Below are 144,179 nucleotides of genomic sequence, written 5' to 3' on the forward strand. Positions count from 1 at the left end.
TTAAGGTAAGTATTGCTCTGTGTGCTATTTTATTTTCTTTCTCAGTTTTTAATTCGTCTATTCTTCTTTTCATATTTTCCTCTTAGTTGCTTAAATATTTTTTTAGAGTTGATCTTGGTTTATTTATAGTGTTTATAACTATACCACTTTTTTTTTTTCTTGAGACAGAGCCTCATTATGTCACCCTCGATAGAGTGCTATGGTGTCACAGCTCACAGCAACCTCAAACTCTTGGTCTTAAATGATTCTCTTGCCTCAGCCTCCCAAGTAGCTGGCACTACAGGCACCTGCCACAATGCCCGGTGATTTTTTTTTTTGTTGTTGTTGCAGCTATCATTGTTGTTTAGCTGGCCCGGGTTTTACCTGCCAGCCTCGGTGTATGTGGCTGGCACTGTAACCACTGTGCTACAGGCACCGAGCCAACTATACCACTTTTTATAGTTTTTTAATAGTTGTTCTAGATATAAAATGTATATATGTAACTTACCACGGTCTATTAGCATCATCATTTTATGACCTCAAGTGAAATGTATAAAGCTTAACTCTAATTTAGATACCTTAACCTCCCAACTTTTTAATACAATTGTATTCCTTTATAACCAGAGAATCAAATCATATAGTATTTTATCTTTTGCTCTAAAAACCAAATAACATCTCAGTAACTCATGAGGAAAATATTGTTATATATTTAACCCTGTTTTTTCCAACTTATAATGTCTTTTTTCTTTTCCACATTCCAAGCACTCTTGTGTTACTTTTTATTTAGAGAACTTTTTTGTCTTTTTTTTTTTTTTTTAATTGAGACAGAGCATCACTTTTATTGCCCTTGGTAGAAGCCATGGTGTTACAGCTCACAACAACCTTCAACTCCTGGGCTTAGGAGATTCTGTTGCCTCAGGATCCCAAGTAGCTGGGACTACAGGCACCTGCCACAATGCCTGGCTATTTTGTTGTTGTTGTTGCAGTTTGGTTGGGGCCACCCACTGAATCTTCCACCCACTGAACCACACAGCACTGCCCTGGAGAACTTTCTTTAGCTATTTTTTTTTTTTCAAAGGTAGGTTTTCCAACAACAATGTATCTTAGTTTTCCTAATAATGCCTTTAGTTCTCCTTCTTTCATAAATATATTTTCAGTAGATACAGAATTTTTACTTCATATTCCTTTTCTTTATCTGAAAAAATGCCCTACTTCCTCTGGCCCCTACAGCCACAGATGAGATAACACTGTCATTTCTTGTAGGTACTGTGATCTTTTCCTCTGGCTACTTGGAAGGATATATATATATATATATATAGAGAGAGAGAGAGAGAGAGTAGAGAGAGAGTTTTCTAAAATTTAATTATGCTGTGCCTTCAGCATGAAGTTCTCTGGATTTCTTCTATTTAGTTTTATCTTTTACTAAATATATAATGTTTTTATCCATTATTTCTTCAAATACTTTAAATACCTCTCTCTTCTCCTGGTATTCTGGTGTTACAAATGTTGCTTTGTTTGTGATTTCCTCAATTTTCTAAATATTGACAGAATCAAACCTCATTTGATTAGCTCTGCACTTTCTAATTCTAAGCCATCATAATCATTCATGAGGGAAAACTGCAGTAGTCCCTAGATGAGTCTATATGCCCTTTTCTCTACAGTGATGAGAATGACTTTATACAAACACAAATCGGATGGTGCTAATTTGGTGAAAAATCCACCACTAAATTAATAACTTATTTAACTTATTTAGTAAGAGTTGTGATATTCTTGCCTTTCGATGGGGACTCTGAGCCAGAGTGAGACCCTATATCTAAAAATAGCCAGGTGTTGTGGAAGTGGCCTATAATCCCAGACACTCTGGAGGCTGAGGAAAGGGAATCACTTGAGCCCAAGAGGTTGCTGTGAGTTGTGATACCACAGCACTCTACCGAAGGCAACAAGTGAGACTCTGTCTCCAAATAACAATAATAATAATAAAAATAAAAATAAAGAAAGAAAAAAAGTAGCACACTCCATTATTACTTGTTTAATTTCTTTTTAAATTTATTGTTGGGGATTCATTGAGGGTACAAGAAATCAGGTTACACTGATTGCATTTGTAGGTAAAGCCCCTCTTACAGTTGTAATTTTTTAATAGTCTTTAACACCATATAACGTTATTGCACATAAATACAAATATAAATTTATGTGTTTAGTGTTAATCTGTATTCATTTAAAGGAGTTATTTTTTTCACTACTATATCCTAAACTCTTAGAAAATGGGTGGCATATAAAAACTACTCAAAATTCACTTATTGAGTCAAAAAAATCAGTGTACAGAAGAATATCTGATAACAGAAGAAATGCAGAATAATGAAGGTAAGGTGGACAACTAAATTGCTTTGAAAAGCAGAAAGTAATTAAGAAAAACAAGCATAAATATATTGTGGCCAAAACTGGACTATCAGCAAGTATAAGAATGGTAAATATATTTTTTTAAAAAATCAAAAAGGAGAATATTTTTTATGAGAGTAGTATTTGAAGGTTTGACTTAGGAATCAATTCTCAAGTTAATTCCAAGGTTTTGGACCTCTAAAGAGATTTTCTTAGAAAACATCTCAAAGGTGACAACCCTTGAATAAACTACACTGAAATAATAAATCTCCTAATGTTAATCTGTGCAGCGCACATTAACTCACCTGGATGGCTCTGACTTAGAGACTATTCCTCCAATATTTGTGGTTCCTATTCTTGCTCTATGACAAAGATCACCTCTGGTTTGACAACACAATACCCTGTTAACAAGATATAATTTAGGACTTGAACCAGTCTATACTTCATGGCCACTGAAGGAGTGGTAGGATTCTGGAGCTGCTCAACAAAGATGTCATTAGAACATTTCAATGGACAGGTGAACATAACTATCTACTAGTGGTCAAAAGTTATCCACTGGTCAGATGTGGTGGCTCACATCTGTAATCCTAGCACTCTTGGAGGCTGATGGAGATGGATTGCTTGAGCTCATGAGTTCAAGAACAGCCTGAGCAAAAGCAAGACCCCCATCTCTACTAAAAAACAGAAAAACCGAGGCAAGAGGATCACTTGAGCCCAAGTTGGAGGTTGCTGTGGGCTATGACGCCACAGCACTCTACTCAGGGTGACAGTTTGAGACTCTGTCTCAAAAAAAAAAAAAGTGATCCATAGACACTGATTTTCTTTACCTTACATATCATTAAACTACAGCCAGCCCATCAACTTCATAAGAATAAAATATTCTATTTAGAATTATGTAGCAAGTAGGCCTTACCTACTGAGACCAAGATGCTGTGGCTCTCCAGCATCACATCCCTATATTGAGATCCCTGACTAGGGTCCAGGTACTACACTGCTACACCTCCTGGCTGAAGCCCACAGGTACATCATTAAATGGTATTGATCCTTGGAATTTCTTCTCAATCTGAAATTGTCCAGATTTGTGTGACATGGAAAGAGATGGAATGGATTAATTCTTACCATAATAATTGTTTACAGTTTACCAAAATGGTTTACAGATTATTTGCATTGCTTTATACTGTGGGTAAAAAAGAAATCATAACAAATATTCTGACATACCATTAAGGTATTAATTCATACAAAAAAATTATCAAGTCCCCACAATATAACTGGAACAATTATAGTTGGAAATACTAATAAAAATCGAGGAACATACAATCTGGTAAGAAAACATATGCAGTAACACGTTATAAGTACTATGCTATAAATAGGAGAAAAATTAGCTCTATTTTGAGGTTCATTGAGGAAGTACAATTGTTGGCTGAATTTTTACTATGATTGCCATGTTCACCACAGATTTATGTAGTACATTTATAAATCATAGAAATAAATTGTCGAGTTGGTACCTGTAGCACAGTGGTTATGGCACCAGCCACATACACCGAAGGTAGAAGGTTCAACCTGGCCCTGGACAGCTAAACAAATGCAACAACAAATAGCCAGGCATTGTGGTGGGCTCCTGTATTCCAAGCTACTCTGGAGGCTGAGGCAAGAGAATCACTTAAGTCCAAGAGTTTGAGGTTGCTGTGAGCTGTGCCACCACAGCGCCCTAGTGAGGGTGACATAGTGAGATTCTGTCTCAAAAGAAAACAAAGTTTCCCTTCAAACAAGCTTGGGTTGGGGACTGAAAATCAGCATTTCAGACAAGTTCACAGGGATTATGAGTCTGCTGATCACAGGTTCATGCTTTGAGAAGCACTACTCTTATATGGACATAATCTGTGGGTACAAAGAATGACAAAAATATCATGGTGGAAAAATTTTTAAGTCCCAACACAGACATCTGGTTGACTCACAAATGACAGAGCACAACACCTGGCCCAGACGTCTGGTCGACCAGCTGGAACTGATGGAGGGAGAGCCCATGGCCTGGGCCCCTTCTCTTTCCCTTCCTCTACACCTGGGAATGAAGATGAGGGGGAGGGGGAGGGAAAAAAAAATCTAAGTCCAAAGCGCTCAGGGCATGACGCTCCCAGATGCCCTGCCTGCTTGTCGACACCATACTGTGGTGGCAGACTCAGTATTTTACTCTGGATTTGCTATATTATCAAGCTCAAACTGAAACATCAACCAAACATTAGGATATTATAGATAGTACCAAAAAGATGTTCATTTTTAAGTAACTATGCTGTAACACACAAGTCAATGGAGCTCGATTAAGATCATGAAACTTTTATGAAAAGGATCACAGCCTTTTCAGGAGCTAGAGGCATGTTGCTACTATCTACTATCCCAGGGTGTCCTCTAGCCAGTAGGATATCCCCATGGTTAGAGGAGGACAGTGTGGTGCTGACAGCAGAACTAAAAGTCATAGTTCCAAAGAATTTATACCCAGAACTTTTACAGTGTTTTATCTAAATTATTTTGGCTGTAAATTAAGCTACATGAATAAAGATATACTACTGAATTAACTGATCAGAATTACTTACCATACAGAAGAGTACAGCTCAGTCTCCTACCTACCCCTCTCACTGTGTATACCAGCAACTATTCTCTGTACTCCACATGGAGAGAAGGTGGTAGTGGTGATGCAGAGTGGTGATAGATAACCCTATAATGTGGAAAGGGTCCTGTGAGTCTGATAAATGACAAAGGAGAAAAGACCCATGGAATATTCTATAAACTGTAATTTTAAATTATTTAACAAATACTTGTAGTGCTATGTATACCAGCGACTGTTCTAAGTACTTCACAACTTACTTAATCCTTGGATCATAGGTACCAATTTCTACTTACCTTTAGATATGTTACATGATTTTTAGTACAAAGCATCCTCATTGTTTCTGTCTTAGATTATTATTTAAAACTATATTATCTGAAACTATATTATCTGAATCAGACTCAGATAATATAGTAGATATCCAGAACAAGTCAGAAACTTAGATCAGTGTTTTATCCATTATATTCAGAAAATCAGGCAAGGTGCAGTGCCTCACACCTGTAATCCTAGCACTCTGGAAGGCCAAGGTAGGTGAATTGCTTGAGCTCAGGAGCTCAAGGCCAGCCTGAGCAAGAGTGAGGCCCTGTCTCTACTAAAAACAGAAAAACTAACTGGGCATTCTGGTGGGCTCTTGTAGTCCCAGCTACTTGGAAGGCTGAGACAGGAGAATCACTTGAGCCCAAGAGTCTGAGGTTGCTGTGAGCTATAATGCTATGGCACTCCACCCATGGCAACAGAGTGAGACTGTCTCAGAAAAAAAAAATCATATTTAGACAATCAATAGGAATAATAACATTCATTAAAGTATTTCACTGACCCATCAGGACTTTATAATTTTTAATTCTCTGAAAAATAACATCAGTGTATCAAGTTCAAACGCACATAGACAGACATACACAAACACATGAACTATTGTCTATTAATTAGTCTATTTTAATGGCCATCTATCAGACTAGTTAAACATTTGACCAATGAAATATACCCTAATGGAAAGTTAGACACCATATAACTTTAGTTAAATTTCAGTGATAACTGTAAAAAGACACTAGAAAAACTTCCCTACCCTGCTAGAAACTAAATCATATAATTTACTATTGCTGCCACCATAAGTTTTAGCTAATAGCTGAATACAATATCAGCTTTATTAAACTCTTGTTTTTAATACATACATTTAATAGTTATTAATATTTTATTAAAAATATATCCCCTAAAGAATACATAAATTCTTCCCAAATTTAATAGCATAATTGTATTTGCAGTACTAAAATACTGGATAAAGTAGAAAAATTACTAAAAGTTGGTTATAATTTTATGAAAAATCTTGAGATCAAACCAATTGAAGTGTTACAGAACCCCATTATAACAACAAAATCAAATATACTTTTTGGGGATAAAAGAAAAAATAAAAACTTCTGGAAGTCTTATTAACATTAAGACAATAAACTAAATTTTGAAACAATTCCCAGAAGTGTTAATGCTGGAAGTAACTCTTCTCCATGAAGAGAAATTTATGCAATATAAGCATGTCTTACACACCAACTTGAACAGTGTTAGAATGAAAATAAAATACATCTGAAGACAACTTCATAGTCCCATAATTTTTTAAAGCACAAGGAGAAAAATTTAGGTTAGTAAAAAAAAGACTAATTAAAGGAAAATATGAATATGAGAATAAAAATAAGGGAAGAAAAACTAATGAAACACTTCTGGAACAAAAAGAAGGGATCCTAATTAATTAAAGATGAAATAATAGGAAAAAGGACAAAGCACTCATGTATAGAAACATTCCTGGGATCTGCACTGAAGATTAGTTATACAAACTGATCACCATAAAGTATGAAGTCCCACCTACTATGCTTAAAGCATAAAGAGGTTATATCACATTTTTTCACACAAACTCAGTGAATAATTTTCCTCCCCTATAAATACACAAAAGGTTTTTGTTGGTGCAATTTACTATACCTATTCTCAGCCCTAGGATATATATTTTTCTTTTTATCATTATTATTGTTATTATTATTATTATTACTAAATCATAGCTGTGTACATTAGTGCAGTCAAGGGGTACGAATGGGCTGTTTCATATACAATCTGAAATATTTTCATCAAACTGTTTAACATAGCCTTCGTGGCATTTTCTTAGTTGTTGTATGAAGACATTTGAATTCTGCATTTAGTAAGTTTCACCTGTACCCATTCTAAGATGCATTGTAGGTGTGGCCCCACCCATTACCCTCCTTCCACCCCAACCTCCCCCTCCCCTCCCTTACCTTGGCCCTTTCCCCATATTCTTGTGCTATAGCTGGGTTATGGCCCTCATATGAAAGCTATAAATTAGCTTCATAGTAGGGCTGAATGCATTGGATACTTTTTCTTCCATTCTTGAGATACTTTGCTAAGAAGAATATGTTCCAGCTCCATCCATGTAAACATGAAAGAGGTAAATTCTCCATTTTTCTTTAAGGCTGCATAATATTTAATGGTATACATGTACCACAATTTATTACTCCATTAGTGGGTTGATGGGCACTTGGGCTTCCTCCATGACTTAGCAATTATGAATTGGGCTGCAATAAACATTCTGGTACAGATGTCTTTGTTATATTGTTATTTTTGGACTCCTGGGTATATACTTAGTAAAGGAATAATAGGATCGAATGGCGGGTCTATTTTTAGATCTCTGAGTATTCTCCAAACATCCTTCCAAAAGGAACATATTAGTGTGCATTCCCACCAGCAGGGAATAACTGCAGATCTCTCTGCTGAAACCTAAGGTATTTTTGTACTCAGTCTCAAATTGGAAATGGTATGCCAAATGACCTCAAAACGTTGAGTTATTGGCAGAAACATAGTTCCATGTCTAATGGAAATTTTATGCTCTTCCTCAAGTATTTTAGGTGGTACTCCTGTTGAAATGTAAGACCACCAGGTGACCCTGGGAGGGTGAGGCAAGAGGACAGTTTGAGTTCAGGAGTTCAAGACCAGCCAGAGAAAGAGCAAGACTCTGCCTCTACTGAAAATAGTGTAAATTAGCTGGGGTGTTGTGGTGGCACCTCTAGTCCTAACTGCTCAGGAGGCTGAGGTAGAAAGATTGACATTGCTGTGAGCTAGGCTAACATCATGGTACTCTAGCCTGGGGCAGTAGAATGAGACTCAGTCTCAGGGGAAAATAAAAAAAAGGAAAGAAAAGAAATAAAAAACCACCCATACATTTAAAACTATAAATCAAATCTTATGGGATACATTATTTACTGGTGTAATGGATCAAACTTTTTCCCTAGTATGAGAAGACAACTTTAGGGCTTATGTTTTCATGAAACCCTCTCACTTAACAGAGTAAGTCATATTATGTATATCCTTTATTTTATGGACTTGGCATTCAAGGTTATCCACAGAGTCCATTCTACTTTTCCACCATTATAAAAGCAGAAAAATATTCCACAGAACCATACTCTCAAATCATTAAGCCAAAAAAAAAAAAAAAACAAAACACTATAAAAGAAAGTTCACAATTCCTTTGCTTCTATTTCCTCATTTGGTAATGTTAGGTATCATGTGATAGTATTTTTTTGGAATGGAAAGTGGAAACATATTAACAATTACAAAAGAACCTCCACAATTAAAGATCTCTGTACACTGACCACCTCCTTAAATTGACCTAATTTTGACAGACTAGATGTGCACCACATGTATGTATCAGCACAGTAGGCCTAGTTCTTTATGTTGACCACCTCTGTATGTTGACCGGCTTATGACAGCTCCTTACCTTGGTGGTCAACTTACAGAGATTCTACTGTATTAAGATTTTTAGCCAGGTTGTGGTGGTTTGCACCAATAATTCCAGCAACTCTGGGAACTGAGGTAAGAAGATCAATTTAGGCCTGGAGTTTGAGACCAGACATTCCATATCTAAAAAATAATATTAAGATTTCTATCATCAGATGCATTGTTGTGAGCAACCTAGAAAGTAAGGCATAGAAGTAGTTGCCACTTACTTACCTTAGGCTCTGTGATTCTACTTTGAGAATTTAGGACACAGTTTTGTGTTTTAAAAGTTAGAATAATGCATATACAATACAGAATGCACGCATTAAACACAAAAGATATTGTTACATTAAGAGTCTATTAGAAAAAAAATACTTATCTTACAATGAAATGCCATTGACTTAGGTTATTGTCTCTCTATAACTTATACAGATGTTCTTCAATTTACAGTGGGATTACATCCTAATAAAAACTTTATAAAGTTGAGAAATCTAAGTCAAACCATCATAACTGAGGGCCATCTGTACCCTGTTTCATTTACTTTTCCTAAATGTGTTCTCATTTCAGTCTCCTGGTTCTATGCTTTTAATTATCTTAAAAACTTCATCTTTTAAAAATCTGTAAAAACAATTTAACTAATACCAATTTTAATTTTTGGGGTGAAAACACTTGACAATCTCATTTCTATAAAATAGCTAATTCTGAGCCCATGGGATGATGGGGGCATAAGAATCTATCCTTCTATTTTGCTTTCCTCATATCACTCCTTGCATTGAAGAAATAATGCAGAGGCACTGTTCCAGTATTTCAGCCTATTCCTAACAACTGCTGCCCAGACCCCTCTCAACAGTCCAAAGAAAAATCTATTATCACTGCAGAGTGCAAGATAAATACAGGAGGGAGGGCTGCTAATCCTCCTCTTCACATACAGAAGAGGCAACTGCAGTACTTCACACTGCTGTCCCCACTCCCAGGCGTCATTGGTGCTTTCCTCCCTCCCAGGCATTATCAATGATGTCTCCACTCCCAGGAATCATTCGTGCTGTCTTCACTCCCAGGAATCATCAGTGCTGTCTCCACTCCCAGGAATCATCACTGTTGTCCTACCTCCCAGGCATCATCAGTGCTGTCTCCACTCCCAGGCATAATCAGTGCTCTCTGTTACTTTTGTTTCAAACAGAAGTATTGGCTAGTAAAGATAGCACATTGGTAACAGACTGCAGTCACTGTTAAGGACAAATACAGATCAAAACTCCAGGAATGAAACTTTCATTTACATTTGACAAGTACATCCACTGCTACCCTGTTTCCCCGAAAATAAGACATCCTCCAAAAATAAGACCTACTTACAGGAAAGATAAGACGTCCCCTGAAAATAAGACCTAGCGCATCTTTGGGAGCACACCTTAAAATAAGACACTGTCTTATTTTCGGGGAAACAGGGTAGTTCAGAAGCCTTCTCTAAGAGAAGAAGAAATGGTATTTTACCCCAAGTAAGATATTATTAGTGAAAAGCATGTGCAGTGGCAAACATATCTTCTCACTGATAAATAAGCTGACAGGTGAAGGGCCTATGATAGCTATGCTCATCCCATGCATATCAGTAAATATTCATAAAGAATACCATAAAGAATCAAATTATAGGCACTAGGAAGGAGAGATAGAATTAATCAATAGAAGTATTTGCTGCTCCAGATGGCAAAATGGCTACTTACAGCATTCTGTATTAAAAAGAAAATGCAGTTAGGGTGCCGGCCCCATATGCTGGAGGTGGCAGGTTTAAAAACAGCAAAAAAAAAAAAAAAAAAAAGTACAGTTACAGTCTCAGTTAGTGAGGCTTTCATTTAAATCGGGAAAGTACATTAGTGGCTTGGTCTCAGAATCCTTACATAGAAAATATGTTGTGGGAGTTCATTCCAAACAGGATACATTCTGGCAAAATGCTGACACAAAGATGAACATAACAGGAGGCACAAGAATGATCTACGATGGTTACGTGCTTTTCAGCCACTGGCACATATCTGTGAAGATCACATAACAAGCACTGAAAAAGAGAGAGATAGAGATACTAGGTTACCAAAATAAGTATTGGCTGTTCTGGATAGCACACTGGCAACTGATTGCTTTCACTGTTAGGAACAAAGTGCAGATGGAGCTTCTGCAAATGAAACACATTAGCATCTAGGTTTCAGAAGGCTCTTGTAAGAGAAGAAAAAACAAAATGTCACTCAAAAACAGATAAGTGAAATATTGGAAGAGTGGCAAACACATCCTCTCAATGAGAAGCAGCCAGTCGAATGGCGTAAGATAGCCATGCTCATCCCATGCATGTACAAATACATGTAAAGAACTAAGAAGCTGCTTAGTTTCAAAAGCCTATTCTAAAAAAAGAAATGATATTTCACTTCAAACTGTGTAAGTGCTGGTGTAATGCTGGTGCAGTGTCAAAACGAGGGAGGATACCTGAGAAGGGTGAGGTCTAGGAGAACAGGTCTTCTCAAGGAGACCACAAGGATACACCTGCAGGATCCTCTCCAGGGTGACTCAGCTTTTGGGAATTTATAAACTTAGCTTCCTAGCACTTAGAAATTTCCAAGTTCTATGAAATTCTGTAGTTCTGCAGGGGCTGGAATAGCATCTCCTGCTTGATTTAAACTGCCCAAAGAGGGTGGCACCTGTGGCTCAGTCGGTAAGGCGCCGGCCCCATATACTGAGGGTGGCGGGTTCAAACCCAGCCCCGGCCAAACTGCAACCAAAAAATAGCCAGTAGTTGTGGCGGGCGCCTGTAGTCCCAGCTTCTCGGGAGGCTGAGGCAAGAGAATCGCTTAAGCCCAGGAGTTGGAGGTTGCTGTGAGCTGTGTGAGGCCACGGCACTCTACCGAGGGCCACAAAGTGAGACTCTGTCTCTACAAAAATAAAAAAAAATAAAAATAAAAAATAAACTGGCCAAAGAGAAGAGCACCTCTGGGTTGGAACTTTTTGACTGTGGATAAAAAGACAAAGGCCAAGCTATTCAGGAAGCACGCCATTTGGAATTCTTCTATGCCATAAGCTCCCGGCTGGTAATTAAAGCCCTTCCTCTTTTTTTTTTGCTTTAAAGATCAGTTTTATTTACTTACACACAATATTATTCACCCATCTTCAGTGTACAATTTGATGAATTTCAACAATTGTATATAGTCAGACAGTCATGTGACCAGCACCACAATCAAGATACAGAATCTTAACCTTCAGGCCCCTCACCGTCGGCCCCTTCCCTCATCTGTAGCCTCTGTTGACCTCTAATCTGCTTTCTGTGACTGCAGTTTACCTTCTCTAGAATGTTATGGAATCAAAGTATGTAGTCTTTTGTTTCTGGTTTCCTTCACTTAGGATTATGCTAAGATTCATCCATGTTGTTGCATAAACCAATTTGTTACTTTTTAATATCTAAATCGTATTCCATTGAATATATCACAATTTGTTTATTCATTAATTGTGGGATAAGCATAAAAAATTCCAAGTTTTTACTACTATGAACAAAGCTGCTATGAACATTTGCCTGCAGGAGTGGAATTGCTAGGGTACATTTAACTTTATAAGCAACTACCAAGCTGTTTTCCAATGTACCATTTTGCATTCCCAATAGCAATGTATGAATTCCAGTCACTTGATTCTTGATATTTTGTCTTTTAAATCAGAGCCATTCCAAATGGCAACAAAAAAATAGCCAGGTATTGTGGTGGGCGCCTGTAGTGCCAGCTACTTGGGAGGCTGAAGCAAGAGAATCACCTAAGCCCAGGAGTTGGAGGTTGCTGTGAGCTGTGACACCATAGCACTCTAACGAGAGTGATAGAGTGAGACTCTATCTCTAAAAATAAAATAAAATAGCCCTTCCTCTTATAAACATGGTGTTCGGGTGCTCTTTTTCTTCACTGGGCCTCATATTCCAGAAACATTTTTGGCTCCCTGAGCAGGAAGCTAGATCACCCCAGGAAAGAACATGAACCTGATAGTTGCTGTCAATCCTCTGGACACCCATGTGGGGGCCCCTAATTGGCCTGGGCTACATGAACTACTGAGCATGCCAGGGAGGCAGTTTGGCCTTCCTGTGTGGATGCCTTGACTGAGCAGAGAAAGGACTTCCTCAGCGGGTCTTCAAGGAGTCAAACACCAGGAGGAACTGGCATGCAGGAACAGGTACCTACACAGGGAGACATCTAAGGCAAAGTACGATTGATCTTGGGATCCCACTACAGTTTTAGTGGTAGGAGGAGCTTGATCAACTCCTTGGGTATTAGATTGCTGGCAGGTCTGTTGAGAGGTATGTGAGAGTGTGTGGATGTGCTGTGACAGAGAACTCTGAGGGTGGAATTGGACCTCCCATCACAGGGCCTAGGGGAATGTTGCTTTGCCTCCTATGGCTAAGTGGTAGCTCAAGTGGGAGATTGGGGATGCCCAGGTTAAGAAATGAGTTGGAATTATGTGCACATAAGTGCTTAGAGACTGACATGGGTAACAATAGGTGGGGTCTCACCTCCCCTCCCCAAGTTCACAGAGTGAAATGAATGTGTGAGTGCCCCCTTCTTCCCTGCTCCAACTTTGTCCCCTGGCTATTCTGAGAAAACCTGGAATTTCCAGGTTTTCCACCTTCTGTCTTCGGTGGTCACGTGGCCATGTGGGACTTGGAGGAAAATGAAAAGGCATTAGAAAGGATGACTGTGTTGTAGTTTTGTTATTGGAATTTCTTCAGTGAGTCCTTGGTCTCAGGAATTTGAGAATTGAGCCTGTGGGCCACAGATCAGTGATAAAACGGGATTTTGTTAGACTGTAGGGCATTCAGAGCTATTGGCAGAGTGGCTGTGCCTTGGAAAGTGTTGCAGTTCAGGCAGTCTGGTAAGCTCTGGATGGCCCTTGAAAATCAGAGGAGAGAGTGTAAACTGTGTGCTGGGCAGGGCTGTAGCCATATCAGCAGCAGGTCTCCAATGTGAACAGCCTCTGGAAAGTGAGAGGTGGCCCAGGTCAGAGGTTTCTTGCATGAGTCCTTTGTCTAGGGGTAAATAATCGGCCCTGAGAAATATTTTGGCCAGGATTTGGTAGATGGAAAAATATGTTTACAAACTGAATGGGTGTTCTAGAAAATGGATAAATGCAGCCCCCTCACCTTTGGCTAGGTTATTAGGTCTTTGCTGTGATTTTCCTTTTTTTGCAGTTTTTGGCCAAGACTGGGTTTGAACCCATCACCTTTGGTATATGGGGCCAGTGCACTACTCCTTTGAGCCACAGGTACTGCCCTGCTGCAGTTTTTGTCTGGGTCTGGTGAAGGGATTAGGGTGTATGCTCCCTAGTCAGGGAGCCATCCAAAACATTTGGAGCTGCTTTGGTCATGACCTTGCTCAGAGGGCTCAGAGGTCTTGGCCTGCAACATGCTTGTGCCTGGAGATGGGAGTCTGATGTCTGAGCTCATCTGAGCCTGAAAAATGGGAGTTCCCTGTCTAGCCTTGAGTGGGAAAATCCTGTATCAATGTTATATTTCATAAAATGTCTCTCATTGGTAAAATGTAATAATTTAAATTGTTGGAGAAACTGAATCTTTGTCAAGAATAAGATTCTTGCCTTTTTAACCTTCTAATTATCAGTTTGTCTGAGTGAATGGGTAACTTCATAGTAAACTGGGATCCTGTTTTGTGGAAAGTGTATTTTTGAGAGTAAGAGAAATTAGAAAGGGAAATGGCATTGTGTAAGGAAAGAATCTTGTGATTTGTCCTGAAAAAGAATGGTTAAGAAAGTGACAGGGAGGGAAAAAGTTAAAGTTTGTTATTTTTGTAGATTATCTGTGCAGGTTCAATGAAACTTATAAAAGGGGAATTTATGAAGGAATTTACATGTGATCCAGTTGACTACAAATTTTCTTTAAAGTCTTTTGGCTTGTAATTTTGTTTAAACAAGTTTTAAGCCTTTGATATTTGACAAAACTTCCAAAATCAAAACTCTAAATTTGGGGCTTGGGGCCTAGAGCATAGTGATGGCAGCACATAGTGATGGCTACATGCACCAAGACTGGTGGGTTTGAACTCAGCTCGGGCCAACTAAACAAAAAAACACAACTCTAAATTTGGTCTTTTTGAAATATTAACACAACTGAAAACCTGAGAAAAACAAATTAAACTTATTAAAAATGTATAGGAAACATTGTCAAATATGAAATGGTGATTAATTTTGTATGGGTTATGGTTATATATACTTTCCAATATTATAAAATACTGGTCTGTCCTAACATATATTGTTGGTAATAATTTTAATTCATCTCAAAAAGTGTTTTTTGTAACTGAGTCCAAAGTTTGTCCCAAAAAATAAAAAAATTAGGAGAGGCTAATGAATTATCTTGAATTCAAATTCCTTATGAATTGGCAATTGACTACCTTTGGACTAAAAGACTTTTAGAACTTTCATTGGAAAGTTAACAAGTCTATACCTGACTTCAAACAGAGCAGAAATAAGTTATGTGGAACTGGGCTAGTTTTTATGGCTTTTTGTTTGAAATGTTGATTCTATGTTCTGTTTCCCAGAAGTCAAGAATACCATTTTCAGTCTTTTGAGCTATTTGTAGTTTTTCAAGCAATATATGTACTTATGAGCAGACTTTGAAACATGTATTTTTTCTCTCTCCTTGATTTCTCTGGAATTTGAAAGCCATTTGTAAGTATTCTTAATTTATTACAATACAGTTATTTGCATAAGTTCAATAAGAATCTGTTTTGTTCTATAGGATATGATGAAGACATTGGTTATTTTACCAAGGCTTTGGCTGGAATAGCATTTCCAGAGGTGTCCATACTGTGTTAAGGAATTTAGGTTGACTTTATAGACCAATTTAAAAAAGCCCTTTGGAAAACTGGCCAGATACCCATCAGTAACATTTCCTGATCTGTGGTAAGTAATGAAGGTCACTTGCTGATGGGTCTGGGAATCGAAATGTGCTTGGGGACCCCAAGAGAAGAGGAATTTACCCAATGCATACTGGTGTCTAATGGCACAGATGAAACCTGGGCTCGTGAAAGGCTTTCAAGAAAGTCCAGCCTGAGATTCCTTATGAAAGATTCCAGCAAAGCCAATTTTAAAGGAAAGAACCTTGATAGCTAATAATTATTCTTACTGCACTTTATGCAAATAATCAGACCCAGTATACTGAAAGTACAGTTTATTTTGGCAACTAAGTTGTACTGTAATTTATCTTTAGTAAAGAGAAAAATTGGAGAGAGAAAAATGATTCAAAGAGAAAAGAGGCTGTGGACCACCTATATTAGATCCCAGCCTTGTCTGTACTGTCAACTCATAAAATGAGACATAACTGTTTTACTAAAACTGATCTTTAAATAGGACTAAGAGAATGGCCAAAGAGTATAGAATTATATACACTAGTCATATTTTCTCTAAAGCCTTAAGACTCAACAAAGGTCACCCGTTGGCTACACTGAAAAAAAATTGTGCAGTATTAAATGTTATCTACTGTGTCTATATAGATGCCTCAGGAAAAATTAAAACCTAAAATGAGAATTTCCTAGTAAATGATATAACTGTAACACTGGATCCTGCTGTGCCTAATCTGTATACTCTACTAAGTCTGCTGCCAGCAGAAGCCAAGTGGCTCACTTGCCTGGACTTAAAAAGATGCCTTTTTCAGTATAAGGCCGGCTCCAAAAAGCCAGAAGCTGTTTGCTTTCCAGTGGGAGAGACCAGACACGAAAATTGCTATCCAGTACACATGGACCAGGTTGCCACAGGGGTTCAAAACACCTACAATTTTTGGAAGAGCTGGCTCATTACCTACAGAAGTTCCCAGCTAAGGAATTAGTGTGTGTTCTGCTCCAATATGTGGATGACCTCCTCTTATGGCACCCTACCCCAGAGGGCTGTGACCAAGGCATGGACTGTCTTTTATGACCTCTAGAGGTATGTAGCTATAAAGTGTCCAAGCAAAAGACCCAGATTTGCCAGTGGCAAGTATGTTACCTAGGATTTACTATCTAGAAGGGGGAGAGGAATCTAGGCATGGAATGGAGGCAGGTCATTAATCGCTTTCCCACCCCCACAAGTTGAAAGCAGGTTCAGGAATTCTTAGGCGTGCTCAGCTTGTCATCTTTGGATCCACAACTTTGCCATCTTGGCTAAGCCCTTGTATGAGGCAATGAAACGAGAGAAAGGAGAGCCCTTAGAATTGGGAGGAGAACAGGAACATGCCTTCTCTCAGCTAAAGATGAGGCTGATAAATGCACCTGCACCAGGGCTACCGCACTTGGTCAAGTCCTTCATTCTGTGTATCTCAGAGAGGAAATATATCTCTAGGTGTGTTAACCCAGCTGGTTGGGTCCCAGACAAGGTCTATAGCTTACCTCTCTAAACAGTTGGGTGGAATGGCAAAAGAATGGCTTGTGGGCTACAGCCGCTACTGCTCTCCTTGTGTAAGAAGCTGATAATCTGACTCTAGGACAGAATCTCAGAGTGAGAGTACCCCACTCTGTGGGCACTTTAATGGAAACTAAGGGACATTTTTGGCTCTCTAATACAATAACACCCTGATCTCAGCCACACTTCTTCCAGTCAGTGGAAGAGAGACTGAGCATGACTGTTCAGAAGTTAGGGATAATGTGTATTCTAGCAGACCTGACTTGAGTGACCATTCTTGGACAAATGCAGACTTGGACTTGTATGTAGACTGAAACAGTTACTTGACAGTGCAAGGTGAGTGGCAGGCTGGGTATGCAGTGGTTACTTTAACAGAAACTGTAGAGGCTAAGCCCCTACTCCAAGGAACATCGGCTCAGAAAGCTGAGTTAGTTGCCTTGACTCGAGCCTTAGAATTAGGTTAAGGGAAAAGAGTGAATATCTACACAGGCTACAAGTATGCTTTTCTGACTTTCCAAGTGGACAAGGCATTGTACAAAGAAAAGGGACTATTAAATTCTGGGAAAAAAAGACGTTAAGTATCAATAGGAGATACTTCAGAGGCTGAGTACTTGCTAGAGGTAGTATGGAAACAATGGAAGGTGGCAGTGATGCACTGTAATGGACATCAAGGAGGGGCTTCCACCATCACTAAAGGGAACACTACAGTTGGTACTGAGGCAAAAAGGGCTGAATCCAAAATGTACCAGGTGTCACGACTGGCTCTCCCAATTCTATGGGTTCCAGAGCTATCTACTCCTGGGAAGAGAAAGAATGGTTGGCAATAGAGGGGAATCAGAAAATAGAGGAAGAATGGATAAAGATGACAGATGGACAAGTAGTCCCCCAGCTTCTAGGAGCCACTGTGGTGACAGGAATCTTTGGTGAAGTTGCTGGGCCAGTACCTCTATATCTCCCATCTGGCAGCCCTGGCCAAAATCATCAGTCTACATGCAGACGTCCTCAAACTTTTTAAACAGGGGGCCAGTTCATTGTGCCTCAGACTGTTGGAGGGCTGGACTATAGTTAAAAAAAAAAAAAAAAAAAAAAACTACGAACAAATTCCTATGCACATTGAACATACCTTATTTTGAAGTAAAAAAAAAAAAAAGGGAACAAATACAATCATACAGTCTCATGTGGCCCGTGGGCCGCAGTTTGAGGACCCCTGGTATAGTGTGTCACCTACAACCAGTTCAACAAGTGTCAAGGACCAGTTGTATTCCCTGGAATCCATTCATACAGAGCAATGCTCTTCAAGGACTTCCAGGTAGACTTTACTGAAATGCCCAGGTATAGAAGAAACAAGTACTCACTGGTGATGGTCTGCACATACTTGGAATAGGTAAAAGCCTTACCCACTGAAATAAAAAGGACTCCCGAAGTAATAAAAGTGTTGCCCAGAGAAACTGTCTCATGGTTGAGGTTGCCACTCTAGTTTAAATTTGACAATGGGGTATCCTTCATAAAGGAAATAGTGGAAATAATAAGCTAAAGCATTAAATATCACCTGAAAATTATATGTAACTTATGGGCCTCAAAGCTTAGACAGGATAAAGTACATAAACATAACCATAAATACAGAAATTGGTACACTCTCCCAGGAATCAAAAATTAGATAAAAGCCTTGGCACTGGTGTTGTTCAAAGAGGCCTCCATCAATCCTCTGCAATTTAGCAGGAACTCCTAAAAGAATTGGGAAAGACTGAACTAAATAGACCAAAATCCTAGAAAGAATAGCAAGGAAAATCTCCACTTGATTAATTAACCGTGTTCTGTTTAATCTTTTGTGTCTGTACATATTTTCTCTCTGGAGGATCAAGGGGACCCAGTCTAGGTCCAGAATCAGAACCTGGTCCCCCTCAAACCAATATAGAAAAAACTTTACACCATCAATTATGACCACACCCATGGCAGTGAAGGTGGATGGAATCCTCACCTAGAGTCATCACAGCTGGCTGAATAGAACTTCACTAGTGGTTCCTTGGGAAGTAAAGGTAATTTTAAGATGGTCAACATGCCCTTCCCCAGCCATATACTGGGAGCTAGCTGGTCAATGCAAGGCTGAAGTCTGAGGAAACTCAAGGGACTTGTCTTAATTGGACTTTGGGAAAAGGAGGGGAAGAATGTCACACAGGGAAAAGTAAAAACTCATATGTATATTAGCCCATCACCACAATACTATTAAGGCCTGAGTAAAAAAACCAAGAAAAGTCACAGTCCCTAAGTGTCAGTGCTGAAAAGTAATATCAGCACTTGCAGAAGCAAGCTGATACTGAGACCCCAAATTAAAATATATTAGAGTCTCAAAAGGGGGGAATGAGAGAGAATACCTGAGAAGGGTGAGGACTAAGAGAACATATCTTCTCAAGGAAACCACAAGGATAACATCTGCAGGGTCCTCTCTATGGTGACTCAGCTCTTGGGAATATGTAAACTTAACTTCCTGGAACTTGGACATTTCCAAGTTCCATGAAATCCTATAGTTCTGTAGGGGCTGAAATAGCATCTACCGCTTGATTCAAATTGGCCAATGAGAAGGGTACCTGTAGGTTGGAACTTTTTGACTGTTGATAAAAAGGGAAAGACTAAGCCAGTCAGGAAGCATGGCCATTTGGAATTATTCTATGCCATAAGCTTCCAGCTGGTAAATAAAGCCCTTCCTCTTATAAACATTGTGTTTGGATGCTCTTTCTCTCTGTTGGGCCTCATCTTCCTGCAACAAAACATTCAAGCAGGTTTTTGAATAACCTACATTACCTATGCTCCTATAGGCAATCTGTACTTACTTGTAAAAAGACACTTTAAAGACAACCTTCAGTAAGAGAGCTCTATGTCCTGTTGGCTCTTCTAGATTCCACATTGGACAACTGAGTCCATTCACTATTAGGAACAGTGCAGATGCAACCTCTGGTAATCAAGCTTTCATTTAAGTCTGGGACTCAATAGCAGCTAAATTTCAGAAACCTATTCTACAGAACATACAGTGTTTCACTCCAAACAGCATACATGCTGGTTTAGTGGCAAACTTCTCTTCACAGTGAAAAGTAGGTCATTGAAAGGCCTATGATAGCTGTGCTTCATTCAGCTATCTGGACATAATTACAGAGTATCACTTCACAGTCACCTTCAGGAAAGAGCTACTTGTCCTTTAAAAAAACTAGCATTTTCTGTTACAGAAAGCAGAATGGCAACTGATTGCATTCACAGTTAGGAACAAAGCGAAGATGTGTCCTCTGGTAAAGAAACTTTCATTTACTTCAGAGAAGTACATTAGCTACTAGGTCTCAGAAGACTTATCTGAAAGAGAAGAGGAGATAGCATTTTATTCCAAATGGGATATGTGATGGTGCTGGTGCTGTTGCAAACAAGACTTTTCTGTGCGAACAAGTAGACAAGTGAATGCCCTGGGGGCTAGGGTGTGGGCTATGGCTATGGATTAGAGCCAGGGATTTTGAATCAGCTACAGCTGGGGTAATGATAGGTTGTGGTCAAATGCTAGGTTTTGGGATTAGCACTAGTGATTAGAAATGGGGTAAAGCTGCATCTAGGGTTAGGTTGTAAGCTAGGGGTAGGACTAGGGTTACAGGGGCTGGGGCTAAAGATAGGCTGTGGACTAGAACTAGGGCTGGAAGTTATGGCTAAGGGTTAGGAATAGGGTACTGAGAAGATAAATATAGGCTTAGGGGGTGCTGTGGTCTGCCTGTTTGTGCCTACTCCCCAAATTCCTATGCTCAAACCCTCAACCTTAAAGGTAATATTAGCAGGTGGGGCCTTTGGGAAGTGATTAGTTTATGAGGGTGGAGCCCTTTTAAGGTGGATTAGTAAGTATCTTCATTCCTTCCACCTTGTGAGGACACAGAGGACGGCCAGTCAGGAAACAAGCCTCCAGCAGACACTAAATTTACTTGCCACTGTGAACTTGGACTTCCAGCCTCCAGAACTGTAAGAAATCAAATTTTTTGTTAAAGAGCGACACAGTTTATGACATTTGGTTATAGAAGCCTGAACAGATCAAGATAATATTGGGATGGAAAATTGGGTTAAAATTGAAAAGGTTTGCATGACCCTATAGCTCAGGAGTTAGAGCACTGGTCTTGTGAAAATTAGTTTTATCTGAGCAATCTGTCTCTCCTCTTCAGGTTGTGTCTTCTCTGATCTATCGTAAAACCAGGACCTGTTTCTGAAGTCCTCATGGAGTAAACAGTTGGGAATACTAAACTTTTACCTTAACACTACCAGCCTTAAACCAAAACTGGTATTCCTAAACAGGAATTAGTAATGCAGTACATCTCTTTTACCTGGATGTAGGATGATGGTAGATATTGTGTCTGACTGGGGTTTGTTTCCCCTATAGAAGCATAGAATTTTCCCCATAAGCACTACTATTGGAAGTGTGAGATGTGGACCAATTATTACCTCTGAGCCCACACAGAAGCCAGAGAGCTGGTTGGAAGAATTCTATGGGCCAAAGCCTAAACCTGTGAGCACCCTCCAGAAATACCCACTGGAATGTGGGACAAAAACCAATGTACAACCAATTTCTATCTTGCTAGGAGACATTCTTCAAAACCACCCTTGTGACAGAAGGACATGAAATAATCTCATGTCTTGGAGGTCCTGAGGGCCAAGTTTTGCCTCAGAAGAATCTGAAACAATACAGCCCTTCCAACCATACCCCTGTGTAGAAAACAAGGCTTTGATTGCAAAACAGTTGCTTTTGTTTCTTAGAGACAGTCTCACTTTATCTCCCTTGGTAGAGGGCTATGGTGTCACAGCAACTTCCAACTCTTTGGCTTAGACAATTCTCTTGCCTCAGCCTCCTCAGTAGCTGGGAATATAGGTGCCTGCAACAATGCCTGGCCATTTTTTTTTTTAATTTTTTCTTTTTTTTTTTTTTTAAATCACAGCTGTGTACATTAGTATGATCATGGGGCACCATACACTTTGTTCATAGATCGTTTGACACATTTTCATCACACTAGTTAACATAGCTTTCGTAGCATTTTCTTAGTTATTTTGCTAAGACCTTTACATTCCACATTTACTAGGATTCACATATACCCTTGTAAGATGCACTGCAGGTGTAATCCCATTAATCCCCCTCCCTCCCCTTCCTTTCCCCCTTCTCCCTATTCTTAGGTTGTAACTGGGTTATATCTTTCATGTGAAGGTCCTACATTAGTTTCATAATAAGGGTGAGTACACTGGGTACTTTTTCTTCCATTCTTGAGACACTTTACTAAGAAGAATATGTTCCAGCTCCATCCATGTAAACATGAAAGAGGTAAAGTCTCCATCTTTTTTTAAGGATGCATAATATTCCATGGTATACATATACCACAATTTATTAATCCATTCGTGGATCGATGGACACTTGGGCTTTTCCATAACTTAGCAATTATGAATAGGGCTGCAATAAATATTCTGATACAGATATCTTTGTTATGGTGTGATTTTTGGTCTTCTGGGTATATGCCCAGTAGAGGGATTACAGGATTTAATGGCAGATCTATTTTTAGATCTCTAAGTGTTCTCCATATCTCTGGCCATTTTTTTGTTGCAGTTTGGCTTGGGCCAGGTTTGAACCCATTACCCTCTGTATGGGGCTGGTGCCCTACTCACTGAGCCATAGGTGCTGCCTGTTTTGTTTTTTAAGAAATCAAACAAGATAATCAGACAAAAATGGCTGCACCACTAGGGCAGTGTATGAAGTGCCTGCATGCCCTCAATTTATCTCAGTCACTGTAAATCCCTTCTGGAACAAGCAGCACCAGATGACTTCTCTTCTTGGGTGCATGAAGGAAGGTCTTCACTATGCTTGGTGCACATGGGCTGAGTGGGGATTCACAGAGAATACAGCTTATTGTCCCCAGAGAGAGGTGGGCTTTCAAGTGTTCCCTGAGTCTCCTAACAGGCACCTTCTTGGCTGAAATACCAGCAGCTGGGGGTTGCTAGGCCCTGGGGCTCTTCTCAGACTTCCTGGTTTGATAAGGCAGCCTCTTTATTTGCCTCAGCAGAGAGATCCAGTACCCGCACAAAACTCCTGTGATAAGAGAAGGAATTTTACTCTCTAAAGCTGAGTGCCAGATAAAAGAAGAGCCCCTTCATGGTGTCTGAGGGGCTGTAACATTGGGAATGGGGATTTCCATATCAAGTATGTGTCTGGTGGGAAAGCAAGAGTAAATAATTTTTTTTTTCTGAGAAAACTCAAGCAGGGCAACCCCCAAGATAGTACCAGGCACAAAAGATGACTTGTTAGTTTAAGAATATTTAGGGCACATCAGCACTATATTGGTGCTATAGTCTGAATGTCCCCACCAAACTCATGCTGAAATGTAACCCCTAATGTGGCAGCATTGAGAGGCACGGACTTTCAGAGGAGATTGGGCCATAAGTGCTAGGCAATTCATGAATGAATGGGGTAGTGGGTTATAACAGAAGTGGGGCTGGTGGCATTATGAAAGATGCTCAAGGTAGCATGCTTAGCACTCTCACCATGTGACATTCTGCAACACCACAAACGCGGCCGAGTCCCCACTAGCAAGAAGGCCCTCACCAGATGCGAACTTTTGATCTTGAACTTAAGTCTCCAGAAGTATAAAAAATAAATTGGTGGTGCAAGTAGCTCAGTGGGTAGAATGCCAGCCACATATACCAAGGCTGGTGTGTTCAAACCTGGCCTGGGCCAACTAAAACAACAATGATAACTGTGACAACAACAACAAAATAGCCAGGTGGTGTAGCAGGCACCTGAAGTCCCAGCTACCTGGGAGGCTGAGGCAAGAAAATTTCTTGAGCCCAAGAGTTTGAGGTTGTGAGCTGTGACACCCGGCAATCTAAACCAGGGCAACAGCTTGAGACTCTGTCTCAGAAAAAACAAAAACAAAACAAAAACATGCTTTTATTTTTAGTAAATTACCCAGTTTCAATTATTGTTAGAAGCAACAGAAAACTGACTCAGATAACTGGGGACTGTCTCAGGAGCAGGTAGGACAGTAGATAACATTTAATACTGCACAATTTTTTCCAGTGTAGCCAACAGGCTACCTTTGTTGAGTCTTAAGGCTTTAGAGAAAATATGACTAGTGTATATAATTTTATACTCTTTGGCAAGTTTCTTAGTCCTATTTAACAGATCAGTTTTAGTAAAACAGTTATGTCTCATTTTATGAGTTGACAGTACAGGCAAGGCTGGGATCTAATACAGGTGGTCCACAGCCTCTTTTCTCTTTGAATCATTTTTCTGTCTCCAATTGCTCTCTTTACTTAAGAAAAATTATAGTAGAACTTAGTTGCCAAAATAAACTGTACTTTCAGTATACTGGGTCTGATTATTTGCATAAAGTGCAGTAAGAATAATTATTAGCTATCAAGGTTCTTCTTTCCTTTAAAATTGGCTTGACATGGGCTTCACTTGTAGCCTCACATTAACCTAAAATAAATTTACTCAAAAAAAATCTACACATCAAAAAATAAACAATTATGACCAGGTGGGCTTTATGTCACACTGGCTCAACAAACACCAATCCATAAATGTAATTCACCACATAAACCAAGGTAAAAACAAAGACCACCTGATCCTCTTAATAGACACATAAAAAACATTTGACAAGATTCAGCATCCTTTTTAAATAAGAACACTTAAAACAAACATTGACGAGACATTTCTTACACTGATAGAAGCTATCAATTACAAACCTGAAAGCATTTCCACTTAAAATTGGAACCAGACATGTCCGTTATTGCCACTACTATTCAATATAGTGCTGAAAGTCATAGCCAATGCAATTAAGCAAGAGAAGGATATCAAGAGTATCCACATGGACAAAGAGGTGGTCAAACTATTACTTTTTGTTGACCATATAATATTATACTCAAAAAATCCTAAAGGCTCAACCATGAGATTCCTGGAAGTGATCAAGAGCTACAGCAATATCTTGGGATATAAAATCAGTGTCCACAAATCAGTAGCCTTCATATATAGCAACAACAATCAAATTGAGAATCAAAGATACAATACCTTTTGCAATACTGCACACAAAAAAGTAAATACATGTAATTTACTTAAAGGATGTGAAGCATCTCTACAAAGAGAACTACAGAGCACCAAGAAAAAAAAATAGCAGAGGATGTTAAAAGATGGAAGAACATGCCATGCTTATGGCTGGGAAGACATAATATTGTCCAAATATCTATACTACTCAAAGCACTCTACAGATTTAATGCAATCTTCATCAAAATACCAACATTGTATCCTGCAAATATCTTCTCCCATTCTGAGGGCTGTCTGCTTGCTCTGCTTACTGTGTTCTTAGCTGTGCAGAAGCTTTTTAGTTTGATCAAGTCCCAGTAGTGTATTTTTGAAGCTGCTTCAATTGCCCGGGGGGTTCTCCTCATGAAATACTCACCCAGACCAATTTCTTCAAGGGTTTTCCCTGCATTCTCCTCTAGTATTTTTATAGTTTCTTGTCTTAAGTTTAAATCTTTAATCCAATGAGAGTCTATCTTAGTTAATTACATGGATGGAGCTGGAACATATTCTTCTTAGTAAAGTATCTCAAGAATGGAAGAAAAAGTACCCAATGTACACAGCCCTACTATGAAACTAATTTGGGACTCTCACATGAAAGCTATAACCCAGCTACAACTTAACAATAGGGGGAAGTGAGAAAGGGAGGGGGGTGGGTAGAGGGAGGGGGATTGGTGGGATCACACCTGTGGTGCATATTACAGGGGTATTCGCGAAACTTGGTAAAGGTAGAATGTAAATGTTTTGGCACAGTAACTGAGATAACGCCGGAAAGGCTATGTTAACCACTGTGATAAAAATGTGTCAAATGGTTTATGAAGCGAGTGTATGATACCCCATGATCATATCAATGTATACAGTTATGATTTAATAAAAAAAAATACCAACATTGTACATTGAAATCTTAAATAAATAGTTTTATATTTCATGTGGAACTGGAAACAAAACCCAAATAGCCAATGCAATTCTACAAAGTAAGAACCCATCAGGAACCATCACATTACCAGACTTCAGGGTACACTACACACATGTAGCGCAGCATTAGCATTAGAAATAGAGATATAAATCTATGGAACAGAGCACAACAGAGAACTTAGGAATGTTACTGATCTCATAGCACCATCTGATCTTTGATAAAGAAAACAAAAACATTGAAGAATAGAATCTATATTTAATAAATGGTGATAGAAGAGCTGGTTAGCCACATCTAAAAGGCTGAAACTGGATTCACACCTCTTGTAACTGTCAATAGTTAAGTTTAAATCTTTTATCCTTGGTGAGTTAAGACACAAAACTCAACACTCTAGGAGAAAGCATGAAAAACTCTTAATATCAGTCTTGGAAAAGAATTTATGAAGACAACACCAAAGGCAACTGCAGCAACAACAAAAATAAATAGGAACTGAACAAGTTAAAAAGTTCCTGCACAGCTACAAACACAATCAACAAAGCAAAGAGCCAGCTTTCAGAGTGGAAGAAGATACTTGCATGCTACCAATTCAACAAAGGGCTAATAAACAATATACAAGTAAATCATGAAAATAAGAGGTGGGCCATGAGCTCTGGAAGATGCGGGGGTGTGACTTGGAACAACCAACTTCCCAATGGCCGCCCCTCCCTAGAGGTTTCCACAAGCAGTTTCATAAAAAGCAAAGGTAATTGATGCACAGAACCCTTGCCAGGTTGGCATGCGGCTGCTATGAGCCACTGTTCTTGCCCACAGCTTGTGGCACCATAAGATGGCTGAGTAGAGGCATCTTTTGCCAGAGGCTCCTGTCCACAGAGAGAGATACTGAACAGAATGGGCTCTGAAGCTGAAGGTGGGGAGCTGATCTAAGAAAGAAGATAGATAAGTGCATATCATCTCTGCTGAGGTAAACTGTGAGTCCAAGAAAACTAATTCCAGGTACAAAGGCCTTTGCCAAGAGAACAAGAGACACACTCCCCCAAGTGAGAAGCTTGATATGGGCTCTCTGCAAGTGAGCAGGGAAGAAAAGACCTGTCATTTTACCCTCTGGGAGAGAGCCACTAAACACTGGGGCTCCTTCTCAAGGGAGGTCCTACTTGTGAGCCTAGGCATCATCCTGCCTGGCATACGGTCAGAAATAGAGATATAAATGTATAGAACAGAACTTAGGAATGTTACTGGTCTCATATCACCATATGATCTTTGACAAAGATAACAAAAACATCGGAGAATAGAATCCATATTTAATAAATGGCAATAAAAGAACTGGTTAGCCACATCTAATAGGCTGAAACTGTACCCACCTCTTGCCATTGAGCGATTCGCTAGATTGTTCTAACATAACAGATGCTATGGTAGAGCACACAGGTGGCAAAAGACACTTGTGCCATACAATTGAATAAATATTTTCCCCACAAGTATGAACTCCCAACATGGATGACAACAATATTTGGTGGCTTTGCCCATGTTATGCAATGTCTTGGGGGATAGCAGATCACTCAGGGAACTGAACTCCTTCTAAATCCTAAGGAGAACTTGGAGCCACTCAAATAATGCAGCCACCAACAGCCACATCCTACCTGAATGGGATGGCCCCTTATTCTTAAAGTATTTTCTGAGATACTTTCTCAGCTCAAGGTCCTTTTCCAAGGTGAGGTCCTTAAGTTCACCCAGTAGGTCCAGTGCCTGCACATTTTCTTCTGATTTTCCAATGGCAAGGTTGCCCAGGAGTTGTTGAGTAATTATCAATTCATCCTGAAGGGTATCTTTGAGAAAAAGGGTCATGAGTGATGGATTACAAGGTGCCCAAGGCAATAGAGGCATGAGTTGAGTGACTCACTAGATTGTTCTAACTTAACTGAGGTGCTATGGTAGAGCTCACCATAGCATCACTATGGTAGGTAAGGGCAGGCAAAAGACGACACTTGTACCTTGGTACCTTCTTTGTCCCTTGGCCTGAGATCATGGTGGCATGAGATAGTGGAACAGGTATGTCCACTAGGTGGTCATTTGAACAGATCTAGAATCCAACCTGGCATTCACAACAGAAACCAATATAAGATATAGTGAACACAACACAAGACACAGCAAAGGCTGTGCTGTTTCTGTCTCCTGGGATGCCCCAGCCAGACCATGAGCAGCTTTAAAAAAAAACATTTGAATTCCCCTTCCTAGCACCCCTGCATCCCCTGAGCAGAGAGACACCTGGAACCAGAGTATGTATACCATGTACATGAAGACAATGCATTTCTCTCCCCTAACACACATTATCTCTAGGCCAATTGTACATTAGAATCACATTTTGGCAACCTTGCAGGAGTCTTAAAAACAGTGTCTTTTCCCTCATGTTGCAGACTGAATTGTGTTCAAAAATGTATGTCCCCATCTCCTCTCAAGTACCTGTGAATGTGCTGTCAACTGGAAACAGGGTCTCTGTGGATATGAGTGATTGATGTAAGATGAAGTTGTGAGGTTGGGCTCTTATCCAATACCTAGGAACATTACAACATGAGGGAATCTTACATAAAGAGATGTGAATGGAGAAGGGCATGTGAAGACAGAGGCAGAGACTGAACTGATGCAGCCACAGGCCAAGGGCTGCTGGCAACACCAGAAGTAAGGCCTAGGGTAATTCTCTCCTATAAGTTCTAAAAGAAATTAATCCTTCATTTCAGACTTCTGACCTTCAGACTTCCTTCTTGATTTCAGACTTCCTCCTTGATTTCAGACTTCTGGTCTCCCAAACTGTGAGGGAATAAATTTGTTTTAGGTTACCAGTCTGTGGTCATTATTCAGGCAGTCACAGAAAATTCATAGTCCTGAGCCCAGCTTCTGGCCACTACCCATGGAACTTAGAGGTGGAACACAGCAATTTCAGATGTGGAATTTACTGCTGTTATTGTAAAATCAGAAACTCGGACACTGACAAGCATCCAGTAAGAGAAGAGCTAAATGGTATTCACCCATATGAGGAATTATGTACCATTACACCCTTCCAATAATGACTTCCAACAAAGACAAATGCACATGAAATATGTGGTAAACTAGGATATGTATGGCTTGACATAAGTCTGTTTAAACAGGTTATGCTGCACTAAAGACTAAAAGGAAATGTGCCAACAGGCAATGTGCTTATCCTGGAATGATGACACTACCCACAAGTGTCACTTTTTCCTATATGAGTGACTGAGGTAAGATGTGGACATTAGGGTGGCTCATTTTCCAAAGTTCAATATCATGCCTACACCACGTCATATTGTAAAAAGCTCTATTTTACTAAGAATTTTTTCTGTCTGAGGCTGCAAATAAAGGAACACCCTTTACAATCTTGGACTGTATTTTTATTCTGCCTCATATGAGTTGTGGGTAGAAAGTTCTGCAGCAGAGTCCACCTCTGAATTTTAGACAGCAATGCTCTCCTACAGCAGCCTCAAGCAAACATCTTTAGATGGCCCATGAGAGCTCTTCTCAGAAACCAAACTCTGACTTTGGGAAGACACTTGATATAAAGAGCTTTAAGAAGAGACATAGCAGTTTTTGCTCTCACCAAAATCTTCCAGTGGAGGATTAGGTTGGAAACCTATGCATAAGGGGGACCTCCCTGCTCAGCTGAGAAGGCAAGCAGGGTAGGGCTGGTGGTCTCGTGGCTCCTGCCAGCCTCTGACGCACATCTGTAGGGCCCAGGGGGGTGCAGGTTAACCCTACAAGAATACATTTTGGCAGGACAGGAAATCACTGTGAATCTCGCAGCTCTGGGATCAAATCCAAGTAGTTACTTATTCAGGACTAGACATTTAAGGAACCACAGCCTTACCAGCCCCTACTGTCCTCTGCTACCTCTGGGGGAACAGACACTTTTCATAATGACATCAGGTCTGCAGGAAGCACTGACTTGTGCTTCTCACCCTATAGGCTGCACAGTACAGCTGGATGCCCAATGTCCTACCCAAATACTGCTGCTTGTCTCTTCCCATGTGGACCAATTTTACAGGGAGCTTGTGCCAGATGGTATCTAGAGCTGTGGCAAATGTATTGTTCCTTAAAGTGTGTGGCCACTTCCTTGAAGAGGCTGAGCATCACAATCTGCAAGCAGGACAGAAGGGGCCTGAAGACCCTGCAGTCACCAGACCAAAGTTTAATAGCTTGTACAAGGTTAGGATATGGCACTGGCCCTTTCCTGAGCCCTATGGGTGTCAGAGCTCAGGAAGGTTCTGAGGGTACAGGACGTCTGTGCGTTCTCTCTTCCTAGCAACAGCCCAGCAGACAATAGGGTGGCCAAAGCCATCACCATGGACATGTATCTGCCTTCCAGTGTGTTCTAGGTGGGGGTCCTCATATGGGATCACAATGAACCCATGAAGACTGGGCCCTCCTGCCTTGGAGAACTCCATTTAAATGCCTACCTTCCACAAGGCCATATCAGCATGGTCCACTTCTCCCCACACATGTTATCTGGGCCTTCGTGGGGGTTTGTGAAAATATACAGTTGATCCCTGAACAAATAAGGGCTTAGAGATGCCAAGCCCTCACTCCCAGAAGTAAACAAATGGGCATATAATTTTGCTTCGGAGACAGGAACCTACTATGGCACCTGGTGCAGAGTGCAATGGCATAAGCATAGCTCACTGCAACCTCACACTCCTGGAATCAAGCTATCCTCCTGCCTTGGCCATGTGAGTAGCTGGGACTATAGGCATGCACTACCATACTCAGCAACTTTTTCTAATTTTTGTGCAGATGGTTGTTCTTCCTTAGGCTAGTCTTGAAATCCTGGCCTCAAGCAATTCTTCTGCCTCAGCCTCCCAAAGTTATAGGATTTTATGTATTCATGACATATCTAAGTTTTCTTAAATTTTTTGGTTCATCTGTGTTTTTTTGAATTGCCATATATCTGTAACAAATTTTACAATGTATTTATTGAATACAATCTATACATAAATGCACTCATGCAGTTCAAACTCATGTTGTCTAGGGGTCAACTGTATTTGCTTCACTTCAGTGTTTTTTTTTTTTTTTTCTTTTCCTTCCACTGTGAGCCATAAGGAAGAGAATCCTGTACTCAGCTCTAGGCCAGGCCTGGCTGCAGGGATACTCACATAAATCTGCTGTATCTTATGGTTTGAGCCACGTCCTCCAAATTCATTTCTTCTTCTTTTTTCTCTTAGTGCTGTGGTGCCATAGCTCACAGCACCCTCAAACTCTTGGGCTTACACAATTCTTTTGCCTCAGTCTCTCTGGTACCTGGGACTACACATGGCCACCCCCAATGCCCAGATATTTTTTTTTTCTATTTTTTAGTATAAATCGGCTCTCATTCTTGCTCAGGCTGGTCTCAAACTCCTCAGTTCAAGCAATCCACCTGCCTGAGTCTCCCAGAGTACAGGGATTACAGGCTTGAGCTACCACGTCTGGCTTAAAATTTCTAATGTCTCAACTCCAAGTACTTTTGGTTGTACCCTTATTTTGAGACAGGGTCTTTATAGGGTCATCAAGTTAAAATGAGGTCCCTAAGGTAGGCCCCAATCTAATAGTACTGATGTCCTGAGGTGAAATTTGGACACAGGTACACAGGGAAGACATGTGAAGAGATGCAGGGAGAAAATTACCACCCACAATCTGAGGGACCTGGGATAGATCACCCTTCACAGCTATCAGAGCCAACCCTAATGATGCATTGATCTTGGACTTTCAGCCTCCTGAATCAGAGAGAATGAATTGTATTACATTGTTACAGCAAACTCTGCAAACTCACACTCTGGGCAAGGGCGCCCATCTCCTTGGATAGTTCCTTCTGGGTTCCTAGGGTTTGTTCTGTGTCCTCCCCCCAAGAGGACACCGTTGTCCCAGCACTGACCACATGGCTCTAAGACTAATGTGTCTCCCACCAGCACACTGACCTCCCAGGACAGTCCACCCAGAGCACATCATTCTGTCCCTGCACATGGCCAGTAGGTCCTCAGGGAATATTTCCACAAGTTTATTGAGGGCACAGGTCCTACTTACTGATTGGCACTTTACACTATAATCTCATTCTCTAAGAAACTATTATATACCAACACTTGGACCAGAGTGTGCATGGTCCTAAAAGCCCAGAAAAGGTTAAGAGTGAGTGAGCAGGGAAATCCTATTACACACGCTCCCTGAAATAGTGAGGAGACAGCCCTACTGGAATGCTCAGCTCAGAGCCCCTGGTCATAAGATGTTGCTCAGAACTGACCTCAGCATCAAGGACATCTTCCAGCTCCTACTTCTTCTGACAGAGGAGAAGTCTGCATTTTAGCTCATGAGCCTTCTTCTGCCACTTCTTTTCTTTGTCCAACACTAATAATTTCTTTTCTGCCTCTTGTTAAAACTGAGAAAGACCCTTCTCCATCTGTTTAATGAGAAAGGAAGGCTCAGGCTGGAGGGAACTCCCTCCCTGTGGTTAATTGAGGCTACCTTTTCATCCACATTAGACATGATCAAGGAACTGCTTTCGCTTTTTCTGACAGCAGTGTAAATAGTAGCATTTGCAACTCCATCATTTCCATTTGTTTGCACAAATCCTTAAGAAAAGGAAAAAGACCCTTTGAGTTTCCAGTGAACTAGTGTAAACCCAGTTCCCCTGAACCCTTAGCATGGGAGAACCATGACGTGTATATATTTTCTGTGTCCAATTTGATAATTTGGGAATTCTCTACTGTAAGTGGATATGGTGCCTATTTTCTCACTTTAGTCTTTCCAGCCTTCTGTGAGAAGGAATAGGAAGTTGGCAGAAGCCAGTAGTCAAAGGCTAGCTGAGGGCAGCCACAGACTTGGTGCTATGCCATGACCAAAACTCAGTCCCCGGTCCATGTGTCCTGAGAATACAATCCAGCTATCCTCCTAGCAGGGGCAGAGCCTGGCCCATCTTCTCTAGCACAGCACCAGCAGCAGGAGCCCCAATCCAACTTTATATGACCCCTTGTTAGTATCTACCAGTATATGTATACTTGGAGAAACAAACTCTAAAAATGATAAGAACATTTGTGGTCTTAATTTTTATCCTAAGGGGCACGACTGTCTTGTTTGCTCTAGGAGTCCTGAGGCCTTGTGTGATATGTGGCAGAGGGCAGTAGCTGAATAAGATATGTGCAGCCTGTTAATGGAAACTCATCTCAGATATTTACTGGACGTTTTTCCATATTAGCAGGTTTTCTTGACTTGGTTTTCTTTTCTAATTGTCCCACCATTCTTTCATCTAAGACAAAAAAGAACATTTTAACAGTGAGAAGTACATACAAATGGTCTCTCATTTATGATGTTTTGGCTTTGCAATGGGTTTATTGGGATGTAATCTCATCATAAGTTGAGTATCTGTACTGACAATGATTCAATTTAAGATTATTCAACTTTGCCAGGCACAGTGGCTCAAGCCTATAATCCTAGCACTCTGGGAGACTGAGGTTTGTTGTTTGCTTGAGCTCAGGAGTTCAAAACAACCCTGAGTAAGAGCAAGACCCTAACTCTACTAAAAATAGAAAAACTAACTGGGCATTGGAGTGAGTGTCTATAGTCCCACCTACTAATGAAGCTGAGGCAAAAGGATTGTTTGAGTCCAAGAGATATGATGACATCATGGCACTCTACCCAGAGTCACAGAAAGAGACTATTTAAAAAAAATAAAAATAAATAAAAAAAATTAGGCCAGGCATGGTGGCTCACACTTGTAATCCTAGCACTCTGGGAGACTGAGGCAGGTGAACTGCTTGAGCTCAGAAGTTCAAGACCAGCCTGAGCAAGAGTGAGACCCCATCTCTACTAAAAATAACCAGGCATAGTGGTGCATGCCCATAGTCCCAGTTCACTGGGAGCTGTGTATGTACACAATGGCACTCTACCCAGGGTGATAGACTGAGATTGTCTTAAAAAAAAAAAATTACAATGCCCTTAAGGAGGCATTAAATACATTTTACTCGTGTTATTTTATTTTATTTATTTTATTTTTATTTATTTTTATTAAACCATAGCTGTGTACATTAGTATGATCGTGGGGCACCATACACTTGGTTCATAGATCGTTTGACACATTTTCATCACATTAGTTAACATAGCTTTTGTAGCATTTTCTTAGTTATTTTGCTAAGACCTTTACATTCCACATTTACTAGGATTCACATATACCCTTATAAGATGCACCGCAGGTGTAATCCCATTAATCCCCCTCCTTCCCCCTCCCTCCTCCCTCCCTCCCCTCCTTTTCCCCTTTCTCCCTATTCTTAGGTTATAACTGGGTTATAGCTTTCATGTGAAGGTCCTACATTAGTTTCACAATAAGGGTGAGTACATTGGGTACTTTTTCTTCCATTCTTGAGACACTTTACTAAGAAGAATATGTTCCAGCTCCATCCATGTAAACATGAAAGAGATAAAGTCTCCATCTTTCTTTAAGGCCAAGACCAGAGATGTTGGCATGGATGTGGAGAAAAGGGAACACTTTTGCACTGCTGGTGGGAATGCAAATTAATACATTCCTTTTGGAAAGAGATATGGAGAACACTTAGAGATCTAAAAGTAGATCTGCCATTCAATCCTGTAATCCCCCTACTGGGCATATACCCAGAAGACCAAAAATCACACCATAACAAAGATATTTGTATTAGAATATTTATTATAGCCCTATTCATAATTGCTAAGTCATGGAAAAAGCCCAAGTGCCCATCGATCAACGAATGGATCAGTAAATTGTGGTATATGTACACTTGTGTTATTTTAAACTTATGATAGGTCTTTTGGAATGTGGACCCCATCATATGTCAAGGAGCATTTGTACTTTGGGGGCCTACTGAAATCTGTTGCAATTCCCAACTGGTAAAAGAGGTGGTAAAACAAACAATTTACCGTTAATTGCAGAGAGATCCAGGTCAGGTGGGGCCATGTCATGCTTTTCCAGGAATATGGACTGTAGGTGATGTTTTCTGACCCTCTTGCTTTCTGCTGTTTGGACAAGAATACCCAAAAATTAGAACAGTGAGATACTCTGCAATTCAGGTGTCCTCAAACTTTTTAAACAGGGGGGCAATTCACTGTCCCTCAGACCACTGGAGTGCTGGACTATAGTTAAAAAAAAAAAAAAAAAACTATGAACAAATTCCTATGAACACTGCACATACCTTAGGTTGAAGTAAAAAAAACAAAGCAGAACAAAAACAATCACACGGCCTCATGTGGCCCGCAGGACCCCTGCTCTACATTTAAGCCAGGAAACAGGCAACTTTTGGGAATAATATCACAAAAATCCAATTTCTTCAGAAAGAGAAAGCTGATAAATCTCCCAGCCATCAATTTGAATCTATTTTTAAAGTACAACCAGAAAAGAGGCATTCTTTAGAACAACAAAAAAGTGGTGTAAATAGGCCTTTCTGATGGTTTAAAAGATGCTAAGAATGCCACGTGCTGAGTCTACCATGCTCTTAACTTCTTTCTCTTGCAGCTTGGAGACTATTCAACTTTTTGGGGAGTTCCCATGATCTTTTAGCCTGTATTAAAAACCATGACATGATGACTTACACTGCCTAAAATAGGTATTGATGTGTAGTGTACCACAATTACACAAGGGCTTCAGATACTTTGAACATCAACAGATGGTGTATATGATACCCTCTGTCATAATGGAAACTAAACATGAACAGCCATGCAGTTAGGGAAATGAATGACCTAGAAACAAATAGAGCCTCATGGAAAAGAAGAGCTACCTATGGTTGCTATGGTGGTGAGCATGTGAGGATTTACACAAGCTACCTATGGTTGCTATGGTGGTGAGCATGTGAGGATTTACACAAAGAGCCAGAGTAAAGTGTCAGGTTGAGAGGGGCCTTCCCAGACTTCTAGAATGATCATGATGACTAACATAGAACACCAAATATGCTAACAGTAATTGTTGGAGTGGGCATATCACGAGTGAGGTCTCCCAACCTGGTCTTCATTTGCCATTTTTAAATAATGAATGAAAGTTTCAGCCACAATTAGAAAAACTAAAATATTTTTATATAACTTTGGTGACATCTTCTAGAAGAAGAGGTCAGGGGAGACCATCATGCTACAAGCATGGGAGATAAGGCAGACAACCCAAGGTGGTAAGATATGAGAGGATAAGGCCTTGTACCCTCTCTGTGATGACTCCTCTCAGAGCACCAGTGGGGAAATAGTCACATAGAAAAGGAGCTAATGCCAAAAGGGACAGCCATAATGGCAATGTGGCTGTACTCTGGGACCACACAGGAAGGAAGGGACTCCCCCAGGCCTCCCATCCATCCCTTCACTTCCCTATATACCTCCAATCTGTCCTTAGACACACAAACTCTTTGCCTAGATTTTCTGACCTTTTCCAGAAAGAAAAGAGGGAGTTATAACTTAGCATATATGAAAACCAAATTTCACACCATGCTTACCACTAGCTGAGGACAAGTGCTGCTTTGTACATTTGCTTTTCTGGTTTTGGCTGGGTTTCTTTCCACCTTCATCATATATTTTCTCAGCATGTTTTGTTCCATCCACTTCAGTAAACTGCTATGGGAATACATGACATTCAGAGGACAACACACTTTCCTTTTAGACCCTGATGTACTCTATGCTGTTTTTTTTGTAACTGCTCTTTGAGGCAAGGAAGAGACAAAGAGGGAAATTGTGAAATTTTATCTCATATACATAGGACGAAAAAATTTTGTCAAAGGGTAGACATACACAGTCACAGAACATAGGAAACCACCAAAATGTTTGCTGGTGATTATCTCTGACTTGGTAGTTAACAGGTGAATGATTTTTCTGGATACTTTTCAATATTTGTTAGCTTCCTGGAAAGAACATATCAACTTGCTCATCAAGAAAAACAATTTTCACCCCAAACCTAGGTAAAACCAAGAAGTACATGGAACACTGCCTTTATTATAACTTAAAAAAAAAAAAAACTTAAGAAGAGCACGAATATTACAATGTATAGACACTGCTCTTACTCAACATCACAGACAAGGTCCCAGAAAAATAAAACTAGTAAGTTTAGTAAGCGTGGTTAACTTTGTGTGTCAACTTGTCTTGCCCTGAATGGTTTGCCTAAACATTTCTGGATGTGTCTGTGAGTATGTTTACTAAAATCAGCATTTGAACTGATGAACTCACTAGATCGCCCTCCCTCCTCAATGTGGATGGGCCTTCCAATCCCTTTAGGGCCTTCACAGAACAAAAAGAGAAAGGAGAAATTCACTCCTCTTACTTCCTGGATGCCTGGCTGAACTGGGGCATCTAATCTTCTCCTCCCCTCAGCCTGGGGCACCTCAGACACCATTGGCACCCATTGTGTCAGGCCTTCAGACTCAGAGCAAATTACAATCCCCTTGCTAACTCTCCAGATTGTGTAGACATCAGATCCTGAGATCCTCCAAAATCACCCATGAGCCAATATCTTATAAACAATTTATACACACACCGCATTGGTTTTGTTTCTCTTGAGAGCTATGTTAATACAAATCTAGAGGCTATGAGGTTAATATTTAAAAAATATAACCTAGCAGTGAAGTAGCAACGAGCAATTTGGAGGTTGAAATTTTAAAGAGTACCATGTACGTTAACACTAAAAACACCAAATACTTAGGTATAAACCCAACAAAACATGTGCAATATCTATACTCTGGAAACAACAAAATAGTGTTGAAAGAAACCCAAGAGAATCTACATAAATGGAGAAGTACTATGTTCATGGATTGAAAGATTATGCTATTAATAGGGAATTCTCCCTATGCCTGATTCATGGATTTAATACAATAAAAATCACAGCAGTTTTGCTAGAAAATGACAAGCTAATTCTAAACTTGGAAATTCAAATTTCTATGGAAAGGGAAAGGAACTAGAAGAGACTAATAAATTTTGGAAAAGAACAGTGGAAGACCTCATACTACTTTATTTCAGGGCTTAGTACAAAGCTATAGCAATTTTATCAACTTGCATAAGAACAAAACAATAGAGAAGAATAGAAGTAATACGTCATGCATGTGTATTGTTTAATCAGTTCGGTTTTGGCAGATGACAAGAGAATGCAGTGGGAGAAAAGAAAATCATTTAGATAAATGGTGTTGTAACAACTAAAAAACTCCATACAGAAAAAGTAACTTAAAGTGGATGATAGACTTAAGTCTAAAACCTAAACTATAAAATTCATACAAGAAGATATAGGAGAAAATCTTTGTGATCCAGGATTAGGCAGAGATATATATCTTCAATAAGACCCTAAAGCATAACCTGCCAATGCAGAAATTGGTAAAATGAAATTCAACAAAATCAGCAATTTCTACTCTTCAGATGATACTAATAGGATGAAAAGACAAGCCACAAACTAAAAGGAAATATTTGGAAAGCACCATAAAGAGCTAGCATCCATAATATAGAATTTTCAAAATTAAGAAATAAGACAAAAACTCAACAAAGGGCAAAGGATTTGAAAAGATACATCACCAAACACAGAAATGGCAAAACAAACAAACAAACAAACATAAAGATGCTTGATATCATTGACTCTTATAGAATTGCAAATTAAACCACAATAAAATACTGCTTCATACCCATTAGAATGCCTAAAATTTAAAAATACCAATCTGAACTCCATGTGCCTGGTGAGAATGTAAAAATGGTGCAGCCACTTAAAGAGTTGGGCAGTTTCTTGTAGTATTATACACACACACACACACATATATATATATATATATATATGCATATTGTTTTCATCCAGTTCCTAGCTCATAACTACCACAGCCCTTGTTACAATAAGTAAAATCTCTTTACCAACTGTAGAGGGACCTGTTCCATACCCTTAAGGAAAGAATGTTACACAGAGAGGTCAAGAAGAATCTGAACAGTTTTTGCTGGGTTTAGATCATATCCTTTTTGTTGAATCGCATTTCAAGACAATTCACCATGCTTCAATCATGCATATGTAATGAAGCATCCATAAAAATCAATGAGTTTGGAGAGTTGCCAGATAGTTGAATAAGCATAGGTTCCTGGATGGTAGTGTGCTGAGAAAGAACATGACCACTTCCATGCTTTATGCACATCTTTATCTATACCCTTTTTTTTTGTTTTGTTTTCAGAGACAGGGTCTCACTCTGTAACCCAGGCTGGAGTCCAGTGGCACAATCATAGCTCTCTGAAGCCTCAAACTACTGGCTTAAATGATTCTCCCACTTCAGCCTCCTGAGCTTGGACTACAGGCATAAACAATCACACATATCTGATTTTTTATTTTTAATGTTTAGAGATACAAGCCTTGCTATGTTGCTCAGACTGAAACTACTGACCTCAAACTATCCTCCCCGCCTCAGCCTCACCAGTAGCTGGGGTTACAGAGATTAGCTGTTTCACTCAGCTCAATCAGACTTTGTAAGTTTGTTTCCTTCACAAACAACTGTTATTCACAAACAACATGTCTCCCCAAGTTCTGTGAGGCTGTGAGGCTCTCCAGAAAATTAGTCAAACCCAAAGAGTGGGTTTGTGAGAACTCCAGCTTGAAGCTAGTCAGGTAGAAGTTCCCAAGGCCCAGACTTCTGACTAGTATCCATGGGGGGTGGGGAGGCACCAGTCTTGGGGGCTAAATCTTCAACTTGTAGGATATGATGCTATCTCCAGGTAGATAGTATCAGAAATGAATGTGAAGATACCTGGGTGGTGTCCATTGATCGTTGGTGGGGAACCTTCACTCCTTGCATTGGTCACAGATTTATTCTCCTGTATTGAGTGTTTTATTGAAAGAGTGTGAAAATAGGAAACATGGTTTAAGTTTTTCTACTTACCCTTGGGAGAAATGAAAACATGTCCACACAGAAACATGCACAGAAACGTTTACAATAGCTTTGCTCATCATCACCAAAATGGGAAATTGACAAAATGAGTTTCAACTGGTAAACAGATGAACACACTGGTCCATCAATTTAATGGATTAGTCAGCCAGAAGATTCTTCTCGGCTGAATGTGAACCAACAACTGTTCTATGCAATAACAAACATGGGGGTATGCAAAGTGCACTGTTAAGTGTTAGGAGGCAGATGCAAGAGGCTATAAATTGTGTGACACCACTGATATGACATTATGGAAAAGGCAAGACTGTAGATTTGGATCTGTTGTTGCCTAGGGAAGAGAAAGGGTTTTGTTCCATCAGAGCACAAGGAATTTTAGAGTAAACCGTTCTGTACCCTTGAAATGGTTCTGTGACTGTCAAAACTTGCAAAACTCTGCACAGAAAAGGTTGACACTGACTCTAAATTATAACTGGATTTAAAAAATTAGAAGAAAAAAACAGAAAATCTCTAAGATTTGGGGATATTACAGCAAATGCACATGTAGGGATGCTATCATTGTCTTCATAGTAACAGTAGAATTAGGACAGCCAAGGATAGACTTTGCAGACTATCAGTTTGTACAAAGATATCCTTTTCTCTTAAGCTGGATCTTCAGCTACGGTGTCAAGGACCCACCAGTCAATATACAGAGTGGAAACAAATCTTCAAGTCAATTTTATAAACCAAGATTTGGAAAATAGGGTAATATTTCAACTTTGACTCACTGAAAAAACATTTAATTGGGTAGTCTGCTGGTGGTTTTCATTACCTCTCCCACAAAGCATGTTTAGGTTAAATATGTTCTGTTGCCATTTCAATGGTTTTATGACAATTTGAGACTGGTTAGATAATAGTTTACTAAATTCTTCCTCTAATACTGGGTGAGTTAAGCCTGTCATTTCCCCCTTCCCATAGGTTTTCTCCTCTAAAAACGTGAAAGTATTTTTTTAAATGCAAGTCATGCCCCAAGGGCTATGTTCTGGACATTGGATAAGGAAGGGTCAAAAGGCTCAGTACCCATAACTCATTGAGTAGGGCACCAGTCACATACACCAAAGCTGGCAGGTTCAAGCTTGGCCCAGGCCTGCTAAACAATGACAACTGCAACCAAAAGATTGCCGGGCATAGGATGGGTACTTGTAGTCCCAGCTACTTGGGAGGCTGAGGCAATAGAATTGCTTAAACCCAAGAGGAGGGTTGGAAGTTGCTGTAAGCTGTGACATCACAGTACTCTAGCCAGGGCAACAGAGGGAGACTGTCTCAAAATAAATGAATTAATTAAAAAGAAAAAGAAAGTGTCATAACCCAGAAAGTAAATCATTAGGTTGAAATATGAAATTGTTCTTGCCTTTCAACAGAGATAATAGTTTTGTAAGAAGGATGCTTAAAGCAACGAGCTGCTCACCATAGAAGCTCACAGCTCAGTCAAGAGCTGACAATCTCAAAAGTACCTGGACAAAGAGCCCTAGACTACTTTCTACAGGACCAGGTTGCCACCAGCTTGTATGATTAATTTCAAGTTACTTGGAAATATGTTCAGAACTGCTTCAAGCATAACCTGAGTGCTGCATTACCTTTTTGCTCCTTTTCTTCTTGTAGTCCATATATCTGGATTCAACCACTTTTCAGCCAATGGGGACACACCGTTGGTTTATAACAACAGTTATGACAGTGGGCCGGGAAGAGCCAACACACCCAGATCAACACACCCAACTGCCCAGGACTCCATGCCCCAGAGAGCCAGATTCTGTGACCCTCCCTACTCAGTGATGGAACAGAAGTAGTTGCTCTCTGTTCCTCCTGCTCATGTCCTTCAGCAGGTTCAAGCACATAAAGGACACCTATAGTATGCAAGAACAATTTATGGGACACATACTGTATGCACAAACACTTGATGGACACCTGCTATGTGCAAGTCCCAAGCTAAGGATGGAGCCAGAGTTCCAGAAGTGCTAAGGTCATGGAATATATCCCAAGGGCAAAGTAGCAAGTGCCTTGAGGCAGGGAAGAGAAACAATAAAACTATACTGTGTGCCTCCTGTTTCCTTCCCCCTTCCTCCCAGCCCTTGGAAGACCCCAATAGCCCCTCCCCAACCTGCACGTGTCCAGGTGTTACTCCTGGTACCACCTCTCACTTCCCCCACCCCAGTTTGAGACCCTCCCCTGAGACGAGTTTAGCATCCAGGCCTTCTGCAGACACAGCTTAGTGACAGCCCCAGACCTTTTCAGGGTGGCTCCTAAGCAATGCAGACAGAGCAAATGCTACCTGCAACCTGGCTTCCTAGGGTGCAGTTCTCTGCTCTGCCCCCACACTCCCCTGGACCCTCCCTATACCTGCTCCTCGCACCTCTCCAGCTCCCATGCCTGCCCCCTCCCACCCAAGTCTCAGATAGTGGCCTGTTTCCTGCTTCTCTAGGAAGACAGGAAGGGCCCAGGAGACCCTCCTACCACTGCATATGCCCCCTCCATGCCTGAGGACTATATCCTGCCCCCTCTTATCGATACTGTACTACTGGGTAAAGTGATCTCTCCATTCTGAGTACTAGAACCCTCACCCTAGAAAGAAGCCTCCTAACTCCCCCATTGTGCCCTGCAGCCCATCAATTCCTCCCTGTCGGTCTCAGTGCTCACCCAGCCCTTGCACCATTGCCTGCTTCTCTGTCCCCCATCACAAGAACCTGAAGAGTCCTGCACTCACTGACTCCTCTTCCTCTCTTCCCTTGAATTTCCCTAATCTAGCTTCAGGCTCACCCCTGCACTGAGACTACTTTTGGTAAGACCACTGTGGCTGGATGCCTGCTCTTGAGCCCACAACCGCCCTTACTCCTGGCCATCAGCACAGCCAAGACTAGCTCACTCCTCCCTGAAAAGCCCCTAACTAGCCCTCTAGTCTGCCCCTCTGGGGGTGGAGACAGGCTGGCTTGCTGGATCCACCAGCTCAGGAGGTCTGAGCACTTCTAGGCCCCTTCTGGCCCTGTGGAAGCTCTGAACTTATCACCTTCACACTTCCCCGGTCAGGGTAGCTCTGTTCAGCTACCCTGACCATTTGCTGTTCCTCCTCCCTCCGCTCCATACCTCCCTCCTTCAGGGCTCTGCTCAGCTCAGATCATGGCACAGCCCTGTTTTACCCATAGTGTCTCCCTGTGTTTCTGCTACACTGCTGGCCTCCTCTTCCTCAGGCTCTCTGAGGGCCTGGGAGTTTGTCCTCTTTGTTTGTTGCTATATTCTACCACCACTTGTGGACTTTCAATGGCAGAGACCCAAGAATCTACCATCCAAGCCAGGATCTGCTGAGAGTCAGTGATGTGTAGGGGCTATTAACAATGACTCTAGACCCACAGGGGAAAATTAGACCTATGGGCATCCCCATAAGACTAATACTTAAATAGTGGAAAGAGACTGATGTCCTGGGTGCCTTAGATCATCTGAGTGAAGAATGGAATTGCTTCTGTCAAGAGTGCTGTGATCCAGACTTTGTCCTGAGCAGTATTATCAATGCAGTGAGGTGTAGACAGTATTATTAATGTGAATGTTGAGCAACCTGAAGCTCGGAGCATTTTGAGTACCTTGTCCAACTGAGTAAGAGAACCAGCAGTTGGCCGCTCTCCCGACTGGGGGTGGGGGAAGTGCGGGAGTTGGGGAGTGGGGGCTCTGCAGCAGTGGGAGGGTGGCGCAGGTCGCCGCTGGTCACCCACAGCAAAGCGCCTCTCCACTCTCAGAGTCGGTTGTGATCACCCTGTCCTGCCAGCTGTCCTGAAGGCTTTGCCAGAAGCCTGGGTCATCCCAAGGTGGGGGCGGCGATGGGATACGGGGGCTAGCTCCGCCCCCACAACCCTGCCTCCTCCTTTTCTTTCACCCTGGTGTTCTTTCTACTGCCAGGCACCGCATGGTCCCGCACCTCATGCCCGGCACTGCATGGCCGCCCGGCTGTTGGGTGTGGAGAATGGACCCAACACTGGTGGCTGACCTTTTCCACCCGAAAGCCAGAGTTGACCATGGTGACCGCTGGCCTCGAGGGGCCACGGGCGAGTCATCAGTCTTCCTCGCGTGGACAGGGCCCCTACCTTCACCTCCACCCCCACCCCTTACCCAGAGTGCTTCTGGGGATGTGGGCTCTATGCCCTTTCCTTCTTGCTCTTTCAACACGTGAATCTGAGGCGGGACTCGGGTTCAAAGTTTTCCTTCTGCATCCCTGGACGGCCTCAGGAGGCACAGCTGGGCCAGCGCCTTCCCATCCCCAGCTGCGGGGCGACTAAGCCCACCGGTGCTAACCCTGGCTGGCAATGCTGTTGGCAACAGTAGGGAGCCCCCGAGGCTTTGCTGCCGCTGCCAGGCCAGTGTGGGCTGCACTGCTCACCACAGATCTCCCTTTCACCCCCAGGGACAGCAGTGGGCACTCTATCCTACATGCTTCCTGTGTCACCCCAAGCAGGCGGGGCCCCACCTGCGCCCCCGCCCTTTCTGTCGGTCTCCCTACCCGGGCGTGGAAGCCTCTATGTGCTTGCTCCCCCCACCCCAGGCCTGACCCCAACGACTCCAAGAGATCTGGCCCCAGGCGTCAGGGCCCTGGACACGCATACTGGCTCGGCGTGCTGCCTGCGCCTCCATCGCCCCGGGTCGTTCAGGTCTGTCGCTGCTGCGTCTGCCGGGCTGGCCACCTGGTCCGCACCCACACGGAGCCACCAGCGCGCCCTGATGTGACCAAGCACCCTGGGCCTGTATCTGCCCTTGTCCTTGTCCGGAACCCCCTCCAGGGGTACGCAGACAGTCACAGGCTGGCGGCCACCAGGCCCTCCGCCCCCATCCCACCCCAGGGATCACACCCGTTGTGTGATTCCGCACCTCTCCTTGTCGCTTCACAGAGCAGTACCGTGCAACAGCGGGCCTTGGTCCTCTACCCAGGGAGACATGGACGCCCACTCATTTCCACATCCCTGGGCCTCACTGCCCCAACCCCCAGCAGACCCGCTGTGCCACCCCAATGCAGCGAAGGACTTTCACAGGAGAAGATGGAGTGCCGCTGGAAGGCTGGCATCTGGACTGAAGAGAGGCCCATTGTTTCTCCCAGGCTAGGGCCAGATGGAGAAGGAAGTCGTGGCAAGGGCCTAGAGGAAAGGAGGCAGGGTGGATGGGGGTCCACCCGGCCCGCGCCACGGGGATCCTCAGGCTGTCCAAGACCCTGCACCAGGAGGCGGGCTACTGAAGGAAGAAGAGGCAAAAAGCACCAGGTATTCCCAGGTAGCCTCTCATTCAAGTACTAACCAGGACTGACCCTGCTTAGCTTCTGAGATCAGGCGTTTTCAGGATGGTATGGCCATGAATGACTGGTACCACTCCTGGGTGGCTCAGGAGGCAGAGCTGGGTGGCTCACTGAGCCCCGATCTTGCCCTCCAGGCTGCTGGCCACGTGCAAGCCATCCAGGGGACAGCAGCAGGGAGCCCTGGAGGGGTGCTAACCCTGGTTAGTTTGGTATCTTCAGGGGTCCTGGAACCCACATCCTGTGGTTACCAAGAAGATGACTGTACTACTTTGAAAATTGACATTTTTATCTTCCTGGGTGGCCTGACAGGGGTGGAGTGAATCTCACTACCAAGCCGAGAGTGCCAGACCTTTCTTGGCCTCTTTGCAGGTGGGTGAGCCCCTCCACCCTCACCTCTGCCAGTGTCACAAACACTGCTGACATCCAGGAACCACAGGGTGCTCTCCCTTGTGGAAGTTTCCAAGAAACCGAGTTATCGAGAAGTGGTAAGTGGAGGGACAGTGCCAGTGATATCCACCCATGCCTGGTACTGAGAGAGGGAGCTGCACAGAGGGAACTGGAGCAAGCAGTACCTGACAGTGCCATGGAGACACATTGGCATTTCTCCACACTGGTTTTGACAGTTTTCCTAAATCTATAACACCCTGAACACAGTTTACCAGTCCACATACTTAGTAAATTCATTTTTTGTTAAAATCAGAGTTCATTTCTGCTACTTGAACTGAGACCCCCAACAGATAAAATTTCTAGTCCTGACAACCCTGCAAGGTAGGAGAGACCCTGAATTTGCAGGGAGGGAGCTAGGGGCTTGTGTGTACTGAATAACTTGCCTCAGATGGCCACGTGTGCCTGTGCCTCAGTGGAGAGTTCAACACCAACTGCAGCGTCCTTGACCCTCCTTTGCCTGACTGGCTGCTTCTCCAGCTCCTGTCTTCACCCTTGCCCATCCAGCTTCTGCGTCATTTCTGGTCTTTGCTCCCTCTGCTCTTCCTCTCTGAGAGCCCTTTTCCTGTGCCCATCTTGCTAGGTCCTCCTTGTCTTCTTGGCCTCAGCCTGCCTGTGAAGCTTTCTCACAACACTCTGCTCACACCAGGCTTCCTTTTTTTCCAACCTTGGGCTGTGCTCAGAGCCAGCTGATGTCCCCTCCACTCTTTCCATGACAGTCAGTGGACTTCCCCTGGCTGCATACACTTCAAACCCTGCAGGAGCTCAGGCTTCATGGTCTCACCCCTCCCAATCTCTATCCCAGGGCTGGATACTTGTTCTTCAGTGGTTCAGAATTTTGTAATATTTTGGAGGAGAAAAATATTAGTGTAGAAAGCAACATTGGTCAAGGACATTATTTCCCAGGAAGTGGCCACTCTACTCACTTCCTGTCATGAAAGTAAAAACTTCAGGGTCATCCTGGGCCTGTGTTCCCCTCCCCCTTACATTGTATGACCAATCCATCATCACCTTGACTCTGCCAGGAACATTCATTTCCCAATCCTATCCATGTCTCTCTGTTTCCACTGTACCCAACCTGGTCTAGTTCACCACCTCCCCTGGATGTGGCAGCAGCCTCCTTGCCCCTCACCCCACCACCTGGTAGTTCAAACTCAATTTGGGATCCTTAAAACATGCAGCAGTCTGGTTCCTACCTATGCATAGAGCCCTCTTGGGTCTTCCCACTGTGCTGACATGCACATGCAAAGCCCCAGCACTGCCTGTGAGGCCCCTTCATATCTTTTCTCCCTTATTACCCTTTGAAGTCCTCTGAGAGCCATCACTAGGTCATTATTTTTTGTATGTTTTATTGTTTTTGTATGTTTGTTTCACCATATCAGAGTCAGTCTTAGAATGACGCCAGTACAGAGTATAACTGAGCTAGACACAGACAGACAAGGAGATGGAACAGAACGACATTATGAGTCTTGGGCCTCTTGTGCTTGTTCTCAGTGTCTTCAGCTGATAACCCCCCCTTTTTCCTTATGTGAAGCTAAACTACCATCCCCTGAGGGGTGCTCACTGTCCCTGTGTTACAGTCCAGTTAACACACATTCAGATATGTCCATGTGCAGTTTAGGGAAAGACACATCTGCAGTAGACACCGGTGGAAATGTGTGTCATGAATATTTTATTTTAATGGTATAGTTTCCTATATTCTATTATTAATTTTTAAGTAATAGTGTAACATTGATCTCTCCTGTGAGAGTAGGCAGCTCCATGTGTTACTGCTCATAGAGAATTAGATTAAAAATTTAAGCTCTGCCATACTGCTGGGTCTATACTCCACATCCACTTTTCACTCCTGTGATCGTGTGCAAATGATGTGGTTCTCTGAGTCTCACTTGCCTCATCTCTAAATGGTGGTTCCATGTGAGCATTAACTGAGTTGGGGCCAGAACAAACACTTAGCCTGTAGCCAATACTTCATATGTTTCTTAGTTATTATTGTCAAAGGTCTTTGTTCAGTGGGGTGGCCTGAAAAATTAGGAAGATGACTTTGGCAGAGGGGTTTCTGGGGGCAACTAACAGAGCCCAGTGCTAGCAGCAGGTACTGTCTCAGAAAGGGGCAGACACAGGAGACATACACACAGAAGTCCTGGGCCATTTCCTCCTGGGAGGTGGTGAGGGTGGGAGGAGGTGGAGGAGCAGCTGTGAGCTCCATTTTCAGACCAGGTATCATTAGGGGAAGGAAATAAACAAAGAAGCTCCTCAGACTCTGGGGACATGAAAATCTTCTGATAATAAAAGTGGCATTTGGGGCCATGCAGTGTTGATGGGAAGAGAAAGGCAGGTGTGTGTCCACAGGGAGTAGACAGGTTGTCAGGGCAAAGTCAAGACAGGGAAGAAGAGAAGGAAGGAGTCTTCACCTGCTGGGTTCCTGTGCAGCCTGGGAGGCTCCAGGGTCGGGGAATGGCATATCCTTCTTTAACATTAACTCTAAGCTGGGTGGCGCCTGTGGCTCAGTGAGTAGGGCACCAGCCCCATATGCCGAGGGTGGCGGGTTCAAACCCAGCCCCGGCCAAACTGCAACAAAAAAATAGCCGGGCGTTGTGGCGGGCGCCTGTAGTCCCAGCTGCTCGGGAGGCTGAGGCAAGAGAATCGCGTAAGCCCAAGAGTTAAGAGGTTGCTGTGAGCCGTGTGACGCCACGGCACTCTACCCGAGGGCGGTACAGTGAGACTCTGTCTCTACAAAAAAAAAAAAAAAAACATTAACTCTAAGCTGAGATTTTACACTGGGGCCTCTGCCAAACACAGCCTTTATTTATTGTGTCAGAGAGGACCAGAGTGGGAACATTCATTATGTCCAGGAACCCAGACCCTGAAAGTATCACCCAAAGGGCAATCAGCTTGTCCTCTCAGTGGTAAGGAATAAAAAGTAGTCTTTCAACTATTTACTTGGAAATCTTTTCACCTAAACATCCATGTTTATCATTGAAAGAGTCTTCTTTCCAAAGTATGTCTGAGTTTCATTAAGACAAAACTTAACAAGATGACCCTCTCTTATTCCATTTCTAAGTACCATATTATTTCTGAGCACTTTAAAATCAGCCATACATGTAAAATTTGTGTGTTTTTCAAATTCATATTAATTATTTATTTTTTTGAGACAGAGTCTCACTCTGTTGCCCAGGCTAGAGTGCAGTGGTGTCATCATAGTTCATTGCAACCTTAAACTCATGGACTCAAGTGATCCTTGTGCCTCAGCCTTCCACTTAGCCTAAACTATAGGCATATCCCATCACAGATGGCTAAATTTAAAATTTTTATAGGTTGGTTTCACATTAGTACTGAGTACATTGGATATTTTTTTTCCATTCCTGAGATAGTTTACTAAGAAGAATATTTTCCAGTTCCATCCATGTAAATGTAAAAGAGATGAAGTCTCCATTTTTTTAATGCTGCATAGTATTCCATGGTATACATATACCACAATTTATTAATCCATTCATGGGTTGATGGGCACTTGGGCTTCTTCCATGACTTGGCTATTATTAATTGAGCTGCAATGAACAATCTGGTGCAAATATCTTTATTGCCAAATGATTTTTGGTCCTTTGGATATACACCTAGAAGAGGAATTGCAGGATCAAATGGCAGGTCTACATATAGATCCCTGAGAGTTCTCCAAACTTTCTTCCAAAAGGAACGTACTAGCTTGCATTCCCACCAGCAGTGCAGAAGTGTTCCCTTTTCTCCACATCCACGCCAACATCTGTTGTTTTGGAATTTTGTGATGTGGGCTACTCTTACTGGAGTTAGATGGTATCTCAAAGTGGTTTTGGTTTGCATTTCTCTGATGATTAAAGATGATGAGCATTTTTTCATGTGTCTATAGGCCTTGTGCCTGTCTTCGTCAGAGATGAGAAATGAAACACAATTTTAGCCCAAGATGAAGGAGGGAAGGGGAGGGAGAGGGATGGGGAGAGGGTGGGAGATATAGTAGTGGATAGTAGGGGGACCACAACTATGGAGCACATTGCAAGTACAAGTTGGATCTATCATGTGTAGAGCACAAATATCCTAATGTTATAATTGGGTAAATGAGGTGAAAGCTATATTGATTAGTATGATGTAAACACTCCAATTTGTACAAATAATCAATACACTGAAATTGGCATAAATGTATTTATGATCTATGTGCAAAAGACTTAAAAAAATAATAAATAAAAAAAGAACATGGAAAAAATGAAAGAAATATTTTTTTTTATAGAAATGAGGTCTGACTCTGTTGCCCAGATTGGTCTCAAACTCCTGGTCCAAGTGATCCTCTAATATTGGCCTCCGAAAGTCTAGGATTACAGGGGTGAGCCATCACAATTGCTGTAAAATTCATATTTCTACACTTGATCTTAGCCAAAAGACCAAGAAGTGATAAAATTCATATTTTTTTCTACAATTTGTGATGTCTTAGCTATTGGTTAAGCCAAGTTAGAACTTTTATGCCTGTAATGTTCCTCAGTCCTTGTGAGCCCTCATTGACAGTCTTTAAAGTCCATATTTTTGACAATCTAGGCTTTTTTTTTTTCTATCGTGCTTCTCACGCTTCTTCCAAAATCCACTTACTGCTGATCCCAAAGCCACTTCTGCATTCTTAGATGTTTATTACAACAGAACCTGACTTCCAGTTACCCAAATCTGTATTTGTTTGCTAGCTACTATAATAAATTACTCCAGGCTTTGTGGTTTAGAACAATAGGAATTTACATTACACTTTTATGGGTCAGAAGTCCAGGTGGGCTTAACTGAGTCCTCTGCTCAGGTTCCCACAAGGCTGATGGAAGCATTTGCAGAGTTGTGTTCCTTACTGGAGGGCTGGGGAAGAATCTGCTTCTGAGCTCAGATTTTGCCAATGTCATTTCCTGTAGGATAATATTTAGAAATAAACATGTCCTACATCAAGCACACAAAGTGAACTCAGTGTGAGTTTAAAATGACTTGCTATTCTTCCAGAGGCTTAAGGGACCTGGGCCCCCCTGGGACACACGCATAGTTGGCTTGCCTGGAGTTAAAAATTCCACAAACCCATTCTCTGAAGTTGTGCACCCCATGAAGCTTGAGATCAAAGGGCATGCCAGCCTTCCTCAGAGATACGGGCCAGAGGGTTGACGTATGTTAACAACATATTGTCAGAGGTTTATGGGTGCTCTGCCCTGAGGAAAAGACACAGTCGTTACTTCATACTGAGTAAACTGAGTGAACGCTTGAAGATATTCTTCCATTAACTCTGTTCCCCTGTGGCTACTTTCTTCTTTATGATTTTGTTTAGATATCTGCCCAGAGATTAGTCAGTGTCTAGAAGAAGATGTTTACTGCAAAAGTGATTGTGTTGATGTGGTAACAGGATATTTCCTTTCAAGTTTACTTCAGATAGGTAAATTGAGGTAACGTTGAAACTAACAGATAATAGATTAAGTGTGTACGTGACTAGAAATGTATAAAATCAAACCCCTAAATAAAGAACTTTGCTACACGCCATCCCATCCCTTGTAGTCGGTTTCTTGACTTAATAATTATAGGAGCGAGTTAACACCCACGGCAAAGCTGCTGTTCATTCACGTCTCCGGTCACGCAACACTTCCCTGGAGTCATGGTACTGAAACCACCCTTTGTCTTCTACCTATTCCCCGGGGGCTGGTTTTGGCTCTTAGGGGCTGGCTGTATTTCCTCTCATGACTCTGTGTGGCTCCTGCCAGTAGCAGGGGATTGACTGTATTTTTCAGATTCCATCACCTTGGCATTTGGCCTGAAGCACTCTTGGATATCTTAGCACTGACTTGTTGTCCCTAATGGTTGCCATACTGTGAGAATAGCTCTTTTCCAGAGGGGGACACCCACAAGGAGACCTCAGATCATCTCCTGCTGCTCCTGTTAGTAGCATTAACAAGAAGCTGGAGGAGGCAGAAGCAGCACCTCTTTTAGTTCCATGACTTGTTTGTCATTTCTAACACCAGGTATGTATACACTACACACTCTCATGGTTATCATGAAATGCATTTTCACTAACAAATTGCATTTCTGCCATTCTATCTATAGGAAAACATTAAGTGATTTTTTTCTTCTGTGTTTGCAGTTGCTTTAATCATTTAATCAGCAAGCACTCACAGAGGTCCTGTTCTGTTCTGTGGCCTGGCAGATAATCTAATCAAGAATGTGCCAGGCAGAGTCCCTCTTGCCTGAGGCTGACAGACAGGTGATAAGAATGAGGGGGAATTGCAGCTTGTGATTAGTGCTTGTGTTCAAAAGATAGATGGGCTGCCAGGTGAAGAGGAAGATGGGATGGTATTGAGCAGTTGTCCAAGAGGGTCTCTCTGAGGTTATGACATGTAAACCCACTTTATTTCCTAGAAATAGAGAATACACAGATTGTGTGAGATGGCGACTGTCAGTACTGAATCCTGCCACCTTGTACAAGTTTTTACTACAACTTTTAGGGAATTAGTATTCATTATCATAGTAAACATTGGGGTACACTTAAGATCACTGTTAATATGACATAATTATTTTTCTTTTTATAAAGAAGCACCTTCTTCAAACAAACAAAATTAACTCTTACAATAACAAACTTATTTCTTCCCTGTCACATCTCACTTTTATATGCATGCACTTTGCAGTAGATGTGTTGATAACAATATGATTCACACCTGAAAAGATGGGGAGACATCCCAAGTGCTTATCAATTTTGAGTGGATTAATAAAATGTGGTATATTGATACCATGGAGTACTACTCAGCCATAAAATAAATGGTAATCTAATATATTTTGTGATAACCTGGATGGAACTGGAGACTATTCTTCTAAGTGAATTACCTCAGGAATGGAAAAATACACACCACAAGTACCCAAAACAAAACTCAAACTAGTTAGTCAAAGCTTATGTGAACATATGGAAGTAAAACTCAATGGACATCAAGTAGGTGAAAGGGGATGAAGAGGTTGGAGAAATTCATACCTAACTGTTAGAGTATACATATTCTAGGTGAAGAGAACACATATAACTCTGACTTAAAATATACAAAAGCAAATCATGTAACCAAAATGTGTGTACCCCTGTAATATTCTGAAATTAAAATCACTAAAAAATAAATAAATAAATAAAACAGGTAAAATTTAGTTTTTATAAGCATGTAACTTGTACTTTATATAATTTTGATTTTCAAATTTATATAAGCCTTTCTTAAGTTTTTCTAGTTATTTCCAGTTCTTTGATAATGCTAATGCAAATACTTACAAGTGTGTTCATCAGAATATAGTAAATTTCTACGAAGAGTGAACTACAGATGGTGTGAGGGTTAAAGGAAAGGACAGAATTATGTGTTTTTCCAGTTGGATCTTCTTTACTTCAAATGTAGTTTTGAAAATCAATGCCCCTGTTTTTCACCAGAATCTCAACTATACTGCCTGGGGTATTTTGTATCTTCAAGTTCAAAGCCATTTTTGGTTCTCTGTGCACTAATAATTTTTTTTTTTTCATTATCAACTCTATATGGCTACTTCAGGCTACCCCTCCTCTGGCTGTTCTATCTTCTTCTTTTCTATTAGTCCAAGGAGTTTATACTACTTTATTTTCCTTTTATGTTATTTACGTGAGAGAAAGACGGATGACCTAAGCAACTGAGATTGTCTATCATGCTTACCTGGAGCTGGACTATTTTAATATGGAAACCAAATGCTTTATCTTCCTTTCTTCTCCCTGTATCACTATAAGGAGTGCTTCTTTCCCCATTTACATTCAGAGTGATGTTTTTAAATTTCAAATATAGTTATGTTGGAGATTCCCTGTCCATTTAAAATACTTAACAGCTTGCATTTCTATAGGATTAAGGCAAAAATTCTCCACATTAGAACACCCTGCATTGTCTAGCCTGACTCTTTGGTCTCAGCATGTACTCTCTTCTCCCTAGATCACTACAGCCAAATATGATTTGCATGTACTTTTAACCCTAACTCAACTATCACTTTCTCAGGGTAGTTGGCCCTGACCTAGACTTGATAAATTCTTTCTATTGTACTGAATGGTAAGTGTTTCATTATGAGCATCTATCACGGCTATGATTGATTTTTAAGTATTTCATTATGATTAGTGAGAGAGAGAAATAGTAACATCTTATGAGGGCATCAATATGCAGGAGTCCCTCCTACCTGTAGGGAGTACATCACAAAGCCTCCAGTAGATGCCCAAAATTCTGGATAGTATCAAACACTATATATGCATTATGTTTCATCAATCTGATAACTGAGATGACTACTAAGTGACTAACAAGTAGACAGTGATCCCAGATGTGACAGAATGGATGGCATGGAATTTCATCATGTTACTCAGAATGGTTCACAATTTAAACTTATCTTCATTTCTGGAATTTTCCATCTAATGTTTCTGGGCTTTAGTTGATCTTGGGTGACTATGGAAAGAAACTATGGAAAGTAAAACCACAAGTAAGGGAGGGGACTACTGTATACCTACAGCCCAGCCTGGTACATGGTATTATGTAAATGCTCAGTAGGAATATGCTGAATGAACAAATGAATGAACGTAATCAGGAACAAAGTGCTACGAGAAGATAGGAGGTAAGCCCATAGCAGGAACACGACCCTCTTAAGTCTGTACTGCATTTGTTGGCTTCCAGCAGGGTCACACTCCCTGCTCTGGACCTTCCCTGTAGCTTTATACTCAGCTCTACCAATGACTGGTATTTTTCCTGATATCCACACTCCTTAGATTTGTTTCAAAACAGGCACACATCTTAAAATTTCGTTATTAGATTTCTGTTCATTTCTGAGAACAAATAAATCAAAGAAAATTAGTTCTAAATCTTCTGAATTGCTCAATTCTGTTATTTCCACTATTATGCCTACAGTGGAAATTGCACTATATTGGTCTATTAAAGGACGCCTTCCCATTTCAGTGGTTGATGAGAGTTTTAATAAATGAGCCTGGGATGGCCATGTCAATTATTTCGTAATAGTGAATTAATTCTCATCTTAAAATGCAAAGCTTACTATTTTATTTGATAATGAGAAGCTGGAATCAGATTTGTTCTTCCACATTCATGCTTCCTCAAATTGAATTTGCCAATCTCAAATGATGCATTTGGAACTTTTTCTCCAAAATTGAGATTTTAAACACATATTGAGTAATAACAACCTCCATATTTGAGGCTTTATAACACCTCATGTATTATTGATCCTTAATAAAAATTATTGACAGCTTCTGAATACTACTGTGACCCCTCCAAATATGTTTAGGTAAACAATTAGATTTGGTTCAGAATAAAGTTGAATAATGAGCAAATATTATGCACAAAGCAGGTAAAAAAATGAAGATGATATTATCCCTGGAGAAGCTTTGCTAGTCAGAGTGGTGGTAAGGTAAAGATAAAAAATGACTCAGTACTTTCCCCCAAGTATACTGGGTGTTATGAATCAAATTCTGTCTCCCAAGAAAAACGTGTTGAAGTCTTAACCCCTAGTACCTGTGAATGTGACCTTATGTGGAAATAGGGTCTTTGCAGATGCAATCATTAAGATGAAGTAATTATGGTAGATCCTAACCCAATATGATTAATATCCCTATAAGAGAGGGACATTTGGACACAGACACACAGGGAGATGCCATGTGAAGACAGAGAGGAGAATGCCAAGTGAAGACATAGATTAGAATTGCACTGAGGGAGGGGGGTGGGGCCTTGGTGTGTGTCACACTTTATGGAGGCAAGACATGATTGCAAGAGGGACTTTACCTAACAATTGCAATCAGTGTAACCTGGCTTATTGTACCCTCAATGAATCCCCAACAACAACAACAACAACAAAAAAAAAACAAAAAACAAGAATTGCACTGTCACAAGGCAAGAAGCTAAGCTGAAACAGGGAAGGAAGGACCCTTCCTTGGAGACTTTGGAGGGAGCAAGGCCTTTCTAACACCTTGATTTTTGTCTGCTAGCTCCAGAACTATGAAAGAATGAATTTCTGTTGTTTTAAGGCAGCTAGTTTGTGACACTTTGTCCTGGCAGCCCAAATAGTTCTGTCTAACAGTTCTAATAAGAACCTAATACTATGGGATGCACAAGTCCTATACACAAGTGACTGTGGTAAAAAGTGAGTGTTCAAGATGTTAAAAGTGGTATAAAAAACATGAGGAAAGCTCAGAATTTGGAAATTAGGAAAAATTTTCTGTGCCACAGACACAGATCCAGATAGACAGGAATGATAAAGTTCAGATGTTTGGAAACAGGGTGCAGAACATTCTAGATAACAGTAAGGGTACTTGAATGTGTACCTGCATGGATGATGGAAGCATCATATGAGAAGGAAAAAGGGAACTGAACTAAGAAGGAAGAAGTTTGGAACTAGATGATGGGTATGGAGAGTTTAAATGCAAGGTTCAGGATTTTGGGATTAGGGAAATAAAGGAACCATTGAAAGTTTTGAAATAGCAACTTCAGGGTTCCATTTTAGAAAAACACTTAATTACTTTTTTTTTTTTTTGGCCAGGGCTGGGTTTGAACCCATCACCTCTGGCATATGGGGCCGGTGTCTTACTCCTTTGAGCCACAGGCACCGCCTGACAAATACTTAATTACTTTTTTGTAGATAGGGTGAAGAGGAGAGAGGTTTGGAGGCATGGAGACTAGTTAATAGGCTATTACAGTTCAGGGTACTGACAAGTAGGAATTAAACTAAGGTAGTTGCAAGGAGACAATAACTGAAAGAGAATGAAAGAGGAATAAGAGTAATATCATGGAGGTACAATGAATATCACCAGATAACTAACTGGACTTGGAAGATGAAGTACAGATAGGAATTACATCTGTCTTCTCTTTCCACATAATTCATTTTATTTTTTTCAAATTCTGTCACCATTTTTTATTAATATTAAATCATAGCTGTGTACATTAATGTGATCATGGGGCACCATACACTGGTTTTATAAACAGTTTGACACATTTTCATCACACTGGTTAACATTGCCTTCCTGGCATTTTCTTAGTTATTGTATTAAGACAATTTATATTCTACATTTACTAAGTTTCACATGTATCCTTGTAAGATGCACCACAGGTGTAATCCCACCAATCACCCTCCCTCTGCCCATCCTCCCCAACTTCCACATAATTCTATGTAACAAAAATCACACAGCTTTGATGACATACAGTAAGCATTTAATTTTGCTCTCATGTGTAGGGGTTGGCTGGGTAGGTCAGCTATACAGGTCCTTATGATACACAGAGAAAGAAACAAATGAAGCCTTCCCAGCATCAGTGATAAGCCGAGCCAAGTTGAAACTTATATGGGTGAGTTAAAAAGGATGCTGTTGACTGTGTTTCTTGTAAGTGAAATAATGGAATACAACTCAGTCTGTCTCAAAACTTTTGTAGTGAGCTGGGCCAGTGGAGACAAAGGGGTGTTAACTCAGAAATCTGCTGATCTTAGCTGGGCCCTGGAATATGCTTAGAGACCCAGCTGGGACAACTTAGCTGACTGTTCTTTCCTCTTGTCTCATCCTCTCAGTGCAGCAAGAAGCAAGAGATTAAGCAGAGGTGCACATAACGCTGTTAATGCTCAATAACATATTGGGTCTCAGTGACCAAAACTATCACAGGACAGAGCTCTAGGTTAGAGTGGGAGGAGACTACAAAGTCAGAGAGCAAGTGGTATGGATACAGGGAGATCAGTATTGGGGATTATAATGTAATCCATCTACTGTAGGTGTTTAAGGTGACTCCATAGTTTTGTGGGAGGAATAAGAAAAATATTATCCTAGTAATGTCCTAGTCATCCTTCAAAACTTAGTTCAAGCATTACTTCTATAAAATCTTGCCCACAGCTCCTTTGGGTTCTCATGGTTTCATTTACATATTTCCTTTATTTAAAAGTCTACACTGTACTTGTCTGTTTGTGTGGCAGAGGGCAGACCTTTGTTGTCTAAAGGTCTAGATTTGAATGCCAGTTCTTCCCCACACTAGCCATGCAAATAGAGCACAAATGCAATGTCAGTCATGTGAGCCACTGTGAGCATGGCAAGAAATAATGAGTGAGAAGTACAAAAAAAGTAGAGTGTTATGACTATGCAATTATTGTTAATCTTCAGTGATAGACTGTGTAGTGCCTAACACATTAAGACATTTTTATAAATACTTTTCAATAAATTAACAAATGGATGGATAAAATGTATAGGATGAAAGAGGTACTACTCAACATGAAAGGATATTTCATGGGATGGGCACTAAAGAGGCAAATGGATATGGAATTAAAAGAATCAAAGAAAAGGTTGGCTCTGGAATGAGGAAAGACATTTTGCCTGAGAAAAGACATGGATTGTGAAAGGCTTTTGTGAAAATCAAGCATTTTAGGCTGAGCACAGTGGTTCATGCCTATAATCCTAGCACAATAGAGGTTGAGGCTAGTGAATCACCTGAGCTCAGGAATTTGAAACCAGCTAGACCAAGAACAACACCCTGTCTCTACATAAAAAAAATTGAAAAATTATCCAAGTGTTGTGGAGAGTACCTGTAGTGCCAGGGAGGCTGAGGCAAGAGGATCACTTAAGCCCAAGAGTTTGAATTTGCTGGAGCTATGATGCAATGGCACTCTACCCAGGGTGGCAGTGAGACAGTCTCAAAAAAAGAAAAAGAAAATCAAGCATTTTGATTAGTCACAGTTATAGTTTTGGTTCTTTTTTAAAAAAATTTATTTTATTTTATTATTTTTTTATTAAATCATAGCTGTGTACATTAATGTGATCATGGGGCACCATACACTAGTTTCATAGACCGTTCAACTATGAAACTGGTTAACATAGCCTTCCTGTCATTTTCTTAGTTATTGTGCTAGGACATTTACATTCCACATTTACTAAGTTTCACATATACTCTTGTAAGATGCACCACAGGTGTAATCCCACCAATCCCCCTACCTCTGCCCACCTCCCCCCTCCCTACCCTCCCTTTCCCCCTTCCCCCTATTCTTAGGTTGTAACTGGGTTATAGCTTTCATGTGAAAGCCATGAATTAGTTTCATAGTAGGGCTGAGTACATTGGATACTTTTTCTTCCATTCTTGAGATACTATACTAAGAAGAATATGTTCCAGCTCCATCCACGTAAACATGAAAGAGGTAAAGTCTCCATCTTTCTTTAAGGCTGCATAATATTAAATGGTATACATATGCCACAATTTATTAATATATTCATGGACTGATGGGCACTTGGGCTTTTTCCATGATTTAGCAATTATGAATAGGGCTGCAATAAACATTCTGGTACAAATATCTTTGTTAAGATGTGATTTTTGGTCTTCTGCGTATATGCCTAATAGGGGAATTATAGGATTAAATAGCAGATCTATTTTTAGATCTCTAAGTGTACTCCATATATCTTTCCAAAAGGAATGTATTAATTTGCATTCCCACCAGCAGTGTAGAAATGTTCCCTTTTCTCCACATCCACGCCAACATCTCTGGTCTTGGGATTTTGTGATAGAGGCTATTCTTACTGGAGTTAGATGGTATCTCAAAGTAGTTTTGATTTGCATTTCTCTGATGATTAAAGATGATGAGCATTTTTTCATATGTCTTTAGGCCATGCACCTGTCTTCTTCAGAGAAGTTTCTCTTCAAATCCCTTGCCCAGCCTGCGATGGGATCACTTATTCTTTTCTTGTTTATACGTTTGAGCTCTCTGTGGATTCTGGTTATTAAAACTTAGTTGGAGACATAACCTGCAAATATCTTCTCCCATTCTGAGGGCTGTTTGTTTGCCTTACTTACTGTGTTCTTGGCTGTGCAGAGCTTTTTAGTTTGATCAAGTCCCAGTAGTGTATTTTTGAAGCTGCTTCAATTGCCCAGGGGGTCCTCCTCATAAAATACTCACCCAGACCGATTTCTTCAAGGGTTTTCCCTGCACTCTCTTCTAGTATTTTTATAGTTTCATGTCTTAAGTTTAAATCTTTAATCCAGTGAGAGTCTATCTTAGTTAATAGTGAAAGGTGTGGGTCCACTTTCAGTCTTCTACAGGTTGCCAGCCAGTTCACCCAGCACCATTTGTTAAATAGGGAATCTTTTCTCCACTGAATGTTTTTAATTGGCTTGTTGAAGATTAAATAATGGTAAGTAGCTGGATTCATCTCTTGGTTCTCTATTCCGTTCCAGACATCTACTTCTCTGTTTTTTGGCCAGTACCATGCTGTTTTGATCACTATCGATTTGTAGTATAGTCTGAGGTCCAGTACCGTGATTCCTCCTGTTTTGTTTTTATTTCTGAGTAATGTCTTGGCTATTCGAGGTTTTTTCTGATTCCATATTAAATGAAGTATTGTTTTTTCAAGATCTTTAAAGTATGACAGTGGAGCTTTAATAGGGATTTCATTAAAATTATATATTGCTTTGGGTAGTATAGACATTTTAACAATGTTGATTATTCCCAGCCATGAGCATGGTATGTTTTTACATTTGTTAATATTTTCAGCTATTTCTTTTCTTACAGTTTCATAGTTTTTTTCATAGAGATCTTTCACGTCTTTAGTTAGATAACTCACAAATATTTCATCTTCTTTGGTACTACTGTAAATGGAATAGAGTCCTTAACTGATTTTTCAACTTGACTGTTGTTGGTATATATGAAGGCTACTGATTTATGAATGTTGATTTTGTAAGCTGAGATGCTGCTGTATTCCTTGATCACTTCTAAAAGTTTTGTAGTAGAATCCCTGTTGTTTTCCAGATTACATTCATATCATCTGCGAAGAGCAAAAGTTTGATCTCTTCTGATCCTATATGGATACACTTGATCACCTTTTCTTCCCTAATTGTGGTGGCTAAAACTTCCATTATAATGTTAAAGAGCAGTGGACACAATGGGCAGCCTTGTCTGGTTCCTGATCTGAGTGGAAATTATTTCAATTTAACTCCACTCAATATGATATTGGCTGTGGGTTTGCTGTAGATGGCCTCCATCAGTTTAAGAAATGTCCCTTCTATACCAATTTTCTTAAGTGTTCTGATCATAAAGGGATGCTGGATATTATCAAAAGCTTTTTCTGCATCAATTGAGAAAATCATATGGTGTTTGTTTTTTAATTTGTTTATGTGCTGAATTATACTTATAGATTTACAGGTATTGGACCCACCTTGAGACCCTGGCATAAAACCTACTTGGTCATGATGTATAATTTGTTTGATGTGTTGCTGGATTGTGTTTGTTTGTTTTGTTTGTTACTCTGGGTTAAAGTCTCAGCTGTGGACAAATACCAGCAATTAAGTCACCCCACCCACCACAGACTACAATTGTAAAAGGAAAATCAAACCTTCCTACAACCACACACCCAGGGCACCACCTGAATATTTCTCAGGCAATTGGCTCAGTTCAAAAGGTCCAAATCAATTGTCTCAGTCAGCACCTGTCTCAGGTGGGAGAGTTTAAGAGGTCTCTGGGAACTGGATCTTGTTGAATATTTTTGCATCTATATTTATTAGTGATATTGGTCTATAATTTTCTTTTCTTGTTGGGTCTTTTCCTGGTTTAGGGATCAAGGTGATGTTTGCTTCATAGAACATGTTGGGTAGTCTTCCTTCTTTTTCTACATTTTGGAACAGGTTGAGTAATATAGGTACTAATTCCTCTTTAAAGGTTCGGTAGAATTCTAACATGAAACCATCCGGTCCCGGGATTTTCTTCTTAGGGAGGTTTTGTATGGTTAATGCTATTTCAGAACTTGATATAGGCCTGTTCAACATTTCTACTTGATTCTGGCTATGTTTTGTATTGTGAAGTGCTTCCAAGTATTGGTCAATTTCTTTCAGATTTTCATATTTCTGAGAATAAATTTTCTTGTAATATTCATTAAGGATTTTTTTTTTATTTTTATTTTTATTTTTATTTTTTTTTTTTATTGTTGGGGATTCATTGAGGGTACAATAAGCCAGTTACACTGATTGCAATTGTTAGGTAAAGTCCCTCTTGCAATCATGTCTTGCCCCCATAAAGTGTGACACACACTAAGGCCCCACCCTCCTCCCTCCATCCGTCTTTCTGCTTCCCCCCCCATAAACTTAATCGTCATTAATTGTCCTCATATCAAGATTGAGTACATAGGATTCATGCTTCTCCATTCTTGTGATGCTTTCCTAAGAATAATGTCTTCCACTTCCATCCAGGTTAATACGAAGGATGTAAAGTCTCCATTTTTTTTAATAGCTGAATAGTATTCGATGGTATACATATACCACAGCTTGTTAATCCATTCCTGGGTTGGTGGGCATTTAGGCTGTTTCCACATTTTGGCAATGGTAAATTGAGCTGCCATAAACAGTCTAGTACAAGTGTCCTTATGATAAAAGGATTTTTTTCCTTCTGGGTAGATGCCCAGTAATGTGATTGCAGGATCAAATGGGAGGTCTAGCTTGAGTGCTTTGAGGTTTCTCCATACTTCCTTCCAGAAAGGTTGTACTAGTTTGCAGTCCCACCAGCAGTGTAAAAGTGTTCCCTTCTCTCCACATCCACGCCAGCATCTGCAGTTTTGAGATTTTGTGATGTGGGCCATTCTCACTGGGGTTAGATGATATCTCAGGGTTGTTTTGATTTGCATTTCTCTAATATATAGAGATGATGAACATTTTTTCATATGTTTGTTAGCCATTCGTCTGTCATCTTTAGAGAAAGTTGTATTCATGTCTCTTGCCCATAGATATAAGGGATTGTTGGCTTTTTTCATGTGGATTAATTTGAGTTCTCTATAGATCCTGGTTATCAAGCTTTTGTCTGATTAAAAATATGCAAATCTCCTTTCCCATTGTGTAGGTTTTCTCTTTGCTTTGGTTATTGTCTCCTTAGCTGTACAGAAGCTTTTCAGTTTAATGAGGTCCCATTTGTTTATTTTTGTTGTTGTTGCAATTGCCATGGCAGTCTTCTTCATGAAGTCTTCCCCCAGGCCAATATCTTCCAGTGTTTTTCCTATGCTTTCTTTGAGGATTTTTATTGTTTCATGCCTTAAATTTAAGTCCTTTATCCATCTTGAATCAATTTTTGTGAGTGGGGAAAGGTGTGGGTCCAGTTTCAGTCTTTTACATGTAGACATCCAGTTCTCCCAACACCATTTATTGAATAGGGAGTCTTTCCCCCAAGGTAAGTTCTTGTTTGGTTTATCAAAGATTAGGTGGTTGTAAGATGTTAGTTTCATTTCTTGGTGTTCAATTTGATTCCAAGTGTCTATGTCTCTGTTTTGGTGCCAGTACCATGCTGTCTTGAGCACTATGGCTTTGTAGTACAGACTAAAATCTGGTATGCTGATGCCCCCAGCTTTATTTTTGTTACTAAGAACTGCCTTAGCTATACGGGGTTTTTTCCGGTTCCATACAAAACGCAGAATCATTTTTTCCAAATCTTGAAAGTACGATGTAGGTACTTTGATAGGAATGGCATTGAATAGGTAGATAGCTTTGGGAAGTATAGACATTTTAACAATGTTGATTCTTCCCATCCATGAGCATGGTATGTTCTTCCATTTGTTAATATCCTTGCTATTTCCTTTCTGAGGATTTCATAGTTTTCTTTATAGAGGTCCTTCACCTCCTTCGTTAGGTATATTCCTAGGTATTTCATTTTCTTTGAAACTATGGTGAAGGGAGTTGTGTCCTTAATTAGCTTCTCATCTTGACTGTTATTGGTGTATACAAAGGCTACTGACTTGTGGACATTGATTTTATATCCTGAAACATTACTGTATTTTTTGATGACTTCTAGTAGTCTTGTGGTTGAGTCTTTGGGGTTCTCTAAGTATAAGATCATGTCGTCAGCAAAGAGGGAAAGTTTGACCTCCTCTGCTCCCATTTGGATTCCCTTTATTTCCTTGTCTTGCCTAATTGTATTGGCTAGAACTTCCCACACTACGTTGAATAGTAAAGGTGACAGAGGACAACCTTGTCTGGTTCCAGTTCTAAGAGGAAAAGCTTTCAGTTTTACTCCATTCAGTAAAATATTGGCTGTGGGTGTGTCATAGATAGCTTCAATCAGTTTTAGAAATGTGCCACCTATGCCTATACTCTTCAGAGTTCTAATTAGAAAAGGATGCTGGATTTTATCAAATGCTTTTTCTGCATCTATTGAGAGGATCATGTGATCTTTATTTTTGCCTCTGTTAATATGGTGGATAACGTTTATGGACTTGCGTATGTTAAACCAGCCTTGCATCCCTGGGATGAAGCCTACTTGATCATGATGAATGACTTTTTTGATGATAAGCTGTAATCTATTGGCTAGGATTTTGTTGAGAATTTTTGCATCTATATTCATGAGTGAGATTGGTCTGAAATTCTCCTTTTTGTTTGAGTCTTTTCCTGGTTTTGGTATCAGGGTGATGTTTGCTTCATAGAATGTGTTGGGGAAGATTCCTTCTTCCTCAGTTTTTTGGAATAATTTCTGCAGTACAGGAATAAGCTCTTCCTTGAAGGTTTGATAGAATTCTGGAGTAAAGCCATCTGGACCAGGGCATTTTTTAGTTGGAAGCTTTTTTATTGTTTCTTTGATCTCAGTGCTTGAAATTGGTCTGTTCAGGAGGTCTATTTCATCCTGGCTAAGTCTAGGGAGAGGGTGTGATTCCAAATATTGATCCATTTCCTTCACATTGTCAAATTTCTGGGCATAGAGTTTCTGGTAGTATTCAGAGATGATCTCTTGTATCTCTGTGGGATCAGTTGTTATTACCCCTTTATCGTTTCTGATTGAGGTTATTAGAGATTTTACTTTTCTGTTTCTAGTTAGTCTGGCTAATGGTTTATCTATTTTATTTATTTTTTCAAAAAACCAACTCCTTGTTTCATTAATTTTCTGAATGATTCTTTTGTTTTCAATTTCATTGATCTCTGATTTGATTTTGGATATTTCTTTTCTTCTACTGAGTTTAGGCTTAGATTGTTCTTCTTTTTCCAATTCCATAAGATCTCTTGTGAGATTGTTGATGTGCTCTCTTTCTATTTTTCGAAGTAGGCATCTAAAGCGATGAATTTTCCTCTCAAAACTGCTTTTGCAGTATTCCACAGGTTTTGGTAGCTTGTGTCTTCATTGTTGTTAAGCTCAAGGAAGTTAATGATTTCCTGTTTTATTTCTTCCTTCACCCATCTGTTACTCAACAGAAGATTGTTTAATTTCCATGCCTTTGGGTGGGCTTGAGCATTTTTGTTAGAGTTGAGTTCCACCTTTAGTGCCTTATGGTCTGAAAAGATACAAGGTAAAATTTCAATTCTTTTGATTCTGTTGATATTTGTTTTGTGTCCCAGGATATGATCAATTTTGGAGAATGTTCCATGGGGTGATGAGAAGAATGTGTATTCTTTATCTTTGGGGTGGAGTGTTCTATATGCATCTATCAAGCATAGTTGTTCTAGGGTCTCATTTAAATCTCTTACATCTTTGTTTAATTTCTGTTTAGAGGTTCTGTCCAGCTCTGTAAGAGGTGTGTTAAAGTCCCCTGTTATGATGGTATTATCAGATATCATATTGCTCAGACTGAGTAAGGTGTGCTTCAAGAATCTGGGAGCATTTAAATTGGGTGCATAAATATTTAGAATGGAAATGTCTTCTTGTTGTAGTTTTCCCTTGACCAATATAAAGTGACCATCTTTGTCTTTTTAGACTTTAGTTGCTTTAAATCCACATGTATCTGAAAATAAGATTGCAACTCCTCTTTTCTTCTGAATTCCGTTTGCCTGAAAAATTATCTTCCAACCCTTGACTCGGAGCTTTATTTTGTCTTTTGAAGCCAGGTGTGTTTCTTGCAGACAGCAAATGGATGGCTTGTGTTTTTTAATCCAGTCAGCCAATCTATGTCTCTTCAGTGGGGAATTCAAGCCATTAACATTTATTGAGATAATTGATAAGTGTGGTAGTATTCTATTCGTCTTATTTGGTGAGAGTCCATTGCTTAGTTTTATCTTTTGCATCAGTGTGGAGGTTAGGTTTTGTCCATTGATTTCTGAGTTCTTATTTTGCTGCTGATCCATTGTGGTGGTCAGTGTGCAGAACAGGTTGAAGTATTTCCTGTAGAGCTGGTCTTGTTGTGGCGAATTTCCTCAATGTTTGTATATCCGTAAATGATTTGATTTCTCCGTCAATTTTGAAGCTTAGCTTAGCAGGGTACAGAATTCTGGGCTGAAAATTGTTCTGCTTAAGTAGATTAAAGGTAGATGACCATTGTCTTCTTGCTTGGAAAGTTTCATTAGAGAAGTCTGCGGTAACTCTGATGGATTTGCCCCTGTAGGTCAACTGGTGCTTACTCCTGGCAGCTTGCAGAATCTTTTCTTTTGTCTTGACTTTGGAAAGGTTCATCACAATGTGTCTTGGGGAAGCTCGGTTAGAGTTGAGGCGACCTGGGGTCCAATATCCCTCTGAAAGCAGTGTGTCAGACTCTTTGGTGATGTTTGGGAAATTTTCTTTTATAATATTCTCTAGTATGGCTTCCATTCCTCTGGGGCATTCTTCTTCCCCTTCTGGAATTCCTATAACTCGTATGTTGGAACGCTTCATAAAGTCCCATAATTCTGACAGTGAACGTTCTGCTTTCTCTCTCTTCTTTTCTGCCTCTTTTACTGTCTGAGTTATCTCAAGAACTTTGTCTTCTACCTCTGAAATTCTTTCTTCTGCATGTTCTAACCTGTTGCTGATACTTTCCATTGTATCTTTAAGTTCCCTAATTGACTGTTTCAGTTCCTTCAGCTCTTCTATATCCTTTTTATATTCTTCATATCGTTCATCTCTTATTTGATTCTGTTTTTGGATTTCCTTTTGGTTATTTTCCACTTTATTAGCAATTTCCTTCATTGTTTCCATCATTTCTTTCATTGTTTTCAACATGTGTATTCTAAATTCCCTTTCTGTCATTCCTAACATTTCTATACTGGTGGAATCATCTGCAGTAGCTACCTCATGGTCCCTTGGTGGGATTGTTCTAGACTGGTTCTTCATGTTGCCTGGAGTTTTCTGCTGATTCTTCCTCATGAGTGATTTCTTTTCTCTGTTTCCTTGCCCTAATTTTCCTTTCACTTCCTCTTGCTCTTTAAGTTCTTGTGCCTGTGGACTAAGGGTTACAGGACCAGAAGGGTGAGAAGGTTGAAGAGCAAAAAAAGGGGATGAAAGAAAGGAGGACTGAGTGATAAGAAAAAAAGACAGATAGAGAAAGGAGAGGGGGTGGGTATAAGGAAAATTGACAAAAAGCAGAGAGGCACAGAAAGAGGGAGACAGGGCAATATAGGTGTACAGTAGGGTACTTTGACACAACCTTAAAAAACCCCACCTTCTGGGGGTGCCCAGTTGGGTGGTTCCCTTGAAGTCAGCAGCTCTTTGCTAACCTGATCAGACACAGTACCCCACCTCCACCAAGTAGAGAGGAAAGACACAAATGCTATAAATCAAACCAAAAGAAGCAAACAGAAAACTTTACGGGGATAAAATTGGGTGAAAAACCAAATGATATCGGTAGAAACACTAGCAAAAATGAAGTGGAAGTTATTAAAAAAGGCAGCAATGGGAAATTATAATTAAACTAGGAAAATTGAGAAACAAAAAGGGATCTGTGTGGAAAAGATTGAAATTAAAAAAACAAAAGAACATCAGCAACGTCAAAATAAACAAACAAAAAAAACAACCAACCCAAAAAAAAAAGAAGAAAAAAATACACAACCAAAAACAAAGCAGTTTGTATATGTTATTGAATATTGTCTGGGCAACACGTGGTCTTCTGGGGTATGAGATGTTAGTCACAGTTCTGATATGACTGGAGGCTGCTGATTTCTCAACCCCAGCAGGTAGACACCCTAAATCTCTCTTCAGCCTACTTAAAAGGCACTTTGAACTTGTAAACTTGCTGAGCAGAAGCTTTCCCAGCTTTCTCGCTGGAATCGCTGCTGAAGTGGCTATCCACTTACTCAGTGTGCCAAAACTGGTCTCACTCTGCCCCTGAGGGTTAGGGCTGCAAGGCGGCTCAAACCCCACCCTTAGGCTACTTGGTTGCTGGGTTACCAGCTCCCACCCGTTTCTAGCTCTGCGACCCTGAGGGCGGAGCTTGCCGGGGCAGATCACTGACAATGGATCTGTGTGACCCACCGCCAAACACTATTAGCTCCGTCTGGCTCAGCGGCTCAGACTGGGGCCCTAGACAACGGCCAAATTTCTCCGCACTCCCGCTCAGGCCTTCCCCAAGGCAGTTCAACTCAGTGTCAAGTCCAAGGACATCAAAACAGTTCACAGGTAAGGCCTTTCTGGTTTGCAGTCTCGCTGCTACTGAACTTACAGTTGTGGGCGGGTTTAGACGGATTGAACACACGGGACCACTTGCCGGTTTTCCACTGTTTTAGTCCTCCTCTTGGGGTCCAGAAGTCTCTCGCTGACTCCCTGTATCTTCATAGGAGTGATGATAGGTAGTTCCCACCAGCCAGAGATGCCTGGAGTCCTATCTCCCCAGACTCACGGTGCCCAGATGCAAGGAAGCTGTTACTCGGCTGCCATCTTGCTCCGCCTCCTCATTAAGGATTTTTTGAATTTCTGAGGAGTCTGTTGTTATTTCATCTTTGTCATTTCTGATTGATGAGATTAGAGATATTACTCGTTTTTTCCTGATTAGGTTGGCCAAAGGTTTATCTATTTTATTGACCTTTTCAAAAAACCAATTTTTTGATTTATTGATCTGTTGTATGATTCTTTTGTTTTCAATTTCATTTAATTCTGCTCTAATTTTGGTTATTTCTTTTCTTCTACTGGGTTTAGGGTTGGAATGTTCTTCCTTTTCCAGTTGCTTGAGATGTCCCAGTAAGTTGTTATCTTCCTCTCTTTCCGTTCTCTTGAGGAAGGCTTGCAGTGCTATAAATTTCCCTCTTAGGACTGCCTTTGCGGTATCCCAGAGGTTCTGATAATTCGTGTCTTCATTGTCGTTTTGTTCCAAAAATATGGCAATTTCCTTCTTGATCTCATCTCTGACCCAGCTATCATTCAGCATAAGGTTTTTTAACTTCCATGTTTTTGTATGAGAATGCAGATTCCTGTTGTTACTGAGCTCAACTTTTATTCCATGGTGGTCCGAGAAGATGCAAGGAATAATTTCTATTCCTTTAAATTTACTGAGTTTAGACTTGTGGTCTAAGATGTGATCGATTTTGGAGTAAGTTCCGTGGGCTTATGAGAAGTATGTGTATTCAGTTTTGTTGGGATGAAATGTTCTATAGATGTCTGATAAATCCAAATGTTGGATGGTTAGGTTTAAATCTAAGATTTCTTTGCTCAGCTTCTTATTGGAGGATCAATCTGAGTCTGTCAAAGGAGTGTTGAAATCACCAACCATTATGGATCTGGAGGAAATCAAGTGGCTCATGTCTTTTAGAGTTTCTCTCATAAACTGAAGCACGTTCTGGTTGGGTGCATAGATATTAATAATTGAAATCTCATCAAATCAAGTATTACCCTTAACAAATATGAAGTGACCATTATTATCTTTCCTTACTTTTGTTGGTTTAAAGCCTATTGTATCTGCAAATAGAATTGCAACACCTGCTTTTTTCTGATTACCATTTCCCTGAAATATGGATGACCATCCTTTCACCCTGAATCTACATTTGTCTTTTAACTTAAGATGTGATTCTTATATGCAACACATATCTGGCCTGAGTTTTTGTATCCAGTCAGCTAACCTATGCCTCTTTAGATGACAGTTTAAGCCTTTCACATTAATGGGGATTATTGATAAGTCTGGTAAAATTTTGGGTATCGAGTTTTTCAAAACTCCAGTGGACATTTTTAATCCTTTCACCAGTGTGGAAGTAGGAGTTTGATCAAAAGTTTCTGAGTGTGTTTATTTTCATGTTAGAGGATTGGGTTGGTCATTATGGAGGATAGGTCTGAGGATATTCTTAAGAGCTGATCCTATGGATCAGTTCTCCTTGGAATAAAGTTCAGCCAGAAATGATATAAAAGTGTTTCTAGAAAGTTGGGTTTGATGGGGGGGTGAGGAAGTGGAGGAGCCTCTGGGAGTGCACACGCACCATCATAGGCTCAGGAGTTGGGGTTCTGGCACAACTAGGTACACTGAATTTCTTGTGCTTGGTGGAGATACCCAGCTGGGTATGCCTCCTTGAGGGCAGTGCTGTGCTGATCCAACCAACAACTTGACCTCACAAAAGGAGAAGCTTTGCAGCAAGCTAAAAGAATAAAAAATTATTGTGGATGAACTGTCTAGCCCAAAGACAAATAGGAAAGTATACAAGCAACAACAGAACAGCAACCTATACTTTCTTGCACATGGCACAGAAATGCTTTCTCAAAGCAAATACTTATTAGATGGACTGAAAAAAGAATACCAAGAAACAGAAAACTCAGAGAAGACCAAAATCAAGAAGTAATCATCTTGACATCACATAACAATGTTTGGCATTTGTTGTTCTGTAAGTTTCTGCTGAGAATTTCTGTAAAGATTTGAAGGAGGATTTACCATATAATCTTAAGTGATGGGGAGCAAGTATTAGTAAACAACTGTTAAAGACTGATGTTAACTACCAGTCTTTATTTTCTTTCTTTTTTTATTAAATTATAACTGTGTGCATTACTGCATTTATAGGGTACAAAGTGATGATTTTATATACAATTTGGAATGCTTACATCAAACTGGTTAACATACCTTCACCTCTCTTACTTAATTGTTGCATTAAGACATTTATACTCTTCTCTTAATAGATTTGACATGTACCCTTCCAATATGCATAATAGGTGAGGTCCCACTGATTACCCTCCTTCCACCTGGCCTCCTCCCTCCCCTCCACACACCCTCTTCTTCTCTCCTTCATTCTGGGCTATAGTTGTGTTTTATCATTTGTAGCAAAGTGTGATTATATATTGGTTTCATAATAGTACTGAGTATATTGGATAATTTATCTTCTAATCATGAGATACTTTACAAAGCTCCAGTTTCATCCATGTAAACATAAAAGAGGTAAAGCCTCCATCTTTTTAATGGCTGCGTAATATTCCATTGTATACATATACCACAATTTGTTAATCCATTCATGGGTTGATGGACACTTGGGCTGCTTCCATGACTTGAAATTTATGTATTGGGCTGCAATAAACATTCTGGTGCAAATATATTTGTTGTAAAGTGATTTTCAGTCGTCTGGATATATACCTAGCAGAGGAATTGCAGGATTGAATGGCAGATCTACTTTTAGTCCCCTAAGTGTTCTCCAAACTTCTTTTCAAAAGGAACATTTTAGCTTGCATTCCCACCAGGAATGTCTGGTGGTTACCAGTGTTTATTTTCCGGCCATGGACTTCACTAGAGAGGTTTTGACTGCTCAACTTGTAGAAAGTGAAGGAGGCAGTCTGCCCTCTGGAATGAAGACTTCAGTGGAATAAAGGTTGAAGCTGAAGAGAATGATACTCAAATTATGTTTGATTATCTTTCATATTTTAAGGATGAATCTGATATTTTGTCACTCTTCTCAAAAGTTCAAGGTTCCTGGCAGAGCCTCCTGATCAGGGGGAGTAAAACTGGACAGAATTGGACTCTATGAAGCCAAAGTCAGGGATCTGAGCTAAGAAAGAAGTTTGGCAATCTATGACTCCAATGAAGAGCATTTAAGAAAACAAATTATGGTAAAAACCCTATCCCCCAGTGGTTCTCAACATTCCTAATGCCACAACCCTTTAATACAGTTCCCCATGTTGTGGTGACACCCAACCATAAAATTATTTTCATTGCTACTTCATAACTGTAATTTTGCTACTGTTATGAATTGTTATGTAAATATCTGATATGCAGGATGTGTTTTCCAATGGTCTTAGGAGTCGTGACCCACAGGTTGAGAACTGCTGGTCTAAAGGATGGGAGAAACCTCCTCCAAGCAGGAGACCCACCACAGGATCTTTGTAAGCAAGCAGGGAACAAAAGACCTCTAATTTTACCTCACTGGAGAGATCCACTAAACACCAGGTCTCTTTCTCCAAGGAGGTCCCACTTGTGAACCTGGAAAAAAATTGAACAAATATTTTTCCCACAATTCTGAACTCCCAGTCCACCCTTTCCCCCTTGCATGGTGATCTGAAGTTCTGCCCCCTGTAGAGTGCAGAGATATGGGCATAGTGTGGATCCCTGAACATCAGGATGGAATCTGTGACTAGTGGGGAAGGAAGAGGGCACGAGAAGAAGGGACACTCCGTGGGAGAAGGAACAGCACCCTGGTTATGACTTTGCCCAGCTAGTTGTGGTATTGACCCCTGTTTCAGTCTGTGTCTGGTGGGAAGGGGTGCTGAAACTATGGATCTGATGGTGCCTGCAAGTGGGAGAGTGGTTACCTGGTGTGGAATAAGTTCCAGGGGCAGAGCTGGTCCCTGGCTTCAACTGGGCCAGCGAGCAGAGACTTGCTGGGTGTGGACTGAGACCTGCAGGTGGGGATGTGGTCCCTGACTCAAACAGAGCCAGTGAGCAGAGGCTTGCCAGGTGTGGACTGAGACCACTGAGCAGGGATGTGGTTCCCTGACTCCAACTGGGCTGGCAAGCAGAGGTTTGCCAGGTGTGGACTGAGACCAGCAGGTGGGTTCATGGTCCCCTGACTCCCACAACAGAACTGGTTAGCAGAATTTAGCCAGGGTGGATTGAGAATGATGGGGAAGGGCACTGTCCCCTGATTTCAACAGACCTTGTGAGTAGAGGTTTTCCAGGTGTGGACTGATACCAGCAGGTGGAGGCATGGTCCCCTGACTCCAACTGGGCTGGTGAGGAGAGAAGTGTATGCCAGTGTGGACTGAGTTGGGTGGGCAGAACATAGACACCCTGGCTCCAACTGAGCTGGAAAATAGAAGTGTGAATACCCATTGTCAACTGAGCCTGGTGGGTGGGGTCCCAGACTCCTGGCTTTGATTTTGCCAGGGAACAGGATAGTTGACACCCAACTGGGACTTTGACAGGCAATTTGGGACTCAACAGAAGGGACCAGGTGCCATACCCTCAGGGTTGTGGAACCGAACTGTTTGAGGATTTCTATCTGCTGTTAAAGACCATGGATTCCTCTCTGTTGAGCAGGGTTTTTACTGCCTGAGACAATTTGATTGGAACTCACATCTGGGGTTGTCTACATGGGAACACTCTGATGTTGACCTTCAAAGTTCTGTAGTAGAAAAGAAATTAATGGTGGGAGTGGGGCACTGCAGCTGTCTGTATCTCTCCACAGCTGAATTTTAAACCTAATGCCATGGCTTTTTAGGATAGGGTAGAGGTTGGCTTATTTCAAAACAAAGCTAGCTTGCACTATTTCACCAAGTAGGTCCTCAGAGTCTCTGGCCAAACTCTGAAAGGGGCCTTTGTAACATTGTAGGGAACAAACAACAATTACAAAGACTAGTGGTTTGGTAAGGGGATGATTAACTCTGTGACCTAGGAAGCACAACTTAATCTCACCTTGCCAGTTCTAATAAACAAACAGTGGAAAATAAACATGGGGAGGAACCAACAAAGAACTCTGGGAACATGAATAACCAGAGTAGATCATCTGTCCCAAAGAATGACAAAAGAGATATAATTGAAGATGTTATGCATAGAAGAATGGCCTTAAATGTTAGAAATAGAATTCAGAATATGGATGGCAAATAAGATGAATGGAATTGAAGAAAAGTTAGAAATTGAAATCCAAAGAGTAGTTCTGAAGTTTAGTTAAGAAATTAATTAATTCAAAGACAAAGTCACTAAAGATATAGACACAATGAGAAAAGAGACAGCAGAGTTAAAGGCAATAAAAAAGTTATTCAAGGAGCTCTGAAATATAGTACAATCCCTCAGCAATAGAGTTGACCTGGCAGAAGAAAGGATCTCTGAAATTGAATAGAAAGATTTTGAATGTTCCCAAACTCTCAAGGAGGTAGACAAATGGAGAGCAAAAACTAATCATTCCCTGAAAGAGTTGTGGGATCACTCCAACAGATCAAACATTCATCTTATAAGAATTCCTGAAGGAGAAGAGGATGATCCTAAAGGTACAGATGCTCATAATCCAAGAGATTATGGAGGAGAAGTTTTCAAGCATTGCAAGAGGTACAGAAATTCAGATAATAGACAATTTCAGAACCCCAGCAAGACTCAATCAAAATAAAGCATCTCCTGAACACATTGTGATTACTTTGCTAAAGTTAAGATGAAGGAGAAAATTCTGCAAGCAGCCAGATGTAATAAAAGCCTTATGTACAAAGGTAGATATATCAGAATGACTGCAAATCTCTCAGATGAAACATTTCAAGCCAGAAGAGAATGGTCATTGACCTTCAATTTCCTAAAACAAAACAAATTTCAACCCAGTATCCTGTATCCAGCTAAACTGAGTTTACTTTGTGATGGAGAAATCAAATACTTTACTGACATACACATGTTGAAGAAATTTGCCATAACTAAATCACCTCTCAAAGATATTTTCAGATTCATCCTCTACATTGACCAGCACAATGGTCAACCACCAAAGTAAATCACTCAGAAATTTTTGAACAAAACTCAACATCAACAGTGGTGAAAAGATTAAAATTGTCCACTAGACATTCAAAAAACATGACAGCCCAAACACTACCATCTTATCAATGTTCTGAATTAATGTGAACAGTTTAAATTGACCTCTAAATTGCCCTCTAAATTGCCTCTCTGGATGCATAAACTCAGACCAGATATCTGCTACATTAAAGAATCTTATCTTAACTTAAATGAGAAAAATAGTCTCAGTGTGAAGGGATGTACATCTATAACTCAAGCAAATGGAAATCAGAAAAAAAGGAAGGGTTGCAATTTTGTTTGCAGATACAATTGGCTTTAAAACAACACAGATAAAGATAAGAATGGACACTAAATATTTGTCAAGGGAAACACACAACATGAAGAGATTTCAATAATTAACATTTATGCACCTTACTGGAATGCTCTTCAATTTATAAAGCCGATCCTAATGAATATGAACAACTTGATATCTTCTAGCACTGTAACAGTCGGAGATATTAACACCTCTTTGACAGTCTTGGATAGATCCTCCAAGAAGAAACTAAACAAAGAAATATTAGACTTAAACTTGACTCTAGAACAAATGGACTTAAGAGACCTCTGCAGAACATTTCATCCTAATAAAACTGGATATATATTCTTCTCGTCAGTCCATGGATTATCCTGCAAAATTGATCATATCTTAGGGCACAAGTCTAACCTCAGCAAATTTAAAAGAATAGAAATTATTAATTGTATCTTCTCAGACCACAGTGGAATAAAAGTTGAACTCAACAGTAACAGGAATCTTCCTACTCAAACAAAGTCATGGAAACTAAATAATCATAGGCTGAATGATAGCTGGGTCAAAGATATTAAGAAGAAAATCACTAAATTTTGGAAAAAAGTGATAATGAAGACACAAATTATCAAAACCTGTGGGATCCTGCAAAGGCAGTCCTAAGAGGGAAGTTTCTAGAATTGGACACCATCATCAAGAAAACCAAAATAAAGGAAGGAAGCCAACAACATTTTTTGTTGTTGTTGTTGCTGTTGTTTAAAGCGCCTTTATTCATAATTGCCAAAACTTGGAAGCAACCAAGATGTGCTTCAGTAAGTGAATGGATAAAAGATTTGTGAGCATGTGAACACAGGACATATAAAGGAACTTTGTAATATCTGTTTAGTTGTGCTGTGAACCAAACACTGCTCTAAAAAACAGGATTTTTTTAAATTATTGTTGGGGATTCATTGAGGGTAAAAGAAACTAGTTTACACTGATTGCATTTGTTAGGTGAAGTCCATCTTACAATTGTGTCTTGCCCCCAAGAAGTGTGTCACACACCAAGACCTGCCACCCTCCCTCCTTCCCTCTCTCTGCTCTTCCTTTCCCCCAGCCACTCCCTCCTCTCTCTCTTTATGCTCTCCCCTTCCACTACCCCTCACCATGTACTAGGTCATTGTCGTAGTACAATTGTCCTCATATCAAATTGAATACATAGGATTCATGCTTCTCCATTCTTGCAATGCTTTAGTAAAAATAGTGTGTTCCACTTCTGTCCAGGTTAATACAAATGATGTAAAGTCTCCATCTTTTTAAATGGATAAATTGTATCCCATGTTGTACGTGAACCAAGCTTGTTAAACCATTCCTGGGTTGGTGGGCATTCAGGCTTTTCCACATTTTGGCAATTGTAAATTGAATTGTGATGAACAGTCTAGAGAAAATGTCCTTATGATAAAAAGATTTGCTTTTTGGTTTTTTTTTTTCCTTCTGGGTAGATGACCAGTAGGATTGCAAAATCAAATGGGAGGTCTAGCTTGAGTTCTTTGAGGGTTCTCCATACTTTCCTCCAAAAAAGGTTTTTTAGTTTGCAGTTCCACCAGCAGTGTAAAAGTGTTCCTTTCTCTTCACACCCATGTCAGCATCTGAATTTTTGAGATTTTGTGATGTGGGCCATTCTCGCTGGGGTAGATATTATCTAAGGGTGGTTTTGATTTGCATTTCTCTAATTAGGGATGATGAGCATTTTTTCATATGTTTTCTAGCCATTTGTCTGTCTTCTTTAGAGAAGGTTCTATTTATGTCTCTTGCCCATTGATATATGGGATTGTTGGCTTTTTTCAAGTGGATTAATTTGAGTTCTCTATAGATGCTAGTTATCGAGCTTTTGACTGATTCAAAATACACAAATATCCTTTCCCATTGTGTAGATTGTCTATGTGCTCTGGTTGTTGTCTCCTTAGCTATACAGAAGCTTTTCAATTTAATTAAGTCTCATTTATTTATTTTTGTTGTTGTTGGAATAATAGCCACAGAAGTCTTCTTCATAAAGAAAGGCCAATATCTTCTATTATTTTTCCTATGCTTTCTTTGAGGATTTTTATCATTTCATGCCTTAAATTTAAGTCCTTTATCCATCTTGAATCAATTATTGTGAGTGGAGAAAGGTGCAGGTCTACTTTCAGTCTTTTACATGTGGATACCCAGTTCTCCCAGCACTGTTTATTGAATAGGGAGTCTTTTCCCCATTGTAGGTTCTTGTTTGGTTAATTGAAGATTAGGTGGTTGTATGTTGTTGGTTTCATTCCTGGTTTTCTATTAGATTCAAAATGTCTATGTCTCTTATTTTTGTGCCAGTACCATGCTGTCTTGACCATTATGGCCTTGTAGTACAGCCTAAAGTCTTGTATGCTGATGCCACAGCTTTGTTTTTATTACTAAGAACTTCCTTAGCTATAAGGTTTTTTTTTTTTTTATGGTTCCATACATAATGCAGAACCATTTTTTACAAGTTTCGAAAATATGATGTTGGTATTTTAATAGGGATGGCATTGAATTGGTAGATCACTTTGGGAATTACAGAAATTTTAACAATGTTGATTCTTCCCAGCCATGAGCATGGTATGTTCTTCCATTTGTTAATATCTTAATATACATCCTTTCTTAGGGTTTCATAATTTTCATTATAGAGGTTCTTCACCTCTTTTGTTAGGTATATTCCTAGGTATTTCATTTTCTTTGAAGCTATGGTGAAGGGAGTTGTTAGCCTCTCATCTTGGCTGTTGTTGGCATATACAAAGGCTACTGACTTGTGGACATTGTGACTCCTGAGACATTACTGTATTTTTTGATATCTTCCAGGAGTTTTTTGGTTGAGTCTTTGGGGTTCTCTAGGTGTAAAATCATATCATCATCAAAGAGGGAGAGTTTCACCTCTTCTGTTCCTATTTGGATGCCCTTTATTTCATTCTCTTGTCTGATTGTATTGTTTGGAACTTCCAGCACTATGTTGAATAGTAATGGCAACAGAGGAAAACCTTGTCTGATTCCAGTTTTAAGTAGGAAAGCTTTCAGTTTTACTTCATTCAGTAAAATATTAGCTGTGGGTTTGTCATATATAGCTTTGATCAGTTTAAGAAATGTGTCACCTATGACTATACTCTTCATTGTTCTAATTAGAAAAAAAATGCTGGATTTTATTGAATGCTTTTTCTGCATCTATTGAGAGGATTATATATATATATATATTTTTTTTTTTTTTTTGCTTCTGTTGATAGGGTGAATAACATTTATGGACTTGCAGGGTGAGCAGCATTGGGTTTATGTTTTTATTTGATGAAAATGAGCTGTTGTACAGCCATTGGTACCTGTACTGGGGAAACATAGCATACAAGCAAGAAGCTTACAGCCTCAGTGGCAAAATCGAGAACTCTTGCAGTTGTTTATGTCATCCCTTCTTCTCCAGACATAAGATACCAAAAAGTTGAAATCAAACCCCTCTTCATCTTATTGATAAAACCAGTAATAAGCCAAAATGTCTGTCAATGTCAACCGCAGCATGTCAGACCAGTTCTATTGCTACAAGATGCCCCATCTGATTGCCAAGATTGAGGGCAAAGAAAATGGAATCAAGACAGTTATAGTCAACACGGTTGACACTGCAAAGGCACTTAATTGGCCTCCAATGTATCCCACCAAATATTTTGGTTGTGAGCTGGAAGCCTAGACCCAGTTTGATGTAAAGAATGACCATTACATTGTCAATGGATCTCATGAGGTGAATAAGCTGCAAGACACGTTGGATGGATTCATTAAAAAATTTGTTCTCTGTCCTAAGTGTGAGAATCCTGAGACAGATCTGCATGGCAATCCAAAGAAGGAAACAATAGGTAATTCTTGTAAAGCCTGTGGCTATTAAGGCATGCTTGGCACACATCATAAACTCAGCACATTCATTCTCAAAAACTCACCTGAGAATAGTGGCAGTAGTACAGGAAATAAAGAAAAGGAAAAGAAAAATATGAAGGGTAAAGACAAGGAAAATGGCTCTGTATCCAGCAGTGAGACACCACCACCACCAATAACAAATGAAATTAGTCTGCCTCCACATGCTGTGAAAGAAGAGGATGATGATGACTGGGGGTAGGATACAACTGAGGAAGCCCAAAGGTGCAGAATGGATGAAATCAGTGACCATGCAAAAGTTCTGACACCCAGTGATGATTCAGAAAGAACCCTTGAAGAGTGTGTTAATATCCTGTTTGGTTTGTCAAGAAAAGAAGAGGGTATTATTGACTCATCTGACAAATAAATTGTTGCCAAAGCAGAAAGACTAGATGTAAAAGCCATGGGCCTTCTTGTTCTGACTGAAGTTCTTTTTAATGAGATGATAATAGAACAAATAAAGAAATATAGGTGCCATCTCCTATGATTTTGTCACAACAACAAAAAAGCTCAACAGTATCTTCTTCATGGTTTGGAGTGTGTGGTAGCAATGCATCAAACTCAGCTTATCTCCAAGATTCCTCATATCTTGAAAGCAATGTATGACGCAGACCTTTTGGAAGAGGAGGTCATCATCAGCTGGTCAGAAAAGGCCTCTAGATGTATGTCTCAAAAGAACTTTCCAAAGAGATTTGTGTCAAAGCGGAACCATTTATAAAATGGGTGAAGGAGGCAGAAGAAGAATCTTCTGGTGTTGAAGAAGATGAAGATGAGAACATTGAGGTGGTGTATTCAAAGTATGCCAGTGTACCAAAAGTTGAAACTGGGAAGTCTGATAACGATGATGACATTGATATTGATGCCATTTAAAGGGAAGGATGCGTCCTAGCTTAACAGTGTAATGCTGAAAATTTTTCTCATTTATTAGCCAGAAGTGCAACATGCATGTGCAAAAAGCTAAAATGGCTTAACATCATGCTACACTTTGTACTAAAAATCTGTTACTGTGAGTAGTCTGTAATTAAGCCCAATGAGACATCTAGGGCTTAATTACACACATCAGTGTGCAGATGTAGTTTGCTTATTTATAGCAGGTTTCTTTTTGAAAAACTAGTGGTGGACACATTTTCATCACATTTATACAGTTATAAAAATTTTTGAGTTTCGTCATTTCTCGGAATTTGGCTCTGAATGACTTAAGCTGAAGCAGTAGGCTTCTTTTTGAAAGGTTGCACCATCATTTAACTGATAGCATTCTTGGAGCGTGTTAGATACTGTTAGGTGCTGAGACTGTAAGGAGGTCTTCAGCAGAATGTAAAACATAAACTTATTTGTAATTGTCTTATTCAGCCACTAAGAAATATAATACTTAAGTTTCCTCTAGTCTGTTAAATTGACATCTGGTAATGTACATTCTAAGGTAGTCTGATGATCAAATGACAGTGCAACATCTTACTGAGAAGTAAAAATGTCCTATAAATAATTCTAAGAGTAGGACTTGAAACTTGGAATTGTGTTTTTTCAATTTGTGTACACTTTTCCCAAATTGTTGTCTTTGAAGTCATTGTGAATTGCACGTTGGATGAGCCAGGGAAATTATTACATTAATAAATAAACAGTTTATGTGTGTATAGTGGTTGCTTTGTACTAAGATAAAAACTCATTTTGGGGTGTGATTAAGTATTAAACTATGATTTTACTTGGTGGAAATAGGAAAAGGTGCACTTAATCTCTAGTAAAAACTAAGCATAATTTTTCAGCTTTTGCCCTTATGGTTTAAATTATAATTCAAAATGTTTAGACTTTATCTTTTGTTCAGTGTGGATTTCTTTTCCCCTTCTGGTTTATTCTTTAATGCCTTTTATACTTGGACATGTATCTTATGCTTTTTAGAGTTTGGTTGCTATCTTGCCAAAATAACTGTTAACTGTTTTAAATTTGCTTCTTTCTTTCTTTTCTTTTTTTTTTTTTTTTGGCCCCCAAATGTCATATTTAAAAATAAAGCTAAAAGCATACTTCTAAGTCAGAGACCAGAGCCTCTGTTTTGTTTTAAGACTTAGGATAATTTTTACTACACATTGAATTCAGCCAGGCTTTCAAGAAGTCTGAAGATGGCCACTGAGTGCAGGTGACGGGCCTAACCCAGCCCATCTAGGGCTTTAGATTTGTACTTGAAAGAGTTGATGATAACTTGTGAAATCAGCTAGTTTAAACTCAGTTGTTCTTCTGATTATGTTTCAATAAACATCTTCACAGTAAAAACTTCATTTTAATTCCTTTCCACAATAAGTACACAGTGGAAATTGAGAGTACATATGGTTTTGTTGGGAGCACTGGCTTATTCACACATTGTTTCTTTGTAACCCCATCTCACAGACTGACACTTTAATATTAAACAAATATATGTGACATTTATGGACTTGTGTATGTTAAACCAGTCTTGCATCCCTGGGATGAAACCTACTTGATCGTGATGTATGACTTTTTTGATGATAAGCTGTAATCTATTGGCTATTATTTTGTTGAGAATTTTTGCATCTATATTCATTAGTAAAATTGGTCTGGAGTTCTCCTTTTTAGTTGGATCTTTTCCTGGTTTTGGTATCAAGGTGATGTTTGCTTCATAGAATGTGTTGGGGAAGATCCCTTCCTCCTCAATTTTTTAGAATAATTTCTGTAGTACAGGAATAAGCTCTTCTTTGAAGGTTTGAAAGAACTCTGGTGTGAAGCCATCTGGAACAGGCCATTTGTTTGTTGGGAGATTTTTTTTTATTGTTTCTTTGATCTCAAGTGCTTGAAATTGGTCTGAAATATATCAGGAGATATATTTCTTCCCAGCCAAATCTAGGGAGAGGGTATGATTCCAAATATTGATCCATTTCCTTCACAAAAGGGTTTTCTAGGGTCTTATTTAAGTCTCTTATATCTTTGTTTGATATCTGTTTAGAGAATATGTCCAGCTGTGGAAGAGGAGTGTTAGAGTCCCCGGTTATTTTGGTGTTATAGGGTATCATATTTTTTTCACACTAAGTAAGGTCTGTTTCAAGAATCTGGGAGCCTTTAAATTGGGTACATAAATATTCCAAATTGCAATGTCTTTTTGTATTTTTCCCTTGACCAATATGAAGTGACCATCTTTGTCTTTTTGACTTTAGTTACTTTAAATCTACATGTATCTACAAATAAGATTTCAACTCCTCTTTTTCTGAATTCTGTTTGCCAAAATTGTCTTCCAACCCTTAACTCTGTTTTAATTTGTCTTTTGATGTGAGGTGTGTTTCCTGCAGACAGTAAATGGGTGGCTGGTGTTTTTTAATCCAATCAGCCAACCTATGCCTCTTCAATGGGGAATTCAAGCAATTAACATTTATTGAGATAATTGATAGATGTGGTAGCATTCTATTCAACTTGTTGTTTGACAGTCCATTGCTTAGCTTTCTCTTTTGCATCATAGTGTAAGCTAGGTTCTGTCCTTTAATTCCTGTGTGCTTACTTTGCTGGTGGTCCATTGTGATGGTCAGTGTGTAGAACAGGTTGAAGTATTTCCTATGGAGCTGGTCTGTTGTGTCAAGTTTCCTCAATGTCTGCCTATGAGTAAAAGATTTGATTTCTCCATCAATTTTAAAGATTAGATTATCAGGATGTAGAATTCTGGGATCGAAATTGTTCTATTTAAGTAGATTAAAGGTGGATGACCATTGTCTCTGGCTTGAAAAGTTTCCTGAGAGAAGGCTGTAGTCACCCCAATGGATTTGCCCCTGTAGTTCAATTGGTGCTTACTCCTGGCAGCTTGCAAAATCTTTACTTTTGTCTTGACTTTGACAGGTTCATCACAATGTGTCTTGGGGAAGCTTTATTTGAATTGAGTCAACCTACGAAAGGAGTGTGTCAGAATCTTTGGTGATATTTGGGAAATTTTCATTTATAATACTCTCTAGAATGGCTTCCATTCCTCTGGGGCATTCTTCTTCCCCTTTTGGGAAACCTATAACTCATATGTTTGGATGCTTCATAAACTCCCATAATTCTGTCAGTGAGTGTTCTGCTTTCTCTCTCTTCTTTTCTACCTCTTTAATTATCTGAGTTATCTCAAGAGCTTCGTCCTCTAACTCTGGGATTCTTTATTCTGCATGGTCTAATCTGTTGCTGATACTTTCTATTGCATCTTTAAGTTCCCTAATTGACTGCTTCAATTCCTTCAGCTCTGCTATGGCTTTTCTATATTCTTCATATTGTTCATCTCTAATTTGATTCCGTTTTTGGATTTCCTTTTATTATTTTCCACTTTCTCAGAAATTTACTTCACTGTTTTCATCATATGTATTTTAAATTCCCTTTCTATAATTTTTAACATTTCATTATAGGTGAAATCTTCGTCAGTAGGTACCTCATGGTCTCTTGGGGTGGGGGCAATGCTCTGGAGTGGTCTTTCATGTTGCCAGGATTTTTCTGCTGTTTCTTTCTAATGAGTGTTTTCTTGTATCTGTTTCCTTGTGCTAATTTTCCTTTCATTTCCTCAAGCTCTTTAAGTTACTGTGCCTCAGGCCTAAGGTTTTGAAGGATCCTTTTGGTACAGGACCATAAGGAGGAGAAGATTTAACAGCAGGAAGGGGAACATATTTTTAAAAAAGAGAGAAAAAAGAGAATGGAGAAGGGGTGATTAAAAGGGAATGTTGATAAAAAGAAGAGAGTCAAAGAAAGAGGGAGACAGGAGTAATAAAGATGTACAGTAGGGTAATTTGACCCAACCTTAGAAATCCCCAACCTCTGGGGGTGCTGAGTTTGGTGGTTCCCTTGAGGTCAGCAGCTCTTTGCTAGCCTTTTCAGACACAGTACCCCATCTCCACCAGGTAGAGAGGAAAGACAAAAATACTATAAATCAAATAAAAAAAAAAAACCTTATGGGATAAAACTGGGGGGAACTTCAAATAATAGTGGAGGAAACACTAGCAAAAATGAAGTTCTAATTGTTAAAGAAGGCAACAGGAACACACAGGGAGGGGCAAGATGGCCAACTGGAGCCAGACTCCAACAGAATCTCCTGTCCAGAGGGAAGGATAATGTACAGAAAGTACCCAATTAAGCTGAAGACTGGGAGCCAAGCTGAGAGAGAAGAGTGATAACTGCAGGTTATCTCTGCTGAGGCAAGCTGCAACTCCAAGAAAGCAAACTTCAGGTACAAAATTTATCCCAAAGGAAAAGTGTCCATCCACTCTCCTAAGAAAGCTGTTTTTTTTTTTTTTTTTCGTTTTTCTCCTCATTTGCTCCTGTAGATTTTCTACAGGCAAGCAATGAACTGAGGACCTCCTGTCTCAACCCATGGGTGAGAGCTGTAGGAAGTGGGGTCTACTTCCCCAGAAGGAACCTGCTGTGACTCTGAACACTCACTTGCCAGGCGGAAAAATTGAACTAACATTGACTGCCATTCTGAACGTCTAGCCCACCTTTTCCCCCCTTGCCTGATGAACCAGAAGCCTAACCCCTGCAGATACCGGGAGGAGGGTCATGAGCAGCGCCCCCCCCACCCATCAGACCATGCACGCTGCTCCCCCACGCAACCAGAGACTGCTAGAGCTCGCTTCCTGAACCATGCCACTCATGCCTGCCATGCCTCCATGCCAGGCCCCTGCCTGGCCAGAGTTGTGAGCCGAGCACTCTCCTTGCTGCAGTCACTAGGCGCCAGGCCCTGTCAGAACTGTGTACAGAATCCCCTGCCCTGCTGCTAGATCCATGTGCCTCATGCTCCTGGAGCTGCTCCTACAGCCAGAACTCCCTGGCTGTGGCAGTTGCTGGGGTGATGCGCATGGTCACTTCCCACAAAGATCCAGCAACAATAGAGTGACCTAATCCCACCACACCAAGCAGGTTTCCTCAGCCTCAGACTGCAATACTATAATACTTTCCCCTTTGCAAAGCTATAGGGGAAAAAGCTGCAGTCATCAGTCCCAGATCCTTGACAAAGTGCTGATATAACCACAACTCCAGGAACTCCCAATTCAATTTCACCTTACCTGTCCATCTAGCCAACAGTGAAAAACAATCATGAGTTGGAATCAGCCAAAAAAGTCTGGCAAAATGAATAATCACAGTTGATCAACTCCCCCAAGGAATAATAAAGCAGACACAGCACAAGTTCCCATTCATAAATAAATGGCTGAGATGTCAGAAACCGAGTTCAGAATCTGGATAGCAAACAATATCAACAGAATAGAGGAAAAGATGGAATTGGAATTTTAAGCAGTAATTCAAAAGATGTCTCAAGAGTTCAATGAATTCAAAGACAAAATCACCAAATATTTTGACAAATAGAGGCAAGAATTTGCAGCTCTCAAATATCTGAGAAATACTGTAGAATCCCTCAGTAACAGAATGGAGCAGGCACAAGAAGGATCTCTGACATTGAAGACAAAGATTTTGAATGCTCAAAGAGGAAAAATAGTGGAGAACAAAAATGGATCATTCTCTCAGAGAGCTCTTGGATAATTCGAAGAGATCTAATATTCGCTTTATAGTAATACCTGAAGGTGATGAGTTTCTGCAAAGGATACAGATGCTTTACTTCGTGAAATAATCAAAGAGAATTTTCCAGATATGCCAAGAGATTCTGAAAGTCAAATAGAAGACAGTTTCAGAACGCCAGCACAATTCAACCCAACTAAAAATTCTCATAGACACATTATAATTAACTTTACCACAGTTAATATGAAGGAGAAAATTTTGCAAGCTGTAAGACATAAGAAAACATAACCTACAAGGGAAATAACATTAGAATTATTGCAGATCTCTCTGCGGAAATCTTTCAAGCTAGAAGGGGGTGGTCATTGATATTTAATCTCCTTAAACAAAATAACATTCAACCCAGGATCCTGTATCCAGCTAAACTGAGTTTCATCTATGATAGGGAATTTAAATACTTTAATGACATTCACAAGTTGAAGAAATTTTCCATAACTAAACAGCTCTCCAAGTTGTTCTAATACCTATCCTCCAGAATGAACAGCACAATCCTCCACCACCAACTGCATTTAAGAATCTCATCTAACCTTAAAATATGAACACAGACTTGGGGTGAAGGGATGGTCAGCTATAATTCAGGAAAATGGAAATCAGAAATAAGCAGGTGTTGGAATTTTATTTGCAGATGCAATAGGCTTTAAACTAACAAAAGTAAGGAAAGATAATGATGGTCACTTTATATTTGTTAAGGGCGACACTCAACATAATGAGTTTTTAATTATCAACATTTATGCACCCAACCAGAATGCACCTCAATTTATAAGATAGACTCTAACATACATGAACAACTTGGTTTCCTCCAGCTTCATAATTGTCAGATACTTTAATACCCCTTTGTCAGTGTTAGATAGATCCTTCTATAAGAAACCAAGCAAAGAAATTTTAGACTTAAACTTAACCATTCGATATTTACATCTAACAGACATCTACAGAACATTCATCCTAACAAAACTGAATACACATTCTTCGCATCAGGCAATGGATCATGCTCCAAAATTGATTACATCTTAAGTCACAAGTCTAACCTCAGCAAATTTAAAAGAATAGAAATCATTCCTTGTGTTTTATCAGATCATGATGGAATAAAAGTTGAACTCAGTAAAAACAGGAATGTCCATATACATACAAAAACATGGAAACTAAATAATCTCATGCTATATGATAGCTGGGTCATAGATGAGATTAAGAAGGAAATTAACAAATTTTTGTAAAAAAATGATAATGAAGACACGAACTATCAGAACCTCTGGGATACCACAAAGGCAGTCCTAAGAGGGAGATTCATAGTGTTGCAAGCCTTCCTCAAGAAAACAGAAAGAGAGGAAGTCAACAACTTACTGGGACATCTGAAGCACCTGGAAAAGGTAGAACAGTCCAATCCTAAACCCAGCAGAAGAAAATAAATAACTAAAATTAGAGAAGAACTAAATGAAATTGAAAACAAAAGAATCATACAACAGATCATCCAATCAAAGAGTTGATTTTTTGAAAAGGTCAATAAAATAGATAAAACTTTGGCTAACCTAACCAGAAGTAGAAGAGTAAAATTCCTAATTTCATCAATCAGAAATGATAAAGGACAAATAACAACAGAAATTCAGAAATTCAACAAATACTTAATGAATACTACATAAAATTCTATAATCAGAAGTATGAAAACCTGAAGAACATATATCAATATTTGGAAACATCCCATGCTCCTAGACTTACCCAGAAAGAAGTGGAAATGCTGAACAAGCCTATAACAAGATTTGAAATAGCATCAACTGTAGGAAATCTCCCTCCAACAAAAAAGCCCAGGACAGGATGGCTTCACAACGGAATTCTATCAAACCTTTAAAGAGAAACTAGTACCTATATTGCTTAACCTTTTCCGAAACATACAATAAGAAGGAATACTTCCAAACACATTCTATGAAGCAAATATCACCCTGATACCCAAACAAGAAAAAGACCCAACTAGAAAAGAAAATTACAGACCAATAGCTCTAATTAATATTGACGCAAAAATATTCAAAAAGATCCTAGCAAATAGAATCTAACAACAAATCAAACAAATTATACATCACGAGCAGGTGGGTTTCATCCCAGGGTCCTAAGGATGGTTCAGTATACATAAATTCATAAATTTAATACATCACATAAACAAATTAAAAACAAAGACCATATGATTCTTTCAATTGATGCATAAAAAGCTTTTGACAATATCCAGCACCCTTTCTTCAGCAGAAAGCTTAAGAAAATAGGTATAGAAGGAACATTTCTTAAACTGATAGAGCTATCTACAGCAAACCCACAGCCAATATCATATTGAATGGAGTAAAATTGAAATCATTTCCACTCAGATCAGGAACCAGGCAAGGATTCCCATTGTCTCCACTGCTTTTTAACATTGTAATGGAAGTCTTAGCCACCACAATCAGGCAAGAGAACGCAATCAAGGGGATCTAAATAAGACCAGAGGAGATCAACCTGTCACTCTTCACAGACGATATGATTATATATCTGGAAAACGCTAGGGAATCAACTGAAAAACTTCTAGAAATGGTCAAGGAATAAAGCAATGTCTCAGGATACAAAATTAACACTAAAAAATCTGTCGCCTTTATATAAAACAATGATAGTCAAGGGGAAAAACAATCAAGGACTCTACTCCCTTTACAATAGAGTCAAAGAAGATGAAATATCTGGGAGTGTATCTAACTAAGGATATGAAAGACCTCTATAAAGAGAACTATGAAACTCTAAGAAAAGAAATAGCTGAAGATATTAACAAATGGAAAAACATACCATGCTCATGTCTTGGAAGAACCAACATTGTTAAAATGTCTATATTACCTAAAGCAATCTACATATTTAATGTGATTCCTATTAAAGCACCTCTGTCGTACTTTAAAGACTTGGAAAAAATAGTATTTTGTTTTATATGGAAACAGAAAAAACTTACATAGCCAAGACATTACTCAGAAATAAAAATAAATAGGGAGGAATCACACTTCCAGACTTCAGACTATACTATAAATCAATAGTGATCAAAACACCATGGTACTGGCACAAAAATACAGAGGTAGATGTATGGAACAGAATTGTAGATCAAGAGATGAACACAGACACTTATCGTCATTTGATGTTTGATAAGCCTATTAAAAATATAAATTGGGGGAAAGATTCCGTATTCAGTAAATGGTGCTGGGTGAATTGACTAGTGACCTGTAGAATACTGAAACTGGACCCACACCTTCCTCCTCTAACAAAAATTGATTCTCACTGGTTAAATAACTTAAACTTAAGACATGAAACTATAAAAATTCTGAGAGAGGGTGCAGGAGAAATGCTTGAAAATATTGGCCTGGGAGATAATTTATGAGGAGGACACCCCAGGCGATTGAAGCAACATCAAAAATACATTACTGGGATCTGATCAAATTAAAAAGATTCTGCTGTGCCAAGAACACAATAAGTAAAGCAAATAGACATCCCTCAGAATGGGACAAGATTTTTGCAGGTTATATTTCCAACAAAGGTCTAAAAACCAGAATCCACAGAGAACTCAAACTTATTACTAAGAAAAAACAAGTGATTCCATTTCATGTGGGCAACAGACATAAAAAGAAGCTTCTCTGAAGAAGACAGGCACATGATCTACAGACACATGACAAAATGCTTATCATCTTTAATCATCAGAGAAATGCACACCAAAACTACTCTGAGATACTAACTCCAGTAAGAGTAGCCCACATCACAAAATCCCCAACCTACAGATGTTGTGGATGTGGAGAAAAGGGAACACATCTGCACTGCTGGTGGGAATGCGTTCCTTTTGGAAGGAAGTTTGGAGAACACGCAGGGATCTAAATGTAGACCTGCCATTTGACCCTGCAATTCCTCTTCTAGGTCTGTATTTAATGGACCAAAAAATAAAGATATTTGACGATAAAGATATTTGCACCAGATTGTTCATTGCAGCTCAATTCATAATTGCCAAGTCATGGAAGAAGCCCAAGTGCCCATTTACCCATGAACGGATTAATAAATGTGATATATATATATATGTGTGTGTGTTTATATATATATCACTATATATATATATATATATCACTATATATATATATGGTATATATATATATATATACCATGTAATTCTATGGAGCATTAAAAAAATGGAGACTTTGCCTCTCTTTACATGGATGGAGCTGGAAAATATTCTCAGTAAAGTATCTCAGGAATAGAATAAAAAATATCCAATATACTCAGTACTGCTATGAAACTAATTTATAATCACTCACATTTTCATATGAAAAATGAAACACAACTTTAGCCTAAGATGAAGGAGGGAAGTGAGGGGGGTGATAGAGAGAGGGTTATTATGGGGACTACACCTATGGACCATATTGCAAGTACAAGTTGGATCTATCAGGTGTAGAACACAGATGTCTTAATGCTGTAATTGGGAAATGAGGTGAAGGCTATGTTGATTAGTAGGAAGTAAGTGCTCCAATTTTTACAAATAATCAACACATTGAATCTCATAATGGCATAAATGTATTTATAATCTATGTGCAAATGACTTAATAAAAAAATAAGGCAACAATGGAAAATTATATTTAAGCTAGAAAAATGAAGGAAAAAAAGAAAGGAAAATAGAAAAAAATCTAGAGCAAAAATGTTGAAATTAAAAAAAAAAGCAGTATATGTATCTTGCTGAATATTGTCTGGACAAGAGGTGATCTTCTGCGGTATGAGCTGTTAATCACAATGCTGATACTGCTGTACAAGATGGAGACTGGAGGCCTCTGCTGATTTCTCAAACCCTGCAGGGTTGAGATCCTACATCTCTCCTCAGCCTGCTTCAAAGACACTTTAACTGTTATCCTTGGCTATAAAGAAGTTTTCTCAGAAAAGCACTTGTTTCTGGGATTTCTCCTTAAGTGGCTGCCCGCCTGTCCAGTACCCTAAAACTGGAATAACTCTATGCCCCTGAGGGCCAATGCTGTAAGGCAGCCCTTTGCAAGGAAGCCAACAACTTAATGGGTCATCTCAAGCAACTGGAAAATAAAGAACATTCCAACCTCAAACCCAGAAGAAGAAAATAAATAACCAAAATTAGGGCAGAATTAAATGAAATTGAAAACAAAAGAATCATTCAGAAGATCAAAAAACAAAAAGTTTGTTTTTGGAAAAGATTAATAAAATTGATAAGCTTTTGACCAACCTAATCAGAAACAGAAAAGTAAAATCTCTAATATCATTCATCAGAAATGACAAAGGAGAAATAAGAACAGACACCTCAGAAATTCAAAAAATTCTCAATGATTACAACAAAAACTCTATTCCCAGAAATATGAAAATCTGAAGGAAATGGACCAATACCTGGAAGGAAGCATGCCACCTTCCTAGACTCAACCAGAAAGAATTAGAAATTTTGTTTTTACTTTTTTTTGAATCAACATAATTTTTTTAAATTTATTTTTATTGTTAAATCATAGCTGTGTACATTAGTGCAATCAAGGGGTACAATGTGCTAGTTTCATATACAATCTGAAATATTCTCATCAAGCTGTTCAACATAGCCTTCATGGCATTTTCTTAGTTACTGTATGTATGCATTTGTATTCTGCATTTAGTTTAAGTTTCACCTGTTGAATAGTCCTATATCAATCATTGAAATAGCATCAAATAAATGAAATGTGCCTAAAAAGAAAAGACCAGGACCAGATGGCTTCACATCTGAATTTTATCAAACCTTTAAAGAGGACCGATTACCTATATTATACAGGAATACTTCCCAACATGTTCTATGAAGCAAGCATCATTGTGATCCAGGAAAGAATCCAACAAAGTGTGGAATAAATTCCCACGTGTGTGCCATTGAGGCATAGAAAGACAGGTTGACATAATTTCTGCCATCACAGGGAGATGAAGCTGTAGCTATCTTGGTCAGCATATACAGGGCCTGCAAAGTAGGAAGATAAAAATTCATTTGCAGTGTTTCTGATGTGGTAATTAAGCCCAGCAAGGTCACAGGATAAGAGCCTGCCGGCTGGAGACACAACTCAGAGGTTGACTATGTGGGAACACATTGTCTTAAACAGCTATGTGGCTTCAAGCACTGTAGATAAACAGAATCATAAAGCTTGTCTCTTAGATCTCAATGGGCACATGAAAATCTTTTTTTTTTTAAAGAAAGCAATATTAGATGTAAAACATTTATTAAAATGAGTAGTAGGAGATGTTGTATACCTTTTTAGCTCCAATACATATACTATAGTAAATGGTTCTTATAAAGAGATTAAAATAATTAAAAATGCTCTTCATAGAGGTGATGGTCATTGAAAGCATTGTGAGAAATAAGAATGTGCCGTCACTCTCATGGTGATATAGTATTTATAGGTATGTACATTTTCTAACAATTATCTACTTGAATAATTTTGTTTTACATATATATTTTATCTATAATTTAAATTTATTTTTCCATCAATTTATTCATCAGATATAATTTTTATTTTTTATTTATTTATTTATTAAATCATAGCTGTGTACATTGATATGATCATGGGGCATCATTCACTAGCTTCACAGACCATTTGAAACACTTTCATCCCACTGGTTAACATAGCCTTCCTGGCATTCTCTCAGTTACTATGCCAAGACACTTACATTCCACATTTACCAAGTTTCACATACACCCTTGTAAGATGCACCACTGGTGTGATCCCACCAATCCCCTTCCCTCTAACACCCTCCCCCCTCCCTCCCCTCCCTCCCCTCCCTTTCCCCTTTCCTCCTATTCTTAGGTTGTAACTGGGTTATAGCTTTCATGTGAAAGCCCTAAATTAGTTTCATAGTAGGGCTGAGTATATTGGGTACTTTTTCTTCCATTCTTGAGATACTTTACTAAGAAGAATGTTCCAGCTCCATCCATGTAAACATGAAAGAGGTAAAGTCTCCATCTTTCTTTAAGGCTGCATAATATTCCATGGTGTGAAAATCTTAAGAGTGATCTCCCCCAAAAACTTTCTGACTAATAGCTTTGTGTAACTGATAGCTGAAGCACGTCCATAGATAAAACATAATGGAAAGTTTATTGTTGATGTATAGAATAGACATTGTTGATTTCTAAATTTGATATCCCCAAGTAGAGTTAAAAATAGTTAAGAATTGTTTAGAAGGAAAATTCTTAGATTATAGATTAATAGTGTGTATGTGACTGCTTGACTTTATAAGGTGGTTGAGAATAAAGCTCATCACTGCATGCCACTCTGAGCTGTAGTCTGCTTCATGCTATCATAACAATTACAGGAGCAAGCTTGCATTCACAGCTAGGCTGCTGTTCCCTTGCATCATCCATCACCACAACACAAAGAAATAAAATTTAGACCAAGATCATTAATGAATATCAATGCAAGAGTATTCAATAAGATCTTAGCAAACAGAATTCAACAACACATCAAAAAAATACATATACCATGAAAAGTTAGTTTTATTCTAGTGTTACAGGGTTGATACAACATATGCAAATCTATAAATATAATACATCACATAAATAAAATACAAACAAAGACCAAATGATTCTCTCAATTGATGTAGAAAAACCTTTTGATAATATTCAGCATCTTTTCATAATCAGAACACTTAAGAAAATAGGGATAGACGGGACATTTCTTACTGATAGAGGCCATCTATAGCAAACCCACAGCCAATGTTATGTTGAATGGAGTAAAATTGAAAACATTTCCACTCATTTCAGGAAATAGGCAAGGATGCCCATCATTGACAGTGCTATTCAACATAGTAATGGAAGCCTTAGTGATCGCAATCAGGCAAGAGAAGGTAATCAAGGGTATCCAAATAGGGTCAGAGAAGATCAAAATCTCACTCTTTGTAGAATTAATGATCCTATACCTGAAAAATCTCAACAACTCAACTATAAAACTCTAAGAAGTGATCAAGGAATATCTCAGGATACAAAATCAATACTTACAAATCAGTAGCTTTTATGTATGCCAGCAATAGTCAAGCTGAAAATATAGTCAAGGCTTCTATTCCTTTTACAGCAGTGCCAAAGAAGATGAAATATCTGGTAATTTACCTAATAGAAGATGTGAAATATCTTTATAAAAGGAATTATGGACCAGAGCAAGATGGCGGCCGAGTAACAGCTTCTGTGCAACTGGTGCATTGAGATTGGAGAGAAAAGACTCCTGACATCTCTCGCTGGTGGGATCTGACAAGAAACGTCCCTTTGGTGACACAGGGAGTCAGTGAGAGACTTATGGACGCCACAAGGAGGACAAAAATGGTGGAGAACTGGCAAGTGATAGGTGTGTTTGTTTGGTCGGAGGCTGCCTGCAGCTGTAACCATAGCAACAGCAAGACTTTAAACAGGAAAAGCCTTACCTGTGGGCTGTTTTGGGGTTTTTCTGGACTTGGGAACTTGATTGAACTCCTTGGGAGATTTTAGGCAGGTGGGTGGATGACTTTGGGCATTGTCTGGAGCCCGGGACTGAGCTGCTGAGCTAGACAGGAGCTAATATTGTTCAGCAATGGGCTGCATGCACAACCACTGTGGGGGAGCTGCCCCTGTGGGTCACAGCATGGGGATTGGCCAGGAAACCTTGGGCAAGTAATTTAGTGACTGAGCTGCCCAAAGGCGGGGACTGAGATGCTGGGGAAGAGCGGAGATCTAAGTATTTGGCAGATTATAGCCTTGCCTCAGTGGCACAGAGTGAGACCAGTTTTAGCACACTGGATAAGTGGGCAACCAGGCCAGGAGAGATCCCAGTGATAGTTTGGAGTGTCTTTTAAGTGAGCTGAGGAGACGTTTAGGCTCCCAAGCCTATGGAGTCTGAGAAATCAGCAGAGGCCTCTAGTGTCCATCTCATACAGGTGTGTCAACATTGTGATTAACATCCCATACCTCAGAAGATGACTTGTTGCCCAGACAATATTCAGCAAGATATACATACTGTTTTGGTTTATTGGTTTTGAGGTTTTGTTTTTTTGGACTGTTGTTGTTGTCATTGTTGTTTTCTTAATTTCAACATTTTCCTCTACATTTTTCTTTTTTCCTTTCTTTTTTCTTTTTTTTCTTCACTATTCTAGTTTAAATACAATCTTCCATTTTTGCCTTCTTTAACAATTAGAACTTCATTTTTGATAGTGTTTCTTCCCCTATTATTTGTTTTCCCCCCAATTTTATCCCATAAGTTTTTTTTTTTTTGATTTATAGTATTTTTATCTTCCCTCTCTACCTAGTGGAGGTGGGGTACTATGTCTGATCAGGCTGGCAAAGAGCTGTTGACCTCAAGGGAACCACCAAACCCAGCACCCACAGAGGTTGGGGGGTTTTAAGTTTGGGTCAAATTACCCTGCTATACACCTATATTACTCCTGTCTCCTTCTTTTGGTGCCTCTCTTCTTCTTTTTTTTTTTTGGTAGAGACAGAGTTTCACTTTATGGCCCTCGGGAGAGTGCCATGGCCTCACACAGCTCACAGCAACCTCCAACTCCTGGGCTTAAGCGATTCTCTTGCCTCAGCCTCCCGAGTAGCTGGGACTACAGGCGCCTGCCACAACGCCTGGCTATTTTTTGGTTGCAGTTTGGCCAGGGTCGGGTTTGAACCTGCCATCCTCGGTATATGGGGCCAGCGCCTTACCGACTGAGCCACAGGCACCACCCATGGTGCCTCTCTTCTTTTTGTCAGTATTTCCTATTACTCACCCCTTCTTCTTCCTCTTTTTTCTTTCTTTTTAAAATGCTTTTTCCCTTCTTGCTTTTCAAACTTCTCATCCTTCTGGTCCTGTACCGAAAGGACTCATTAAAACTTTAGGCCAGAGGCACAGTAATTTAAAGAGCAAGAGGAAGTGAAAGAAAAATTAGGGCAAGGAAACAGATACAAGAAAACACTCATGAAGAACAAATCATGGAAACATGAAATACCAGGCCAGGGCAACCCCTTCAAGGGACCATGAGGCAGCTACTGCAGAGGATTTCACCTATAAAGAAATGTTAGACGTGAAAGAAGGGGAATTTAAAACACAGATGATGAAAACAATGAAGGAAATTGCTGAGAAAGTGGAAAACAACCAAAAACCAATGAAGGAAATTGCTGATAAAGTGGAAAATAACCAAAAGGAAATCCAAAACATGATCAAATAAGAGATGAATGGTATGAAGAATATAGACAGGATATAGCAGAGCTGAAGGAACTGAAGCAGTCAATTAGGAAACTTAAAGATGCAATAGAAAGTATCAACAACAGATTATATCATGCATAAAAAAGAATCCCAGAGGTAGAGGACAAAGCTCTTGAGATAATTCAGATAGTTAAAGAGGCAGAAAAGAAGAGAGAGAAAGCAGAACACTCAATGACGGAATTATGAGACTTTATGAAGCATTCAAACATATGAGTTATATATGTTTAAAGGGGCATTCCTTTACCTTCAAAATCCAGAAGGGGAAGAAGAATGCCCCAGAGGAATGGAAGCCATTCTAGAGAATATAATAAATGAAAATTTCCCAAATATCACCAAAGATTCTGACACACTCCTTTCAGAGGGATATAGGTCCCCTGGTCGCCTCAACTCAAATGGAGCTTCTCCAAGACACATTGTGATGAACCTATCTAAATTCAAGATAAAAGAAAAGATTTTGCAAGCTGCCAGGAGTAAGCAACAATTGACCCACAGGGCCAAATCCATCTGGGTGAATGCAGACTTCTCTAATGATACTTTCAAGCCAGAATACAATGGTCATCTACCTTTAATCTACTTAAACAGAACAATTTCCATCCTAGAATTTTATCCTGCTAAGCTAAGCTTTAAAATAATGGAGAAATCAAATCATTTACTGATATGCAAACACTGAGGAAATTTGCCACAGCAAGACCAGCTTTACAGGAAATAATTCAACCTGTTCTAAACACTGACCATAACAATGGGCCACCAGCAAAGTAAACAGCCAGAAATTAAAGGACAGAATCTAGCTTCCACAATGATGCAAAAGACAAAACTAAGCAATGGACTTTTACAAAATAAGATTAATAGAATGCTACCACACTTATCAATTATCTCAGTAAATGTCAATGGCTTGAATTCCCCACTGAAGAGGTATAGATGAGCTGATTAGAATAAAACACAAGCCATCTATTTGCTGTCTGCAGGAAATACACTTCATGTCAAAAGACAGACTAAAACTCAGAGTTAAGATTTGGAAGACAATTTTTCAGGCAAACGAAATTCAGAAGAAAAGAGGGGTTGCAATCTTATTTTCAGATACATGTGGATTTAAAGCAACTAAAGTCAAAAAAGACAATGACAGTCACTTCATATTGGTCATGGCAAAAATACAAGAAGACATTCAATTCTAAATGTTTATGCATCCAATTTAAAAGCTCCCAGATTCTTGAAACAGACTTTACTTAGTCTGAGCAATATGATATCCTATAACACCATGATAACTGGAGACTCTAACACATCTCTTACACAGCTGGATGATCTTCTAAATAGAAATTAAGCAAAGATATAAGAGACTTAAATGAGACCCTAGAACAACTGTGCTTGATAGACATATATAGAACATTCCATCCCAAAGATAAAGAAAATACATTCTTCTCATCATCCCATGGAACATTCTCCAAAATTAATCATATCCTAGGACAAAAACTAACCTCAAGAGAATCAAAAGAATTGAAATTTTACCTTGTATCTTCTCAGACCACAAGGCAATATAAGTGGAACTCAACTCCAACAAAAATGTTCAACCTCAAACAAAGGCATGGAAGTTAAATAACCTTATGCTGACTGATAGTTGAGTGCAGGAAAAAATAAAAAAGAAATTATTAACTTCCTTGAGTACAATAACAGTGAAGCCACAAGCTACCAAAACCTGTGGGATACAGCAAAAGCAGTCCTGAGAGGAAAATTTATTTCTTTAGAAGCCTACATTTGAAAAACAGAAAGAGAATACATCAACAAACTCACAAGCCATCTTATGGAGTTGGAAAAAAAAAAATCTAAGTCTAAACCCAGCAGAAGAAAAGAAATATCCAAAATTAAATCAGAGATTAATAAAATTGAAAACAAAAGAATCATTCAGAAAATTAATGAAACAAGAAGTTTTCTTTTTGAAAAAATACATAAAATACATAAACCCTTGGCCAGACTAATTAGAAATTAAAAAAGTAAAATCTCTAGTAAACTCAATCAGAAATGATAAAGGGGAAATAACAATTGATGCTACAAAAATACAAGATATTATCTCTGAATAGTACCAGAAACTCTATGCCCAGAGATTTGACAATGTGAAGGAAATGTATCAATATTTGGAATCACACTCTCTCCCTAGACTTAGCCTGGATGAAATAGCTCTCCTGAACAGACAAATTTCAAGCACTGAGATCAAAGAAACAATTAAAAATCTCCCAACAAAATAATGTCCTGGTCCAGATGCTTCACACCAGCATTCTATCAAACCTTCAAAGAAGTGCTTATTCCTATATTGTAGAAGTTATTCCAAAAAATTGAGAAGGAAGGAATCTTCCCCAACATGTTCTATGAAGCAAACATCATCGTGATACCAAAACCAGGAAAAGACCCAACTAAAAAGGAGAACTTCAGACCAATTTCACTAACAAATATAGATGCAAAAATTCTCAACAAAAATCCTAGCCAATAGATTATAGCTTATCATGAAAAAAAGTCATACATCATGATCAAGCAGGGTTCATCCCAGGTATGCAAGCCTGGTTTAATATACGTAAATCCATAAACATTATTCACCATATCAACAGAAGCAAAAGCAAAGATCATATGATCCTCTCAATGGATACATAAAAAGCATTTGATAAAATCCAGCATCCTTTTCTAATTAGAACACTGAAGAGTGTAGGCATAGGTGTCACATTTCTTAAACTGATTGAAGCTATCTGTGAAAAACCCACAGCTAATATTTTACTGAATGGAGTTAAACTGAAAGCTTTTCCACTTAGAACTGAAACCAGACCAGGTTGTCATCTGTCGCCATTATTATTTAACAGAGTGCTGGGAGTTATAGCCAATACAATTAGGCAAGAGAAGACAATAAAGGGCATCCAAATGGGAGCAGAGAAGGTCAAACTCTCCCTCTTTGATGATGATATGATCATATACTTAGAGAACCCTAAAGACTCAACCGAAAAACTCCTGGAAGTCATCAAAAAATACAGTAATGTCTCAGGATATAAAACCAATTTCCACAAGTCAGTTGTCTTTGTATACGCCAATAACAACCAAGATGAGAGGATAGTTAAGCACACAAGTCCTTTCATCACAGCCCCAAAGAAAATGAAATACCTTGGAATATACCTAACAAAAGAGGTGAAGGACCTCTATATGTTTATATATATATATATATATATATATATATATATGAAATCCTAAGAAAAGAAATAGCAAAGGACTTTAACAAACACAAGAACATACCATGCTTATAGGTGGGAAGAATCAACATTGTTAAAATATCTATACTTCCCAGAGAAATCTACCAATTCGACACCATCCCTATCAAAATACCAACATCCTATTTTCAAGACTTGGAAAAAAATGATTCTTCATTTTGTTTGGAACCAGAAAAAAAAAAAAAAAAACGTACATCTAAGGCAGTTCTTAGTAATAAAACACAGCTGGGGCATCACCATACCAGATTTTAGGCTTTATTACAAGGCTGTAGTGGTCAAGACAGCATGGTACTGGCACAAAAATAAGAGACGTAGACATTTGGAATCTAATAGAAAACCAGGAAATGAAACTAACAACTTACAACCACCTAATCTTCGATAAACCGCATCTTACAAGGGTATATATGAATCCTCGTAAATGTGGAATGTAAAGGTCTCAGCAAAATAACTAAGAAAATGCTATGAAAGCTATGTTAACTAGTGTGATGAAAATGTGTCAAACAATCTATGAACCAAGTGTATGGTGTCCCATGATCATATTAATGTACACAGCTATGATTTAATTTAAAAAAAAAGGAAACAACAACAACAACAACAACAACAAAAAAGATAAACCGAACAAGAACCTACACTGGGGAAAAGACTCCCTATTCAATAAATGATGCTTTGAAAACTGGATATCCACATGTAAAAGACTGAAAGTGGACCTGAACCACTTGATTCAAGATGGATAAAAGATTTAAATTTAAGGCATGAAATGATAAAAACCCTCAAAGGAAGAACAAGAAAAACACTGGAAGATATCAGTCTGGGGAAAGACCTTATAAAAAAGACTGCCATGGCAATTGCAACAACAACAAAAATTAACAAATGGGATATTATTAAACTGAAAAGCTTCTGTATAGCTAAGGAAACAACAACCAAAGAAAATAGACAACCTACACAATGGGAAAGGATATTTGTGTATTTTGAATCAGACAAAAGCTTGATAACTAGGATCTATAGAGAACTTACATTAATCCACATGAAAAAAGCCAACAATCTCATATATCAATGGAGAAGAGAGATAGACAGAACTTCTGTAAAGAAGACAGATGAATGGCTAACAAACATATGAAAAAATGCTCATCATCCCTAATTATTAGAGAAATGCAAATTAAAACCATCCTGAGATATCAGGTTGCCCCAGTGAGAATGGCCCATATCACAAAATCTCAAAACTGTAGATGCTGGCGTGGATGTGCAGAGAAAGGAACACTTTTACACGGCTGGTGGGACTGAAAACTAATACAACCTTTTTGGAAGGAAATATGGAGAAACCTCAAAGAACTCAACCTAGACCTCTTGTTTGATCCTGCAATCCCATTACTGGGCATCTATACAGCAGGAAAAAAAATACTCTTTCATTATAAAGACATTTGTACTAGACTCTTTATCGCAGCTAAATTTAAAATCATTAAAATGTGGAAACAGCCTAAATGCCCCTCAGCCCAGGAATGGATTAGCAAGCTGTGGTATATGTATACCATGGAATACTATTCAGCCATTAAATGAATGGAGATTTTGTGGAATTTGTATTAACCTGGATGGAGGTAGAACACATTATTCTTGGTGAAGCATCACAGGAATGGAGAAGCATGAATCCTATGTATTGAGCTTTGATAATGACGACAATTAATAACATGGTGGGGAGTGGGGGAAAGGGAGAGCAGACAGAGAGAGAAGGAGGGAGTGGGTGGTGGAAAGGAAAAGAAAAACAAAAGAAAATAGTGACTAGTTCTCACATAAATTGGATTTGATTTTGACCAAAGTACATTATTTGAACAGTAATTTTTAATTCAACTTGTTAATATGTTGTTTAGGATATTGCATCCTCATTTATAAGTGAAATACATTTGTAATTTCCCTCTATAATAATATATATGTTTTTCTAATTTTAATATCAGGTATACCTAGATGAAGTAGAATGAAATTGAAGTGTTAATTTTTTGGCTAATTTGATGTAGTGAAATATTTTATTAATTGTGGTTATATATTAGTCAGATTGTCTTTGGTTCTGGAAAGATAAAAGCAAAATAATCTGTTTACAATTATAATTTCACCTCTTTCTTTCCAATTTGTACACCTGTATTTTCTTTTTCTTGCTTAACTGCTTTGCATAAAGCTTTTAAACAATAAAAAATAATAATAAAGACAAAAAAAAAAGAAGAAGAATTATAAAACTCTGAGAAAAGAAATATCATTCTTTTCCATTCATTAACATCAATGAAGATGTTAATAAATGGAAAAACATACCAAGCTCATGGTTGGGAAGAATCAACATTTTTAAAACATCCATACTACCCAAAGCAATCTACAGATTTAATTCAATCCCTATTAAAGCACCATTATCATACTTTAAAGCTTCGAGAAACAGTGCTTTGTTCTATATGGATTCAGAAAAAGCCTGGAATAGCCAATACATTACTCAGAAATAAAAACAAATCAGGATGTATCACATTACCAGACTTCAGGCTATACTATAAATCTGTAAGTGATCAAAACAGCAAGTTACTGGCACAAAAACAGAGAGGTAGATTTACGAAACAGAATAGAGAATCCAGAGATTAACCCAGCTACTTATTGTCATTCGATCTTTGATAAGCCTATCCAAACCATTCAGTTGGGGAAAGACTCCCTGTTTATCAAATGGTGTTGGCTGAACTGGCTGGCAACTGATAGAAGACTGAAACTGGATCCCTACCTTTCACCATTAACAAAAATTGATTCTCACTGGATAAAAGATTTAAACTTAAGACATGAAACTATAAAAATACCAGAAAAGAGTGCAGGGAAAATCCTTGAAGAAATCTGCCTGGGAGAATATTTTATGAAGAGGATCCCCTGGGTAATTGAAGAAACACCAAAAATACATTACTGAGATTTTATCAAACTAAAAATCTTTTGTACAGCCAAGAACACAGTAAGTAAAGCAAACAGATGGGAGAAGTTTTTTCAGGTTATGCTTCTGACAAAGGTCTGATACTAGAATTCACAGAGAACTGAAACTAATTAACAAGAAAAGAACAAATAATCACATTTCTAGGTGGGCAAGAGACCTGAACAGAAACTTCTCTGATGAAAACAGGCTCATGGCCTACAAACTCATGAAAAAATGCTCATCATATTTAATCATCAGAGAAATGCAAATTAAAATCACTTTGAGATATCATCTAACGCCAGTAAAATTAGCCCAGATAAACAAAACTACAGATGTTTGTGTGGATGTGGAGAGAAGGGAACAACTCTACACTGCTGGTGGGAATGCAAGCTAATGCAACGTTTTTGGAAAGAAGTTTGGAGAATACTCAAGGAACTAAAAGTAGACCAATGTCTGATCCTGCAATTCCTCTACTAGGTATATACCCAGATGATCAAAAATCATTTTACAGCAAAGACATTTGCACCAGAATGTTTATTGCAGCCTAATTAATAATTTCCAGACATGGAAATAGCGCAAGTACCCATCAACCCATGAATGATTAACAAATATTGGTATATGTACACCATGGAATACTATGCAACCATAAAAAGATGGAGACTTCACATCTTTTATATTTACCTGAATGGAGCTGGAATATATTCTTCTTAGTAAAGTATCTCAAAAATGAAAAACAACAAAGTATCCAATGTACTCGATATTACTATGAAATCAATATATAATCACCTACGCATTCATATGAATGGTAAAACATAACTATAGTTTAGAAAGTGGAAGGGAAGAGGAGAGAGGGGGAGGAGGGAGGTTATTTGGGGGAACCTCACCTAATGTGCATGATGCAATGGTACATTTCAAAACTATTAAGAAAAGAGTATAATTGTCTTACCACAACAAATAAGTAATGGAGGTGATGGATGTGTTAATCAGTTTAATGTAAGCATTTCACATTGTATATTAAATCAGTACACTGAACCCCATAAATGCATCAGTGCACTCAGTTATGATTTAATAAGAAAATAAAAAGAATAACAGGGTAGGCAGTATTTAGCCCTGAGCCCATAATTTGCTGACCCCTTAGAGTCACTTAGAGCACTGTGTTACTGTGTTGAGAAGGATTCTGAGGTTTTGTCTGAGCTCAGTATGGAAGATTGCCAAGATAAATTGATGAGGCCTGCAAAAGGCTAGGCAATAAGGGTCATAGCACATAGCCATGTGTCTGATATTATTGCAAGCTAGCAATTTGTCATTTCATCCACGTGAGACCAAATGTCCCCAGCATCAGGAATTGTAAACTGGTTGCCTGGAGTGGAAGGTGGAGCATGGGTTCTCTTTTGAGGTTAACTAATTGCCCTACATAGAGAATCAAGCTTATGACCCTGGGCCTCATTAGCATCTGTCTTAACCAGATTAAATGTCTCACTATACATCAGACTGTCGGAAGAGCAAGAAAAAAAAAATAGCATCCTTGTTCTTTTGAAATAGTAGCAACTCACACTGAGAAAATGATCATTAGGAGAACAAAGAGTTAGCATCTGTCCCAGTTTAACCTCTCATTATTAGATATTCTTTGCCCTTCTACTTCAAAGATTATGGATTAATGAAACTCATATTAAACGTCCTACACCTTCCATAAGCACATACTGCTGGCATGTCCTTTACAAGGTAGATGATACCATTTAGTAAGAAATCTAGAAACTATTCCTAAGCTACATTAATATGGGAAAATAAAAAGAAAGGTATAAGAAGTTGTAATATGGTTATGATTTTTTTCTCCTCCAACCATTCATGTAGATTAAAAAACAACAAAACAACAACCTTTTCTTTTTGGAAGAGAATCCTAAAACGAAAGGAGAAAAATGTGTGTTTTGAACTTTGGGAGGTCATTACACAGATTACAAAGGAGTTCAGGGAACATTTGTAAAGCAGGAGAGTCAATAAAAGAAACAGCTTTAGAATGTAAGGCTGGCCTCGAGGCATGTGACTCATGCAGTCACCCAGAGCCCCATACTTAGGAGGAATGTTTAACTAATCTCATCAAAAGCCCCACACTTGGCTTAATGCTCTGCTATACCTATGTTGAAATCCTTAATACTCTTTCAACAAGGATCTCCAAATTTTCTTTTGGTATTGAACCCACAATTATGTAGTCAACATTGCGTGTACAAATTGCCAAATATAATTCAGTGGTAGTCTTCTTGTTGAATTTGATAAAACATATTGTGGGACTGACTGTTTTTATTCATTCATTTATTTATTCATTATTGCTATTATTATTATTTATTGTTTATTTTATTTTTTTCCTTTATTCAGCAGTAGTTTGATTTTTATTTTAAAGCTGCCTTGGTGCCCCAACTGTTTTCATGTAATCTGATATTACAACTTTATGCAGAGGAGAAACAAAGACTCAGTGAGGTCAAATGACATCCATAAGACCACATGGCCACAAACATAAAGTCTAGGACCTGGCCTTTAGGTTGTGGGGTTTTGGAATATGATCTTTTAACCATTTTTCACATTTTACCCAGGAAAATCTCAAATATACAATTATTTTCCTTGACATCCCAATGTTACCGAAATTTTCCAAGTACTTCCCCATAAGTGACATGTGACCTCGGTGGGCTACATCTCTGGCTCAGGTAAATGAGAACACCATCACTGGGTGATCATTCAAAAGTTTGCTTTTGATGAAACGTCAAACTCAGTGGATGTATGAGTGAACAGCAGGCTAACATTATCTCACCAGGCACAAGGAAACAGAAGTGACCAGAAAACCATATTGCTAAGTTAATGGGCATGCCTGCCTGAGCTTTCCTGAACTTTCAGATTAAAGCCAAAATCTAGCTGAACAGCCCTTGGGAGTCCTGCTTAGATTGCTGCCCAAATTGTTCCTAAGAATGATTAAAAATTTTGCTTTTACTTTTATTGTGACAGATATTTTCTAACTTTTAGATCTATCGAAACACAAGGCATATTCTGCTAAGATTTTAAGATCTTTACACTGTTATCATTGTGCCGAGGCCAGTACAGCCATTACATTTATCCTTGTGCCTAGGGTCATGCAGTGTAATATTGCTCACCATCCAAGGAAATTCTCTTTAATTTTCCTGACCCCAATAGTATTTAAGCTTTAACTATTGCAGAACTGGTGTTGAAAACATTTTGTGCTGTAATTTTATCAGAATGATGTTATTCTGTGGTAAGGATGTTCAATTAATCCAATCAAAAAATCTGTGGAGTGCCAATTCTACGATATTCTGAACATTCAGTACCAAGGAAACAGCAAGCATTTGGGTGAGCGCAATCTCCCCAGGCTGTCTGTAATGGCCAAACCCAACCTCCAGCAAACACAATCAATATGGATTTAGCCAAATGATCCAGAATGGGAAGCTGTTCATAACATTTCTTCAAAAAAGAAAGAGTACCTACCTTGGTGTCCTGCAGGGACACACAGTCACCAAAGTACTCTGCTTACTACTTTATCCCCAGGACACAACCGCAGAGTGTGACTGAATATATGAGTTGATGAATTGTTTCTGTTTTAGCTGAAAGTGATGACATCCAAAGACCCTAGAAAAGCTAACAACTCAGCCAGGCTTTGCCCCATGTGAGCTAGGCTTTGCCCAGCACTCTGAGAAGCTGAGAGCTGAGGTAGGAAGATCCCTTGAGCTCAGGTGTTGAGGCAGATGCCTGTAGTCCCAGCTACTCAGGAGACTGAGGCAAGAGAATTGCTTGAGCCCAGGAATTTGAGCTTGCTGTGAGCTAGGCTGACTCCAGAGCACTGTAGCCTGGGCAATAAAGTGAGACGAAAGAAAGAAAGAAAGAAAGAAAGAAAGAAAGAAAGAAAGAAAGAAAGAAAGAAAGAAAGAAAGAAAGAAAGAAAGAAAGAAAGAAAGAAAGAAGAGGAGGGAGGGAGGGAGGGAGGGAGGGAGGGAGGGAGGGAGGGAGGGAGGGAGGGAGGGAGGGAGGGAGGGAGGGAGGGAGGGAAAGAGAGGGAGAGAAGGAAGGAAGGAAGGAAGAGAGAGAGAGAGAAAGATTGCCAAGACCCCAAAATTCCAAAAGAGGAGGATGTCAGGCTTTGGATAATATAGTTGAAGTAATTTGATGTGGAAGAATGCCCAAGTGTGCTTAGTGGTGTGGCCAGTGCTGACAGTGCTTTCTCCATTTATGGTTGTAGTAAGAATAAGTAATAGACCAAGATTGACTCATTTTTCAAAAAGAATGATTAAACTATAAGAAAACAATAAATGTATTGATTTTATGTGATTATGTATAATTTTACTAGGTTTTGGTTACATATGGTTTTGTACAATATTCTATAATAAAAGCTGTACAAGAAAGTACAGTAGACCTAGTTTCTACCACTACATAGTCGACCACATCTGTATGTTGACCAGTTTGTTTCAGTCCCTTGGGTAGCTGACTTGCAGAGGTTCTACTGTATTTTGAAGATATATAGAAGATGGAAAATCACCATGTATATTTTTCACAAACATTTTGTAGGCAGCATAATAAAAATGAAATTTTATGTAAGTATCCCTGAGTTCTCCAACCATTGACCCATTTATCCATGGGAAGACCATTAGCTGATTTTTGAGGATTTTCTTTTCTTTCATTAGCAATTTGCATGACATGGTTTATGGCACAAGGCTCCAGTAAGAAGCCTGATACCTGTTTCCAAGGCTGCTGGGAGTCCTCAGGGTAGAGCTAAAAAAGGTATGTCAGCAAAACCACAACCAAAAAACAAGAGAGAAAAGACCACAGGGCAGGTGTTATTAGGCAAAATTACTATTATCTGTGGAAGGGAGGATCCTTAGAATCCAATTCTGATCTGAGCCAGGCTCCATGTTCAGGGTCTAAAGTGGGTTCCTGGGCACAGTGTGTAATTGGAATTCTCCAGAATTCTGGCTTATAGTGACTGGTGCTGAAAGAAGCTCATACTACAAGTAGGACAAGCCTGATGAGAAGCAGATGATTGAAAGTGGGTTGGGTGAGGATTGAAGGGAGATGGCAGGCAAAGGGACATCTGCCCTTACACTTTAGTGTCCTCTCCTTGGTGCCCTGGAGGCTAAATACACTTGAATCATATAACTGTCTCTGGGCTCAGAAGCTGTAGAATTTGTTTTTGGTAATTGTCACAGCAAGATGGGGCTGCTGTTGTGCTTGCAGGGTTGACCCTGCTGGCTGTTTCTGGGGGAATTCTGAGTGTTTGTGGATGGTCATTATTGTCAACAAAACCTGGTATAAATGAGAATTTTTAAGACTAGCCAGCTCAGGGGGAGGGCCATATGCCCGTGGTATTGCTTAAAGCCACATTCCTCAACCTTTTTGGCACAAGGGATAGGTTTCAAGAAAGAGTTTTTTTTTTTTTTGGCCGGGGCCTGGTTTGAACCTGCCACCTCCGGTATATGGTGCCAGTGCCCTACTGCTTTGACCTACTGGCGCTACTCCCATGGAAGAGTTTTTCATGGACTATGGGCAGGAAGGTAATTAGATTCTTATAAGAAGGGCTAGACTACCCTCCTACACTGTGCAGTAGGGTCCGTGCTCCAATAAGAATCTGATGCTCAGCACTGATCTGACAGGATCTCAGGCAGGGACACAGTGATGGCAGCAACTATAAATGCAGATGATTCTTCATTTGCTTGCCTGCTGCTCACCTCCTGCTTTGCTTACCTATGGCTGTGCAGTCCTTGGGTTGGTTCTTAATAGGCCATGGACTGGACTGGTACCAGTCTGAAGCCCAGGGATAGAGGCCTATAGTTCTACAGCACACTTGTGAGCTCTGTGAAACCAATCCCTTGTGCCAAAAAGATTTAGAGTATTAAGAAGTTACCATATAATTGAGATTCTTCACATTGTGTTCTGGAATGACTGCTTTGTTGAAATCAGTGTGAGACCTATATTAAATAAAAAATCTATTTCAAAGCCACATTTATAATGGATCCTGAATACCATGTAGAGAGGTATTTATTTGCAGATTTAAAAAACAAACAAACAAACAAACTTCATTTTAAGCAAAATGTGGATCAGAGCTAGAGGTAATAAAAATCCATGGAGGAAAGAGTTTTGCAGGTCTAAAGGTGGAATCCACAGTTCTGTTCAAAGGCAATAGATCAATTCCCAAGCAAAGAAGCCCATTGTGGAGGCAGTGTTGACAACACTGCATGAGTCTGGGCTACATATGGTGGTGGGGAGGACACCATGGCAAGTCATCGTGCCATTCTCTGGGTACTTTGAGTCCTGTGGGCAACATCATCTGGTATCTCTGCAGTCCCTGTGGAGGACTGTATGGGGTGGACTGCATGGGAAGGAACCTGTAATGGAAGATTACCTGGGGAGGATCCCATGGGAGGTCTGTGTGGGAAGGATTGTGTGGGCCCTGTGAGCTCTCCGGGAGCCTGGGGGCTTTGTGTGGGGCCTGAGAGCTGTGCATGGAGGCACTGTCAGAGATGTCTCCACATCTCCTAGGGGGAATGCCTTGCAGGGATCTCAGAGCTAGGTCTCTGCATGAGGTCTCTGAGTTCACTCTCAGTGTGGGCCTCTATCAAAGTTGTCGGTAGGGGTTCTTCATGGGGTATCCAGTGAGGGTTCTCTTGGGGTTGTTGGAAGGGGCTTCTGTGGGGATCTGTCTGGTCTCTGCTGTTACCCCAGAGTTCTTCTAAGGTCCAGGGTACACTGACTGCTGTTCCACCTAGAGGCTGTCATTTCCATGACATAGGACCAGCTCCAGGAGCAGCCTGGGTGGGGACAGCAGGCATGGGTTTTGTGTGTGCTCCTGTCCCACACCCATTGAGGACAGTCCCTTCCAACCCCAGTGTGTCCACATCCTTCTGCCCGCTTATTCCCTACCAGCCTTAGGCAGGTGAGACCCCAAAACTTGCTGTGGACCTAGCCAGCCCAGCCCTCCAAGTCCCCCACCCAGGAGTAACCTCCTGGCCAAGTGTCTATAATGGTCACCAGATTATGATCCTGCTGATCATCCACTTGTCATTTCTGGAATTCCAGAAGGATGGTGGGCAGGCTGATCATATACCCTGTGGAAAAAGCGACCTTCTTGTGTGAGGACTTTGTGTCCCTTGGTCCTTCCCTCCACTTTGGGGCCACAGGCTGGGAATGCTGGGCATGGGTGGCCAGCACATAGTGTGTGTCATAAGCTCTGCTGCCTTCTTGGCTTCTACCTGGCAAGTTCTTCTACACCCCACCCCCTGTCTACTGTGAGCTGGGGCCTGGCTGGGGAGGTCTACCTGCTGTCTCTGGTTCACCTGTTCTGAACAAGACAGCTGTGGCACATAGGGGTGACTTGGTGACTGCAGGCCATGTCACCTATCTCCTTTACTCTGGGTGGGAAGGACCTCACTGGTAGCTGCAATGCCCACCCACTGGGCAGTGGGGCAGTTCCTCTTTGTACCAGTTTCCCTTTCAGGCAAGAAATTTATGGTTAGGTCCAATTTTCTCCTCTACCATCTGTCCAGCAGTGGTCATAGCCTCTTGGGCTTCAGCCACCTGTTTACAAACGATCTATCTGTAACTGGTCCCCAGCACAGGGCAGTGGCTGATGCAGGCTTGGATTTCTGTGCTGTGCCTTTCTTGGGGGAAACTGCCTCATCTTCCTAAAACATCTGTTCCTAAAGCATCTTCATGTAGAGACCTGTCCTTCATTAGGCAGGAGCTGGGAGGACTTGTTTCTTAGGAACTCTGGTAATTCCCTGTCCTGGACAAGATGGCTCATCCCTCTGGCTTGGGAGCTTCTTGGTCCAGTAGACCTCTGTTTGTGCCCCATGGTTTGAGCCTCCTGCACCTCTCTCTAATCAATAGGGTCAAACATCTCATTCTAACTTTCCCTTGGGTCCTGGGGTTTCAGGATTTTGGTGTTTGCTTCTTAAGAAGGTGAGCTTCTAGTTGTTGGATAGAAGTTGATACAGGAAATTTGGTTTTAGTATGGTGGGGCTGAGAGGGTGGGAGATGGGCCTGGGTATGGGTCCCAGCCAGAGGTGGCAGCTGGGGCTGGGGCAGAAGTGTTGTGGAGGGAGTTTAGCCTAGATTGTGCCATGAAGGAGCTAGAAAGAGCACACTGAGGAAAACAGAGGGGAGCTTTAATGGGGACCAGACACCCTGGTGGCAGCCACCAGAGACTCACTGTGCAAAGAGGGGAGGCCCCAAAAGAGTTGGCTGCTTTTCTGCTGTAAATGGTCCACCATGGCCTTGGGGTGGGGGAGATGCTCTGGTTTGTCAATCACGTTCCAGAAGGACTGTGGTGTTGTGGTGTCTTGATCCCTGCCTGGTGACTTTAACAGAGAACCATGGGTATAGTCTGGACTCATTTGTTTCAGAAATGACCCCTCTTTTTCTTTGTCCTTCTGAAGCTCCAATTCTGCCCCCTTGGAGATGAGTATCTCCAGCAGGTTCTGTACACCGGGGCTGACAAAAGAGAGGCCACCAGCCTCCATTTCCCTGTGTGTGGTGTCTCCCCAGAATGAGGCCTCCAGTGCACGACTGGGAGGGTGCCCGTGCTGTGATGTGTTCTGGGGTGAAGTTGAAAGGCACCAGGCTCTGCTGGCTCTGGCAGCGGCCTGCCACCAGGAAAGGGCTGAGACGGGACTACTGGAGTGACCAAGGTCCCAGGTGGTTGAGACAGGCAACCGACATTTGTTTTGTGAAGTAAAGCTCTGTGGAACACTTCCCAGTGTAGGTACTATTGGGTCACACTGAGGATGAGCCAGGCTGGAGGCAGGAAGAGGCAGAGGGCAGGAAGCAGGGGACTGCACGGTCAGAGGGGACAGGGCCTGTGGCTGGGGTGAAGAGTCTTCTAGGGGAAGCAGCAGCTCTGGCAGCTGGGAGGCACTCGTGGATGAGCATGATTCTTCATAAACTGGGGAGGCCATCAAGCCTGATGACAAGGCAGCAGCCAAGAGTGGAGGGTGTTCATCCAGAGGAGCTGGGGAAGCCAACACAGACAAGGTGGTGGGAGAAGAAGCTTCCACATGCTCCCCATGTGGGTGGTGGGCTCTGGCAGGTGCTGGTTTGTTCAACTCCCCTGAGGAGTCTTCACAGGAGAGCTGATGAAAGTCCCCCTTGTCAGGGATCTTCCCCAGCTGGCTGCAGGAGACAAGGAGGCACCAGCTACTGTCAGGAGTGGATGGGGCCTCAGGGCAGTGGAGGTAGGGGACATGACAACTACCCCCTCCCTGCCCACGCGATGACCTTACACTCTTCTTCACCCCCAGGTCAGCTGTAGGCTACTTTCTAGCCCTGGCATCACTTCCTGGTCTTATTGGGAGGCTAGTAGAGAAGGAGAAAGTTCTTTACCTCTGCAGATGTAAAATCAGGTCCCGGACCCCCTTGAGTATCCTCAGGCAATCTCTGCAAACTGGAAATCAGGAGCTGGTTATGGTGGGGAAGGGAGAAGCCTGGGGATCTTACAGGACACTGGCAGGCTGTCCCTTTAGGGCAGACTGTGGAGATTAGACTTACAAAGTGCACATCCATTCCCTCCCTATACTGAGGTGCTCACACACACCTGTGGGGAGACAGGAAGAGGGAGCTCAGCTGCAAGAGGATTCAGGCTTAACAGTGTTGAACAGCTTTTCCAAAGTTGGGCCTAGAGGCCCCACTGCCACATGCAGGCAGTTATGGCCCTGCTGCTCCCTCTCCACACCCATTCCTGACCCTGGCTTCAGCCCCAGTGCAGAATGTGAGGTGTATCCAGGGTTATGGTCTTTTCTAGCCTCCCTCTCAGGGCTGGCAAGTGACATCCTCTGAGAAGTTGGGCTCATACCTCATGTAAAAATGAGATCAAATCCCACAGGGGACCCAGAGGGATTGGCAGAGCCTCACCTTTCAAAGGGCAGCTCTTCTTCCTGTTCCTGGGCCTCCCTCTCCTCTCCACCTGATGTTGTGAGATAATAATGGAGGGGCTGGTGCTATCTGCACTCACCTCCCCAGACAACTGCATGCATTCAGCACTCAGCACATGACCTTCACTGAATTAGTGGAGCTTTGTGTTTGTCTTCTTTGCTTTTACTCTTTTTTAAAGTGAATAAAATATATTTTGTTTTCCTTCTTTTAAAAACACACACAGGAGGGATTTTCTATGTGAGATCCACCATGGGTATCTTTTATTACCATTCCCTTTCTCAAAAACCTCACCCTCTCAGACCTATAGCCTCTGAACTCAGGATTCTGCTTCCTGAGTAGGCCAGAGACCACCCCACCCTCTGATGGGAGGCTTTTGGGGGTTCAGCACAGCCTTCAGATCATCTAACATAAGAGAGGCTGGGAGAAGACAGAGATTGCCACAGCAGGCCTCAGGGCCATCCTCCCACAGAGATATCACCTTTATCAGTCCCATCCTGGCCTAGGCCCAGCATGTGGTTTTGCCCTGTAGCCTCCTGCACACCCACATAGCTTTGGATAGAAAGTCTCTGCCTCTCTAACCTTTCTCTGTCTCAGGTGAGCCTAGAAGGGTGAGGGAGGAAATGCCCATCTCTGGAGGCATGGGTCAATGTGGAAAAGTGGACAGAAGAGTAGCAAGAAAAGAAAATCACTCTCTGTTGGGCCTCGGCTTAAGGGCTTCTCACCTTCCTGATGTTTCTTTTTTGCCCAGTCTGTGCTGAGGGAGGATCTCTCCCAAGGCAAGGGAGTAACACGAGGAAGAGCCCCAGTCCACACACAAAGCCCAGGGTGATATCGGTCATCCAGGACGTGGAGCAGGGGTTCAGCCATGTGTCACTAATGGTTTTCAGAGAAAAGAAGTCATTCTCCATTATCTGAATCACACTGTTGCCCTAAGACAACTGAACCCTGGACATTTTCTTTGGGCCTATCAAGGAGGCCTCAGGCCCACATCGCAGAGCTGCATCACAGACCTGTGGCCTCATCACAAAGGGCTTCTGGGGATGGGGGTGGGGCAGGGAGTGCGGGGTGTGGTCTGAGCTTAAAGTGAACTATAGACAGAATTCAATCCCTATGAAAATTCTAATGACAGGGGGGCGGAGACAAGATGGATGACTGAAGCCAGCTTTCCACAGAGGCTCCCATCCAGAAGGAGAGTTAAAGGACAGAAATTTAGCAAGTAACCTGGTGGATTAGAGCTTCACCAAGAGAGAAGGTTGAAGAATGCACATCAACCCTGCTGAGGCAAGCTGCAACCCCAAGGATACAAACAAAAGGTACAAAATCCATCACCAAGCGGATGGGAGTCCCCTTCCCCATGAGAATAACTTGGAGTGCCCCACAAACCAACAAGCAGAGTTCAAAGGTCCTCCCACTCCACTCCACTCCATGGGAGAGACCCTCTAAAAACTGGACCTACCTCCCCTACTAGGGTACCACGGCATTCTCCTGCCAGGCACAAAACTGTATAAAACTGTGTATAGTCCCAACCTGCAACTCTGAGCTCCCAACACTCCCTTCCACTCTCACTCTGATGTTCTGGAGGCCTGTCCCCCAGGAGTCCATATTCTTGGGTGATTTCTCGAGGGGTGTAGATGGGACCTAAACTACAGCTGGTCAGTGCTGACTCCGGGGCATGGGAGTGAGGAGAGGATGGTCAGCTGAGAGGGAACCACACCGGAGCAGTGGTGCCCTGAGGTGCAGAGCAGCAACCGTCTTTTGGCAACAATATGGCTCACTCCCAGATATTCTGAAGCAACATCCCCTGTCTCCCTGGGCAACCAGAGGAGGCTGGGAATCTACTCAGGTGACAACCACCACGGAACAGATCTGGGACAGAAATGAAGGCCCTGTGAGTAAAGGGTTTGCCTGAGTTGGTACCGGCCTGGGTGGAGCGCAGGAACTAGAAAAGCATGTGCCATGCCGGGAAGTTCCCAGGGTGGTGCTGACCCAGAGGACTGCTTTACTGAGCCAAAGATGCACCCAACCCTCAGGGGATTGTCAGACTATAGACAAAGGAAGACAGGAAGCTAGAACTGACAGGTAACTGAATACAAACCTGCAGGAGCAAAGACAGGGCTTGAGACACAGGCTGTGGAACACAAAACAGCTTCTCTTCTGCAGGGGAATTTAGCAGGGACGGAAACAAATTCCCGCAAATTTGTTCTGTTCTGTTCTGTCAGTAACATCAATCAGGGGCAGGGCTGGAACTGAGTGAACAACCCCCAGCCTCCATCAAGCACCCGAAGTTGTCAGGCCTCACCTCCCCCTGCTAGATAGAGGCAGAGCACAGTGGCCTGGCTGAGCAGAAATAGATTTCCTTGTGATTCAGGCAGGTGCAAACCCCTGGAGTATCTGTTCACTACAGGCAACTGGGTCAAAGCCCTGCAGGACTATCAGTGACTGGGTGTGACAGAGGTGCAAGGTGGGGAGGGAGACAACAATCTTCCCAGACTGATCTATTTGCTAGGTGGGTCCTCCTGACTGCAAGGAGCACCAGAGCAAGCCATATCTGAGTAGTCATCAGATCCCTGGGATCTAGTTGCCAGAGAACTTTTAAACTCTCCCACCTGAGACAGGTGCTGACTGAGACAATTGATTTGGACCTTTTGAACTGAGCCAATCGCCCGAGGACTATTCAGGTGGTGCCCTTGGTGTGTGGTTGTAGGAAGGTTTGATTTTCCTTTTCCAATTGTTGCCTGTGGGGAGCAGGGTGACTTAATTGCTGGTATTTCTCCACAGCTGAGACTTCAACTCAGCGTAACTATTGCATTAGGGTTGAACAGAGACCAGTAAAAACAAGATAGAACAACTTAGCCCCACCACACCAAACAGGTCCCCAGTTTCTCAGGCCATAGCACTTTACAGGTCCTCAACAAAGGTCCAGGGGAAAAATCAAATGGTGTAAAACAAATATGAGGCAGAATCAGTGGAAAAACTCTGGTAACATGAATAACCAGAATAGATCAACCCCACCAAGGAAAGATATGGCAAATGTAACTGAAGATCCCGTTCATAAACAGCTGGTCAAGATATCAGAAATCTAATTCAGAATTTGGATTGCAAACAAGATTAATAAAATGGAGGAAAATTTTGAATTAGAAATTCGAGTAGCAATTCAAAAGTCAGAATTAGAAATTTGAGGAGAAATTCAAAAGTTGTCTGAAGAATTTAACAAATTTAAAGACAAAACCACCAAAGATTTTGACACACTGAAGCAAGAATTTGCAGCCCTCAAAGATCTGAAAAAATACAGTAGAATCTCTCAGTAACAGAGTGGAGCAAGCAGAAGAAAGGATTTCTGACTTGAAGACAAAGCCTTTGAACACTCCCTACTCTCAAAGAGGAAGAGAAATGGAGAGCAAAAACAAATCATTCTCTCAGAGACCTCTGGGATAATTAGAAGAAGGCTAATATACGCCTCATTGGAATCCATGAAAGAGATGACGAGGCCTCTCAAGGCATAGAGGCCCTTCTCCATGAAATTATGAAAGAGAATTTTCCAGACATGCCAAGACATTCTGAAATTCAGATAGCAGACAGTATCAGAACCCCAGCACGACTCAATCCAAGTGAGACATCCGCCAGGCATATCATAATTAACTTCACTAAAGTTAATATGAAGAAGAAAATTCTGAAAGCAGCCAGACATGAGAAATCCATTATCTACAAAGGGAAGTATATTAGAATGACTGCAGATCTCTCTGCTGAAACTTTTCAAACCAGAAGAGGGTGGTCATTGTCTTTTAATCTTCTAAAGCAAAATAACTTTCAGCTCCGAATCCTGTATCCAGCTAAACTGAGTTTCATTTGTCATGGAGAAATTAAATACTTTAATGACATTCATATGTTGAAGAAATTTGCATAACCAAACCAGCTCTCCAGGATATTCGTAGACCTATCCTCCATAAAGACCAGCATAATCATCCACCACAAAAGTAAACTCACCCAAAAACTTTTGATCAAATTCCAACTTCTACATTTGCAAAAGGATTAAAAATGTCCACTGGACTTTCGAAAAACTTGATACGCAAAATTTTACCAGACTTATCAATATTCTCCATTAATGTGAACGGCTTAAACTGTCCTCTAAAGAGGCACAGGTTGGCTGACTGGATACAAAAACTCAGGCAAGATATTTGCTGCAAACAAGAGTCACATCTTACCTTAAAAGACCAATATTGACTCAGGGTGAAAGGATGGTCATCCACATTTCAGGCAAATGGTAATCATAAAAAAGGAGGTGTTGCAATTCTATTTGCTGACACAATAGGCTTTAACCAACAAAAGTAAGGAAGGATAAGAATGGTCACTTCATATTTGTTAAGGGTAATAATTAATATGATGAGATTTCAATTATTAATGTCTATGCACCCAACCAGAATACACCATAATTTATAAGAGAAACTCTAACAGACATGAGCAACTTGATTTCCTCCAGGTCCATAATAGTTGGAGATTTCAACACTCCTTTGGCAGTGTTGGATTGATTCTCCAATAAGAAGCTGAGCAATGAAATTTTAGATTTAAACCTAACTATCCGACATTTGGATTTAGCAGACATCTATAGAACATCTCATCCCAACAAAACTGAATACACATACTTCTCATAAGCCCACAGAACATACTCCAAAATAAATCACATCTTAGGTCACAAGTCTAACCTCAGTAAATTTAAAGGAATAGAAATTATTCCTTGTATCTTCTTGGACCACCATGGAATAAAAGTTGAACTCAGTAACAATAGGAATCTACATACTCATACAAAAACATGGAAGTTAAATAACCTTATGCTGAATGATAGCTGGGTCAGAGATGAGATCAAGAAAGAAATTGCCAAGTTTTTGGAACAAAACGAAAATGAAGACACAAATTATAAGAACCTCTGAGATACCGCAAAGGCAGTCCTAAGAGGGAAATTTATAGCACTGAAAGCCTTCCTCAAGAGAACAGAAAGAGAGGAATTTAACAACTTAATGGGACATCTCAAGCAACTGGAAAAGGAAAATCATTCCAACCCCAAAACCAGTGGAAGAAAAGAAATAACCAAAATCAGAGCAGAGTTAAATGAAATTAAAAACAAAAGAATTATACAATAGAGCAATAAAACAAAAAGTTGGTTTTTTGAAAAGGTCAATGAAGTAGATAAAACTTTGGCTAACCTAACCAGGAAATAAAAAAAGTAAAATCTGTAATCTCATCAATCAGAAATAACAAAGATGAAGTAGCAACAGACTCTTCAGAAATTCAAAAAATTCTTAATGAATATTACAAGAAACTTTATTCTCAGAAATACGAAAACTGAAGGAAATTGACCAATACCTGGAAGCACATCACCTTCCAAGTCTTAGCCAGAATGAAGTGGAAATGTTGAACAGGCCTATATCAATTTCTGAAATAGCATGTAACATACAAAACCTCCCTAAAAAGAAAAGCCTGTGACCAGATGTCTTAACATCAGAATTCTACCAAACCTTTAAAGGGGAATTAATACCTATATTATGCAACCTGTTCCAAAATGTAGAAAAAGAAGGAAGATACCCAAAACGTTCTATGAAGCAAACATCACCCTGATCCCAAAACCAGGAAATGAACCAACAAGAAAAGAAAATTATAGAACGATATCACTAATTAATATAGATGCAAAAATATTCAACATGATCCTAACAAACAGAATCCAGCAACACATCAAACAAATTACACATCATGACCAAGTCGGTTTTAACCCAGGGCCTCAATGTTTTTTCAATATTAATATATAAGTATAATCCAGCACACAAACTAACTAAAAAACGAAGACCATATGATTCTCTCAATTGATGCAGAAAAATGCTTTTAATAATATACAACATCCCTTCATGATCAGAACAATTAAGAAAATTGGTATAGAAGGGACATTTCTTAAACTGATAGAGGCCATCTAAAGCAAACCCACAGCCAATAACGTATTGAATGGAGTTAAATTGAAATCATTTCCACTCAGATCAAGAACCAGACGAGGCTGCCCATTGTCTCTTTAACTGCTCTTTAACATTGTAATGAAAACTTTAGCCACCACAATTAGGGAAGAATGGCGATCAAGGGTATCCATATAGGGTCAGAAGAGATCAAACTTTTGCTCTTCGCAGATAATATGATTGTATATCTGGAAAACACCAGGGATTCTAGTACAAAACTCTTAGAAGTGATCAAGGAATACAGCAGTGTGTCAGGTTACAAAAATCAGCATTCATAAATCTGTAGCCTTTATATATACCAACAATATTCAAGCTGAAAAAACAGTTAAGGACTCTATTCCATTCACAGTAGTGCCAAAGAAGATGAAATATTTTGGAGTTCATCTAACAAAGGACGTGAAAGATCTCTATAATGAGAACTATGAAACTCTAAGAAAAGAAATAGCTGAAAATGTTAACAAATGGAAAAACATACCATGCTCATGGCTGGGAAGAATCAACATTGTTAAAATGTCCATACTACCTAAAACAATATACAATTTTAATGCAATCCCTATTAAAGATCCACTGTCATACTTTAAAGATCTTGAAAAAATAATAATTCATTTTATATGGAATCAGAAAAAAAAACTCAAATATCCAAGACATTACTCAGAAATAAAAAGAAAGCAGGATGAATCACGCTACCAGACCTCAAACTATACTATAAATCGATAGTGATCAGAACAGCATGATACTGGCACAAAAACAGAGAGGTAGATGTCTGGAACAGAATAGAGAACCAAGAGATGAATCCTGCTACTTACCATTATTTGATCTTTGACAAGCCATTTAAAAACATTCAGTGGGGAAAAGATTCCCTATTTAACAAATGGTGCTGGGTGAACTGGCTGGCAACCTGTAGAAGACTGAAACTGGACCCACACCTTTCACCATTAACTAAGATAGACTCTCATTGGATTAAAGATTTAAACTTAAGACATGAAACTATAAAAATACTAGAAGAGTGTGCAGGGGAAACCCTTGAAGAAATTGGTCTGGGTAAGTATTTTATGAGGAGGACCCCCTGGACAATTGAAGCAGCTTCAAAAATACACTACTGGGCCTGATTAAACTAAAAAGCTTCTGCACAGCTAAGAACACAGTAAGTAAAGCAAGCAAACAGCCCTCAGAATGGGAGAAGGTATTTGCAGGTTATGTCTCTGACAAAGTTTTAATAACCAGAATCCACAGAGAGCTCAAACGTTTAAGCAAGAAAAGAACAAGTGATCTCATCATAGGCTGGGCAAGGGATTTGAAGAGAAACTTCTCTGAAGAAGACAGGCGCGCAGCCTACAGACATATGAAAAAAATGTTCATCATCTTTAATCATCAGAGAAATGCAAATGAAAACTACTTTGAGGTAGCATCTAACTCCAGTAAGATTAGCCCATGTCACAAAATCCCAAGACCAGAGATGTTGGCATGGATGTGGAGAAAAGGGAACACTTCTACACTGCTGGTGGGAATGGAAATTAATACATTCGTTTTGGAAAGATGTTTGTAGAACACTTAGAGATCTAAAAATAGATCTGCCATTCAATCCTATAATTTCTCTACTAAGCATATACTCAGAAGACCAAAAATCACATTATAACTAAGATATTTGTACCAGAATGTTTATTGTAGCCCAATTCATAATTGCTATGTCATGGAAAAAGCCCAAGTGCCAATCCATCCACTAATGTATTAGTAAATTGTGGTATATGTACACCATGGAATATTATGCAGCCTTAAAGAAAGATGGAGACTTTACATCTTTCATGTTTACATGGATGGAGCTGGAACATATTTTTCTTAGTAAAGTATCTTAAGAATGGAAGAAAAAGTATCCAATGTACTCAGCCCTACTATGAAACTAATTTATGGCTTTCACATGAAAGCTATAACCCAGTTATAACCTGAGAATTGGGGGAAAGGAGGTGGGTGGAGGGAGGGTGCTTGGTGGGATTACACCTGTGGTGCATCTTACAAGGGTATATGTGAAACTTAGTAAATGTAGAATGTAAATGTCTTAACACAGTAACTATGAAAATGCCAGGAAGGCTATGTTAACCAGTGAGATGAAAATGTGTCAAATGGTCTGTAAATCCATTGTATGGTGCCTCATGATTGCATTAATGTACACAGCTGTGATTTAATAATAAAAAAAAAATCCCAATGGCATTTTTCACAGAAATTAAAAACCTCCTAAAATTTGTATAGAATCACAAAGATCCCAAATAGTTCAAAACAACCTTGAGCAGAAAGAACAAAATTAAAAGTATCACATTACCCTATTTTAAACTACATTACAAAGGTAAATTTATTTTAATTAAAATAGTATGGTACTTACATAAAAACAAACATGTAGACCAAGTAGCAGAATAGAAGGCCCAGAAATAAATCCTGCCTTTATGATCAATCTGTCTTTGACAATGGTGCCAAGAATGCACAATGAGGGAGTTAATAAATGGTGTTGAGAAAACTGGATATATACACGCATAAAAGTAAAATTGAAACTTTATTTCATAATAATAGGCTCAAAATGAATTAAAGATCTAAATGCAAGGCCTAAAAACATAAAACTTCTAGAAGAAAACATTGGAGAAAATTTTTTGACTCTGGTTTTGACAATAATTTTTTGGAATTGACACCAGAAACATAGGCAGCAAAAGTACAAATAGACAAATGGGACTATATAAAACTAAAAAACTTCTGTATGGCAAAGGAGACAGTAGAGAGGAGTGTGTTTGCATCAAATTAAAATCCTCTGCTTAGCAAGAAAATCAACATAGTGAAGAGATGACTTACAGAATGGTAAGAGGTTAACATCCAAACTATATAAGGAACTCATATAACTCCAGAGAACCCAAAGAGATTCTTTTCTAAAAAGATAGAATGCAGATGGCCAACAGGTATATAAAAAAGATGCTCAACAGCACTATTTTAATAAATGCAAATCAAAACCAAAAGGAAGTGTCACTTCATACCTGTTAGGATGGTATTATTAAAAGTTAAAGGACAACTAATGTTGGGGAGGATGTTGAGAAAAGGAAACCTCTGTATATATTTGGTGGGAATGTAAATTGGTACAGCCATTGGGGAAAACAGTATGGAAGTTCTTCAAATAATTAAAAAACGGACCTACCACAAGTTGTAGCAATTCCATTCTGGGTATGTTGCAGGAAAACAAGGTCCAATGGAGAGAAAGAATCACTCAAACACCGTGTTTAAAAGAGGAAGGGCTTTATTTCAGCCAGCAGAGCCACAGTGGACCAAAGTCCAAAAATGGCCAAGCTCTCTGATCAGCTCTGTCTCTGTCCTTTTATTGGACAAGTAGACAAATGAATTAACATATTCCAGCCTCTCAATGGAGGTCCAGTCCAGCCCCTCAATGGAGGTGTCAAAGCACGTGCAAGGTTTACAGAAGCAGAAGCAAGCGTTAGTTTTAAAAACCCAGGAAGCTAATGTTGCAGTTTCCCTGTGGAAACTGTAATTTCTCTAAGAAAGTGGCTCACAGGACACTGATGATCAGTACATCCTGCAAGGAGAGAGGCTCACCGTCACTCCACGGAGAGCGAGCCCCTCAGCACCCACAGGGTTTGTGGCTCAGTGAGTAGGGCGCCGGCCCCATATACTGAGGGTGGCGGGTTCAAACCCAGCCCCTGCTGAACTGCAACTGAAAAATAGCCGGGCGTTGTGGCAGGCGCCTGTAATCCCAGCTGCTCGGGAGGCTGAGGCAGGAGAATCGCGGAGGCCCAAGAGCTAGAGGTTGCTGTGAGTCCTGTGACATCATGGCACTCTACTGAAGGCGTTAAAGTGAGACTCTGTCTCTACAAAAGAAAAGAAAAAAAAAAGAAAATATTACAAGGCTTTTGTCAACAAGTAGCATTTCTTACAACAAGTAGCAGTTATCACAAGCAACAATTCTCACCCATTTGTAGGTTCTTTCCTCAACAACTTTTTCCCAACAACTTTGTTGGTTTCTAATCTATACATAAACATTTCCTTGGCAGCTTCCCAACCCTGCCTGTGAGAACACAGAGCTGCTCAGTAGCATGCCACCAAGCTTCAGATGCTCCTGTTCTTTCATCAGGAACTTTTAACATTCTTACGTCCTCCACATCCTGAATCAGGTCATGGACTGAGGAAAAGTCACAGACTGAGAAAAAGTCCATCTGCAAGCTAAGTTTTTACAACTTTTTAGGAGCTCAGTTACCATGGAGAGAACTTTGCAGGCATATCCTTTGGTTTATGTGAGAAGGCTTTTGTTCTTCCAGACTTTACTTTTCCCCAATATCCTCCCTCAGGTATACATATCCAAAAATGAATAAAATCACTATCTCAAAGAGATACCTGCATTCCTTATTCATTGCAACATTATTGACACAGCCATGGTATGGAAACATCCGAACTGTCCACTGCCAGATAAAATAAAAAGTTAACTGTGTGTGTGTGTATGTAAACATATGGAATGTATGTATATATAAAAAATAGCATCCAGCTTTACAAAGGAAGGAAATTTTGTCATTTGTGACATGGATGAAATGGAGGACATTACAGTATGTTAAATAAACCAGCACAGAAAGACAAAAAATACTGCAAGATTTCACTTATATGCAGAATCTTAAAAAGAGTAAGAGTCAGGGTAATAGTAAAATGATGTTTACCAGGGGCTGGGGGTGAGAAAAAAAGGAAATGTTCATCAAAGGATACAAACTTGCATTTAAAAGAGGAGTAAATTCTGGAGGCCTAGCACACAACATGTTGAGAAAAATCAATGTAATACATACTCACATACTTGGAACTTACTGAGAGAGATCTCCAGTATTCTCACCACACACAAAATAAAAAGGTAACTAGCTAAAATAATGAATATGTTTAATTGTGGTAGTTATCACTTTGTATGTATGTATATTATGTATGTATGTATGTATGTATATTAAAACATGCTGTTTACCTTAAATGTATGAATTTATGTTAATCATACCTCAACGAAGTTGTCAAAAAAAATCTTGCACATCTTGTCTTGACTCATTTTCTTCTTATTTTGTCAGAATAGACAATCCCTTGTATTTGCAGGAGTCTGGAAAATCATGGCATACCCAGAAGCCTGAAATGGGCCGGGACAAACTAAGTTAGTGCCCTTAAGTCCATAGGGCAAAAGTGGGACTGAGGTCTAAGGCATATGGGGGAGTCTGGTCTGGAGCAGCTACTTGTGGTGTCTCTAGTATGGGCTCTCTCTCTCTTTCTCTGAATGCGGTTTTCTGGGATTGAGTGCAGTGGGTCAGGCCTATAATCCCAGCACTCTGGGAGGCTGAAGCAGGTGGATTGCTTAAGCTCTGGAGTTGGAGAGCAGCCTGAGTAAGAGTGAGACCCCCAGATCTAAAAATAGCTGGGTCTTGCAGCAGGCACCTGTAGTCCCAGTTACTCAGGAGGCTGAGGTAAGAGGATTGCTTGAGAATAAGAGTTTGAGGTTGCTATGAGCTGTGATACCACAGCACTCTACTGGGGGTGACGAAATGAGACTCTGTCTCAAAAAAAAAAAAGAACATGCCTTTCTTACCCACCCTTCCACTCTGGAACCCAGCAAACCATACAGAAGAGGGGTTTGGAGTGCTATAGGACATTCCTCTATGATAACATCCTACATCCCTCACAGCAGGAACACAGATTTCACTCAGGCTTTCATGTGGTAAATTCATCTTTATGGTCCATATGGGCTTTAAAGTAACATGTACACCCCTGCTAGCTGGTCTTAATGTTTTCATGCAGCTTTCATGGGAATTTGACTCTCTTTGGCAGCAGCGGCTGGATGTGCATGGTTACAAGCCCATCTTCTGTGTCTCCCCTCCATCTACAGCCCCATTTCCTTTAGCTACTATCACCTGGAATTCAAGTTTTTATCAAAATTTGGACCTATATCTTTTAATTCATATTTTCCTGCTGTATTTTCTCTGTTGTTTATTTTTAATATCTATGTTGGATATAGTGATTTTTAACATTTAAAAATTGTATCTGATATATATAATTATTTTATTAAGACTATTTCTGTCATTTTATGCTTTTTCATACTTCTTTACATTAATTTGTTCTCTCCTTTTGCATCTCCCATTTTATAGATCAAATGTTCTTCTGTTTATTTGAAATTCAGAAATTGCAAATATTGTAATGGTGATTATATCATCATTTATGTTAACTTTCTCCTCAATTTCCTACATGGATCAATATTAACATCTTCTCAGTAAACCGGACATGCACCCTTGCCTCTTGCTGCCTCTGGTTTTGCTCCCTCCACCAGGACTTTCCTGAGTCAGCTATGTCCCCAGTCTAAGGGGTACCTCCTGAAACTTCATTCGGGTTCTTTGGGATATACTGTTTTCAAGTATTTCTTAGGGCACAATAAACACCACTACCATTAATTCTTGATTATACAAGGCTAATAGCATTTCTTTAGGTTTATTTTTCTTATTAGAGTATTTCCTTTAGGAATAATTTCAAAGGTATTTATGTGAAATAAAACTTTTAGTACTTCATTTTATGATAACATCTTTTTTTCTATGCATTCATATTTAAAAGAGTTTTGGCTCCTCATCATTCAATGATTAAAATGTGTTTCCTTCTGATGCTTTAAAAATGTTACTCCAGGGCAGCGCCTGTGGCTCAAGGGAGTGGAGTGCTGGCCCTATATGCTGGAGGTGGCGGGTTTAAACCCAGCCCCAGCCAAAAACTGCAAAAAAAAAAATGTTATTCCATTTTATTCTTATCACCAACATTGCTGCTGGGAAGCCTGATGTAATTCAAAATCCACTTTTCCTTAAACTATGATCTGATTTCTCGTCATTTTGAGAGAATTAATATTTTAAAAGAAAGAAGTCCTCAATGTTCTGAGTGTAAATCACTTTGCAACTCTCAAATTACCTTAATCATTAATGCCTTCTTGAGACATGTAAGGGCAGGAAAGTTAACTATAATGCATTTATTTGGGAAAAAAGTATAAATGAAATTTAATGAAAGAAATGAGGTATGTAGCACTTTTTCAATGGATGAGTTCATGAATAAGTCTATTCTTTGCCCTACACATGTGTGTGGCACTTTTCCATGATGAAACAGTAGCTGGTCTCTAGTCAGGCTACAGCAGCTGCTCAAAGCATCAGAGGACCCTAAAACTCTATTGAAAGTCTGAAGAATCGTAACTGACACTAGCCAAGATGTTCCAGTAAACATAGGAAGGCTGGAGTTCGGGTGAATCCAGGCCAATTCAGCCTGGTCAGAGCTAACAAACACCGGGCATGCATGTGTAAGCTAGAAGTAGTCCTGCCCAGGGGATACAATAGGTATGAGAGAGAAAGCTAAGGAATTGATACACATATTTATGTTATTTTTCTTATTTAGTTATAATAAAATCATTCTAAGCTTGTTTATTTAAAATATTATGTACCTTTTTACTTAAAATTTACTAAAATTATAAAGATGATATGTATTTTTATTGTGTGGCTATTGGAATCACAGTCTTTGCAATTCAGGAAATATTGTGTGAAATGCCTGATTAAGAAACTGACCACAAAGGGACTGAGAAGTTCCCTTTGATCAGTGGCTAAGCTGGGACAGAGCCCACGTTTTGTGATTCTCAGCCTATGCTCTTTCCCCTTCATTTTAATATCCTTACCCTAACATATTTACAGGATCCAGGTCAACATGGCATGTTCTACATTATTTTGTGTTTTTTCTACATTGAATGCCAGGCGAGATAACTTTATTTATGATAGTTTTATGAAACTGTGAAAGCTCATCCAGTGTCTCAGGTTGCTCTGCAGTTGTCTTTGAATCATTATTCAGCCAGGATAGTAAATTCATGAGCTTCACCAATCTGAACAACAGTGGATTTGTCCCAGGTTGTACAGTATTCTCTGCCATAAATAAAGACATGCTGCTCTTGGTATTTATTTGTGGTAGAGGCACCTGTGGTCCCATTAGCTCTTAAATTTCACATTCTTAGAGTAATAATATAGAAGGTGACTTAGGATGCAATGAAATTAAGACAGTTTTGCAAGATTTGTAAAACTTCTGCTTTCCTTCTATTCATCTTTTATGGGATGTTTTTGCTGCAAACATTTCACATCTCTCTACCTTTTTGGGTGATGAAGGCTAAGCCAGGATGCTAAAATCTGACTTTTTTAAGTATATTGTTTAACATGCTAAAGGTTTCTATATATTCTTGTTTTCTTCTCTGAAATGTTTAAAAGTAGCAAAATACATTAATACTAAATCAAATGTTTATCATAAGACTAAAAGAATAAGAAAATAATTTGTATCATCAACTGACGTTATTAACAATAATAATGACATTTACTGTAAAGTTAGTACATATTAATAGAGAAAATAAATAAACCTTGCCAGGAATTTCTGAAGCACAACACCTCATAGGAGAAATAGGGGAAATAATACCATGTGAAGAGTCAGCTGGGTAAGCTCGGCTGTTCACAGAAGGCTGTGATTACCAATATTTGCAACTTAATGATTACTTCTAATAGTCTTTGAGGAAACTATAACTGCCTTTTGAAGAAACAAGAATCTCATAAAAGAATCACAAAGAGCATTTCACAAGTAGAAAATGTGAAACCCATGAGTAATCATGTCACTTGAGCTTTGGAATTGCTCATGGGGAACTGTGGGGATATTACACACTGCCCCATCCCATGTCAGACTCTAAGAGGGATTTTTTTTCCCTTTAGTAAAGGGAATGGCCTATCACTTAGCAAAGAGTTTTCAGTGAACCCTGCTCTCTGGTCCACTTGCTGAGTTGCAGCCAATCTGTGGCAGAAGGTGAATCATCTGTGGGATGCTGTTACTTGGTGCAAACCAGCTCTTACAACACAGCGACAGAGTTTGACAGATCTGTTCTAAAGGTGACCTCTCCTGCTTCCTGTAATCAGCTGCCATGCACACTCAACTCTTTCCTTAGTCTCTAAAGTTTAGGTTACTACTTCAGATGACTTTTAGTCATTGTGTCTGTTAGAAATTCCTTACCTATAGAGCCAGATGTCAATTTGTATATCTTGTAAGATACATTTTATTGCTCTTTGTTGGTAAAAATATTCTTATATGTGAATATCCTATCTAAATTTTCATGAAGTGAGATATCTCTTTCAATATTTCACTTTTTAAAAGTACATTTTCAATTAGATTTATAAAGTGTATCTAAAATTCAGTTTAAAGTTTTACTATTATAAAAATTTCTATTGTTTTTTGTCAGGGTTTTATTTTTATTTCTACGTATACTTTCATTGTGAAATCTAAACTGACTATTACTCTGCTGAATTTAAAACCTGGTATAAAGTACTTTATTTTTATGATTTCTTTAGATTTATTCAAACATTCCTATTTGCATGGCATTATGTATTTTCATAAATAACTAGTGTATATTTTGTTATACAGCATTCATAAACTTTAGAATGTAATTCACTTGTCTCTAAGCTCTTTTGTTTTGTTTTTTTTTTTTTTTTGGTCTCAGGGGTTACCCTTTTGATTTCCAAAAGTTTGGGGCAAAATCAGGGTGTAGATAATACCACTTCATAGTTCTGGATCATTTGTTATGAGGGATGACTGTGCTGTTGTCTTTCATATTTTCAGTGTCTGTATTTCCCCCCTATATCTTACCTGCCTTAAGCATGAAAAAGAAACACATTTTTGGGTTTCCCATAAAAAAATTATAAAAAATGTACATTTCCAGATGCTGATTTTATCTGCCCCCTAGATGCAGATAGTTCTGGAGACAGTATTACAGAAATACATTTGACCAGAAAAACTCTCAGACTCTGCCCTACCCGAACTAGTCCTGCTCTCCAGGGATCCCACTGCAAGTTGAAAAATATCAGGGTGTCATGGTGCTCTGAAAAAGAGAGACCTGCAAACAGGCAGCTACAACACAATGTGCTGAGTGCACTGGTGGCTGCTTTCACGAGCAGAGATGATAACTTGGACCATACTGAGTCCTGAGGATCACAGAAGGCAGCTGAGTGAGGAGGCAGGAGGAGTCTCAGAAGGAAGAAAGGGCTGAAACAGAGCACATTGGGAATAGTGATTAGAAAAGCGCTGACTATTGGAGCAGCACATCTTACTCTTATCACCACCCATGTCCTGTCCCTCTTCCTCAAGGTGACCAGACATCACTAGTGGTGGGTTTTTGTAATTAGCCTCATGGCTTGCCTCTTTCCCAGGTTCACAACATTTCTATGTGGCCTTTTAAAGCATAGCACAACTTCCTTTCCAGGCCCAGTCAAATCTGTTGAGTTTGAATCTTCAGAAGACCTCTCCCCTTGTTTGACTTCCCCAAGTATTTCTGCCTCCTTCGAGCTAGTGCTTATCTAACTGAAAATGTAAATCAACTTAGACACTGAATTTCTTCTTCCTTGTGGGTAGAAAGTGCCACAGATAATGGGTGCATGAGGGATGCAGAGATCCTATAGGTGGAAATAGATCCCTCTATATCCTCTTTAGGATTCCACAATTTCACTTAAAACCAAAGGGTTTCAGGGGTTCTGGCCAATACAGAATTTGTTAGATAAGAATTTTTAGTCCTACTTGCAGCCTGTGGAAATTCCACTTCTTCCAAAATTTAAGATCTGACAATAAATTTGCCATCCAAGATTTCCTTTGGTATATAATCATTACACCGTCCTGTCTATTGTCCCTTCAAATACCCAGTTGGCATTCAGACATTTGTAGTGTCCCTGTCATAAGGAATCCTGATACTTGCTTGCCTTCACCTAGGACTCTTATCCCCCAAGGATTTATAGAAGCCCCAGCCTACTTCTTATGAACCCTAAAGACCAATTTGAAAGAGACTTAACTCCCAGGAGACCCCACTTCAATTTGTGTACGGTCTCCTCCTGACCTGACAGCTATGACAGCTCCCTTTCAGATAATGAACACCTTCTTAAGTAATTAGCAAAAAAGGGCTGTTGGTGTCCAGAAAGCTCAATTATATTTTCTGTGTGTCTGATATTCATGTCATGCAATCTGGGCAATAGGAAAAACTATGTCTCCAGACTGAGCCTCTACCATTCAAAATTTTTCTCTCTCTAAAATAGAACAGGTGGACATTGCATCATAGAATATAGAGACCTAATTTTTCTGTGATTGCCATGCCTTATGGGGAGCAGGCTGTAGCCAACATGGCCCTCACTTCTCCTTCCTTAACAACATTGTTTTAATCTGCCAAAAGTCACATAGCCCAGGCATACTGAGAACAGAGGACCTTTTGTTTCACCAAAGTGGAGAGAATGACTGAGGGCTGGGACTCTCTCTATAGAAAGATACCGCTGCAAGCCCAGGCACTCTCTTGCTTGGGCCAAAAGTTGATCTAATATTCTCCCTACCATCCTTAACTCCCAATCCACCCCTCACTCCTCTCTTGGCAGTCTGGAAGACTAATCCCTGCAAAATCTGGAGTGTCTGGCTTATTTTTTCTAGGGCAGGGCAGCTCAGCTGTGGGGCAGTTGTACTGAAACTATAACTTTAATAGAGGTGGGGAGTCAGAAGGGGAGAGAGACTTGCCCTATGTTGGAAAGAGCATAGTGGGGACCTGAGCACCAACCACCAGGGACTCACACCCCACCCACTTCTGCTACCCCGCTCCTCACCTGGGTCTTTGGACCCATGTGGCTCACTGACTGGTGACTCCACCAAGCTCCTGTGACCCATGGCCCCAAGGCCAGTGACTCTGCCCTCCAGCTTCCCGTCAAGCTCCTTCAGCCTGAACCTGGGGTCAGCAGCCCTACCCTACAAGCTCCCTGCCCGACTCCTGTGACCTACACACAGCAGTACCCTATACCAGTGGCACTACCCCTGACAGTGGCAACAACACCCCTGACAGTGGTGGCAGCTCCATGGTACCTCCCACTGGGTCAAATTTGGAAGAGACACCTCCCCAATCCTGTGGAAAGGGGAGGGAACCTGATCTGACGTGCAGGGGTTCCAGAGGTGGAGTGTGGCCAAGGCAGAGGCGTGGTTTATGAGGGAGAGAACCACACTCCTCCACAGTAACCCATGGCTGGGTACAGATGCAGGTGGAACACTCTCCAGTTTCCAATGTTCACCAGAAGGAACCAGGCCTGAACTAGTCCCACCTACAGGTCACACAGTGAGATGTCTCAGTTAGGGAGGCATTGTCTCCTCTTTGACTTAGGTGAAAATCCTTAGTGTACTTGAGTATTAGAGAGAGCTTGGTTACAGGCCTGAGGGATAATCAGTGACTAGGAGTGATGGTGATGCAAAGTGGGATAAGAGGCCCAGCCCCCCTGGAATAACTCTTTTGCTAGGTGGATCTTTCTCACTCCACGGACCACCAGAGTGAGTCACAGTTGAGCTGCCAGTGGACCCCTCCTGTCTAGTTGCTGGAGACCTTTTGAACTCTCCCACTTGATCTGTGTTTGTGCTGCCCATAACAATTGGTTCGGAAGTCTTGAGCTTGGCCGATCATTGGGGAACTCCCCCAAGGTTATACCCTTCTTATGTTGTAGAAGGAGGGTCTGATTCTCCTCTCCCAGTTATTGTCAGTGGGGTTAGCATGTCTTAATTGCTTGTATTCTGACACAGCTGAGATTTCAACTCAAAGTCACTGATCCACTAGGATTGGACAGAGTCTAGCTAAATATAAGACAGACAGACCTAGCCCCATCATACCAAGCAGGTTCCCAGAGTCTCAGGCTGTAGGACTGAACAGGAACTTGGTAAATACATAGGGTAAAAGCTGCAGTCACCAGTCCCAGCACTGTGGTAAAGGGCTGATTAATTACATCTCCAGGAGCCCTCAATTTAATTCCACATTACCAGCCTCTCTAAACAAATGGTGAAAAATAACCATGGGGCATAATTGCAGAAAAATTCAGGCAATATGAATAACCAGAGTAGATCAACTCACCCAAGGTATGATCCTATTCATAAACAAATGGCTGAAATGTCAGAAATTTAGTTCAGAATTTGGACAGCAAATAAGATTAACAGAATCAAAGTAAAATTGGAACTAGAAGTTCAAAGAGTAATTCAAAAGTTGGCTTAAGAATTTAATGAATTCAAAGATAAAATCACCAAATATTTTGACAATTTGAGGCAAGAATTTGCATCCTTCAAGGACATGAGAAATACAGTAGAATCCCTCAGTAATAGGATGAAACAGGCAGAAGAAAGGATCTCGGACATTGAAGTCAAAGCTTTTGAATGCTCCCAAATGATCAAAGATGAAGAGAAATGGAGAGCAAAGATAGATCGTTCCCTGAGAGAGTTGTGGGACTACTCCAAAAAAGCAAACATTTGCCTTATTGGAATTCCTGAAGGTAATGAAAATGATCTGAAAATCATAGATGCTCTACTCCAAGAGATTTTAGAGGAAAACTTTCTAAACATGGCAAGAGATACTGAAATTCAGATAGCAGACAGTTTCAGAACCCCAGCACAACTCAATCCAAATAAATCATCCCCTAGACACATTGTAATTAACTTCACCAAAGTTGATTTGAAAGAGAAAACCCTGCAAGCAGCCAGATGTATCTCAAGAATGGAAGAAAAATTATTCAATGTACTCATCCCTACTATGAAACTAATTTATAGCTTTCATATGAAAGCTATAACCCAATTTTAACTTAAGAATATGAGGAAAGGGGAAAGGGAGGGGAGGGGAGGAGGGAGGATGAGCAGAGGGAGGGTAATTGGTGGGGCCACACCTATGGTGCATCTTACAAGGATACATGTGTAACTTACTAAATGTAGAATATAAAGTCTTAACACAATAACTAAGAAAAAGCCAGGAAGGCTATGTTAACTGGTGTGATAAAAATATGTCAAATGGTATATAAAACCAGTGTATAGTGCCCCATGATTGCATTAATGTACACAGCTATGATTTAATTTAGAAAAAGAAAATCATAACCTACAAAGGGAAGAATATTAGAATAACTGCAGATATTTCTGCTTACATTTTTCAAGCCAGAAGAGGATGGTTATCAACATTCAATCTCCTAAAACAAAACAACTTTCATCCCAGGATCATATATTATGGAGAACTCAAATACTTTAATGACATTCATATGTTGAATAAATTTTCTATAACTAAAGCAGCTCTTCAAGATATTCTCAGACCCATCCTTGATAATGACCACCACAATGCTCGACCACCAAAGTAAACTCACTCAGAAATTATTGATCAAAACTCAACTTCCACAGTGGCAAAAGGATTAAAAACATCCACTGGGGCGGTGCCTGTAGCTCAAGGAGTAGGGCGCCGGTCCCATATGCCGGAGGTGGTGGGTTCAAACCCAGCCCCAGCCAGAAAAAAAAACAAGAAACAAAAAAAAACATCCACTGGTCTTTCAAAAAAACTTGACACCCAAAATACTACCAGACTTATCAATACTCTCAATTAACATGAATGGCTTAAATTTTCCACTAAGAGGCATAGGTTGGTTGATTGGATACAAAGCTCAGGCCAGATATCTGTTGCATACAAGAATCTCATCTTATCTTAAAGGATAACTATAGACTCAGGGTGAAGGGATGGAAAACTATAATCCAGACAAATGGAAAAGAGAGAAAAACAGGGGTTTCAATTTTATTTACAGACACATGTGCCTTTAAACCAACAAAAGCGAGTAAGGCAAGGATGGTCACTTCATATTTGATAAGGGAAACACTCAACATGATGAGATATCAATTATTAACATTTATGCACCCAACACAAATGCTCCTCAATTCATAAGCAAGACCCTAATAGACATGAACAATTTGATATCTTCCAGCACCATAATAGATATTGTAACATCCCTTTGGCAGTGTTGGATAGATCCTCCAAGAAGAAATTAAGCAAAGAATTTCTGGACTTAAACTTCACCATACAACAATTGAATTTAATAGACATCTACAGAACATTTCCTCCCTTCAAAATTGAATACATGTTCTTTGCATCAGCCCGTGGAACATTCTCCAAAACTGATCACATCTTAGGTCACAAGGCTAACCTCTGCAAATTTAAAAGAATAAAAATTATTCCTGTATTTTCACAGATCATCATGGAATAAAAGTTGAACTCATCAATAACTCATCAATAACAGGAATCTGCATACTTATACAAAGACATGGAAACTAAATAACCTTATAATGAAAGATAGCTGGATCAAAAAGGAGATTAAGAAGGAAATTACCAAGTTTTTGGAACATAATGATAATGAATATAGAAATTATCAGAACTTCTGGGATACTATGAAGGCAGTCCTAAGAGGGAAATTTATAGCACCGCAAGTCTTCCTTCAGAGAACAGAAAGAGAGGAAGTCAATAGCTTAATGGGACATATTAAGCAACTGGAAAAGGAAGAACACTTCAACTCCAAACCCAGCAGAAGAAAAGAAATAACCAAATTAGAGCTGAATTAATGAAATCAAAAACAAAAGAATTGCTCAAAAGATCAATGAATCAAAAAATTGGTTTTTTGAAAGTTTAACAATATTGATAAACCCTTGGCTAGCCTAACCAGAAATATAAAATTAAAATCCCTAATTTAATTCATAATTGCTAAGTCATGGAAGAAGCCCAAGTGCCCATTGACCCACAAATGGACTAGCAAATTGTGGTACATATATACCATGGAATATTATGCAGCCTTAAAGAAAGATGGAGACTTTACCTCTTTCATGTTTACATGGATGGACAAGGAACATATTCTTCTTAGCAAAGTATCTCAAGAATGGAAGAAAAAGTATCCAATGTACTCAGCCCTACTATGAAGCTAATTTATAGCTTTAATATGAAGGCTATATCCCAACTATAGAAGAAGAATATGGGGAAAGGGCCAAGGGAGGGGAAGGGAGGGGGAGGTTAGGGTGGAGGGAGGGTAATGAGTGGGGACACACATACCGTGCATCTTAGAATGGGTACAGGTGAAACCTACTAAATGCAGAATACAAATGTCTATATACAATAACTAAGAAAATGCCATGAAGGCTATGTTGAACAGTTTTATGAGAATATTTCAGATTGTATATGAAACCAGCACACTGTATCCCTTGATTGCACTAATGTACACAGCTATGATTTAACAATCAAAAATAAAATAAAATAAAATAATCCCTAATTTTGTCAATCATAAATTCAAAGGTAAAATAACAACATACACCTCAGAAATTCAAAAAATTCTTAATGAATACTACAAAAAAAACTATTCTCAGAAATACAAAAATCTGAAAGAAATTGACCAATACTTGGAAGCACACCACCTTCCTAGACTTACCCAGAAAGAATTAGAAATGTTGAATGGACCTATATCAAGTATGAAATAACATCAACTATAAGAAATTTCCCAAAAAAGAAGAGTTTGGAACCAGATGCCTTCACATCGAAATTCTACCAAACCTTTAAAGAGGAACTAGCACCTATATTACATAAACTTTTCCAAAGCATAGAAAAAGAAGAAATACTCACCAACACATTCTATGAAGCAAATATCACCCTGGTTCCCAAACCAGGAAAAGACCCAACAAGAAAAGAAAATTATAGACCAATATCTTTAACAAATATAGATGCAAAAATATTCAATAAGGTCCTACCAAACTGAATCCAGCACTACATCAAACAAATTATACTCCATGACCAAGTTGGTTTTATCCCAGGGTCTCAAGGATAGCTCAATATATGTAAATCTATAAATGCAATAAATCACATAAACAAATAAAAGACCATATGATTCTCTAAATCAATGTAGAAAAAGCTTTTGATAATGTCCAGCATCCTTTTATGATCAGAACACTTAAGAAAATAGGTACAGAAGAGATATTTCTTAAACTGATAGAGGCCATTTACAGCAAACCCACAGCCAATATCATATTGAATGGAGTTAAACTAAAATCATTTCTACTCAGATCAGGAAGCAGGCAAGGTTGCTCATTGTCTCCACTACTATTTAACATTGTAATGGAAGTCTTAGCTATTGCAATCAGGCAAGAAAAGGTGATCAAATATATCCATATAGGGTCAGAGGAGATCAAACTGTCACTCTCCATAGATGACATGATTGTATATCTCGAAAACACCAGGAATTCAACTACAAAACTCTTAGAAGTGATCAAGTAATACAGCAGCATCTCAGGTTACAAAATCAACACTCAAATCTGTAGCATTTATATATACCAACAATAGTCATGCTGAAAAAACAGGCAAGAACTCTATTTCTTTTACAGTAGTGCCAAAGAAGATGAAATATTTGGGAGTTTACCTAACAAAGGAAGTGAAATATCTCTATAAAGAGAACATGAAACCCAAAGAAAAGAAATAGTTGAAGATGTTAACAAATGGACAAACATACCATGCTCATGCCTGGGAAGAATCAACATTGTTAAAATGTCCATACTACCCAAAGCAATATACAATTTTAATGCAATCCCTATTAAAGGGCAACTATCATACTTTAAAGACCTTGAAAAAATAATACTTTGTTTTATATGGAATCAGAAAAAAACTCAAATAGCCAAGACTTATTCAGAAATAAAAACAAAGCAGGAGAAATCATGCTAACAGATCTCATTCTATACTATAAATGGATAGTGATCAAAATAGCATGGTTCTGGTGCAGAAACAGAGAGGTAGATGTCTGGAACAGAATAGAGAACCAAGAGATGAACCCAGCTAGTTATCATCATTTGAACATTGATAAGCCAATTAAAAACATTAAGTGGGCGAAAATATTCCCTGTTTAACAAATGGTGCTGGGTGAACTGGCTGGTGACCTGTAGAAAACTGAAACTGGGCCCACACCTTTCACCATTAACAAAGATAGACTCTCACTTGATAAAATATTTAAACTTAAGGCATGAAACTATAAAAATATTAGAAGAAAGGGCAGGGAAAACACTTGAAGAAATCAGCTTCAGAGAATATTTTATGAGGAGGACCCCCCCCCAGGCAATTGAAACAACATGAAAAATACATTATTGGGGTCTGGTCAAAATAAAAAGCTTCTGCACAACCAAGAACACAGTACATAAAGCAAGAAGACAGCCCTCAGAATGGAAGAAGATACTTGCAGATTATGTCTCTGACAAAGGTTTAATGACCAGAATCCACAGAGAATGCAAATGTATTAGCAAGAAAAGAACAAGTAATCCCATCTCAGGGTGAGCAAGGGACTTGAACAGAAATTTTTCTGAAGAAGACTGGCACATGGCCTACAGACACAGGAAAAAATGCTCATCCTCCTTAACCATCAGAGAAATGCAAATGAAAACTACTTTAAGATATCATCTAACCACAGTATGATTAGCCCACATCACAAAATCCCATAACCACAGATGTTGGTGTGGATGTGGAGAAAAGGGAACATTTTTTTCCCTTCATTATTCCTACAATGCCAATATTATAGGAAATAATTTGATCCAAGATAAGTATTTTGGTGGACTGAAATATCATGCAAAGAAATTACTGGCTAAATGGTACCACAATAACCAATCATTTAGAAACTGATGGTTATGGCCATCCCTTTGGAGTTCACACCCAGTTACACTCTTCAAGGCACTGTTACAACCACGAGAGGCAACAACCAACACTACCATGCTTTATGGGATATTATCTCACATGTAATTACCATAAAACATAACGAGTGCTTCTAGCCCATTGAACTAGCTTCTGCTGTATGGCTTATGCTGTCTCTCAAATGGATATTTATACAACAAATCCCAAAGGGAAAAGTGAAACAAGAGGGCTCCTGCAGTCACTGAGTTTCCAGGCCACAGGGGGCTTCAGGCAGGTCCTCATGAGTCTCTTTCTGATATTCTTTCCTTTACTGGCAGGTGGCAGGTCCCGTGCAGGAAGATATACCCTAAAAATATAAATCAGGTTATGAAAAGTACCCTTAGAATTAGAAGAGCCCATCTCAAATGTATAAAAATATCTTGTTTCATTAACCCAATAGGTGTTTGAACTTCATGAAATGACTTTAAGAAACAAGCTGGCCTTAGACTATATACCAGATTTTTAAGAAGGCATGTATACACTGGTGTGTTCTCAGTATTGCACATTCATGGTAATAGAGAAAAAAACATATTAAAAAGTAGAAACACATGCCTGAGAAGCATCCAACCTCACAGCACAGCTCACACACCTGCAGGGACTAGTTTGATACTCTAAAGAGAAAGTTGTTTCTTCAGCTTTCTGATGGCTTAGGAGACTCCTCCAGACACTTGTATGATTAGTACTGACCTTAATGATACTGGTTTTGTCTCTTGTGCATCTCCTTTCTGATGGGACAACTGTGAGACTTCCACTGAACCTCCTTGGCTGCTGCATCTGACACTTTGACACTTCCTGAACTGCTCAGTGGTTGGAAAGAAGGGCTGAATTTCACTGAAGCCTTTGGAGTGTAATAACCATGTTTGTTCCATGAGAAAGAATCCATTCGTTCTCTTCAATGATAGGAGAAACTGTGAACTTCCCTGCAGCACACAGTGTTTATCTGAATACTGTGCAGAGAGACTTGACCAAACTTTCATCTGATTAAAACTTGCACTAGATCATGTCCCCAAAGATAACCCCAGGCCCTGTGTTGAGTCTTTGCTCAAGAAAATACAATGCTGCCATACCATGAAATATATCTTGTCCCCACCTCTACTGCCAAACCATGTTCAGTAATTCTCCACTTCCCCTTCCATAACTCTCCCTTTCTTTGTTGCCCCTGGTCCCTTCTCTGTCCCCTCTTTTCCACTTTTCCATAGCCTTATTTTCTTATTTTATATCTGTTCTTAAGTTTGTTGCACATAGTTGGAGCTGAGCTTAGTTTATGCTAGAGTCTCTCTCTGCTTCTGCAGTAACCAGAATAAAGTATATCTTGCTGCCTTTAGCAGGTAACCAGCACTATTTTTTCTTTAGCAATTTTTAGGCTGCCTCAAAGGAAGTTGGGGCAAAGGTCATTACAAGACAGAAGCAGAAAGATTAGGACTGAAACTCATCCCAAATTCATCTAGGGGAGTTCCTTTTTCATCTTCCTGTTGTATTGAGGCTTTGCTTGAGAGTGTGTTGGACTGAGAAAAGTAAAAACAATGATCAGACTTCTGCCATTAGTTACACTTCCATTCTGCACAGTACACAAACATGAAGACTCTCAAGGTTGTAAATCAGATCATGTTGCAAAGATAGATTTAGATTCCTTCCTGGAAACCATTTTACTTAGAGGTAATGAATAAAGTGTTAGTCTCAAGGAAACAAAGTGAAATAAATGATCTGAGGTGTAGGATAATATTTAGAAATAAACTTATCCTACATCAAACACACAAAGTAAATTCAGTGTGAGTTTAAAATGACATGCTTTTCTTCCAGAGGCTTAAGAGGCTTGGACCCCCCTGGGTTACTCGCAGAGTTAGGCTTTTTTGGAATTGTAAAATTCCTTAGGCCTTTTCTCTGAAGTAGTACACCCCGTGAAGCCTGAGATCCAAGGGCATGCCGCCCTTCCTCAGAGATACGGGCCAGAGGGTTGACATTTGTTAACAACATATTGTCAGAGGTCTATAGGTGCTCTGCCCTGAAGGAAGGTCACAGTCGTTACTTCATACTGAGTAAACTGAGTGAATGCTTGAAGATATTCTTCTATTAACTCTGTTCCCTTATAGCTGTTTTCGTCTTTGTCCCCTGCTCAGAAAACTAGTCACTGTTTAGAGGAAGGGATTTACTACACTGGTGGTTACATTGATATGATAAATATTTCCTTTCAAGTTAAAATTCAGCTAATAGGTAATGGATTAGGTGTGTACATGACTGGAAGAGTATAAAAGTTAAATTTGGAATAAAGAATTTTGCTATATGCCATCCCACAGTGTATAGTCTGTTTCTTGACTTAATAATTACAGGAGCGAGTTTACACCTACAGCAAAGCTGCTGCTCATTCACGTCTCAGGTCACGCAACATTGAGGTCTTTTCCATTAATCTGTAACTCAGTGGTCAGCTTTTTACCAAGTTGCTTTTCTTCCTGTTCTTCAGTGATTTCATTAATTTTGTTTCTAGGAAAGAAAGTCAGTGATCTCAAAGGCACCTGGCTGGTGTCTTCCCACATAAAGAATTTGCTGTATTTATTTTTGCCAAACTTTGACAATCATCCACAATGAAGTGGTGATTATTCTGTTTCTGCTATTTTTTTTTTTTTTTTGCTACTTGATTGAAGGTATACCCCACCCATGATGAAGGCGTATGTGTTTCTGCTGCAATGAACATGTTCTCAGTGTGAATAATATGGCACATTACTCCTGAATTTACTTTGAGATTTATTCAATTATAAGAATTTATTTCTATTCAAGCATCTCAAATACACTTTTAATATTAAGTATATTCAACATTACATGTAACATTGACTTGAAGTGTATTTACTATTAACAATTCCAAGATATATCAAAAATTATTTTAATCTTGCAAGCATGAGCATTTAATTTTTATCATAATATAAAAATTATGTCTGATATTTTGGAAGCCTATTAGAGGTAGAAGGAAAATATTTTACAAACACATGCATGAATATAAGTTTTATGGCTTATAGAACAAAGAATCATCTTTTTAGTAAATTGAATGACTGTCTACTATTGTTTAATCTTTTTGATATCCCAAAACAACAGATGTTGGCATGTATGCAGAGAGAAGGGAACATTTTTGCACTGCTGGAGGATATGCAAGATAATATGTTCCTTTTGGAAAGAAGTTTGGAGAACACTTAGGGAACTAAATAAAAATGGACCTGCTGTTCAATACTACAATTCTTCTACTAGATATATATCAAGATGACCAAAAATCTTGATATATAAGTAATTTCTTTGCAACAAAGATATTTGTACCAGAATTTTTATTGCAGCCAAATTCATAATTGCCATGTCACGGAAGCAGCCCAAGTGCCCATACTACCCATGAACGCATTAACAAATTGTGGTATATGTATTCCATGGAATATTATGCAGCCATAAAAGATGGAGACTTTACCTCTTTTGTGTTTACATGAATGGAGCTGGAACATGTTCGTCTTAGCAAAGTATCTCAAGAATGAAAGAAAAAGTATCCAATGTACTCAATACTATTATGAAACCAATATACAATCACCCACACTTTCATATGAATGATAAAACACAACTATAGCCCAGAATGAAGAAGGAAGGTGAAAGGTGATAGGAAGGGAGGGGGAAGGCTGGGTGGAGCAAGGGTAATTGGTGGGACCTCACCTATTGTGCATAATGCAAGGATACATGTCAAAACTATTATGAGTAGTGTATAAATGTCTTAACACAACAATTAAGTAGGAGAGGTGAAGGTATATTAATAAGTTTGATGTAGGCATTACAAATTATATATAAAAATAAGCACATTGTACTCCATAAATACATTAATGTACTCAGTCATGATTTAATAAAAAAGACATTGAAATGAAATTCCTGAAGAAAATAGCAAACTTCACTCACAACCATTATAATTCTAATAGTTAATATATTTTTTTTTTCCTGAGCTTCTTTTTTTTTTTATTATTGGGGATTCATTGAGGGTACAATAAGCCAGTTACACTGATTGCAATTGTTAGGTAAATTCCCTCTTGCAATCATGTCTTGCCCCCATAAAGTGTGACACACACTAAGGCCCCAGCCCCCTCCCTCCATCCCTCTTTCTGCTTCCCCCCCCATAACCTTAATCGTCATTAATTGTCCTCATATCAAGATTGAGTACATAGGATTCATGCTTCTCCATTCTTGTGATGCTTTACTAAGAATAATGTCTTCCACTTCCATCCAGGTTAATACGAAGGATGTAAAGTCTCCATTTTTTTTAATGGCTGAATAGTATTCCATGGTATACATATACCACAGCTTGTTAATTCATTCCTGGGTTGGTGGGCATTTAGGCTGTTTCCACATTTTGGCGATTGTAAATTGAGCTGCAATAAATAGTCTAGTACAAGTGTCCTTATGATAAAAGGATTTTTTTCCTTCTGGGTAGATGCCCAGGAATGGGATTGCAGGATCAAATGGGAGGTCTAGCTTGAGTGCTTTGAGGTTTCTCCATACTTCCTTCCAGAAAGGTTGTACTAGTTTGCAGTCCCACCAGCAGTGTAAAAGTGTTCCCTTCTCTCCACATCCACGCCAGCATCTGCAGTTTTGAGATTTTGTGATGTGGGCCATTCTCACTGGGGTTAGATGATATCTCAGGGTTGATTTGATTTGCATTTCTCTAATATATAGAGATGATGAACATTTTTTCATGTGTTTGTTAGCCATTCATCTGTCATCTTTAGAGAAAGTTCTATTCATGTCTCTTGCCCATTGATATATGGGATTGTTGGCTTTTTTCATGTGGATTAATTTGAGTTCTCTATAGATCCTAGTTATCAAGCTTTTGTCTGATTGAAAATATGCAAATATCCTTTCCCATTGTGTAGGTTGTCTCTTTGCTTTGGTTATTGTCTCCTTAGCTGTACAGAAGCTTTTCAGTTTAATGAAGTTCCATTTGTTTATTTTTGTTGTTGTTGCAATTGCCATGGCAGTCTTCTTCATGAAGTCTTCCCCCAGGCCAATATCTTCCAGTGTTTTTCCTATGCTTATTCAATAAATGGTGTTGGGGGAACTGGATGTCTACATGCAAAAGACTGAAACTGGACCCACACCTTTCCCCACTCACAAAAATTGATTCAAGATGGATAAAGGACTTAAATTTAAGGCATGAAACAATAAAAATCCTCAATAGTTAATATTTTTTAAGTACTTGACACTGTCCAAAACATTTCATTTGTATAATCATGACAATAATGTTAATTTTGTTGTCCTGATATGACTGATGAGGAAAGAGATGCAAAGAAGGGTTAATTAAAGTGCATAAATTACCCAATGGTAATTTTATAATATTGGTTATTTGTATTATAGCACTACATACACAAAGTCCTTACATTGAAAATAGCTCCTAGGAATCATAGGTCTTTGGCGCTTTCCTCAACTCCTAGCTTAGGTCTTAAATTCTGAATCATTTCCCTCTTTAGTAAAGTTTTAACTCAATTCAAAAAAGTGTAAAACATGAAAAATAGTTTCTTATTTACTAATAATTGTAAATATACATACACATTAAAAGTGTACCTATAGCCACTGCATCAAAATCATATATAAGCTTAGATAAGTTTTCATTGAGTTAATATTATTTTTATTATTTAAATTATACATATTATTGTAGCCACAGGCCTGTAGTGATAATTTTTCTCCTAAATAAATGAAAAGATGAATCTATTTTTCTCAAAGTACCATTATGGGAATGAAAGATCATAAAATCCAACAAGGGGCAGCCAAAGAGCTTGAAATAACATTACTGTTACAAATTAGCTGTTACAAAACAGCTTCAGGAAATCCCAGTGTGCCACAGACTTCATGTGATCGAAAGCAATCATTATCATAAATGCTAACCTCTGCCAATTCTGAGATCAGGATCATTATTACTCACAAGTATCTAAGAATCGTGCATAATCCCCAGACCTTAGGAACCAAATAAGAAATGAAGAAGAGATGATATCTTTGTGAATGTTATATTGGTACTGCCTGGACAATAACAGGACTTTGAGCTCTTTCAGGGCCATGATTTTTTTCCTCTATTTTCTTTGTGTTAATAAACATCAGGATATCAGTAATGTTATTAATTAATTTTCTGACAAAGAGGAAATTGCACATTTAATTATATTTGCTCTGAGTATGTGACCTTCTTGAGACCTATATTGCATAATTTTTAATCTTTTCATAGTAACCTCTGTTTGCTTGATTTTATATAGCAAACACTTTTTAAATAAATGGCTTTTAAATGGCTTTTTATTTAAATGGCTTTTAAATAAACGTTTAAATAATGAAACGTTTTTATTTGTATTTGAGTATATTTCATAATACATGGAAATAACAAAAAGTGCCTTTAATGTCAAATTCCTAAGAAGTATAGGCAAAAAGGGGCAGTGACTTAAAAAATATTTAAAGAAGTGAATGTTGTAGTCTCTACTTTGTAAGCTAGCTGTGATATAAAAAAAAATATATGGCACTTGCTTAGATTGATTTTATGATTTATCCAGTTGCTTAGATTGATTTTATGATTTATCCAGTTGCTTAGATTGATTGTATGATTTATCCAGTTGCTTAGATTGATTTTATGATTTATCCAGTTGCTTAGATTGATTTTATGATTTATCCAGCAATATACATCACTTTACACAGTAATCTAAAATGTCAAATGTGCTCATATTTCTCCAAGGAAGTGTTAGGGAGCCACGCTCACCCAACCCTTTCACACGCCAGGGCACTCCTGTGCACACATGACAGGCCTCCTGCCAAGCACTGTGAAGACCATCCTGCTGCTTGGAATATGTGTCAGCAGCTCAGAAAGAAAGACACCAGGACATTTGCACAATTGGCTTGAAATATTCAACTTTTATTTTATATGTACAATATATATCTCTAATATATATTTATGCTTTTCTACAAAACCAAAGTGAAATCATCTTTCTAAAAGACTTTGCTAAACAAATAATGAAGAAAATAAGAAAAAATATAAATACAATTACAAACAACAGACCTAATCATAGTTTTTTTTTTTTTTTTCTTGTGGACTGTAGTAGATGTGAATTTAATCTAAAAATACAACATAAAAGGAAACAAGAAATAATCTTTGAGTGTTACTAAAATAAAAATGTTTGAAGATACACTTCAAACATATACATAGCACACAAGTATCAAAGATGTTACTCTCCAGGAATTTCTGTAAGGTCAGTTTAATTATTAATGGCACATTTTAAAATTGTAGATTAATGCATAAATATAGTAAAACAAGAAAAAATATAACACAACACAGAATTGTATGAAATAAAAAATAAAAATAAAATAAAAATATTCCTTTGTCCTTGTCTCTATACATTTTCCAGCATTAAGCATATCTTTGTTACCATTATTGTACAAAATTTAAAACATGTACTAAAGAACAGAAGTAGCATAATGGATGAAATGAATAGTGTAATTAAGGCATGTCTGTGATACCTGCTTCAGTTCTTGGGCAGTCTTATTCCACTGACTCTTGTTTCCCCACATAAATTAATTAAAGCATATTTCTGACATCCTATGATTTTATCCATAAATATTTTAGCGAATATCTCTAAAGAGAGCCCCCCTTTAAAAACAATACATCTAAAACTTAACCAGAATTACTTACTTTAAACCAAAATCCATTCCATGATTATCTTATAGGGAACATTTTTCACACTATTAAAAAAAAAAAAATCACATGCCTGGCAATGTTCACACATAACAATTGATTGGTGCGTCTCTGAAGTATATCTATTCTTCCCCTCCCATCTTTTGTCTTTTCATGTAATTTATTTGTTGAAGAAAATGGGACATTTTCCACAATCTGTTTTTTTTTTTTGGGGGGGGGTGGAGGGCAACATTTATTCCTGTTCCAGCTGTTATAGTAAAACTAGGTGGAAGAGAATGGATTTAGCAGTTGGGAAAAAAAAAAGTACAAATCTGGGGTTTGGCCATTAAAACTTATTTACAAAAATGGGAGAAAAATACAACAAAAAGTTGTTTCACCTTACAGATCCCCCCTAAGCCTAATATTTGATTACAAGTCAAAAAAGAGAGGCAGTTGATTCAGCAGCCCCAGGTTTGAGCTTGAGTCAGACGTTTATAGAAGGCGAGACAGGAGCAGTGAGCTCACTAGGCACAGCACCAAAGACTAAAACCTGAACAGGGGGAAAGGCTGGACACTCAAGATTTGGGACTACGAGCACCCCACCTCTGGCTCAGGGATTTTGGAAGTTGGGTAAACAAGACATACTTGGAAAAGAACTGGAGAAGAAAACGACAATTGCCTTCTGTAGGGGTGGGGCAGGGAGAGAGGGAAAGAGGGGGGCCAGAGACAGGAGCATTTCAC

At 39.6% G+C, this 144,179-nt stretch overlaps 1 pseudogene; it reads left to right on the forward strand.

Annotated features, from left to right (window-relative positions):
• Nucleotides 1-78,014: 78,014 nt before the first annotated feature.
• On the forward strand, nt 78,015-79,360 carry LOC128576412 (eukaryotic translation initiation factor 5-like; annotated as a pseudogene).
• Nucleotides 79,361-144,179: the final 64,819 nt, after the last annotated feature.

The sequence above is a fragment of the Nycticebus coucang genome, chromosome 24, assembly GCF_027406575.1.
Source record: "Nycticebus coucang isolate mNycCou1 chromosome 24, mNycCou1.pri, whole genome shotgun sequence".
NCBI lineage: Eukaryota > Metazoa > Chordata > Mammalia > Primates > Lorisidae > Nycticebus > Nycticebus coucang.